Consider the following 135,696-nt stretch of genomic DNA (forward strand, 5'->3'; position numbering starts at 1 on the left):
TGTAGCAAACAAAAAGTTTGAAATTACTATGGAGAAAATACCATCACTAAGCCACAAACCATGAAGTCAGTGAAGGTGAAGAGATGAACAAATGTCACCTTTCATATTCATTTTTAAGCATTTCTAGAGCATTTTCTGATAACAAGGATATTTTAAGATAGAGTTTAACTATAGGTGTGAAATTCATATTCAGCAAGATTATAGTGTATATTTGAATAATGAGCTTATATTAACATGTGCATGAAAAGATACATCTCTGGTTATTTTTTTCTGACCCAGATAGAAAATATTCTCAGCATTTGCCTTATTTACAATTTTGGATTGTGACTTTGTTATTGCACAATCAGCCCCTATGGGCAATACTTCTCCTCCCAACTCTTATCAGCCTCAACTCTTCAGAGAGTACTGTTTGCAGAGAAGTAAGCATAAAGCAAGCACATCCAACATCTATTTTTGTGTGTTTATCTTGCAATATGTATTCTTATTTGAGCCAAAAAATAGAGATGTGTGTGGGAAAGTTTTTGCCTCTAAACATATAACCAACATTTGAGGGCAACAATAAGGGGAAAAAAATCTAATCATTAGCCTCTTTGATTAACAAACCTAAAAACTTCACCTTAGATAGATCATGATGCACAACTTGGAAAAGTAGTGGGATACTATCCAGCATAGACATGACAGTCATTTTTCTTGGACATTAAATGCACAGTGGGAAGATAAAGAGCTGCTTTTACCTGCTGTTTGTCAGGTTTGCAAATCAAAAAATGGAATTATTACTTTTATTTTAATGCTTTCCCATTGATCCAGAACTAAAAAGACACTGCAGACAATGAAAATTCACTATACCATTAGGATCCTTTAAAGGGTCCTGTAGGAACGAAGGAGTGTGTTGATTTTGGTGACCAACTGATCTCCTCTGACTGTGCACCCACTGCAGCCAACAGGAGGTGGAACCAGAGCTGCATTTTCTAACCACCTGCCCTTCATACAAAGAAAAGTTCTTTCCGCTTTTCACCAGCAAACAAAAAAACAATTCACCCGCATGAACGAATACAAACTTTCATATATGCTGGGTAAATTATAATATCTTTTGGTGCCATAATTATCATCTAAAAGGTGTAAATGCTTTGGCAATGAAACTGATGATGTTCCCATGCCAGTAAAGCCAACTGAATAGATAGATAGACAGATAGACAGACAGACAGACAGACAGACAGACAGACAGACAGACAGATAGATAGATAGATAGATAGATAGATAGATAGATAGATAGATAGATAGATAGACAGTTCTATGCACCCTGAAAAGGCTGGTTTCCCTGTTTTCTACAGCAGAGAGGCAGAAGAACTACAAATATGTTGAGTTTTTGACAGATTGACCCACAGTGGAGAAATATCATGGATTTTGAATGTCTGACGAAAACTGAATTTCATTTCAGTCTCGTTTTAGTCATCTTTACGAAAACTGAACTTACTTTTTGTCAGTGTTAGTCATCATGGATCTGTTTTTATCTAGTCTCAGTCCAGTCTTTGTCTTAGAAAAAGGTAGTCAACAAAAATTTTTAGCCAGAATTTCAGTCAACAAAATGAACACTGGATTCAACCCTATACGGCTATATACATTGTTTGGTGTAAGCTTTAAAGTGAAGTTTCTTCACAGCAAGTTATTCCTTACTCTGAAATACAAAACATTTGAAAATCTGGCAAATGAAGACTTTCTTATATGCATCTTAGATGAGTCCGGTTGAACAGACCAAGATATTATAGCAAAATGCAGAGTTATAAAGTCTTCAGTAACTTTCTGTTAATTGGGGATGATAAGCATGAAGTCAACAACTGTAGATGCAAAACTACTTCACAAAACATGCCTGGATTTTCATCATTTGCCCACTAGATGTCACCCATTGACCATGCAATGAATACTATGTGCTTTACTCAATTGGTGTCATTCAATTTTAAGTTAAAACATATAAAAACATACAAGAACATTAATCAAATGAATGAAAAGTTTATAGGTTATATTTAACAGTGCAATCTATTTCAAAAAAAAATTATTTGGCATATGTGTTGGTTAAACTATAATAAAAAGGTGTGAATACAACCTAAACACAATTCTGAAAAAATGTTAACGGTGCTTCTGCAGGCCTGTTTTCTACATGTACTCGTTTATCATATATGTGCACTCGTTCTAATCTAAAAAGGAAAAAAAGCAACATCATAAATGTTCATTTTTGTTCATCACCCATCAGAGGAGATGACTGGCTTAAACAGGCCAAATTAGCTAAGAAAAATACTCAATGTAGTGAAAAAGAGTTGAATTCACAGAAAATGTAAACTTACCGCACATTTACTTGTGTGATGCTCAGGAGGATGGATGGAGCCAGGATGTGGCATGTGTGCATGACGTCATTTCTCCATGTACTGTGCGCCATTTTGGAAGAAAAAAAATCACGGATAATTTCCGTGGTCTTGACAGATCTGGACCCGAGTCTTCACACTGATTGTGGATGCTATCTATTTCCCCGAGCAAGCCGCATTGGTTGATAAGCTATTGGAAGCTGTGTACAGCAAGAGCTGCTACATGAAGCAATGGCGGGTAAGCTACTTTTAAAGGGAGGAAAAGGACCCACCTCACTTGGTGTGTGTGTGATGGCCTGAATCTGCAACTTAGCTAGCCAACGTTAGCGCTGGAAAGCTAAGTTGCTAGTTGTCAAACTGTGTCACTGGCAGGTCATTTTCTCATTACAGGAGATGCGAATAGGATGCTAACTAACACTCTGTTCTTCTCACAGGAGTTGCAGGAGGAAATGATTTCCAGTGGTGTTTCTCTCAAGTGAAAGGAGCGATAGATGAAGATGTTGCGGAAGGTATGTGGCTAACGTTAGCTTGATGGCTAGGCTACAGCGGTTGGAAGCTAGCTGGATGTTCTGATGATGCTGCTCCGGGTGCTTCATATGATATGCATGATAGCTAGGTGATTTGACAGTTTTTAAGATAAGACAGCTGTTGTGTGGGGTGTAGGTCTGTTAGTGGATTAATTGCACTAACGCCATTTTTTCTGTAAATGACATGTTTGTCGGCAGCTAGCTGTATGCTAAGTGGTGGCTAGGCTATTAAAGGGGAGCGACCGTGTCCATGACGTCAATGTGCTGCGTCCATAAATTGTCTAGTGACATCATGCTTGTTTTCATTCATTCATACAGTAGATAGTAGATGTGCTGCGGGTGTTTAAGTGGAATTATCTTAGCTGGTAATAGAACTGCCACATGAAATCTGACCTGTCTGGTTCAATTTTCTCTGATTTTTGTCAATTTTCAGCTGACATAATCTCAACAGTTGAGTTCAATTATTCTGGAGAATTGCTCGCAACTGGAGATAAAGGAGGGAGAGTAGTGATTTTTCAACATGAACAGGAGGTAAGAGTCACATTAAGGTTGTCTAAATGTTTAATACTTAAGAACATTATGTGTTTTAAAATGATAAAAGTTCAGTCATTTTTGCTGACAGTATTGAAAAGTACCTCACTCTAAAAATAATGTGGCATCTGTTTCATAAGAATAGTGCACTCACAAGGAATGGGTCTGTTTAAAGAACTAGTTTAACTCCTGTGTAAAATACCTACTGAAACATTGTCAATGCATTTGTGCAATTTAGAGTGTGCAGAAGTTTGCCTGCTGTATTTGGTGAATGAAAAATGACCAAGAAATTTCCTAATATTGGACTTATGTCTTTTTTAAATGTGGAGTTGAAACTAGAGCTGTCAAGATTAAGGGAGTTAATCACGATTAAACAGGGTTCACAATTAGTGTACAAATTATTTTAATTATTAGTGGAGAATTACTGTAGAAATCCTGTGATTGATTGTGATTGAAAATTTTAATCTTTTGACAGCCCAAGTTGAATCCTATCCAATATGTTTGCTCATGTATATACAGTCTTCCTTCATGTTTTCCAATCTTGACTGCAGATACTTGGTTTTAAATGCAGCCAAATCAAACTCGTGGTATTCTCTAATTTAAGCTATTTACCAGGAAATATCCCATCAATTATTACTTTGCAAGGCAGAGTTTCTGTCAACCTTTAATTATCTGGGTTTTCATAATGATTGTAAGCTGTCGTTCAAAGCACATATTGCAAATTTGGTCACCAAGCTCAGGGTGAAATTAAGCTGTTATTGTAATATCAAAGTTTACAATTCTGGTTATCAGGACATCTCTTAACACATGGACTGACAGAACTGTGTCCTCATAAACTTATTATGTGAGAAGTTATGTACTGACTTGTTGCAGCATTAATGTATACAAGGCTTGTCAATAATTTCTCATCCTTCTTTCCAGTCTAAGAATCGTCCACACCTGCGCGGGGAGTACAACGTCTATAGCACTTTTCAGAGTCACGAGCCAGAATTTGACTATTTGAAAAGTTTAGAAATTGAGGAAAAAATAAATAAAATAAGATGGCTACCCCAACAAAATGCTGCTCACTTTCTACTTTCAACAAATGGTAAGAGTTTATTCTTTATCCACTTTTATTATTCGTGAAATTGGTCTCAATATTGTATTGAAAAATTTACTCACCCCCTGTTTTAGATAAAACTATCAAATTGTGGAAAATAAGTGAAAGAGATAAACGAGCAGAAGGTTACAATCTGAAAGATGAAGATGGACGACTCAGAGATCCCTTTAGAATCACCTCTTTACGGGTAGGTTTGATCATGCATGTCATGTCTTGAGTGTGGAGTTTTATGTTTTGATTCTTAAGTGTTCATGTTTTGCATTACAGGTACCAGTACTGATGCCAATGGATCTCATGGTAGAAGCAAGCCCAAGGAGGATCTTTGCAAATGCGCACACCTATCACATAAATTCCATTTCTGTAAATAGTGATCATGAAACGTACCTCTCCGCAGATGACCTAAGAATAAATCTATGGCACTTGGAAATCACAGACAGAAGTTTTAGTATCCTTTTTCTTGACCAGATAACAAATGTTAGATTTTTAATTTAAAGGGTAATAGTGTCTGCATTGTGTAAAAATGAAACATAAGCCTGTTGGTTCCTTAACACTGTGTTACAGATATTGTAGACATCAAGCCCGCCAACATGGAGGAACTGACAGAAGTAATCACAGCTGCTGAGTGCCATCCACACCAATGCAATGTATTTGTGTACAGCAGTAGCAAAGGCACTATCCGCCTGTGTGACATGAGAGCAGCAGCACTCTGCGATAGGCACTCGAAGTGTAAGTATGCCCACTATGATACTGCGGGGTTAAATCAGTCAACCAATGACTTAATAATTATCTCTTTTTTTTTCATTATTAAGTTAATAATAGTTAAGTTCATCATTAATACCTGAAGACCATTTTGAATCTTGGCATATTTTACATAGTATAAATTATGCTGTGTTCCATTAACCTTGGATGTTGGGAATGACATCGCACCCGAGTTTAGTAGGAGGTTGTGGTTAGGGGTAGCTCAGACTTTCCAGTCGGAATGCATCATTATCTGAAAAATTGAAACATACCAATTATTCCACAGTAGCATGCAATATACTGTTTCTGCCATAATTACTAAAAGGTAAAAACAGAATATATGATTATTTAATGATGTTTAAGGTCTATTTTCAGACAAAGGGGGAATGACTCACAGCTCAGTGTGGTTAAAGTGAAGGATATGTGAAACAATGTTGGGTGCTCTTGGAAAAGGGGAAAAATTATAAACACTTAAAAGGGAAGATAACAGGGACTACACATGAAACATGAGGAACACAAAACATAAAGGGCCTTATGTCATGTTATAAACATATTTGCCTTCAAAAGACCTACATTGTTGAGACAAGTTGGCTTTTAAAATGATTTGGCCAATGGCTATGATATTAAAAGCTTTTAATATATTTTTTGTTCCTTATTTTTACAGGGCCTATTTGGGGATTTGATTTTAAAAATTACTAAATTGAGGATATTTATATTTATATTTCAGTCTTTGAGGAGCCTGAGGATCCTAGCAGCCGATCCTTTTTCTCTGAGATCATCTCCTCCATCTCGGACGTGAAGTTTAGTCACAGCGGGCGCTATATGATGACACGTGACTACCTCTCCGTCAAAGTTTGGGACCTCAACATGGAGAATAGGCCGGTGGAGACGTATCAGGTGCTTATACACTTGTGTCTTAAAGTAGCGTTAATTTCATGCATGAACAAAAAGCATGCCAGTAATTGTTTGATTGAAGTGACAGCATGATTCTGGGCTTGCATAAAATATCTAACTTGGACTGAAAGCACAGATTTTACTTTCTATGATCGACACTTCACATTCTGCTTTTAATAGAATTTTCTTGAAGATTATACAATAAGCTGCTTGTGCTCTTAAAGTAGTGCATGATTATTCCTGGATTCTAATTTAGTTTAAATATGCTGTAGCATAGTTTTGAAAAAGAATTTTACTGAAGCCATTCATCAAATGCTTTCATAAAAAATCTTCAAGTATGAAAGGATATTACAAAGTATAAAAACATATGATCCTTCAGTGAAGGGTAGGCAAGGTCCTTCCAACAATTATATGATATATTATTATTTGATGTTTTGTAAAGCACTTTGTAACTTGGTTTTGATAAGTGCTATAAAAATAAACATTATTATTATTATTATAAGATGGCTACCTCACGTATTTCTGTTGAGCCAATGCAACTTACTGAACTCACCGTAGACACCGAGGACAAAGTTTTGTTTAAGTTGAAAGAGACTTGTAACAAGAATTCTCACCTTAGATGAAGCAGACCTAACAAGGTTCAAGTGAATGTATGGGCTAAGTGATATGTTTTGTTTCAGGTCCATGAATACCTTCGCAGTAAACTCTGCTCCCTGTATGAAAATGACTGCATCTTTGACAAGTTCGAGTGCTGCTGGAATGGCAGTGACAGGTTGGTGTCCTTGTTGTTGGTTGGAATGTAATTTTGCTGTTCTGTTTCCTATTGTGTTATGACCACTAAAAGAGTTGATATTGCTGTTACAGGTGGAATCATTTTTCCCCAAATAAACCTGAATAAAACATTTTGATTTTCTATCCATCAGTGCCATCATGACCGGCTCCTACAACAACTTCTTCCGAATGTTTGACCGCAACACCAGGCGGGACATCACACTGGAGGCGTCCCGGGAGAGCAGCAAACCGCGGGCCACACTTAAACCACGCAAAGTGTCCACTGGTGGCAAGAGGAAGAAGGACGAGATCAGCGTGGACAGCCTGGACTTCAACAAGAAGATCCTCCACACTGCCTGGCACCCCAAAGATAACGTGATAGCTGTGGCAGCCACCAACAACTTGTACATTTTCCAGGACAAAATCAACTAGAAGATTTGGGGGCTCCAGAGGATAGGGCTTTTACCGTACCCGTGTAGTTAAGCCTACTACTTGTCTATCTGTATAAGAAGAAACAGCCTCGTTGTCCTCCTGGTGAAGAATTCGAAAGCACGTGTCTACTTTTTTTGCCACAGGAGGTTGATCCATAGGCCTGTTTTATTTTGAGTCTGAGCTTAGGTTGTTTTTGCCTTTGGCACCAGGGCAATCAACATGCCCCCCTGACCCAGAAAGCCCAATTCGGGTCTAATTGATGGAATGGCACTCCCTAGAGGTCAAACTCTTGAACGTTGGTGTTTGTGTTGACATTTTAAGCCTTCATTTCATGATTTAACGACAGAACTCTTGGAAGCCCTTAAAATGACGTCTTGTCAAAGTTATAACATCAACTTTAAAGGTTTCGGGCCCTCTGAAGCACGGATTAATGGCCAATAAGCCTAACTGTAACATTCCCCCATTGGCCATGTATTCAGGCCAAACTACTGGTGGAAGAGGCCATGAATTTGGAAAGTGGACCTGTTTTTCTTTTCCCCCTCTCCCTCCTCTTACTTTACCCCAGTCAATACGGTGACATAATTTCACTGACTGTATCTACTCAAGTACACCTTGTCATCCACATAATAAAAGAAAACTAAAACTACAGATGTGTTTTTAAATTTAGAAGTATGTATTAAAACATGTTTATTGCTTTGCATGTTTTTATGTTGTAGAGAGGTGGAAAAATGTCCAGTCACACCACTGTCTTTGAGCAGATCTCAAGCTAACTTGTTATGGAAATGCTATTTGGGGCTACCAGTGTCAGAATCACTGCTGGAGACAACTGATATTGTGTTTGTGTCAAGAGATTAATTTGAGTTTTGACCATGTTTTAGGGTGCAGGCTTGAAAACTACATGGCACAAGATGGGGCCCAGGACAAAGGGAATCTGCAGCCTTAATACCTACTTCTATCAGTGACAGCTACAAGTTATGTCCCCAACGTTTTACAAACCTCATGTGCATTATTTGTAAATCCTATTTTATAGAGTTATGTCCTCATATACTGCTGCTACATGTGGCTGTCTATGAAAATCACAAAGGAGGAAAAATTGCACACCATACAGTTTATGTGATAGAGTGCCTCCAAGTAATGTAATAAGTAGGACAGGCCTCATACATGTGCCCTTATTCATTTGTTAGGGATCTCACCCCCAATTTGAGCCGCGTATTGCAAATGTGGATCTTATCTCCGTAGTTGTGAATGCAGAAATGAAGGTTGACTACACAAAACATATACTGATGACATTAAAACACATAATAATGCATTGTCTTTGTCCATTGAATCCTAACATGGTGGCAATGTATTCACTTGTTTATTATTTTGACCAAAGTTCAATAAAATTTTAATTGTGTTCATCTGCATGTGGTGCGTTCCTTGGAGAACTACTATTCCAAATTTACTTTGTAAATCTTTTTATTTTATTTTGTTTGCTGAACAAAATGAATCAACAAGCTATTGATTTTTCAAGTGACAAGATGTAATTGCACGTATTGCCATCACTAAACTAATAATCCCTTTAACAAGAAAGTCAAACAATAGCTGGTCTTTAAAATATAAAATCACTAAACTAATAACCAAAAAAATTTAAGTGATCCCTCTTTGCAAAAAGTAAATGACACACAGTATACATTTAAGTTTCTTAACGTGCAAATTTACGGAGCAGAAAGCAGCAAAACAGTCATGTTCAGGCCAGGCGAAGCAGGGAGGGTTCATTATTGTGATGTTTTATGGTGTTTTCACCATAAAACACCAGCGACAGAACCCTGAACTGTCCAAGCTGTGAGGGTGATGCGGGGCACTCAGTCAAAATTAAACAGTGTCACATTGCCACATCCCCAGTGATATGCCGAGGGTCCTTTTTTAAGGCATGCCAAGACGGTCACAAAAAGGTGACAAGGTGTCAAAATACATCCTCCCGTAATCAGTAGGTGTTGTGTGAAGTAAGACGCTTCCCAATATATATCCTAAAAAGAGAGACAAACATGTCAAATTAGACAGTGCTGAAAGCAAGACATCAGAAGAAATTTCTAAGATAACATGGTAGTGAAAATTACAACTTTAATGAACTAGAGTCCTTAATAAAAACCAAATGTAAGACTTCCTAAGACTGGACTGGGAAAAATCAGTACCACTTTTCGTGCAGTAAATGGTCAAAAATGAGAAGTGTATGAGATCTCTCAGTACACCAGACCAGGGATGAATTTTCTGATTCAATTAACAGTTTATAAAATGTCAAATGACAGAGGGCATAAACATTTTTTGGTCATAAACAACCGAATTTGATGATTTCTAGCCCATTTAATGCTTCTATTATATCAATATGCCATATACTGATGTTTATCATAACACATTTTAGCAGGTGTGCTTAGCTGATTCTACAATTTTAACTATGGAAGAAAGTCTTAAGAATAATAAAATAAACTTGCACACTAAATCAAATCATCACAACGAATGGTTTAAGGTCGCCACTGGTTAACTATCACTAACGGTTCTAGTTTTTTTTGTGGTTATTTTATTTTAATTTATTACGTTTTTGTGGCAAAGCTGTTTTGAGAGGTTTACTGGAGCAAAATAAAAGTTTAAAAATGGCACAGTCCCAGCATAAACAAAACTGCTATTCTCACATTGAGAATCAAACACAGCACTGGAATCTATCTCCATGAAACTGACTGACAGGTGGTTCACACAGACAACTACTAAATTATTCATGATCTGTGGATCAATTAAAGGTCTATTTGCACCAGTGGTATTATGAAAAAGAATTATCTCATTTCTCTGTTTTTCTGTTTTGAACAAATATGTGTGTTGTCTCTGTCAACTCTCCATCATTCTTGATAATAAACATAAATTTCATGTGGTCACAAATCCTGGTTTTTCACAGGTTTTCACAATTATACTGTATAGTAATGTGAGATTAAATATTAGCAGAGTGAGAAATCATTTTGCTTACCCTAGTCCAACAGCTAGTATGTGAGAAATGATTAATGAGGGCAGGAAAAGCTTGAGAAAGTCAGCAGAGAGGACACCTCCCTTCTTCATGACGCTGGTGTTCCTGATGCTGAGACAGGTCGAGCGCTTAGGGTACTTCAGCAGGAACTCCCTACAGAGGACCACATTAATTTTTCACTGTGCTGAATACATTAAAATGAATGAATGCTGGTGTAATGTCATAGTGACACCTCTGTTCAGATTGGTATCTGTTTTCTTCATACTTCAGACAATTTAAGGCTTCCATTTGTCTTAATGGTCGTCAGTACTTGCTCTTCTACATTTTTACATCTAAATAACAATGCAGGGGTATATTTACTGTATGCCCATAACTTAAAATGAATATATCGACTAAAACAACTTGCAGAAATTGATGAACAACATTAATACTAAAAGTAGAGGGCAAATTAGAAGGAGCTACATACTTTGGAGGACTGTTCTCAGGTCGACTGGACCAGTCCCAAATCCAGTCAGCATTTTTCTTCATCATGTTCTCTACTTCCCGCCTTCTTTCTTGGAAGTCTTCATCCGACTAAACACCAATTCATAATTATCAATTCATGATCCAGCAACAAGTTGGCCATAAGCAATGTCTACAATCTTTAGACTGCACACCATTAGCTAAAAAAACTATCAAATCATATATTGTTACATTTTGATTTTTGATACAGAAAAGTTATTTAAACATATATACCTGTGAGCTGTTTCCCTCTGAGCCTCTCCACAGAAGAAGGGGGGTCTGTGCTCTAAGTGGGCTATTATTTTAAAAAAAGGACAAAAAGAAACTATGGTCACTTCAAACACACGTTTTGATTCTTCTTGACTACCTGAATTGCTCAACACACAAGAAACAAACGCACAGTTCCCCCCTTCCCACAGACCTGTTGCACTGAGAGCTTCCTCTGGAGCTGTTCCTTCCTGACTCGTGCTGTGCCTCCAGCAGCATTTTCTCCACGTCACACTCCTGACTGGTCGTGGGGATCTGCTCCTGGCTTCCGTGATGACTGGCGCTTCGAGAGCCTGTGCCACTGAAATGCAGCTCGACCCAGGAACCTTAGAAAAATTACAGTATCTCTAATAGAATTGTGATGGTTATCCGAGGTAAAGGCTAGATAGAACTGGTATGCAGACGAGGAGAACAGACAGTAAACACAGACTGTTGTTGGCTGGAGGGCATTTGATTTCGCAACGTGGTAAATAGGCTTCATTAACTAGGTCGAAGGGTTGTCCTCTGAAGTATTCAACGCATGTATAAAATACAAATAAAACCATTTTCTAAGCTTTAAGGTGGTAACCATATGTTTTACTTTAAACTGTGTTATGTAGTTTACCTTTGGTCGCCTTGTGTGTTATTTCAATCAGCTAGCGCTAGCACTTACATTACAACAATCGGTTTTATTGTTTATACCTTACCTTGCAAACTCTCGTCCGAGGAAACGTCCTTCTGGAGCGACATTGTGCTGGTAAAACTTGCGGGTTCAATCGTTAAAGCAGTTTTTAATTTCCAAAATGTGAGCGAAATTGAAGCGAAATCCCTGTTTGCAGCTGGAGCGTCAACCACCACAATAACAATGACGCAATTTTGTGTTTATCTTAAATGTGATTGGCTCTGAAACAACCACGCACGTCGCGCAGACAGAAGAACGCGCATGCTCGCAAACTCGCTTCCTGAAAGACCAAAATAATATGAGTGCCAAGGCTCGTGTAGGTTTTGTTAAGGCACCTTTTCTATCGCAAAGATGCTTAGCTTTTGTTTGCTTATGTAAGATTTGGTTGATCCTTTTTTTATTATATAGCCCAACAGCAGTTTCAAACACCTGTCTGCAGGTGGCACTCATAGCTCATAAATCACCCCCATTCCACCTCAACGCATTAAAAGACTGAAACATGCTACACACCAGTGATAACAATTACAGTATATAGCCAAAGACATAAGCACTAAAGCACAAGGGATTTTAAAACATTTGCATCATTATACATTTTTAATTCATTTCCTTTGATTAAGAAAACATTATTGTAGATGTCTAACAAATTTTTAGTAAGTTGTTTTTTAATAAATGTGTATACAAGTGGTTTATGTTGAAAAAGACAGATGTAGTAATATTTTGTTTCAAGTCAGCCTTTGTACTGACTTGTAAGGCCCTACTGACAGGGACAGCACAGGGGAAGCACGTGTGTAGTCAGTGTGCGTGACTGCTATGTGACACTCGACCTTTAGGGAACCACCCCGAGGCTTGCTTACATTCTTAGAAAGGTCTGTCGATGTTTTCTGGTTTCACTTTTCACTTAATTTTGATCCTGATCAGAGAAGCAGAGGGATATTAACATAACAACCATGTTTCTTTTGATTTGTTTTGTTTTTTCCCCACAAGGTTAGCCAGGTTTTAAAGGTTCTCAATTTCTTGTAGAGGCCATTCCAAAAATTGAGGCAGAAAAATTTAATTACGCATGCTTCCATCAAGATTTGTATGCCTGATTATTCTTGCATAATTTAATCATTTCAGCAATCAGGGTGGTTATCATTCTTGGGTGTGTTCTCTTCCTGACAGACCGTGGTTAAAATGGCTTACTAACTTTGTTGGACAATCACAAAAACCTGCACTTGCAGATAAACAACCTTGAAAAGACAGGGAATAATTTTCAAATTCCTATTAAAACTGCATTTGTTTTGTTATTGAAAGTGTTCACAAGTGAGGTGTTCTTCTGTCCCCAAAACTGAAACTTTTTAATATAATGACATCATCTCTTGAGCAACCAACATTGTGCAATGTAGTTCAAAACACCATAATAAAAATGTGAAAATACAGGTATTGATTAAATAAACATAATTTGTTTTTTATGCTCTTTCTGGACTTCTAATAGGAAAAATATTAGTCATAATTTTGTGGTGTTATGGATGTTTTCCCATTCCACATCAAAGCTTTCACTGACAAACAAAAAGTCTCCCCAATGATTTCCAATGTTCCAAAACAGATGTGTTTTCCATGTCACAAAAGCCCAGCCCTCCACTGCTACATGAGATGTTTTTTTGCATTATTTTGATGGTTTCAACTAGCTAAATTTAAGGACAGAAACCCTTAAACAATTTGATTTCGTAAATACAAAGAACCCTTCCCTGCTCAATTTATGAGCTCATAAGAGCAGTGAGCACTGACTTAACCACACCTCTGATTTCAGACCATACATATCTTTAAATTTCATATAGAAAAGCATACTTTATACACACCCTTGATACTTTGAGGATAATAATTTCAAAGCAGGGTGACTTGTGTGCTAAAATGTCCAAAAGAAATGCTATCCAATCAAGAAACTGATAATAAAAAAACCTCTGCCAAGCCCAAATGGGAAACCCCACACCCTTCAGATTGTTCAATTACACCAGAAAACAGGAAGGCTATCACTAATCACCAAATAATTTATAATCTAACATTATCGGAAGTAGTAACTCAGAGCAAATTAATATCATTATCATTTTTTTAGCCAAGATACAAGCCACTACTAATTAAAAATAAAGGATACATTTTTTAATCACTGTTGTGTTGTCACTATTTTTGAATCCATCATTTTTAAAGAATACAGGACGACAGTTTAGAGCTGCTTTCATTAGGAAAAAAATCACATAAATGTGAGGTTTCCCTTGTCTGCATCTAGAGTAAGGAAGTGTATCATTTCTCATGGAAACTTGAATAAATTCAAAACCTACAGCTTCCCTGTAGGATTTTAGAGCATTCTCGTAGACTACACCATAGCAGGGCCTAGTAATATCTTTGTTGTATACATACCCACATGGTTTACATTTGTCTGTATTATTCAGGAGGGCTGCCATATCATTGCCTCTGACACTCACTGGAAGTCATCTTATTGAACTGTAAGCTGAACAAGAAAAAGAGCAGCAAAGTATAGGTGAGAATGTTGGGCAATAGTTCATACTTTTATATTAGTGTCTTTATTGAGAGCAATGTTTGAGCTTGCTTAATTTGTTTGGAGGGAATCTCCCAGTTGGCAGCTGTCTTAGTGTACAGTGGGTCACTCGTGTGCTAAAAACTTTGCTATGACACAGCAAAATTTGAGTCATGGCGTTAGTTATTTTTCTAATTGAAGAAATAAGCCCACTCCTTGTCGGACAACACTTACTGCTTTTAGGCCATTCCCAGAATCCCGAAACCTCAAGAACCGAGGAAAAGACTTATTGGCCAAAATAGAAGAGACGTCTGTCACGTATTTTCTAAAGTTTCCACTGGCATTAAACAAATCAACACAAAAAACGACGTTGTTCTCGGAGGTAGGTATGTAAATTACAGGTGACGCCACAGAATGTTGTTTACCTACAAAGTACATTTTCGCGCTCTGCATTTGCATACATCCGGTTACAAAAAAGATTTAGATGACAGGTCGCTTCCGGTGGCCATTTTTTTCCGGACTGGCTAATGTTAGCTAGCGCTAGCTAACTGCCTTTAGGTGGTTCTGTTTTAACGGAATTAAGGTTACTATTACTCAAATTTATTTAAAACCGGTAAGTGCTGTAAGACTTGTGAAGTTTTCCAACTGTAATTAACAACTACTTCACAACTTGAATCAAAGAAAACATCTCACATGCTCAGATAATGATTGGTAACATTGCTAACTGTTAAAACATGAATTAGCTTGATAACGGTTATGCAGGGGCACCTAACACAGGTGGTTATAACAACACAGATATTATGAACTGAAAACCCCTTATTAACTTGGTACACGATGATGTAAATTATACATATTGAGTTCCATTTTATTCTTTTCAATGCTACATTGTCATTAAAGTTTAAAATTATGTATTGTTGATTAAACCAAGTTATCAGCATACAATTGCCTAAACTAACTTAAATAGCCAGCAGCATATCTCATGAAGCTCAGTTTCTGACTACAAACAAACTAAACTGAAACTCTGGCTACGCTATAACATAATTTACTTTTCAGGAGTCAAAAGATGTGCTGTGAACATTTCTGTCTGAGGGGAAACCTGTCTCTTCAGCTCACCTGGAAAATATACATAGAATATCTGCTGACCTTCACAGGTAAATATAACCACTGCTCTGGATTCAGATGACCTTACTGATGCAATCATAGCAACCAAAGCCTCACACAATATCATTTACAATATTTGTGTAAGCACTCAACACACAATTCACATAAGAACTGAAACTGAAGGAAAATGCATAAAAATGGTGAGACCATACCCATTTAAACAGTTGCTATTTGTAGCAAAACAAGTGGATGTTTGTTTGGCTTTTTTGGATGCTTATTTATCCTGGATGAAAAACTGGATTTTCTGTTTAAATTGGTCAAGGATTATTGGCAACCATAAATAACACAGCAAGAAAAACTGTTGCTATAATAATAAGACTAACTGTAGATATTGATGCCACTGTGTCTTGTCTAACTATTAATGCCTTCTTCATGCCAAGATATATTGTGTCTAACACTCATCAGCCCTGTGGGTTGTCTTGAGACTGTCCTAATCAGGTTCAACAGACAATGTTCACATTCCTTTCGCAGATTTCTAGAGCAGCCTTTCCCAAACTTGAGTATGCTGCAGCCCAGTTTGGGACCTGTACATTTGCTGGGGCCCACCAAAAAGAGATTATACAACCATAACATGAAATTCAAATTTTAAATGTATCATATTTGTTTCATAAACAGGGAATTTCAGAGCAAATGCTTTGCATTCAGATACGTTAACATTACTTTGAAAGTGTCGATAGGGTCACAAAGTACAGTTATTGAGCTCCTGCCATTTATTTTGATTTAATCAGGCATCTTCAAAGCCACTTTAATTTTTTTAAAATTCTTGTCTAATATTTATCTCTGTAAATATACTTTTTTGTCAGACAGACTCCTCACAAAAAGCATTAATGTCTCTGAAGACACTGTTAGGTTCTTAGAATCTGGAAGCAAGCAGCATAGCAGAATGTTCAACTAAGTGTCACCAGTTAATCTTAACACCAGTTAAACCATGATATTGGTTGTTTGCATCAGACCAAATGGTGACATGAATTTAAACTTTTCTTCTGAGTTTAAAACAAAGGCAAGAAATAGAACAATTTATGATCTTTAAAACATGATTTAAATATCTTTAATTTATATGATTTTTAGTTACTGGAAATGTCCTCTCATGTCCCACCTATACCACCTCTGGGGCCCACACTTTGGGTAACACTGTTCTAAAGTAAAAGGGACAAACCATGAAGACACCATTGCTGAGTGTAGTTATGGCCACCTTTTTTGTTTAAAGTTGTGTTAACTGAGAGCATAATGAGGGATTATTGCTATCTACAGCATCTGGCTGGTGAGAACAGATAAAGGGTCATATTTATCAGGAGTTGATCAGCACCATGTTTGTTTTTGTGGCTGGGATCATCTAGAATCATGTTTGTTTGTTGGGTGTGACTGTGTGCAGAGAGGCTTTTGCATGAAAATGAGTCTAGGTCAGACTGGAATTAGTTACAACCAATATCACAACAGCACAAGATGTTGAAGTTCAACAGAGGACAGATTATCTCTGCTTTTTGATGACAAGTAAGAAGAATCAATGTACTAAGCCCAGCTTTATTCAGTTTGAGCTCAATGAATGATTCTCATGGTCACAAAGGCTCTAAAAGATAAGACTCATAATTTTGGACCATTATTAACTCAGCCCTCAACCTTTTAACCCCTTTTCATTCTGACATATATCCTCATATACCCTGGGGCTCTTCTTTCTAAAAAGTCTCAAAAGCAGAGTATTTAATATAGCAGTTTTTAATAGAATTAATTATCAGAGTTTATTTTTAAGATGTTTCAAATTGATAGAGGGAACAGATAGTCTGGCCAAAATAATCATTCAATCCTTTTTAAGTGGAAAAACTGGTTACATTGTGAATAAAAATGCCACTGGGACATTGAATGGAAACAAACATTTAAAACCCTCTGGAGAATGAATCGTGTTTATTTGTCAATGTAAATTTTATACTTGATGCATTTTTGGCTCCACTTGACTTTAATTTTTTACAGATTTACGAGTTTCATCTTAGTTCATGTGCTTACATATAGATAAAGACATGAACCCTGGTTGAACAGTCATGTGAAATACTCTCCTGTCCTGTCTATTTACTGTGATGACTTTTTGAGGAAAGTAATGGCTTTCTCTAAAGAACAAACTTCCATCTGTTGATACATTTCTTGAATTACTAAATCCCACATCCTCCTTGTGTTTTGGCTTTTTTAATTCCCAGTGCGGTCCTCCCCCCTCTGCAGTGTTAAGCCCCCCCCCCCCTTTTTTTTTAATCTTCAATCACAATGATAACTTTCTCAGGCATGTCAGGTCGAAACCAGGCTCTTATAGGCCCATCTTAGCAGGCAGGAAAATCTTTGCCTTGCAAAGCATTCTGGAAATATACATATTGCAAGTTTCTCTTGCTGAAAATGCTGAAAATTCACCAATCTAACACGCCAAAGACAGCCCTAAGTGCATACACTCAAAAAAAAAATCAGGGACTAAAAGGAGGTTTTTCTAAAAGTGAAATGAGACGGCTCAGTGATTTAAATTTTCATTGTTGATGCATTGGTGAGCAGAATGAGTAGCACAAGTAACAGAGAAAGTCTGCATTAGGCAAATTAATCAGGATCTTCCTGCTGTTTCCATCCCTCAGAATCTAATTTGATTATCTTGCATCCTTATCAATTCAGGAGGGGGAAGTTATATATGCCTCAGTGTATATGAGGCATTGTACTCAATTCATAATGAATGACCCGACATTCAGTTAACAACACTTGATTCATCACAAACTTCGATTTAAGTTTGCAAGCATGATCTTGATGTCTGACTGACTCTGTCTAAGCCATCCTGCCTGCTCAGTCCCTGTGTGTGTGTGTGTGTGTCTGGGATACAGTCTGTTCTCTTTGGTCTTTAATTGCCTCTTTAGTTCCCCAGCCTCTTTGTGATACATGACCAGCAGCTCTAAAAAGCTCTCATCGAGCTATAGGCTGTGGAACTTTGAGAGAAATGGGGAGGATTGACTGGGGAGCTGTGTGAAAGTTGTGGGAACTCCTGCCAGGAGCAGTTTATAAAACATAGTTTTATCAGCCATAGTGTCACAAGCATAAATTGTGACTGTCTGAAGTGGCATTTAGAGAGGGAAATAAATCATCGTCTCAGCAGAGAGGGAAAGTGGACGTGTGTGTATGCGTGCACACTGTGAATAGCTACTACAACCAACTGTTTACAATTTATAACCCAGTGTAATTTACAGCGACATGATAAAGTGAGGCATAGAAGAGAGCAGAATTTTACCGAAACATTAAAGATTTCAAGACATCCCTCATTATATGATTAATAAATCTGTCATCAACATTATGGGCATTGAGAATTTTAGCATTGCATCCCACTGCTGCTGGGTGAAAACACACTTTAGAAAGCTCAAACTCAATTATTGTTGTCATTTTAATTAAAGGAAATATTCAGATTCCAATGGGCTCTATGAACGGCAGGGGGTGGTGTATTTCTGGTGGAAAATAAGGCCGCTTCACAATTTCCGCCCAACGATACGTGCTAAGCTGAAACAGAATCTGAACCCTCTTATACTGCCTTAATTTGTCTGTTTCGTTGTTTTTTGTTTCGATTGTTGTTTGTGTTTACTCTACCATCATTGCTTGGCATCCAAACATGCTAAAATGATGTTTCAAAAACAGGTTAAATGCACCTCTGGACACCGTTGCTGCGTGCTGCAATGTACATCTTCAGCTAAATTTAACTTGTCATTGACAGTCAGCTCAGGCAACTCATGCGAACAGCGAGTAAACCGCAATGAATTTGCCATCATACGCCTTTCTCTTCTCCCGACTGGAAGTGTGGGAGCGATCTAATGCCAAATGCAGAAGCAGTTCATGCATAGAGCCCATTACTGTAGCTTTCAAACTTCAAAAGGATGTTTCATGGATCAGAGCCAAGAGGATATAATTTTGTAAATGTCTTTCAAACATTTAATGGTTCTAGATGTTACAGTATCCCCTACAGATAAATAGCTACATCTGTCAAGCCACTGTACAGTTTAAACACATTGATACTTTATTTTACTTATATTCTCTCAGACCCTCAAATTCCAATGTTTTCTGATTTTTCTTGTGTCAGTTTGTCCGTGGGAACTTAATCAGCAATACAGTGATTCCTTTTGCGGTATGAATGGAGGTTGTATTTTAAGACTTTGAGACATAGTTTGAACCCAAACATGTGTACCACAGGAATCTCAAAACACCAGAATCCCTGAGAGAAAAGTCATGGGAATCACTCTGCTTTTGCTGCACATATGAAATGTGGGTGATGGAAATGTTTGCTTGATTAAAGCAGTTATAAGAGATGTACTTACTTCACATCAGGTTCACAGACTGATAAAGACCTTCTTGTCGAATAACAGCTATTATAAAGAAAAGTGACGATGCTAAAAAGGAAAAGAGACAGGATGATGATATCAGATCAATAACAACACATAGCTAGCTAGTGTGGGTATTATCCTCCAAGTGTCATTTGAAGCAGCTACCCATATTTCTATAACTGTGATTTCTGTTGCACTCCAGGGGATGATATAATGATATCCTGATATGAAGGGCTATAATTCATGATAAAACTGCATCTAGTATTGTTTTGCCAGCTGCATCTCCCAGAACTAATTTTCTTTTCAAATAGTTGTCTTGTTAAGAGGGGAGCCTATTGTTTGTGTCCTTAGGATGCATTGTTTTTTTTTTAGAACAATCTGTTGTTTTGTACCCTTATAGAGAGATTGATATTATCTTAGTCTGTACAGTTGTCTAGTATTATCTTTGACTTTCAGTGTTGACAGGAAAAGGCTTTGTTTCTACATAATGTGCTTCATGTTAGCATTATCATTCATGCACTGAACATGACTCAGCACTGTCATCATGATGCAGTTTGCCTTTTTTTCTCCACAAATCTAGACATTTCATCAGAGGAAGCTTCTGTAACATGTTGTAAAACAAACACAAGTGAATTCAAATTTTAAAAAGACTAGGTAGGGGTGTTCCCATACCTGGCAACAAGATACTAATAAAAGATGCTGATACAATACAAACGAATATGGGCAATTTAAACCAATAGTATAAAAAAAATCCCTTTTTAACCAACAGAGCAAATTATCTGCATCCAGATTGTCTTGTTTAAAACTAAATGCCATTTTTTAATAAATACTGTATTGAAAATTTTAAAAAGTATCACTTACATATATACTATATATTAGGAAATGGACATTTAGAACTTATATTGTCAGTTAATTTAAATGTTAAAACCCAGTTTATGCACAAATAGACTTTTATTTCATGTCTTTTCAAATAATTGTAAAAGATACATAGAAATATGTGTCCTGAACCCAGTGATATGATACTAATATGCAGTGAGTTGAGTGTATCATTACATCCCTTCCACCTACACATTGATGGGCTATCTCTGATTGTTGACTGTAACATTCAAATACTATAAAGATTCACACTCACACTAAACAGACCATAAACTTGCTGCCACAGCTGTACAGTGAAAAAGACTAAAATCACAGTGATAAAACTACACAGGAGTTTTTCTGCATGTTTTTATATTACATAACAAAAATTAACACAGGTGTATAGTAAACTATGAGTCACATTTTTTCTTAAAAATTTAATAACTAACTCAACATCTACTCCATATGTTATTTACATGATGTTTGTTAATGTGTACATATGAAATTATTTACAATACTCTTCTTCCTCTTTTACAAAGAATCTTCTGGAAAGACCTCCGGAAGTCATTATTAAATACAGTATATATAACAGGGTTTAGTGAGCTATTGCAGTAACCAAACCAGAAAAACATTTTAAACAGCGTCTCTGGCACACAGCAGGTGTCACACACAGCAGTGAGTGTGTATGTGAAGAAAAAGGGGAACCAGCAGAGAACAAACACTCCCATGACCACAGCCAGAACAAATGTGAAGCGCCTCTCTCTGTACTGCCTTCCTTTCCACCGGCTCACTCCCACACACTGGGGAGCCTCTGGCTTTGGAGAGCTTTGCCCTGGCTTCACCTGAGCCACTTTAGTCTTGATGCCCTTCTTCTTCTTCATGGAACATAGCGTGGTTTCATTGCCATCAGATGAGTAGGGTTCCTCCTCCTCGTCTTGCTCATTGACCTCCTCCTCTCCTCCATCTTTTCTCTCTGCGTTGCCAGAATTGCCATATTCTTTGTGTCGTTCCCCTGGCGGTGCTCTTGTTCTTCTTTTCGCAATCAGATAGATTCTGACATACACCATAATCATAATGATGCAAGGTGCAAAGAAAGAGGCAGTGCTGGAGAATATGATGTACCACTTCTCCTCAGTAATTTTGCATTCAGGGCTGTCTTTTCTGTCCTCGTAATTTTTCATTGTAATAAGTGGAGGGAAGGAAATGATGGCTGCTAGTACCCACACTATGATGATCTTGCATTTAATCCTTTGTGGTGTCCTTCTCAGGTTGTACTTGACCGCTTGGGTGACGGACCAGTATCTGTCGAGGCTGATGGCACACAGGTGAACGATGGATGAGGTGCAGAAAAGAACATCCAGAGCCAGGTAGATCTCACACCACACTTTACCAAAGTACCAATAACCCATCAGTTCATTTGCTAAAGAGAATGGCATCACTAAGGTGGCCACCAGGATGTCCGCACATGCCAGAGATACCAGAAACAAGTTCTGAGGAGCTCTCAGTGCTCTGCTTGTCGTCACAGCAATCACCACCATGACATTTCCAAACACAATTAAGAAGAAAAGGACTGCCACCAATACCGTTACAGGCACTGAGGTCTGCACAGTATTAAGGTGCCAGCCAGGCAAAGTCTCATTTCCGCTGGTGTAGTTCAGACAGCCCATAAGGATGAGTTGTGGTGTCGATTATCCCAGCAGTCTATTTCTATCACCCACTTACGAAATCTGCATCAGAAAAATGAGTCTTTTCATTTTGTTCTCGGAATATTCACGGGAGCTTCTTTTCTTTTTAACACTGACAGGCATGAACAGAGAAAAAATGTTTCCTAGTATTACAAATAGGGTGATTGGTCCATTCCTATTTTCCACAACACCAAATGAAAAAGAGTTCTACAAAAAATAATTCTTCTTTCACCAACCTTTTTAGAATAAAGAACTGCAGTAAACTCCCTTTGAAGACATGTCATGAGACAGACTTACATAGCAGAAAGTCCTGTCTCAGGCAGATCTCTTCATCTGTTGTTGCTGAAGTAGAGGCTGCATCTTTTATATGAGCTTGATCAGACGCTGTGGATCTGTGATGCTGGCTTCACTTAAGTGAGAAGGGGAATGGGAGGAGTTCATCTGCTGCTGGAGATTTAAAAGCAATTCAGTGTTCCTCCCAGTCCCTGTTACCACTGGCTGATAATGACATTAACTATATTTTTGATTTATAGAAGTAATATCTGTAGTAGTTTTATTAAATTACAAAGGATTACAAGTACACTCGATATGGGCTTGCAGCTCCATTTTATGGGCAAAATGTTCAGGTACATCTTGAGAGAAAAATTGCTTGAAATAATGTCTGGATCCATTGAGAAGATCATAGCCACCCATTGAAGCGATAAATCACTAATTGTGCAAGAGAACAGCAAAAGCAGTTTATTTGCAAGAATAAGAATTTCAGCAAGGCAAATGTTTAACTTCGTCATGATAGAGTGCAAAAAGGGAAGTGATTGTTCTGAGACATTTCTTTGCCTATTCATTGGAACTGCTTAAATTTTGTAATATTTTACTTTGTATTTTAAAACTCTGACACATGCCAGCCAAGTGGACCACACTATGAAGTTTGTAAGCAAAGATTCATTTGAAAATACCAGATGGGATCCAGAATATGAAATAACTAGGTGGATAGATTTGTGTGAATTCTCTGTGATGCTGCTGATATAACTCCTTGAAGAAAAACTTCAACTGTTGTCTCTATCAATCAAAAGATACAAACTGCATTTGATTAATTAATTTATTTTTTAATCTTCTAACATGGTGTTTAACTTAAAGTTACTTTAATGCGGGTGCCCGTTTGGCGCCCCATGTTTCCTTCCTCTCTTCTGCGGTCCTTTCTGAATAAAAGCTAAAATCCCCAAAATAATCTCTATAAATGACTTCATGCTAATAATTGCAGCTAGATACTAGATTATTAGCCAGCACTACTAGAGTGGAGGCTTCTGTATCTGGGTTTTTTTTTTGTTTGTTTGTTTGTTTGTTTTTTCAGGCCCATAGCTGACCTTGGGTCCATTTGTGTAGTTTCTCATCAGGAAGGTTCCTACCCATAGACTTAAAAAATGGTGTTGTCTGGATGGCTTCACCCATTGGTTTCTGAAGCACAGTTTTGAAATCTGTCAATGGCTGTCATGTTATTAGAAACACTGACTCCACATACCTTTTGATTATCCTAGAGAAAGGTAAGGAGGCCATACGCCTCCTGGCAAACAGCTACAGGGAACACACACACACACACACACACACACACACGTCAGTCACATCAGCCATCTTTCTAATTAAGAGTAACTGCTAGCCTTAATACTATTTGAACCTAGGCTGGACTCTAAGAACTGCAATTTTTACAGCTTCAGTGCTACAGTGTTACCATTTCTTTTAGCAGACACTTTAGTCCAAAGCCTACCTCTGAGAGTAAGTAGAAACACAAGCATTGATCTAGACAGGAGGGAACAGTATTATTGAAAACCGCTTCTAGTCTGATCACTCACAGGTGCAGTGCTAGCGGCAATGCACAGGCTCTATAGAAGCATATTTTTTTGTTTAATTGTTCATATTTCCAACAAAACAACAAATCCTCATCATGAGACCTCAGTGTCATTATCATTGTCATCAATATCATCATCTTTAGCACTGAACTACCAATTGAGGTGTTCAGAAAGAACTGGGTCTAAAACTTTTTTTCTCAGAAGGAGAAAGGAGAAGAGTCTAACTTTGCATGTAGGTCTTCCCTGAAGATCTAAATCTATTAACTTTTCCTCAAAGGTAGAAGGGGACTCTGCAGATAGAATAGAGTTTGGTAACTCATTTCAACAACACAGAAGAGTCTTGCCTGTGACTTAAGGCCCTGTTATGATGGTAAGACCAGGCAACTATACATGGCAGAAAATAGCTGGCGATAGGGAGTGCAGACCTGTATGAGGGACTCCAGGAAGGCAGAAGCTGTTTTTGTTGCTGTTTTGTAAGCCAAGTTGGCTTTCTTTTTCTACTCTATTGGTCCTAACTAATGACCAGATCAGATGACAGGGATTTTTTTTCTTTTTCTCTTTGCCTTTCACAATGGCACCATGTCAGACTTTGCAAAAACTCAATGCCCTGTCTTGGCTGACGGACTGACACTACAAATGTGATCCTCACCTATCATCATATGCCAGCTTTATGACCTTATCTACTATCTTCATGACTGTGCATGTGTTGATAGGTCATCAGGGAGGCAGGTCAAGGAGTGTTGATCTTTGCTGCGACAGAAGTGTTGTGTATGGTAGCAGTCTTGTACTTTGACTAAGGGCCTTAACAACAAGCAAAGCAATTGGGTCTAGGGCTGAAACAATTCCTCAAATTATTCGGGTGATTTGATTCAAAAATTTAATCGAGGCAAATTATCTGCCTCGAGGCTTCGCTTAAATAAGTCATGTATCCATACACACCCATGCTGTAAGCCTGGACATCATGCCGGCGTTCACGACGTTCTGTGGTTCACACAGATGGCTATTTTTGTGGCACAATGCACTTGTTTTCACTGTTACTATAAAGTAACATGCATGATACGAAGCGTGAAAATCACAAAGGAAGAGAAGTTGATGCAGTGATGTTTACAGCACTTGTCCTGCGTTTTTAAGCATCCACTGGCCGTGGCTTCATGGCAAATATGGCACTAAGCCTGCACCAGTGAACCTACGGAGATCTCCAAGTTTACACGCTGCCTGCATGACTCTCTGCTGTGAGATAGCGCTCAGTTTTTTTCTGCAGACTTCAGGGAATTTCATAAACAGCAGTTTCACAGAAGACAGTCAGGCTTCACGATTCAACTCCTGTGTTGGTGCTTTCCCTCTCTCTCTCTTCCGCGTTTTTTAAATTAAGTTTATTTGATAGGGACAATGCAAATTACGTAGTGCAACTTCAGCCTGTTACAAACAAGCTATTAAAGTAACTGATGTTTCACATATAGAGATTATAGCTTTTGCTAGTTTCCATCTCCTGTCCCTAGTTAGACTTTTAGAAAATGAAAGAAGGTAATAAGTAGAGATATTAAATTTGCATAGAAATTGCATAAAGACAGTCACAATTGATTAAAAAAGCAAACTTAAAGGACAAAAAAGTAAAATTTTACATCATAGTTACATAAAATTACAGCAAAACATGGAGTAGTTGAAAGTGCTCACACTTCTGATTTTGTTTGAGCCACTCTAACATTGTTGTTAAAAGTCTTTGTGTCTCGTGTTAATTTCATATCAGTTGGTAGTGCATTCCACATGTGAGAGCCTCGTATAGAAAAAGCTGACTGCCCCAGGGAGGTCTTACAGTGGGCAATTTTACAATTACCGCTGGCTGTGCCCCTGGTGGTTCTACCACCAGTTTGCCTTTTGAAAAGTTTGCATAACATTTCTGGTGCTAAATTTTGTAAACATTTAAAAACCAGTTTCAAACAGGAGAGTTTTATAAAATTATCAAAGCTGAGCAAATTATACTGCTTTAGTATGTGACAGTGGTGCCACCTCCTGGGTTTTAAATGTATAACGTGCGTGCACACGCTATACATTTAATTATAAATTATTCAAAATTCAGCGCACTGACATCTTGATTGCAGCACATTTTTCAAAAAGTTTCAGCATCCTGATAATTTGATAAGACTTATATTGATAATGAATTGACACCAATAAAATAGAAACACGCTATTGCCATAGACAGTGACTGAGACAAAATAGGTTAAAGTTCATCATCATATAGTCATGAGTCAGCAAGTCATAGAGGCAGCACTCTCCCTTAAAATGTGTTCTCCATGTAAGTGGATGGTCTTAAAGATCAGATTTGTATGGTGGATGAACTCACAAACAAAAAATGTGCAAAAAATTAAAAGTGAACACCCTTTCAAAGATGGACCATAGTCCTGTAATCTAAAAGTTCACCTTTCAGATATCATCAGACCACTGTGTGAATGATGGAACTTTATTCTTGCTATAATGTGAAATATTATATACATGCATAAAGTAGAGAATGTTAAAATGATTAAGTGTCCCTTCACTTTAATGACAAATTGGAAAATAAAAATAAACTACAATAGAAGAAGTTTAAGCACAAAAAATTTCCTGGGAGAGGATCCCTAAAACTCCAAATATGGCATAATCTAATGTCATTATTTAACTTCCTTTCCTTGTAACTTTAATAAATGTAAACTGCCATCAGAACTTCATTGCACTTTTTAAAATATATTTTCTTTGGAGAACCTGTAATACCATTTTTTAATAAAGAAGTAGTTCATTTAAGGGACCCTGCTTCTTTTCTCATTTGTCTAATACTACCTCTCTTGAAAAAGCAAAAGTGACTGATTAAAAAAACGCAATATTTCTTTTTAGAGTACTCGATTAATCGTCAGAAGAATCAATTGAATACTTGATTGCAAAAGGAATCTATTACTGCAGCCCATGTATTCGGGCTGCCGGGGTTCGATGGGTTCTACTTATCTTTGTATGGCTTTTTCATTGTTATTTAAATGGGGTTTTGGCGCACTCAGAAGAAGTACCACTGACTGTACACACATGAAGATACCGAAATAGACAAAAGTGACTTATTGGCGTGGTAATAAATGTCTATGCCGCCAGGGTATACAATTAATATTACAACACATTTTGTTAACTTTCATTGCCCGTTAATGCAACAACCTGCTCCTTCTGGACAAAAACGTTTTTACTAACTTAACTTCCCCGAAAATATCAAGCTTTGGATACATAGCCGAGGCAAAATCCCCCAAACTAGCCGCTTTCATAGACTGCACTCTATGGACTGCACTGTTGAGGGCTTCTTAGATATCGCGAGAACATCTTCGACGAACTTCCGGTGTGCTGTTTTATTTCTCAAGTTAGCTTAGCGTACTGTTGTTCTTGCGGGCTATCGTTTTGGCATATTATCTTGTCTACCACGGCCTTTGTCGGTGAAAAGCATTAATACAAAGGTAAGACTGATCATTGAACACGTGTTGGAGATTTTATTTGGCAGCCAATGAACTGTAGCTGTTTTATTGGCGTCGACCAAGAAGGCCGAACGATCATGCTAACAATTTAGCGCCATGCTAACGTGATTGCTATTGCATACAACGCGTAAATTTACAGACATTATTTAATTAGGTATCGAATTGCTGATTTTTCCTTAGCGCTAAGACTTAACTTAATTATTTAAATCGAGTTATTATTTTTTTATGACAGCGTATTAATTGAAGCTGTTGATATTTAGTTATCCAGCGTGCTAACACAGCTAGCCCCTTTTCTAGAAGACTGTTGTGTTTCATCTCACAGATGTCAGAAGACTTGGTAAAACAATTAAGCAACTACAAAGCCCAGCTACAGCAAGTGGAGGTTGCTTTGTCCACTGACCCAGACAATGAAGACCTCCTTAAACTCCAGAAAGACTTGCAGGTTTGTGTTTATACTTTTAAGATGTGCTAATTTGTACACAATGAAGAAATGTTTTTCACTGACAGACTTGTGTGGAGGTTAAAGGGGACTTAAGACGTGCTACAAGTAAATGAATACCAGATCCCGCTATTGTTTAAAACACACAAGTCCGTGTTTTGTAGCGTGAAAGCCACTGCTTGATCTTAAAACAAAAACTATACAAGTCACTTGCTTGCAAGACTCCTGAGATTTGCAGATGTACCTGAGACTTAATTGAATCCTCACAGAGCCTGTACTCATTAGATGCATCACTGTAAATAACCCTGTTCCCTCTTTGAAAATAGCCAAAACATAATTTTTCACTGGGATTATTGTCTAGACTTTATATGGACATCATAACTCTCTTTTGATCATTTTTGTTACACAGGAAGTCATAGACTTAACAAAAGACCTTCTAACATCTCAACCCACTGATAGTGCTTCCAGCACCCAAGGCTCACAGACAGTTCCACAGAAACATGGTTGGAAAGTGGGTGACAGATGCTTGGCTACATGGAGTCAGGACGGACAGTGAGTATCACCAGCATCATCTTATCAAAACATTAAATGTAATCTATTGCTAGTTGTGTTTATTGTCTGCATCGCAAAATCATACTTCAGAGTACTGGACTGAGTTTTTTAATATTAAAATGATGAATATAGTTTCTTTTCCAAAATACTTGTTTGTTAGTAAAGCCCGTAAGGAATGTCATAGTAGAATGACTCTCAAAGATAGTGGAACTTAAGAACAATTTAAGTTATGTTGATTAGTTTTCAATGTAATGATTCTGTGGGACCTGTTAGTGGTGATTTGAATGGGTCCCATGGAGATTGAGTGAGTCCTGAGGGAAACTGCTGTTCCTGAGAAATGGAAAATCCTAATAAATTGCACAATTGAAGACATTTTTCATCAAATACTATTGAACAAAATGTAGCCTATTATGTTTAAAATTCAGAACAATATAAAGGTTAATGTATTAATATTAAACACAACTAAAAGAATTTTTCAATTAAAATAGGTCTGAGAATGGGTATCAACACCAAGGAAATTTTTTAGTGCTTAACACCTTATTTCTTGTATTCAGCTGTATTTATATGCTCCACATGTCATGTAGATCTCTAACATAGTTCACCAGATTGATAAATATCTGTTACAACATACATGGATGCTAAATTTCATACTTGGTGCAGCCATTCACATAGTTGTATGATGACATCCTTAATCGTTTCTTCTATAATAACAAAATTATTAACAATCCAGACATTGGCAGGGCATTAAATAATTATTTTATTGAATCCTGGAACAATTTAGTGTAGCCATTGTTAAATAAGACTTGTTCAACATCACATCTAGACCAAGAACAGTTTTTTTTTAATGTTAAAATTCTTTCATGACCTGATGATCAAATCATGGCAGTAGTCTCAAACTCTAAACTCTTACCACTTTATTGTCTGTCTCTTGCTCTCTGCCTCAGTCACTTTGATTGGTAACTTTATTTTCGTCCTTTCATCTTTATCAATATATACGTCTACACCTCTGCATGCCGAGGCCTTTCTAATTTCCCTCTGTAACTCAGGTGCAAGGACACTGAATTTTAAATATTCATTGATTGTATTGCAAACAAATAACACCTGTGCCCATGTCAGAGAGGAGGGCATTAGGGCGCACTCACACTAGGCCATCCATACTGTGCCGTATTCTAACTGTGCTAAAGCACATTTGACCCCCTCCCTTGTCCCCCCTTTGGCCCACACTCAAACTGCTCAACACATCCAGGCCTGAGCATGGATACGTTAGCACAGACGCCATCACATGGAGAATGCACTGTTGATGAATTTATATGTGTTGATGACTCACCAAACAAGCTCTCATGTCATAGACAGCCTGTGTCCAGAGCAGGATTAAATGTCCAGTTAAAATTTTTTTTACCACTACGAGAGCAATTTTAACCATCTGATGAGGTCTGGATGTGAATACGCCACAGGATTAATAAACTATGTTCTGTCCAACCGTCAGCGATCAAGACCACAATTTCACTTTTTGATGACATGAAATAGAATTATAGGTAAATGTATTCAGTGGCTGATAGTAGGCCTGGGCGATGTGGCCTAAAAATCATATCACGGTATTTTTCTTGCCTTTGACGGTAACTGTATGATATGATGGTATTACAAACTTAATAGGAGATAATTTTTTTTAATCCAAATTCAAGTGTTATTAAACCCCTTCTCCCCTTAAAACAAGCCTTTGCTGTCATACTCAATTTATGTCTAAGCATAGAAAGCATAAGAATAATATGCATAAAATCTTAATAAGCATAAGAATAATAAGAATAAGAATTAAGAATATTAAGAATTAAGTTAATTTATATTAATTATTAATATATTATATATATATATATATATATATATATATATATATATATATATAAACATATATTTATATGTTTATGTATTTATATTATATATTAACATATATATATTATATATTAATATTAATTAAGAATAAGCATAGAAAAACTTTTTTGTTTTAGTTTTTTAAAGTTTCTCTGGGGTTACTTGTAACTGCACTCCAAGTTTCTCATTTCATCTCTATGCTGATGAGGTGTGTTAAGCTGCTAATGACTTGAGCATGTTTCCTTGTGAAGGCGTTCACAATAAAAGCGTTAGAGAAAAATAACAGCCGCAGACTTTTACTGTGAAGAGCTTGATTGGAAGTACAGTGTTTAGCATTGAGTTAGCTTAACTTTGTCTGCCATACCGGAGTGTTTGTGCAGCTAGATTACAGCAGCTTTTCTGACCTCATTTAACATTGCAACCTGGATCTTTGCCTAACTATGGACTTAAAAAAAGAAAGTCAGAAGTTGAAATAGACATTTAAACTATTGCTTAAGCTGTTGTAAGATGAAGACCCGCAGCGCTGGGCTCTCGACAAACTGAAACCAGCCAAAGCAGCACTTAGCTTGTGTTAAAGCTCCAGGCAGGCTGACAGAGCCTGCCTGGAGCTTTTGTTGTTGTACAGCCTTCAAGCTTTGAGAGGAAAAACATGTGTTTGCCTGCTAACCATGCTTATTTTCAATGGCAAGAGCAGGTGACATTTGGTTAGTTACCTGGCTACACGTAATACTGTAAACCGTAAACCGAACGTGCTATTGACTGGACTCAGCCTGAGCTATCCATCTCAAATCACTCGCTCCGCCAGCTGTGGGAGCAGATATGCCTCGTGCGTGCATCACAGCACAACGTAGGCATTTAAACTGGTGATGACGGTGTTGCAGGAATCCATTCCATGGCAAAAATTTTACCGGTGACAGTTTTAATACCGGTTTACTACCCACCTCTAGATGATAGCATGGTATTATAATTTTATAATAAGAGAGGTTCAGTCAGCCGTGAGTTTAACTCCGGCACACACTTGTCCGTGTATTTGGCACTGTCATTTACGCATGGATGATGAAAGGTGTCTGTTATCCTTTGAGCTGCTGTTTGTGACTCAATCACGGGAAGAAGTTTTATTTCACAAACGACAAAACCTCTCACAGTTGTTAAAACCAGACTTTGCTAGAAACTGGTCAGAAATGTGGACAGGACTGGGATCCATTACAGCGAGGTGGTACTGGAGCTGTGCGAAGTTAAATTCTTCAGCTCTGATAAAATCTTTGTAACTTGGTTAAATACAGTGAGACAAAATATGTAGTTCTGTCTTTCTAGAAAAAATCCTGCCATCTCTAGCATGCAGCTGCAGCCTGGTGTGCTCTCTGTGCTCTGAAGCGGGTCCTTTTGTTGTTACTTCATGTTACGTCACATTCCCGTGCTTGTGCTCCTTCATTTGCATCTGTGCCGTGCCTAGGCCCACCTTGTCCTTCCGTGCCAGGGATGTGAAGTGTGCCGCGCCCGGGCATGTAACAATTGCACTCACACTAGCCAAACGTACTCGACTTTAGGCTCAAACGGGCCCAGGCACGGTACGGATGACCTAGTGTGAGTGCACCCTTAGAGACAGACAGAACACATTTCTATAAGGACAGAGGTGCAGATGCAAAACATAACAAGACATTTAATCTCGAAGTCCTGTGTTACCTTTTCACCAACCACTGATTTCCATAGGCTGAACATGCAGTCAGAGATCTATGCGCCATATTTTATGTTTGACAGAATCAGTAGTTTTGACAGCCCATACCTGCAGCCTCTCTACTTTTAGCAGTAAACTTTTCACTTTTAATTACAGCATAACACCCTACCACATCAGTGTTATATTGTAATTACAGTAAGAAATGACAAGTTCACCAAATGCTGTCCTCGTTTAACAGTGTTCTCTGTGGAAACATTTGACAAGAGCTGGGGGCAGTAAAAAGTCTGATGGGGTTGATGCCCTGTTTGAACACGAGTTTGTTGTTCACAGTGGAAAAAAAATGAGTTGCATCCGTAGGCTGCATGCAGTAGGTTGGCATGGAGGACAGAAGAGACTTGCTATGAGCAAATACATTCCATTTATCTTTGGATTTGGCCTAGCCAGTTGCTCCACTGGAGTGCTCTCAGAAGTATGTGAAGAATTGTGTTATTTTAGTAGAGATTTTAGAGAAGTGGTGTTGTATTTATAGATGTATGTTTTATCTTTAGGGTAGCATAAGTTTGTGTTAAATTATTATTAAGTAGAGCTTGAGTCTTTGGCTCATACTCACCTGCTTACAGACGTGATTCTTTGGCAGGGTGTATGAGGCCGAGATCGAGGAGTTAGACCGGGAGAATGGCACAGCAGCTGTTACCTTCTCTGGATATGGAAATGCTGAAGTGATTCCTCTCCAGAACCTCAAAGCAGTGGAGGAGGGGAAACATTCGAATGAGGATGGAGGTGGAAAGCCTAAATCAAGGTACGAACTACAAGCTATTTTCTTACGATGCTAATACATAAACTTGCTTTGAAATCTCTGTGTAAAAACACATCATGTGCATATGGGCAGAAGTCATGGTCATGTTGTGTGTTTCTACTCATTTTTGCGCACATACCAAGAGGAGAGACCTTTCATGCCTGTGCTGTGTGAAACAAAAGGTTTCACTCAGTCAGGGATGATTCATTTAAAGCTTTCTTTTGTTTGTGTTTATGTCCTAATGGTTCCATTCCTTCTGTTACTTTAAGCTCTATTTTGGGACTGATTTGACAATATTAAAACCACGTAATATGTTTGTAATTGTGTTTGGTTATCGTGGACAAGATTTATTTTTGTTCTATTTCTTTTCTGTTTCCTAGGAAAGAGCAGATAGCAGAGCAGAGAGAGTATAAGAAGAAGAAAGCACAGAAGAAGGTGCAGAGGATGAAGGAGCTGGAGCAAGAGAGGGAAGAGCAGAAGTCCAAGTGGCAACAGTTCAACAACAAAGCCTACTCAAAGAACAAGAAAGGACAGGTATGTTGTGTTTTATATGAAGCTAAGTCTATTTGAGAGTAGCACTACAAAATAAGTGGTGTGCATGTGCTTAAAATGTTTACAATCATGCTAAATGTTGTTTAACATTCTTGCAACTCTGTTGTTCACGTCAACACTGGGATTATGTACAAGTTTACCATACAGTAGGTCTAAGATGAATGAAATATTTTAAAACATTGTAACCTTAAAGTTTCAAGGTGAAAAGGTGATGCGTTGGCCTACCTGTTACCACAGTAAAGACAGTTATATATTTAATCAAAGAAGGGGTTATTTTAATGTACTTAAGAATTCATTTCTGCCTTAAAAAATATGAACTTGCAATAAGGATTGGTACGTTCCCGGTGCCTGTGAACCGGTACCAGTACACAACGGTACCCATTTTCAATACTTTTGTGTGTGAAGAATATGCAGTAATAAATGTTATATAACCCCAAAACTTCTGCATGTTAGATATATATTTCTTAATATCAAAACACTATCAAATATCAAATACATAAAAAAAAAACACCAAACACCGTTTGTAATGTAACATCCCAAGTGTTTTACTAACTCCAACATTGAAAACCTAAACTACTATAACTTCCCAGTGTTTTTTCTTTATATTACACAAATATAAACCCAGCCCCACTGCCCCTATTCATCTAATTTCCCCTCTTTGAAAAAAGTGCGTAGGGGTCCATGGAGGGCGAATAAATTTTAAACAAATGACCAATAGAGTATGAGTCAAAATAACTTAATAAATTACAATTACAATTTTACCATTTAAGTATTACAAATGAAAGTGAACAAACTACTTCCTCTACCATGAACTACATGTACTGCACATCTTCTTTCCTCATGCGGTTCTTTTTCAAACAAAACTAAGATGTCATCTTTCCCTGGTAAGAGCAGAGTCTGCTCCTCACTAATCAATCAATCATGCTCCCATCCACGCAGAAGCGTAACCGAGCCTTAATATGAACAAACGTCACACACCCGAACTGTGCACACTGAGTTCGTTACATTCTCTTTGTATTTACTGCAGAAAATGAATAGAGTGGCAAATTGTTTCATTCTGCAATGAAAATAAGCAGTGAGGATGAGCCTGTGGCTCTGGCACGCCTTCAAAATCACTCTGAATCCTGACAGAGAGCTTCATATGGCACCAGCTGAGCCAAGTTGAGATGGAGAGATGGAGAGCAACCTTTAGGACGCACTGACACAAGGCAGTCCGTGCTGTGCCTTAATCCAGTGTCTGTTAGGTGACAGGAAATGAACGTATGCCTATATCTAGTATATTTCCATGGTTGATATCCACATGATGAACGGGCAAACCCTGGGGTTTAAAGTGGATTCGGTACGAGAGAGAGAGAGGGAGGGGGGCGAACGAGCAGGAAACAGCGGGAGCCGATCTGAATCATCAGTCATCACACTGCTTCCTCAGTTTCGAAGTTTTGCCATGATAATCCTTGAGCTTCATGTCACAGACGTTGCAGCGTAACTTGCATCGTATTTTGAAAAGTGGAGCACTACCTTCAACCGCCTCCTATCAGACATGCTTGTTTTGTTGATTATGTTAGCTGCTACTGACGTCATTACTCTAGTGCATGCAATGCTGCGTTCGCGTCCAGTATGGAACATTGACTACTCTTCCACTCTCTTGCAGTCACAAGAATGCGGTTAGATAGTGAAACATGGTACCGTTTGATTTTATGTGAATCGGTACTCAGGAGTACCGACGGAATTCAGTTGGTACCGATGTTGCAACAATGCATTTGTGAATTGGTTCCCATCCTGGGGTCCAGGCACCAAAGATCTCTGGCATGTACAACGCTGGGTCTGCTCTGGGGTTTTCAAACTTAGATTTGCAGATATTAACTTAAAGTATGATTTGACAGTATTGGACAGTACAACGGTCTTTTGGTAATAAAAAAAACATGTACCCCTATTCTGTGGTGTTATATCAATGAAAACAATAAAAATAAAATGTATTTTATGACAGTAATTTATCTTTTTCTGTGTGTTAGGGGAAGGTAACATCTTTCTTGGATACTAAACCACTGCTTTAGTGTATTAGGGAGTTTATTTTGGTTTAGTTACTATTGACCCTTAAGTTTGTTCCATAGATTAGTGCCTCTAAATGATCACTAGTGATCTTATTTTAATCAATTTCCTTTTATCCACATATGCATTTATATATTATCTATAAATAGCAGGACATAACGCATAACATGCTTTATGAAGCATTATTATTTTAACCTTAGTATGGTCTAGCTACTAAAATAACTGCTGACTCAGAGTTGACAGGGTGTCTTTTATCATGCATTAAGCAGACCGCAAGTTGGCTGCAGGCACCACCAGCTGGCAGCGAGCAGTTGACTCTTCCCTCTTCTCCTCTGCTTAGACAACGAGATCATGCAAGATTTCCAGTCTGAGCAAGCTGGTTGCTTGTGCCTACCGCTGCAGTGCAGCTTCTGCTGCATTTGTTGCAGATATGTGGGCTTGTTTTGGCTTCCAAAACATTAAAGACAGCACATACTTATACAGGGGTCAAGTCATTTGTAAGATATGGAGGGTGTCCGCGGGGACTTAAAAAGTATTAAAAGTTGATAAATCAATTGTGGGAAAATTAAGGCCCTTAAAAAATATTAAGAAGTCTTAATCGTGATTTTATGAGGTATTAAATTTTATTGGTATTCAAGCTTTGACTCCAAAAAGTATCCATGAATATTTATTATCCTCTTCGCTATTATTGAGGCCCAAACATACTCAAGCATACTGTGAGCGGAGCAGACTCCAATGCGGAATGTCCACACTCATCAGAGCTTCCATAGTCGAGTGCACTGCCACGGAGTAGTTTCCTGTGAAATTTCCATGAAATCCTACATTTCCCACAATCCTTGCGCGTTGTTTACATTTTTCTGTCATGCGTCCTACACTGACGGAGCCTGCTGGCTTTGCAAAGCAATAAAATTAAGAGACGGTGGTATGTACGGCCATTAAATGCCACAAGAGACGAGGAAGGGGAGTATGCCATGTTGGTGAAGGACATGCGAAGTATTTTGTTATGTATGTTGCTTGTTGTGATGTGAGGGGAATGTCAGTAAACCTGCCTTTAGTTTAATTTATTCTTTCGAGCTTTATTCCTTCAGACCTGCCAACCTGTATGCATTTTGCGTACCAGGTACGCAATTTGACATGAAAATACGCTGGCACGATTTGCCTCTCTAAACAAGGCAAAAAGTTGCAGATGTGTGAGTTCTGAGGGAAATGTGCACGTGCCTTACTCATGTCTGACAGCAGATGCAGCAGCGTGGTGAAGCAGAATCAACCAATTATACAGACTAGAGGAGAATAACGAGCCTGCTGAACCTATAGCATTATATCCCCACTCCCCCTCCTTCCTGCCCTCTCCCTCCCTGCCCGTGCAATGACAAGGTGAGAGAGACGCGTGCATGCCAGGCACGCAGTTTTACCTGTTGCCACAAAAACTTCACACCACTTTGATTTAAGATTTGAAATTCATGCCCAATCCTTTAATTTTGCTTTCCTCTCGTCATGTGCAATCCTCTGCATCTGGAGTGTGAGCGGCCATGCTCTGCAGCTGATACGATGGTGAGAAAGTGACCTGCACAAGCTCATATGTCGCGGTGTGTTGGCTGTCAGTGAGAGGACAGAGCGCTCAGTCTGCGCAAACTTCTTGTTAAAGATTAATGTATACGATGCAATGCAATACGATGAAAACGATGAATTTTCTCTTCAGTAATATTGTAGCTGCTGCTATTTGGTTAACAAGACAATACGTGTCTGAATGTAGCATACAGGCCCAATATGAGACGGACAGACAGACAGCTGTGTCTAATGGAGAGATGAGGGAAAATGACGGGAGCACACTGCATAAACTTTGTGTATTGTTAGGGTAAAGACACAATTTGGTGATAGATTTTTTGTTTTAATTACCATTTAACTCCAGTTGTGCTAATGTTGTCATTACACCGTTAGAGAGAAAAGAGTGATTTATTCATTTATATCAGCTCTATACACATCAGACCCCAGTGTGATTGTACAATATGGACAAAACTCTAACAGTGTTAAATGAATTTCTTATAATGTTAAAAATATTTTCCTGTTACTCTGTGTATCAGTAAGGGCTGTCCAAACTATGGCCTGTGAGCCGACTGTGGTCCTTGGTCCTTTTGAATTGACCTGCAAGAAATCTATCAAAAAAGCCCACATAAGAACATAAAACTTGTACTTTACTCTTTTTCTTAGTTTGACTAACAATATTGAGGTTTGTACAATATGTTGATATTTACAAATTAAATTTAGCCAATATCAATACCAATATAAAAATGCATACACCTAACACTTCAGTCCTTGAAACACAGTTTAAGGATGAACAAAGAAACATACTTCAGTCTCTAGTACACATTTTAAAGTTTAAGTAATAAGGATGAACACAGAAAAAGACTTCAGCTGTTTGTTGGTCCTGCCTAAAGTTAAAAAAAAAGAATGATAAAGGGATTACAGCAGCAAATAGCAGCATGAATGGAGCTCATTTGCTCCTCTGTCTGATCCATCTCAAGGTCTGATTTCCAAATCACATTGTTCCTATCATCCTCAAGCACCAACACTACTATGAAGTTAGTCAGCTTCCAGCAGTTTGCTGTTGTTTTGTGTCTGGATGTAGAGATGAACCATCAGTGTCTCTCCTCTCTGCTGCACCCCAAAATCCTTAACAATGACTGGCAGTTAGCTTTGTCAGACATTAACGTAGGGCTGTAATTTAGGCTGTTTTTTAAGTACTTTCACTCACTGAGCATATATTTTGGTCACATGTTGGTAACCATGTTAGAAACATTGTATATATTATGCTACAAGTTTTAAATTTAAAAGCCTCCCATGGACAGGTGTTGAAAATTAGCACTTTGCTATAAACACTTACAGCAGTGCATCTGGGACCTGTGTATGATTAAATGTCACAGCATCAATGTTACTGTGTGCCCATGTCAAATAAATGCTTAATAATATAAAAAAATGTTTTAGTTCTGTGCTACAAGATTGTCAACCTCTGTAGCACCAGTGCTATGTATGTGTGTGTGTGTATATATATATATATATATATATATATATATATATAAAACACACACACATTCCAGTTCGTGAACCAATCCAGACAGTGAATGGGGAAATTACTGTGTGCAAAGCAAAGGAGTTGCAAAAATCTGCGAGAAATGCCGCACAACGCAAGTGGTACTCAAAATATTTTGCCAGGGTTGGCAGGTCTGTGGGTGAGTGAATTCTTTTGGCAATATAGCATATATTTTAAATTACAAAAATATCGCAATACATGGCCTTGCTCATAGTATCGCAATATATTGATATTGGCACCCCTGTATTGCAATACATATCGTATCACCAGATTCTTGCCAATATACACCCCTAGTATATAACATGTACTCCGTCACTTTGTGTGCCTCTCTAACCTATATTGCCCAGCACTGCATTGCTCTCTTTCTGTCTCCTGCTGGGTGTCTCACAATCAGTCAGCTGTGCGCTTACGCTGTTTTGTTACCACATGAACACACTTGTGCGACCTAACGACGAACGACGGAATCTTGGTCAGATGAGAGCATATTGACCAACCAACAGACCAGAAGTTGTCCACCCTAATACACTCATGCCAATAAAGCACTCTCAACTTGAACCTGACATCTGGTTTAAGAAGGAAGTGTTGCTGTTTGATGACCAGTGACTAAGTGTAATTTGAACTCTTATATCATGGGGAGAGTAAAAAGACAGCAAAAGAAACTTGAGTTCATCATTTCAAATACTATGAGAGAAGTTTAATTTCACATTGTTGCAAAGTCTTTAGTAGGGAAACTAAAAAAATTATATATATTAGGTGCCAAATTAACTAAAACTGACTGACATCAGAGCAAATTTTTAAAGTTTCAACCATTTCATCCACATGGTACCTAACCCATGTACCTTAAACTGCATGTACAGCAAATGTTTTCAGGGATTTAGCTGAAAATGCAAGGAAACCTGTGGCAAAATGTAATTTGCCTACAAGTCCAGTATTCCACTGTTTGTAACCCTGACTAAGTCTACTTGTCTTTTTTGTTCTTGCAGGTAAAGAGGAGCATATTTGCATCACCAGAAAGCGTAAATGGAAAAGTGGGAGTGGGAACATGCGGTATCGCAGACAAACCAATGACCCAGTACAATGACACGTCAAAATACAACGTCAGACATCTAATGCCACAATGACCTGATACATTATGTATAATATAGTCCACTGTATACTAGCAGTATCAGTGCTTTACATTGTGTTTATACATCATTTAAGTTTCTCAAGTAAAGAAAACTTTGAAAGAATTTGCTTGCACACCATTGTTTGATATATTGATGTAGTTTACTTATATACTATGTAGGTACAACAACAAATATCCAAATGGAGGGGATTTAACCCAACACTGGAGCACCTGTTGTATAAGAACAGGAAGGAATGTTGTTGGAAAGTTGTAGCTTTTACTGTTTGTGTCCATGATACAATAAGGCCAAATACCTGCAAAGATCTGTAGACGTATCCATCTTTAGATTTGGTGTGTTAGTTTCAGGCTGGACTTATAACACACTCATTGCTAGGTTATCTGAATATTTATAAAAGTGATCTGAGATGGCTAATCTGTATTTTTTATTTCTGTATATATAATACAGTGAAATAAAAATGGTTTTGTTTTCATTTTTTAAGTACTTGCTTCCACTTCTATGCTTGTTCTTTGATTATATTTTATGTGTGGTTTGTCAGGCTCCTGTAGGGGGCAGTAAAAAATTGTATGACTGTTAATACATCCATCTTATAGAGGCATCCTGCAACTGTTAATACAGCTCATTTTCTATTTGAAGAAGTTATTTTATTTTGTATGCCAGCTTCACGTAACAGATTGTGTTAACTACATACCTGACTGATTTCTATGTCATTCTTGTGTTTTCTATGAGCAAGGGGGTGGCTACATAGTAGTATGTTAGTTCGGTATGAAACGCCAAATTTGATCATCTGATTGTTTATTTGTAGAAAAATGAAAAAAATGACAACACTGGTTTATGTCTGGGTGGAAGAGGTTTATTAAGATTCCAGGGACAGTCATCAGGAGCTGTAACAAAGTACTAGCGGGGGACCAGCAGCACATGTTATGCAAAAAAGTCACCTTTAATGGCTGATTAAGCACAAGAGAGAACATTCTGGGGTGTGCTTTGACATACTTCCGTTAAAGTCTTTTTCATAGTGCATTTAATAGTTTCCCAAAAGAGGTTGGGGAGTGAAAAGACCTTTAGCAAGGAACTTGTGCAAGAGTCATATACCCATGTTAAGACACAATTTGGTGGTGATTACTTAGGATTAGGGCCAGAAAATGCTGATAAATGGTCATATTAAAATGTCTTATTTGGTTTCAGTTGATTTCAACAGGTCACCAGTGCAATTCTGTGTGTCAAATATACATTGAGTTTCATATGGGAAGTGAAAGTCTTCAAATTTCAAGGATCTGAACTTGTACTCTTTCTGCTACGATACAAAAGTATACAGTATTAAACATTGAAGTATAAACCAAAATTAGTGTTCTGTAGTGATTATGTTGTTCATGCTACAGACATTTTTAAGACTTGTCAATCCAAAGCACATTACAACATGATTAGACAAGCTACATTCAACACACATGCACCATAGCTTTTTTTAAAAAAACTCAATTACAATCATTTTCACGTGGCTTATTATTCATAACTACTGGAGCAAGTGGAAAATTAGCAAAACAGCAATTTGGTGTTGGACGGACAGAATAGTGTGCTAAACACAGCCAACATTGAAGATAGAATAAAACTAGATGTGTTATTGCTTGAGCCTTGTGCTTGGACAAGATCAGGATAGCTTATTACTGTTTAAATGAAATGGAAACTGCATGGAGTGTGAAAGAGATTTGTTGGTCTTTCAACAAAACATCATAAGAAAACAATATTGTAGCAGTGGGGATTAATTTCATATCAAGTAATTTAGTAAACATTTATATAAAAAAAATGAAATTTTTTATTTTCATTCAAGCATGACCAAAACCTAGCTACAGTAAAATTAAATATAACAAAAATAAATACTATAATCATATGCAAAATAAATTAGAACAAGTTTGGATTTGACTTTTCAGTCAAGAGAAGGGGACACCACCTTAATCATCGATGGTTGTGGGTCCTAAAGCAGAGTGACAGCAGTGTACTCAAACATTTTGGAATGCAGACATCGTAGCCCTTGCCACTGGCTTGCACACTGACAAAGTTTCATCTCAATGTATCATCCAAAGGAGAAAGGGCAATGTTTTTACAAGGCAAATGTAGCAAACCCTCCCAATGGTGAGCTTCTAGCTGGTATTGGGTGTTTTTGCTGGTTTCAAAGAATTAACTTGACTAAAGGTGGACTTTCCCCCTTTAGTGTTGGACACTGCTGCAATCACAAGTCCTCTACAGGATCAATACTGAGCGCATGTACATCAGATCAAGCTGGTAATGGGCTAAGGGACATTCAGGTGATTGATTAAGTCAGCTTTGATAGTTAGGAAACCGTATATTGCCAGAGAATTTGAGGCTGTAGAGTTGAATGATGTATTGGAGCCATGCGGCTCGTGGAAGGAGAGATTTATAACTTTTTGACTGAGTGAAACTTAAGGCTGGTTCCTGGGTTGGAGTAGACCTTTGATTTGACAGATACATGTGGGATTGAGGCTGGTTCTTCTGAAGATGGTAAAGCTAAACTGTGGGGGAGAATGGAACTGTAGGCTGGTATTTTTGAAAGGTGAAAGCCATAAGAGACTGCAGCTGAAGTGAAGTATAGGCTGGTGGTTTTTAAGCAGAGAAGGCCAGTTTTAGGCTGCAGGTGGAGTAGCCCTCATCACTGGCTGAGCTCTGCCGGCTGCTGTGGTCATCCAGGTCACTCGCACCACTGGTGCTTACACTGTCCATTTCTCCATGGGAGAACTCAGTGCTTTCCACGTCAACTTCAATTTCCTCTGTAAAAAAAACAAAGAAAGGATATCTTCTGAGTCATGCAAGTCTTTCACTGGAACTGCAGTAGTGTACATGTCAGGGATGTGATTATACACCCACCTCATGATATGATTAGTTTTCAATTCGTCAGCATGACTGAAACTGTTCGTCAACTAACTTTTTCCGTGAGGAGAACAAGACTAAGACCAGATCTTTCATAAAAACTAAGAAGGAAAGTAACTTCAGGTTTTTTTATATCAAGAAGACTTAGATGCCAGTGCTGGACTGTTGAACACTCAGAATCCATGATATTTCTTCACCACTATTTCCATCCAGTATGGCCACTTTAGACACATATTTAACGAATATTCTTGCCTCATATAACCCATTTTTGCCACTTCTTAACCCATTTTCAGGACATTGTCTGCCCATTTTTGCTGAATAAACATTTGCCACTTTTCACCCATGTTGCCTGTTTTCACAATTATGTAATTACTTTCCATTAAAGTTGTCCCAGTTTTTCATCTTTCTTTTTTGGCATCCTGACATTTATGCACATTATGGCTTAGCTTCAAAGTCTAACATTACTTTCCCAGTCGTGTAGTTCAGTGTACTCATCCACATTATTAACATTACCAAAAAATGTTATTCTGTTTGAAAAAAAGGGGTCTACATTGAAAAAAAAACACATAAATACATTTTGTTTCTTTGATAAGAGTGGTCTTTTTTCTGGGAAAAAATGGTTATCACAGCCTGACTTTACACTGGACAATTATTTTGCAGACCTCCATGGGCCCTTGATTGGCTAGGCCCCTGAACATACCCCCTATTCTAATTTCTTATGTGTTTTTAGATGTACCTTGTACCCCAATGGGTGGGTGAATAAATAAATAAATTAAGAAATGAGATTAAAGTCACTTTATGAATAACCAGGGTCACTTTTTTGATTTTATTTAAAAAATGGGAAAAAAAATTTTAAAAAAATGTACCTTGTTTATATCTTTAAAAAAATAAGTACTACTTTTTGGTATAAAAAATTATATTAAATTATATCAAACTATGTATTTTTTGTGATAAATTGTGTCTGATAATTTACAAAAATATCATTTTGAAATATTTATTCAAAATAAATAAAGGATGTTTTTATAGCACCAATGTAAACCTCTCTTAATAAACAAAGATACAGGCTGTCTTCCTGGCACTGGAGATCAAAGATTAAATTTTCCTAGAAAAAGTGACTCTTGGTCAGCTTTTATAAGTTCCTAGAACATCTATACAAATAGCTATTTCTTATTTTTTTCCACTCATTTAGGGAAGGAGTATTTCAAATCTGCTACCCAGTGTGTGTTATTGATATTTTGGTTTCTTAAACTTTTTAGTGTGGCATGTTTTACGTGCATCATCATATAGACTACGCTTTTCTTTAGTTTACTCTGTTGTATTATATGTACGCTGTTTTTTAAAATATAATCTGCTCACTTCTTAAAAACAAAACATGTTCATCAGTCTCAAGATCTTTGCTCAAACCTAAATTCCACATCTGTACACCTCATCTTTAGCCACTGACGTCAAACAAGAGAAGCAAAAGAATATTGCACTCTCTTCTGGATACAACTAAGCATCATTGTATATTTTTGGCACATAAATTTAAATTGTTCGAATATACATAATTTTAGTTGTATTATGAGGTATCATCACACCCCCATTATGATATTTGATTTTCACTGATTTGCATTGGATGAATAAACCCTAGTGATATTACACAGTTTACCCTTGAATAAAGGCTGTGCTTCAGTCACTGACCTCTGTCAGACTCTGAGCGCTCAGACTCTGTACGGGAGCCCAGGCTGTCCATACGGACCCGCTCCCTCTCTCCATGAGTCTGCAGCTGGGCTAGCTGCCTCTGAAGGTGTCTCTGCTCCCTCTCTAAGGTCTCCAGCTGGTGCTGACTCCTTCGATCCATTTCTTCAAGTTTCTGACAAAGGCAGAGACATATGGGAGTTAACTGAGCTGCATTTATTTAGAAACATTCAGAAAATGGAGCACATCAGGTCCAATGTGCAATATTCTGTGTTAACATGAATTATATATTATTAAATGTCACCATCATGACTACACTCATCTAGGTGTTCCTCCAGATTTAAATTCTATATGCATGAGGGGATGAGGAGCTTGTTTCATATGCAGGGATGTGGGGTTAATGTGCAGTTGTAGCTGCTGTCATATGTGACGCCTCCTTTGCCTGGCAATATATTATTCAAAACACATGACAGCTCATCGCTGATGGGAATTCTTGAGGAAGAGCTCAGATCTCTGTGAGCTGGATACAAGTGAAAGATCCTGTTTTTCATTTATTAAGTTTCTTCACTCACAGCTCTTAAAGCTGCCTATGTAGATTTTAGTAAATCTGTGATGACAAAAAGTAATTCAACAGAAAGCCGACATACTTCAAACATCTTTCACAAATTACTAAACTAACGTACTAGAACTGAATAACAATAAAAGAATATTTCTTAAATTAATCCTGATTTTTGTTTTTTATCACAACTGTTTTAGTTTTGCATTGCTCATTTGCTTGTGTCTCCCATGCTGTTTCTATAAATTACTGTGCCATAATGAAGGTATTTGCATGACAGAGCAAACAGCATTAAATATTGATGTTTGGACATGCATTTGGTGAGCAGGCACCCTTGAATTAAAATTAAGGAATAGCTTTGACTTACTGTTTTGCTCATCTATGAGTAAATCTTTGTAATTCCATCCTGACAAATAATAAAAGTGGTTGTTTTTTTTTTGTTAGTTTGTGTACATCCTCCAGCCATGACATTGATGCTAGCTACACCTGCATCCCCCTCTGATGCTCATAAACAACCTCTGGTTCTAAAAATAAATCACAGCAGCATTCAAAAGCAGCATTTCCTGGACTTCAAACAGGCAAGTCCAAAGTCAGCCGTTGACATCAGGGGTGTTTTATCCATAACCCCACACTGTGATAAACTCCCATGGATGTTGCCAGGGTTGTTGCAGCCCTCAGTCATATATCAACTGTTCCTCACTGCTGTAGCTAGCTGGGCTTAAAAAATCAAATATCTCAAAATATACATGCTTTATATTCTTTAAATCAGACAACAGCCTTCAATAGAGCTTAAATGTGGAGTCATGGATGCTTTGATGCTCTTACAGCATTTTTGTCACCTAATTCTTGGTTCAAAACTGGTGGGTCTGGACACAAAAGGGGGTCATGAAGCCATTTTCTGTGGGTTGCGGATGAGTGCCTATAAAAAAGTCTTGGATGTGCTTTTATTTTGAATGACATGTCTCAATCTCTGTGTTTCATCACATCTTTTGTTCAATCTTAAGTAGGACTGTCCCATTAAAAAAAGGCTCTATTAGAAAACATATTTAAAAAAATCACTGTGTTCTTAATTTTTATAATGTATGAATGAAATCCAAATTCTATAATAACCACAATCCTAGATTGACCAGGAAGTGGAGGGTCTCCACTTCTTCTGTTTAAAAAGCTATTAGAAAGTTTTGATGCCAGTCAGACCCAGTCCTTTAAGATTGATTGGTTAGTATTATTTAATTTATCAGTAATGCAATCCATCTCAAATATCAGCATATGCGATTAAATCTAATTAATTATGACAAAGTCTAAAATTAATTTATTATTATTATTTATTATTATTATTTTTGACATCCACTGATAGCACTATTGAAAACATGTAGTTATAGCTGGAACAAGACAAGACATTTGGGCTGGATTTGTCATTAAGGAGGTAGTTGTAGGTACTGGCACTAGACTAGTTGAGAACCACTAGTCTAGATATTTAAGTAAGTGGTACATTTAGGTAGACAAGTTTAACACTCAGACTTATCTGGTAGTCTTGGAATATTAATAACAACAACCAACAGTTTCATAAGCACAAGGGACAATTAGAAATTGAGCTGGTGTCAGTTTTTCACAAATTATGAGTCTTTGGTCCCTGGCAATAGACCTGAACTAAACCTATCACCAAACAAGGTTATTTCACACTTTTCATCTTTTCCAACGTCTACCATGTTAACAACAGGGAGGAATACTGAGCACTAGAATTGAAAAGACTGTAAGGATGGACTTCAAGCTAGATATCAGGCAATTAGTGTGTGTTTGACAGTAAAGTCTCCACAGCTATGGAGAAATGAGACTGAAAGCAAGGAGACTAAAATACAATAATGTTATCAAAAAGTTCGTACCATCCTATTGACCGGTAAGGCATCACTTTGGACTTAAACTGAGTCAAACTCAGGACCCAAAGACCCTCCCTTGTCATTACCATTACTACTGCAACATCACTATAGTCATATTTTACACATGACTGCGGAAATATATCTTTTTACTCCATATAGACATGAACACAATCTGCAGTTTTTTGTGTATATAATTTAAGTAAATGCAGTAGCGGATGCCTTCATATTTCTACATTCAGCTATTGAAATAAGCAATGAGCTCAACATGAGCAAAATCAAGACATCTGATGATGGCTAAACTCTTTTTAGCTGGTTCAGTCGTTATGTTTACATAAACAAATAAGACAAACTATGGTTACAGAGTGATCAAGTAATTTAGAGGAATTACAGTTCTTGTCCAAGTGTAATTACAATAACAACGAGAGAACCGTTTCATTTGCGGGAGCATTCATACCTCCGCTTCGGTAGTTGGTGATAAGCCCCGTTTCATCTACTAAATATGGACTGTCATTCTGTTGACCACGCTAATAAGTTGCCAGTAAGATAGCGAGTACATACTTTATAGCCCATCACACACATGCAACCCTGAAAATGTCTGGAATATTTTGGGGTAACCCGCCCACAAAAGTCCTCAAAATTGTATGTTTACACTTGTCCCTCACAGCAGGAAGTTTCCTGCAGTTCAACTGTCATTCAATAGAGGGGTGGGGGAGGGGGAAATTACTAGAGGTCCACCAGGGAGATTTCAGAATAAAGCCAGGTGAAAAAAAAAATCAGCTATTCACACATGTGGCTCACCCTGGTAAATTAAGAATTTTTTGGAGTTTTATGCAAGTGTGAATAGGGTTTATGCTATACTAGTGGCATAAATCCCACAAATAGATATCGGGAAATTAGATTTAGTACAATTTCAGTCACACTGACACGCTACCTTGCATTTTAAAGTCCTGTTTTAGTTGTACTAACGAAATAATTCTACTTTTCTTGTCTGCACATAAACCTACTGACTGTTAGGCTCTTTGCTGTCTATTTCAGCTTGGTGACTGATGGCCTGATGGTGATACTTCTGCAGTTTCAGGAAAAAGAAGCCATAAGAACAGTTCATGTTTACATCACAACCTTTCAGAAAAAAAAGAAGAATTTAGCCCTTCCTCATATCATATTACAGAGGTTGCATTAGACATCCACACCTTGATATGTGCTTTGGCCTTGTTGAGCAGTCCCAGCGTGGTGTGCCGACTGCAGTCTGGTCCCAAAGGGATCAATGACTTCAATCTCTCCAAACACAGGCGGAGATGTGCTCTTCTGTGGAAGGAGAAACACCAGGGTTGTAGCTTTAGAGACATAATATGTGCATGTACTGATGTATTTGTTTTCTCTAAACCAGTCCTTATAGGTTGGATGTATTCTAACATTTCCTTCTTACCAGATTTGATTATTACTGCTAGCATTCAGAAAAACATAAATCTCATTAGTCCTGATCTATACCTATTATCTTACAATTTATTAAACGAGCTTTCCACATTATGTGACTCGTCTGCAGCTACCCATGGATCAGCCTGGCCTCTGATCCTATTTCTGATCTATCCAGGCCTCTGTGCCTGTGGTCTGATGAATGCAGACACAGCCAAAGGACACTCACTACTCCTTCAAATAATGGAGTAAAATGTAGGTCAAGTTGTGATGTCATCTCTTCTCTGCATTGGCCACCATTTTGAATTAAAAATACTCACAGAGATGCAGTTTTTCTCTCCATCTCTATCAGATATTCTCACACATATGATGTGTGTTTTTTAAGGGCAGGGCATTTGATTTGGAAATAAATGTGTCCTGACATTTGCTTCTTGCTTAAAGCAGATGCTGCCTCATCCTTGAAGCGATAGAAGTAGGCTTCCAGGAAGAAGCCCTGTTGTCTGGAAACAGACGGTTCCTGCTTGCTGACTGGGGAGCTGTCTGCATGTCCTCCAGGAGCATTGCTGCCACTGAGGCTGCATCACGCTTCCCTTTTATTTTCCTTGCAAAATGCACACTACTAAATAATAATAATAAATGGGGGGGGGGTCTTGGTTGTTGATTTTAATGGATAATAATGATTGATGTGATTATATTGCACTGAAACATAGGCCTATAGTACATCTAGCTTTGAAATGCTCAGCATATTTTGAGTAGCCATAAGATATGCAAACATGGTTTATCTTGAAGCTCCATTTAGAGACAGCTGGCTCCCAAAGATAAACTCCCTCTGTACCTCATTTGCTGAAGCACTTTAAATCCTGTATATTCTTTGTTCCCTCCTCTCTGTGCAACATCTGTGTTGCAATGTTTGAAACTTAACATGCTGTGCATGTTTAGTTGATTGGTGATAGATGATATTAAAAATCTGTCATGGCTGCCATAGTCACATCTTCCTTTATTGCATTTTAATATTTTAATATTAGCATGCACACAAATCTGCAGTCTTAAGCTACTCACCTATTTTTTTCCAGTTCATTGTGTGCTGACCTGTATAAATGAAAAAACAAAACTGTTGCAAGCCATAACAATGCAATACAATCAATGAGAGCACAACAATTCCAGCAGTTATATATTTTAATGTTGCAAATTGAAAAATTGAACACCACAAATCACAGAGATTCCATGGAAGTTGCTTGTTCATCTGAGAGCATTTAAAGATGCTATATAAATCCACACATCCTCCTTAACATTGATTTTATTAAGAAATCATGTCACCTACCTATTGTGAATATTGTCCAATTTCCTGTTCTTGAATTTACGTTGTTTCTGTTGATGTGCAGCCTGGCCTGCAGGATATGTGGAAGCATAGCCGTGCTCACATTCTGGGGATGGAAAAGATCAAGAGGATTACATAGATTGTACAGATTTGACAAATGTGCTACAAGCAGGAGGCCTCATGAGGGTCTGGATTTGCATGGTAGATGTGACCTTAGCCGGCCTGAATTGTAAATCACATTTAAATGTTTGACCACAGGCAACATATCCATCAAATTAAACTTTAAACACTAAATCGCCACAGAAAAGATTCCTTGAAAATAGTAACATCAATAAAGTTTTATTTTTTTCCATAATAAGCATTAAGGTGGCCTTTGTGGTCCTTGAAAAATTCTACTTTCTCTAAAACACGTCTGAGTTTCACAGTTTGAATGTTGTTTGAAAATTAGCCTACACTTCCCATGAACCCTTTATCCCAGTAACATGCGACGTCAGACTTAAACCTTCGCGTGATTGGCTGTTTGCGGTGACTCTCGTGCTGGGAACATGTGTTCCAACCAATGAGAACTTCACAATTTGTTCCATGTGGAAACCATGTGAACAACACATACAAGGAAGCAGCAGCTGCCTCTGTAAATGATAGGAGGGCTTAGAATTGTTCCCTTTTCAGAGAAATAAACTACAAACTGCGTTTTAAAAATATTAAATAGTTTGTGAATGTGGAATTTTCGAAGTGTAGCAATAAATTAATAGAATGATCGTAAAAGGAGTTTCGAAAAATGGAGATTAAAGATTATATCGGAAACCGGAGTCTGAAACACCATAAATGCCTACATGTATTGACCTAAATGCTCACATATGCAGCATTGCTTCGAAGAATTAATGCATTCAGTCGTGTTTTTCAGTTCCCCCCACGGTCTGCAAAAGCCTAGCTTTAATGGGAGCAGATCATTTAGCTCCAGGCTATTCTAATAAAATCTGTCTCAGGCGATGCAAATGCTTCCTGAATTTCAAAAGCGGCCAATTTTTCCAACTTATTTTCAACTGTCGATGTTTTTCAAGTCTATCCTCGATAAGAGCACAGTTTAGTAGACGCAGGTGAAATATTATTGGCTGTTATCGGGACAGTTCATCCGTCCGCTGCGCGTCTTTTGTCGCCTTCGCCTCTATTGTTGTCTGCTCGGCGCATTACGTGTTAATATCCCCTACAGCCCGTGTTTACTTACTTCCGCTGTTCTTCTCGATATTTTCTATGTAATTTGCCGCATCAAGCAGCACTTGCACGTTCTTCATAAAAGTGCCGATTTGGTCCATTGCGGAACATTTGGAGTATAAAACGTCGCTGAAAGAATAGTCGGACATCTCTCCGAAATCCTGCTGGTCCATGGACGCGTCAGACTCCGACAGGACCTCTTCGGGTTTCAGCTCGCTGTGCTGTCGCATGTACTTTACCATTTTCACTTCAGGTTATTTTTTAGGGGCTTTGACAAATAAGCAGCGCTGAAAGTGTTCTCCTTGTCCCGTCTGTGCACTGAGCGGATGACTGAAATGAACTAGGCTCGATGGAATTGCAGTACTTAGCCTCAGCCACTTGCCCTACTTGGTGGATAATCCCTCCCACTAACGCATGCACATTGCATTCATTGTCAACTGTGCCATAATAAATCCTTATTATCAATACTGCAGGAGAATAACAAATAACACACATAATGCCTGCTTTCATGTGCAACAATACTGCTTTATTTCAGACAGCTGTAAAGTGAATTATTATGAAAATAAGAGCTGCTTTTCATATGCGAACAGTTAGCCCATGTCAGAAGTGAGCAGACTAAAAGTGAAAAGCATCAATGTAACATGGCAGTTGCAAATATAAGATCTTATTACTGGTAGATGTACGAGGAATAGAGTCTCTGCTTGTACTTCTTTCATTTAATTTGTTTTCGCTCCCTACTACATCCAAAAGTTACGATTGCTCAGTAGAAACACATTCATTTGCTTTTGCAGACAGTTTGCAGCCTTTTAGTCTTAATAATTTTTTTTTTCCCTCTCCTTGAAACCTTTTTTTCCACCCCAGCTCCTTGTGGTGTGCTGTGTAACACCTTCTTTCTAAAACAAACAAAATCCAGTCTGAAAATACAAAGAATAAAAAAAAAGTTAAATTAAAGTTAATATGTGAATATTCAGGGCCTATTTTGGCTGCTTGGCTTCATTGGACAGCACAATTGCCATGATAGCGAAAGTGTCAGCGCTTCAACCTTAAACGTTTCTTCCCTTTGTAAACACTAACCTTGAAATTGAGTTTACTCCTTTCTTGGTGCACTCCTGTTGTCCCTTTTGACTGATTAAGAAGTCATTTTTTCAGCACACTGTGAGGGACGGAGGAGGACAGAGGGGAAAGGGCCTGCCTTTACGAGGCCAGCCATGCGTGCAGGGCTGTGTTGTGCCTCTGAGACAATGGGTGCAGATGGCTGGCCCGCTGCAGATGTGGCCAGGCCTGTAACGGACGCCTGTGAGAGAGAGAGAGAGACTCCTATGGAGTCTATTTCAGCTCGCCTGGCAAGGCCTGACACACAGACAGTACTGATCTGGACTGTAATGCAAAGATGCAGACTTGAGTGGCATAAAATAGGATCCATTCACGGAAAGGGCAAAACCAAATTGTTTCTATGTTTGTTTTGCTGAACACAATATAAATCTACACAGCATTTTAAAGCTTGTGCTGTCTGGTGGACCCCAAAAACAGACTGTTTTCTGGGGGTACTGGTGAGACTTAATCAGTAATTTAAGGTACAGTTTCCTTAGAACAGATTCACAGTGAGTGGCCTTAATATAAAGCAGAGACCGTAAGCAACCCCTGCTCGTCTGGTCTGTTGCTCCTTTCCCGCATGTCGATCCCCACTCTCTCCCCAGTTTTCGTTACTATCCACTAAGGCTTGGTTAAAAAAAAATTCCAATTCAGATCAGTTTTTTATTTAAATTTTCAATATCGATTCATTTTATTCAAAGATCGATCTTTTACCACTGACTGTTAAGTCTATGTTGCACTTTATTATGTTTATTGATCAAATGTGTTGGTCAATAAAAAGTATTTTCAGGAAACAAGTTTGGGGTCAGTTTTTAGTGTGAACTTTAATATTTTAAATATTGTGCCTAGTTAGAAGGTTTCTTATTAATAATTCAACTGAAAGTATAATTTCTGCCATTACTTCTCCAAGACCCCCTTGCATATTCAAGCAAAACAGGGACTGTAGCTGAAATATCCCTCAATGAATCAATATTAAATCGAATCGAATCTAATTAGACATCGAATCGAATCGGGACCTTGTGAATCAAAATCAAATCGATTCAGGAAATCAGTAGCAACACCCAGCCCTACTATCCACTGCCCTATCCCTCTAAATAAAGGTATGAAAAGTGAAAATTAAATCCCTAGGGGAAAAAGCTTGACTAACGTGTATAGGTTCTAAGCAGATGACATCATGCAGCATTGGAGAACACCCGATGGGGGTCAAGTAGGGATTTCTGCTTAGGGAAGCGCTGCCAAAAGGCCATGTTTTGTGCTGTTTATGACTATAGCAAGCATTCAAAGTGCAAGCTACTTTTGCGTCCCAAAAGTAGTAAAATATAGAGGCAAAAAAAGGGAAAAAAATGAATAAACTCATGGAGAAACGGCAGTAGCCATGAATTAAAAAAAAAAAAAAAGCCTCTGTCTAAAGCCTGGGTGAGCATTGTCACACAACACTCATGTATTGTCCATTTCTACAAAGCGGTCCAGTTTGGTTCAGTATGGTTTTGTCATGGTTTACCACATTCAACTCTGATCTTACCTGTATTTCCTCAGCTGATATCTGTCCACTCTCTCATAGTGACGGGAAATCCGTCACTTTTTAGAGATCCAGATCATTTGGCTCAGCTCAGGACTGGATGTTTGGCTCCAAAAAGGCTCTTCATATTTTTGACTTTCAAAATGTGGATTAAATAATGACAAAGGATGGAGGAAAGGAAACCGGCACTTAAACACACCTTTTTAATTAAAAGCATGTTTGTGACAAAATGAGAAGTTTTTATGTTAAAGGGGCTCAGCTAGCCTCTTAGCCCACTACTATACTCCTAGACTCTTGTCTCCCTTCATCTGGATGGATGACACTAGGACGTTTGCAGGACTGAGTAATTTGTGATATCGATTGCCTCCATGCCGGGTAAGTCTGTAAAACTATAGGAAAAACATTTTTTTTAAAGTGTAGTGATTGAGCTCAATGTCTGTAGACATTTCCTGCTGATAACTGCAGCTTACAGGTCCATTTAGAGCTGTAAAGTGCTGACTTTCCTTTGTTCCCATTCATTCCTAGTGGCTTTTCCCAACTTTTGACTCCGAAAAGACATTTGGGATTATGTGATTACAAACAACCAGACAGGATTGGCAAGAACATAAAGGTGCCACTTTGTCCATAGGGTGTGCCAAAGTTTTAAAACGCGTACATAGTACAATGCAAAACTCAGATATTTACCACTGCTGTCCATGTGCATAAAATGATATATAAGCGTGTCAAAATGTTCAATACTTTTTAATACCATATTTTTAAACTGTAGTTCCTGTTATTATTATGAACAATAAATAAAAAAGTGCCAAATCAATTTCATAAGGCTTATATCCATCAAAATTGCATGCAAATTGTTACACACTGTCTAAATTGCGCAAATTTACATTTTGGTTCTGGAAAAGAATTAAATAAACGTTTAACGTTTAATAAAAGTTTAAAATTCTGGTATAGTGACCACCCTAATATGAAGTCAAACATGGTGTGAGAGTTCAGTGGAAGGTGGAGGAAACTGACAGCTTTTCTCCAGGAAGCATCTCCTCTGTGCTGTGAGGCTCGTGTGCAGACAGAGTTACTGTGCGTGCTGCAGGCTGATAGCCGCAGCGTGGAAAGCTGACCCGCTGTAGGTTGATGTAGAATGTGACCCCAACTGGAGTAATCTGAAAAGCCTGAGGATTACACCAGTGGCTCGGCTGTCACAGAGGAGGCATAGTGACACAGCACCAATACCAGTGTGTATCTTTGTAAAAATGAATGCAACATCCCGCACATAAGAGAGTATGAAACATATGAAATTCTGTTGAATGGATAAAAGGTGTCTTCCATGAGTGGTTATCAATCAGTCTATCTCGGTGATGCTATCCTCTTACATGCTGTTGGTCATTAAGATGCTGCTCTCAGATGAAGCTTTGTGCAGCAGCAGCAGCAGTCCCCTGTTGTTGTAAAACAATAGATGCACTTTGCCCTGAGGTCACAGCAGAAGGACAACAGACATGTGTCACCTGCTCCTTCCTCTCCTTAGCGCTGTCAGGATACATGGGAGATCAGGGCTAAGCCTTGTCATCTACACATTGTGAGGATCTGTGAACAAAATAGTTTGAAGCCTGGTGTTATTATGAGCTTAAAAGAAAAATAAATTCCCACCAACAGTTTCTCTTTATAATTCATGTTTAGTACACTCCAAAGACTCTTAAATCTCCAAGATGCTCTAAATTGTTTCCTTAGAGCTCCTATAAAGAACTTTTAGTTCAGGTTGATTTTGGCATCCCAGTGGACAACATTCACATTATATCTATGGTGGTTTGGTATTGCATTAATACAAGTTACAAGTAGTGTTATTTTGCAAAATTGTCATTCCACTTTTAAACACACAGAGTGTAAATTCCACCACCAGGGACCTCTCAATCAAAGCAGACACAAAAGATAGCATGTACAGATATGCCTCTCAGCTTCACCCACTTTGATTGCTTACCTCTTGTTTTGAATCAAGAATTGTGCTCAACAAAAACATGCACCCCACAAGGTATATTATGTACTTAGCAGCAAATTACAATTTTCATGGATGAATTTAAAGTGGGGGTATTATGCCTTTTTTCAAAGCGTTACACCATCTTTCTGATACCCACATAGTACCTTAACATGGTTTAAAGCTCAAAAAACTCCTCATGTTTCTCACACTGGCGTCCTGAAAAACCCTTATTTTAACCTCCGTCTGAAATGCTTCGGTTTTGTCTCTTTAACCCCCCCCCCGGACCTGCTTTCCTCCAACTGGCTGATTTTCCAGAGGCTGGCCGGCGGCAGGACTCAATGTTTTGTGCCCGCCCTCTCCAATGTGGCTGTGTTGCTCTGCTAGTACTTGTAAACTTTGAATGAACTGGTCCGACTGAGTAAAATATGGTGAATTTTGATATACGTCCATACGTGTTAGACCCGGAGTCTGACGTAGATAGTTTGGAGAGAGAGGGGGAAGAAAACCAGCAGCAGCAAAGGATAGAGAAGGATGTATCTGGTAACTGTTTAATTACTGTGTTACTAAATGGCTTTGATAACGGTGGGCTTATCCCTGGCTGCACTATCGGTGTATTTATTCATCTCTGTTCGTCTTGTGGGGGTGGTCTGTTCCGCTTTGCCGGCAGCACAGACGAACCAGTCAGGAGATCCTATTTCGATAACCTCATCAGTTCGCTCCATCGAAATCTCGTCTCAGGAGGATCTCGGAGAGATCACAGAGAGATTCCCAACTAACCGTTTTCATCAGTTTACACTCTAATTCCAAGATTGCTGCCACATACGTTTATCTTGCGGTTTGAAAATTTGCAGACGTGAAATATGGACACCCAACATTGTGACTTTATATTTATGTTTTAAAAATTGGAAAAGTATAATACCCCTTCTTCAACATAATGAAGGAGAAAAGCGGTTAAAAGTGCCCTTCCTCACAGCATTAAACAAACCAAGAAGGCCACTTTTAATAGCTCTCTCACTCATTATGTGAAATTCATCCATAAAATGAAACTGATTTACCAACACCTTATGGAGCACAGTTTTTTTTTTTAAAGACTCATCAATTCAAAATAACAATAAGCAGTGGAGATGGTCAGTGCTGAGGAGCGTGTCTCACGTACATGACTTGGAAATGTCTACAACCAGGCATACGGTTTGATTTCAAGCCAACTCCATGATAGTCAAGGTGGAATGTAAACTCACACTGTGAGACTCACAAATTCAGACATTAAAATTCACAAAAAAAAAGATTTCACTGTTGGGAGTAGACTGAATCTCTTTCTCTCTCCCACACACACCAACAGTATCACCATTTGTGTCAGCTGGAGGTCTGCGGGTAGGAATATTTCCTGTTCATCTATTTCCTTTATTATAGCAGGGGTAGGGGGCTGCTGTTTCCATGATGATATAAGATGCTGTCTGACAGTTTACAAAGGAAAAAATGCCCCTAAGTTGTGGATTCTGCTCATTGTTCAGCTCTTACTACAAGTGTGTGCAGTTGTATGACCAAAATATCAAACTTATCAGAAATCCATTAGACCAGTTGGGAGCAGCTGATTGGGCTGAAGTCAGGTCGTGGTTGGCCATCGTATCCCCCTGTACACAGCGCGACCAACATCGTATGACCCGACAGAAAGTCAGTGCGACTTCTATGTGAGTTGTGCGACTCAAAATTTGTGGTCGAATCAGATGAAATTCATACAGTGTGTGCCTGGTTTTATTGGACCACACTGGTATGGGGGTTAGGGAATGGAGTTACACCTAATGTGAGGAGCTTGGTAAAACAGAATGTGCAGCAATGACATAATCATGGTCCATCACAAGTTAGCAGCACAAAACATGAATGAGGTACAGCAAGAGAGTGACAGCTTTAAGTACCAGTCTTTGGTCTTTACTTCCACCATTCCCATGCCAACAACAAAAACATCAGGTATGTCAGTGGTTCCCAAACGTTTTCTGTCGAGCCCCCCTTTGGCAGATGAAAATATTTTCAGGCTCCCGCTACCCCTCACTGCACATAACGTACCCATTGTACATTTACAAAAACATGTAAATGTACAGTAGGTACTCTTTTTTTCCACTCTGTCTCAAAATGCTGACAATGTCTTGGACTTGAACTGGAATTACATTGTTGAATCTGAGGTGACATCAATAGACTGCTCCTCTTCTTCAGTGTTGGAGTCATCAGCTTGTGTTACTTTGCCTTGTCCTGCTGCACCCCTCTGGGGGGCCTATTGCCCACTTTAGGAACCACTGAGGTATGTCATGGTGGCTCACATCCCGCTGCAACTATAAAATTAAGGATTTCTCTGACTGAAAATTGTTGTAAATATTTGAGATCATGTAAGTACTTAACCAGAAAATATAAAAGAATAGTCATACTTAAATTAGTGTAGATTTTTCAGTATAAAAGTGTACATATTGTACCTTTAACAGTCCACTGAACCACCATAAAGAGGATCTGTACTAAAGGCTGTTGTGGCAGAATTCTGTTTATCACTTTGTCTGGCGCCTGCCCCCGAAGTGGTTTCATGCATTAACACTATAAAAAACAACCAATATAGGTGCTGGTTTAGCTCAGTTGGTAGAGCAGGCACTCATATTGAGAGGGTATAGTCCTTAATCCACTGGTCACAGGAGAGATTCCTAGTCTAAGCGCATGATTGGCGCATGTCTTCCCCCACTCTCTCCCCAGATTTCCTGTCTCTCTTCAGCTGTCCAATCAAATAAAGGCAAAATGCCCAGAGAGTTATCTTAAAAATGGTTGATGGTCTTGTTTGTTTTTGTCAAGCTTATAAGAGATCACAATAATTTTAGTATGTTAAATAACCAGTCAAAACTCCTCACGCAAGCTTTAATTTGGTAATTTTGTTTAATCAAACTCTTTACTCTCTACTCGACCTCATCCTTATGTCATCTCTTAGAAGGTGTGTGTTTGTGGTTTGGGGGTGGTGTAGGTGCAGATCTTGTCACTCCCCCAACATGAACACCTGTTGGAGACACCAAATCCCCTTTGTCTCCACAGCCCCCTCTCAGTGGATTACCATGACAACAGCCCATTCATATCATGTCTGAAGACTGATTATACAGCTTCACATGGTCAATTATCAGTGAACAGGCTGCATTGTTTTAGGGAGACGCTGCCTCCTCTGAAAGAGCAGGCTGTGTAAATAGTTTTCTTTCGAGCTTTTATTTAATTCTTGAGGTGTTATGAAGTGTCTTAGAGTTGGATATAAATAGCTGGAGTTTTATACTTGAGCAGCAGCTGGAATAAATGCATAAGTATGGCTTGAAACTGTGTTTGAGAACAGATAAGAAATCATTACATTTATCTTTCAGTCAATAAGCAAGAGAGCAATAAAGCTATTATGGAAACATATGCCAGCTTTTATTACATCAGAGAGAAGGCAATTTCAAAGGACTGACTCTGACGGGAGGTTTAATGTAAAGCACTGTGGAAAAAACCCCGGTGACACAAACAGCAATGTAAACAACAGAGAGAATATTAGCACTAGGCACACAGGTTACATAAGTAAATGCAGTTTGTAAACACTGAGCATAAAGTTTAATGAAAAAAGGTAAAAGAAATATTAAAATACCGTTATTAGATTGTACTGTCACATTGCTATGTTTCAATTTTTAACATTTGGTTTAGCGTAACAAAAGAACTTCACAAAAACAAACTTTTTACAAAGACTTCACTCCCTTTGGGTCAAAACAAATCATTCACATTATTGACTGGGATGTAAGTAAAAGTCCTCTTAGTTCAAACTCTACCCTCTGTATATTGCCATAAACTCATTATTCGTGAAAAAAAAAGGGTCTTTCGCATTCAACTTTCTGTGATTCAGGCTTTGCACTTTCACATCAAAACAACTACATAGTTTCAGGCCATTCAGTTAAGGTCAAACTTTGCCACTCAGAAACACCGCTATGCAAGAGTCATCACTTTACTGAGCTCTCTATTACAATAAAGCAGCAACCATGGGGACAATAGCACTGACATATATGTGAAAAACATGAATTATTACCATCTATCACAGCATGTTAAGTATATGAGTTAGTATGTAAAGTTAGGACTATCAAATCATTTAATAAACTATCAAACACTATATTGTAATATCTATGACATAAACATATATTATTACAAAAAAGATACAACTGCACTGCAGAAAATCAGATCTTAGTGTTGTTGTCTAACTTGTAGGAAAAAATTATCACATTTAATATCCTGGCAAGTCAAAACAATTGTCTTGTTTCAAGCACAAGCTAGTTCCTGAATTGCTTTTGATAGGTAGAAAAAGCTCCAAATGCAAATTTTACCCAAGTGTCCTGGACAAGATAAAAATCCAATTTCAAGAAACCTTACAACTAGACCTTCCTGGCTTCATTTTCAGCAATACTTTTGTTTTTAAAAGCAGTCAGAGCCTTATTTGTAGGGATGCACGGTATTAGATTTTGGATGATATTTGATAAGTGAATATTTACAAAATATTTTTTTGTAAACATTGACATATAATTTTAGCAATTCTAATATTGAAATGTAGATCAGACCTAAAACACACAATTTAAAGGTTGAGGATGAACATATTAACAAATTTCAGTCCTTAAATACATTTTTAAATGTAAGGAATGATTGTGAATAACGGAGACCTTAGCTGACAGGGGTCTGTTGGTCCTGCCTAAAAGTACACTAAATTATTTGTTTGTACTGCAAATACTGACAGCTGAATAGGCAGATCTATATACTGATAAGCAAAATATCGGTCATAAATATTGGCAGAAATGTTCATATCTGCCGATACAGACATCACGCATCCCTACTTCGTGTTTGTTATATCTTGAAATAAGATTTTTTATCTGGACTTGTCAGGTGTAATGTGACAATCTTGACAAGATATTAGTCAAAAACACTTCATAATATGTTTTGTGCAGTGTATGGATAGTAGAGATACAATTCGTACTTCATATTAAGGCCAAGTTTCATTATGATCATTCTACTTGTTTGATTGTTAATTTCTCAAAACAATGCCATAGCTTTCCATATACATTCAACAAGGTAACTGTGCAAAAAAGGAAAAAAAGGATAGTACAAACACAACTGTAATCTTGTTTTATTATAGCCTACACAACTCTTAGTTCTGTGATATCCATTTAAACCCCATTAAAATATGGGTATTATCAACCACACCATCTCTGTATTTTAACATCGTTTTGCTGAGCCCTTCAGGAGTGGTCGATCATAAACCCTCAAGGGAGGAAACCATCCATTTTACTATCAAAGTAAGTTCACATCTAATAATAACTGTGAATGAGAGATGTGTAAAAAAGACTGTGTCCTGGGAGACATTCTGACTGAATAATAATCATTTGTCATATTTCACTCCACTTCAACAAGAACTGAATTCAGGTGGTTTCCTAGCCAAACACTAATTGCTTTTACAGCAAATGCCCTCAGGCTTCAGTTTTCTCCTTCTCCTCCTTCTTTTTCTTGCTCTTTTTGAGGAATGAAGGTGTGCGGAACTTCTTTTTCTTTTTCTTTGGGGACTTGGTTTGGCTCTCTGGGGTCTGAGCTTCCCCTGTCTTCTCATTCGATGTAATTGAGATTTCCTGCGTATCCGAAGTGCTCATGCTCAGCTTGGATACCTCGATGCTCAGATCCTCCTCCAACTCTTCCAGGTGGTCTTTCCCATTGGGAATTACGTCTGTCAACAGATGATCCAAGTCAGTGAAGGGGGATGGGGATAAGAAGTTCAATCAGACAGAAAAAGATGTAATAATACATTTTAGTATCAATTCAGTTTGGGAGGTTTCTTACTCATTTACAAATTACCCCTGGGGGACATAAAACACAGAAACAAAGAGGCAGCTCATTTTGACATATAATAATTTGAGCTCTTATTGGATAGCTAATTACCGTCCTTAGCTGGGGTCATAATGGGAGAGAGAGAAAGGGAGATGGTGGAACCATCAAATGTTGTCATCTCATCTGCATCCGTAGCGTCATCATCCTCTGTAAAAGGGTAAAGTCATTAAAGGTTTTTCCATAAGGGATGTATTTTTGCTTAGATGAGGTACATTGCATCAGTTGCACCAATTCTTGCCACTCAGGTTTTGAATGACTGTTCATATGAGGAAAAACAGAACAGAGGAAACCTCTCTACTCAAGAATGCTGTAACATGTTGGTATTCAATGCTGCAGCATCTTCTTTCTTCATCCAAAATTGGAGGATCAAACGCTTACAAATCCACTGCCATAAGCATTTTTTATACCTAATCTGGATTAACATGAACTATGAAACAAAAATATGTATGAGGTAGCAGGGAGTGGTGTGTCAGATCAGCTTTGTCTTAAAGCAGTTGGGTTTTCTGCACTTCAGGTAAAGTGGTAAGACTTTTGATCCTTGAAAACTTTTCCAATACCACATGCTCTAACATGATATAATCTCTGTTATTTTAAAGAGATAGTTCAGTAAGCTTGAAGTGAGTTACTTGTCAATAGTAAGTTAATTAGCCACAAGAGAAGCCTTCCACATAAGAGGTATGCAGAGTTGGTGTTAAAGCTAAGTGGCACGGACAAGTACAGCTCTGAGAATCTCAGCATACATTTACCCTGACATGGCATCTTGACATCAGTTTTCTTAATGTTTCATAAATTACATGATAAAATCCCTGAGCCATCTTCAGGGATGTACTGTGTAGCTTCCATGCTTGTAATCTGGTCAGTCTCACCTTTAAGTAGCAACACTGACGGGGAACTCCTGTGGCTTATATCCTTAATTTGACAAGCGCCTCGTAAACAGTAAACATCATTTCAAAAATCCTAATTTAATGATAAATAGTAAAAAAAAATACAGAAGCTTAAAAGATCTTTTGAAGCAAAACTGCAAGATAAAAAGATAAAGCATTCAAAGTCGCATGTCAGTGAAAACTGGTGTTTCACAAGTCCTTTTAGAAAGATGCAAAAGTTCCTTTGATTTTTATGGATTTTTATTAGATATGCCCTGAGCTAATAAAGGCTTTTTAACTTAATCCTTGACTTGAACGAGTTTGCCTGAGGGTAGCCCTAGTGGCTTTTCCTTTTTTAGAGAGCATAACATCCCTGCCTCAAAAAATGTATCAAGCTGGTATTTTGAAACACAACTCAGATATAAGAAATATTGCACCTACGCAGTAAGTACATATTGAAATTTAATTTTAATTTTGATTAATTTCCCAGCCCTATTGACAACCCTTAGTTCTAGGTCCTTAGGCTTCCCTCTTTGACTTACTAATACAGATTACTGCCATCTGCTGGTATAGAGAGACACTTTCTCCCATGAAGGCGCAAACAAAAAGTTGCTTGGCTGTCAGTTGTAGTTCTTCCTGTGTATTTAGCTGCATCTTTACACCTGGACAAAGGCAATATAAGGTGACGCATCAGTCAGCAAACTCCACTGCTATTACAGCCAAAAGCAGAGGTATGACAAGGATGGAAGCCTGTGCGCTTACATCCTTAAATGGCAAGGCTAATATATGCTAACATAAGCAGTTTGAACTAAGGATGCACCATGTTGGATTTTTGCCGATATCCGATAAGCCATTATTTTAAAACTCATTTTGGCTGATACCGATATTTACTTACATTTTTTTCCACTGTAAAAAACACCAATTCCATCCTGTACTACAAATATATATATTTTTTTTAAATATTGGTAGTCTAAGACGAAATATTAGATTTTTATCAGAAATGAAGGATGTATTGGTTTTTTTTTTTTAATTAAATACAGCCATACACTAAAGAAAAGCTTACAGCAATTTGGATACCTGTGCATTACATGCTACATTTATTTTTAACAGTACAGCCAAAGTCATCTGCATCTTTAAGGGCAATAAAAAGCAGCAAAATATCCTGCTGACACTGAGCTCCACAGTGCAAAAAGAAATAGCTTATAAATTTAGATTGATTCTCCTTATTACTCAACCAGTTTGCAGGATGGCTCCCTGAGATACTCCTGACAAAATGCTTTAAATAACAACAACAACAAGAAAAAGATTCTTAAATGCAAAAAATCTAGCTATAGTTCAGAGCTTAAATATGCTTTTAAATTTTGAGACTCAGGATAAACAAAAGAAGTAAAACTTTAACTGAAGTAGTTCTCCTGATTCTGCTTTAAGAAACACAAACTAACTTAGCAACAAGTTTAATGGGCATTTCACTGTAAACAGCTCTGTAACAACCCAGTGAAACCCACATCTCCAATGCTAGAGACCGAGCACCGTGTGCACAGCCAGAGTGTGCGCCATGCATGGGAGACTTGGCTCACAGAAGTCAGTTATTGCTTTTGCCATGTTTCGCGCACTGTCACGTAGCACGACATGCGCGTTCTTTTTCTCCATTTTCCATATACGAAACATGTTATCAAAGTGGCTGCAACTGTGACTGCAGAGTGAGCACTCCTGTGAGTGCAGGACAGGCTTTTTAAGAGTGAAATCCTCATCTATCCACTGAGGCAGTGAGGCTCAACATGTTTACAGGACAGACACTTGATGTCCATATACCCGAGATGAAGCTAATATGTTTAGCTTTAACAAGGAGCTTCTCTACGTGACTGGAAACGAAGTTCTGCAGTTCAGGTAAGGCTATAAGCACCTGCTAGGTATAATGTAGCAGGGCTTTAAATGCATCATTAGCGTGCACAAGCCCGTATATTCTACCATGCTGAAAGGCTGATTATCAATTAATGGAAAATTTGTTAAGATATTCTTGGTTGGATCATAAACTGATTGACCCACCAACCAAATGACTTGCCCTAACTGAACTCTTTCTACTAATACAGCAAATAAACATGAAAAATGAACCACTGAGCTGGTTTGATATTTCTGCTGCTATCCATTAATCTCAGTTAGCTGATGTGATCCACAATCAACACACCATTGTGCTCATGTAAAAAAAGGTGCTACTCTCATACACAGCATTAGAAGTGCTTGCCGCCTACACTTTTTTTGCCCTTGCCTACAGTCATAACAGAGACATGGGTCGTTTGACAACACTGATGTCTTTACAGCTCATCTCTCACCATCCCTGTGAACTGACTTCACAATACAGAGAAAGACTGAAACCATGAACAGACAATTTTTCCGCTGCTAGCAATTTAAAAAAATATCCTTGTTTCACTGAATGTAGGGACAATCTTTCCTCTGGGCAAGAACCGACAACTCTTATTTACTGTAAATACAGGCAAACTACGCTGTTATTAAGTGGATGCAATAAGTACAGCAACTTTTACATATAAAACCACAGTATCAGCAAAGACTAAAGCAATCAAGTGTTTGTCTTAATTTTACAGCCCACCTAGTTCAATTTGAGTAGATTATTCTTTAAAAAAGTGCATTTACTGAGCCCTAAACTCCTCTTTTAACTGTTTTATCTTAAACTGCTTAGTAGTCTGAGATTGAAGTTAGATTTCATTTCCCCACTGACCACAAAGGATTAACCCAAAAACATAAACTCATAACTACAAAGAACAATATTAGATTTTGCCAACTCAAGAGGGATTAAACTAAGTAGAGGTTTTGTTTCAGTAAAAACATTAGTGTAGCCCCTCACAATTTGTGCTCATTGACTTGTTGAGAAGGTTCTACCAAAATCAGTGATCAGCAATGCTTTACAGTCACCTTATGCAGTCAGAAAAGGCCAGCAACAGGTCTGTAGCAGTGTAGTAGTCAAATGGTTGCATGGCACCCTACTTTAGGGATGAGACTGAACAACAAAACAGTATGAAAGACAGACTACCTTCTTGTCCTTGCTGCTTCTTTTCTACCGTGTTCTTGTACTCCTCCAGCTCCTTGTCTGTCAGCTCATTGAAAGGATTAGGGGGGAGGTTGCGCGTCTGCTCCTCATCTTCAATGATGAAAGCCTGAATAAAAGGACCAAATACGACCAACATTAGACACACAAATCAAAATCCTGTTTGAAATTTTCAAATCCTTTTTCTTTATTTACAGTGAATGCATTTCCTTTGAATTTTATGCCAAAATCAAATACAAGTTATGGAAGTAGACATTTATATTTTGATCTTCCACCAATGCATTGTAAGCCTCCATTATGACAGCAGATTAAACCTTTTCCATTGTAGCTGGTGGGTTATTTTGCTTGTAAAGGAAGCACCATAGGTACTTCTTGACAGGAAATGACTTAATGAAGAGGCATTTCACTGCCTTCACTTGTCTGAATTACCTCACTGATCTCAATGATAATCATATACTGAACATGGTTCTGCTCAAAACTCTATGAGCTTAATTCTTCATATTATAAGGTGAAGCAGTGTGGTACCTTCATACATTCTCATGATTCTGTTGTACATTTTGATATGTGTGGCCAATATATTGGCTTTAAATATGGGCAGAAGTTTTTGTATCTGCCGATACCTTCATCTTATGGAGTTGTCTATTGCTCATTAACTTGATTTATGAGCTTTCATGTATTTGTGTGATTGATCACTTTTTACAGGATAAATCAATCCTGGTAATAAGCTATTTGTTTACATGCACAGCTCAGACGTTCAATTAGGTTGCTTACTTGGACTTCTGTCATTGTTCTACTGAAACCAATTTATTGACAGAAGTTTGTCCAACTCTGCTTTGGTGGGTGCCAATATTCCCTTTTCCAGCTAGTTACTACTGGACCATCTTAGAGTTGACCAATTACATCAAATACCAAACTGGCAAACTAATTGTCTAGCAGCAATACATTAAACTCCTACAGCTGACACAACATTGACTGTGTTTTCTAACAATCCAAATGTGGAGTTCCCGCTCCAGCATTTGATGAATTTGTCTTATTTTCTTTCTGGTCTTCTTCTACAAATTTCTGTTTTCTACTTTGTTCAAAGGCTGGGGCAGGAGCTGTGGAGTTTGAGGCTGATTTAGGTACATACAAGAGTAAATCGACACTCTACTGCATCGTAAAGGTGTGCTAGCCCAAAGTTAAGTCAGATTTACACTATACAGGGACATTTTGGTATTGGTAATACTTTAGTTTATGGTACAATTCTTACCATTATTTAGCTAGGTATTGGTTTTACTAAGTAGTAGCATACTAACTGCTTATTCTCTATTATTAAAAGCTTATGAGTACCTTATTCTATAAGACCATAACCAATAGCTAATAGGCCATTGACATAGAGTTTTCCCTCAATAACCTCCATGTTACTGCATATTAATCAGATGTGTAAAGTTAGTAATTACATTTATTTAAGTTACTGTAACTGAATAGTGTTTTGGAGTCCTTGTACTTTTTTGTGTTCATTTTGAAATCAGTACTTTCAACTCTGCTTCAGTAAATTTCAACCAGAGTTACTGTACTTTTACTTGAGTGCAATATGTACTCTTTCCACCTCTGCTGACTACACGGTAGCACTTAGAGAATGATTCCAAATCACATCCATCAACAGTAAAAACTGGAGTGTTGATATGTCATGGTTTAACATTTCAGAGGTGATTTTAACTCCCAAATCATAATTTTAACTCCATTCTGAGTGACATGGTCTTCAGTGTTGAGTTATTTCACCAGTTAGTTCAGCTCTTGAAGAGTCAATTCATGAAGGCTCTACCCACTGCCATTTCAAATCTGGGGGAATGTGTGGGGGGAGTTTCCCATCATGCCCTTGGCCAGAGTGTTTACAGTGATCCCTACAGGGGTTCTTTTGGTCATGTTTCATGTGGATTGTTGTTTTTTTATGTGAAATACATCTGCACCATGATTGAAGTTCTCCACTGTGTTAGTTTCCACTTGTGACTTTAGGTGCTCCTAAAGGATGCATAGTGCATATGCTTTATCAGTGTGAATTGCCTTGCTATGAGGTTCACTATCTGTTTTGTTCTTACCAGAGGAGACCCATCTTACCACAGATTTCAAGAGATACTGCAGTTCTGTCATATTGTTAAGTATTTAAAACTTTGAAAGTGCAGTTTAATTAAATTTAGTGTGGACCAATAAAGACAATTCTAAAGTGCACCGTTTAACTCTATATGGGTTAATCTAACTGTCAAATTTGCTGTTTATTTGACTTTACTATAAAGGTATGACCTAGATCATTACCTCTGCCAAGGACGTTATGTGATTGGGTGGGTTTGTTTGTTTGTTTGTTAGCAACATAACTCAAACAGTCATCGACGGATTTTCATGAAATTTTCAGGAAATGTCAGAAATGGCATAAGAAAGAACTGATTAGATTTTGGGACTGATCCGGATCACCGTCTGGATCCAGGATTTTTTAAAAGGATTCTTTACTATTGGGAGATAGGGCTAATGACGGCGGTCTGTGCTGTTGCCATTTTACGCCAGGAGATGGCAGACATGAGTAACTTCAATCCCAGCAGCATGTTTTTGGTGTCTTTCTATTCAAAGTTTTGGAGTTTACAGAGTTTGAAAGACTCACGCCCGGTCGAGGAGACGAGTCGGAGCGTAACAGACAGAAAGACAGCGAATTGTAGTGAGAATACTCACAATGCTGGGAGGAATAGAGGAATATTCACCCTCTGCCATGACTTTCAGTCGTCTGGTGAGACCATGGGTGCTTCTGCCACGACAGTCCACACGTAGCGAAGCCAATGCTTTGCTTCACCTTGTCACCACCCCTAATAGCGGAGGTCTGAGCCCTTTAAGTGCTTTTCTAGTTTCTCTTGTTTTTCTTGCCAAGTTGGATAGTGACTCAGTACTCAGTATTTGAAGTAAACTTTAAAAATTAAATACTTTTTACTTCTACTTGAGTAGATTTATAGACCAGCACAAAGTCACTAATAGTGGATATGATCAAAAATAGGAATGAGAGAGAGAGGGTGAGAAATGAAGAAAGAGGCCGCAGGCTGGACTTGAACCCAGGCCACTCTAAACATAGGGCATGACCCAAGCCATCTGCGCCCCACATGGCTTTTTTTTTTTTTAATCAACATAAAAGCATATTGAGTTTAAAACTGAAGAGTGGTTGTCAGGTTGAATCAAATCGATTTGTATAGCACATTAAAAAAACTGCCTCTGCTGACTGCAGTGCTACACAGACAGGGCATAATAAAACATAACAAAAAGACAGAATAAAGGAGATCACAGACAAAAATAATAACATTCATAAAATAAACAGGCATTTTTAAGCACATATTTAGGATGTCATTACTAATTCTAGAGGCCAGGGAAAAAGGTGGGCCTTGTTGTTCCTAATGATTCCTAATGTGGGGAAGCAGTTGGTTCCACAGATGGGGGCATGCAGCTGAAAGAGCAGTCACCTCTGAGTGTCTGCAAGGTCCAAAGGATGATTAATAAGAGCGTGCTACACTATGGAGTGACTGCTGCTGGTGATTTCATAACCAAAGCAGTAATTTCAAGACCATGATTTGTAACGTAAGTGAACATTAACAGTGTCCATATCTTGAAGTCTGGTTTACCAGAGGCACATATACTCACAGGTCCTGGTATGGTGTCCACAACAATTCCTGACAGTAGCTGAGACTTTGGTCCTGGAGTCATCTGGTCACCTCTGTGCTGATCTTTTATCTGAAGAGTGGATTCAACAAAACCCTATTAATGCTTTTCTTAGTCATATCATAGTGAAATGACCCATTTAGTCATGCAATGCCAGTTTGGAAACATATATACATTTCTTTTTAATTGCCCATTCTGTCTTTTGGAGAACACTCAAACATTAATTAGGGCTGTACGTGGGCCATACTTGTCACAAATACTTGCTTTTAACAGCATTTATTTACTGATCACAGAGTATGGTGTCATTTTCACTGTAAGAAATCAAATGGAGAAAATAATCAATAACTTAATTGAGTTTGATATTATTTGTGGATTTCTAATACCAGATCTTAACTTGATATTTAACAGGCAGTAAGAAAAAGAAATACAGTGTCTTTCGTGTAGAGGTTTGTGCAGGTACAGTAAGGAAAATGAGGTCTTGCATGAACTGACCCTGTTCCTCTTATCTAAAACTTCTGTGGGATCAGTGTTGAGTGGGACAAACTGGTTTGGATCCTCTATCTTTATTGGTGTGCCAACACTGTTGCCTGGCTCTGATGACTTCATCCACTAAAGAAAAGAAAGAAAGAAATTCAAATGAGTACCAGAAAGCAAAGATTTCAAATGTGCATTTTTCAAAGCAGCCACAAGAGGGCAGGCTTATATAAAGCAACATGAGTTCCCTAGCTCTAAACTTCCCTCATGGGCTGAGAAGATAAAATTATTCCATTCCTTCTAACAGTTTAAACATGAAATCACTGTACCATGGTTTTGGTCCTGGGGCTGACGTCCCCGCTGTGTGACTGTTCAGGAACATTGACCCTCAAGTAGCTGTTGGGTGAGTTGAGCCACCGGGTTCTTTCTCTCTGCTTTTGCTGCACCATAAACTTGAGGGGGCTCCGCAGACCAAGTTCACTGTCCTCTGATGGCACCGCTGACACCGTGGCAGGGATCTCCACGTCATTTTTAGACCGGGGTTTTTCACGGACAATGGGGTTCCTGTACGAGTAACCTGTTCTGTATCCCTGGAAGGTCACACAGAGAGGAAACATTATTCTAACTCACTAAACAGTTGTTTTTTGCCAGGGGTAAATTTGTTTGCAGTCTGTTGCACTGCTCTTCAGTTTTTCCTCAAAATCCTCTAAACAAGGAATAACAAGTCTAAACACGACTACATTCAAAGGGCCACCCAAGATTCACACACACAATGCTTCTAAATATTTAAACACTGCTGTTTATACAAACAGCCTTTTTGCAGATGTGACTGGTTTTAGAAGGAAGAAATAAAAGTTTGGTTTAAAAGAGGCTGTTGTTAACAATACATCAAAGAAATCTGATGGGAACTTGCAGCATGAGCAGAGTGCAGTCTGAAGCCGACAGTACAAGAGTAAAAGCAAAATAAGAACTGGCATTTTCTCGCAGGCTATATGACAAGTTTTCCACTGAAAATATCTCTGTCTGGCTTTGATGCCGAGTGTGAGCAAGTTGTCGCTGTTTTCACCATGTTGTTCACTGTGCAGAGTTTTCACGTTTGAAGAGTGTTATGCGATATGTGGTATTTTCTGGGTATAAGCTTCATTAACATATATATTGTTCTGGTTTAAAAACATTAACAAATAAGCTACCAGTCCGTATCTGTTACTACCTTTTAGCCTGCCCAATTTAAAGAAAACATGCTGGTAAACATGCTCAGGGCCTTTAATTATACTGAATAGGCTTGCACCTGTTGTAGCATTTAGCTGCTTTTCAGTATTGATTTAAAACTTTTGTTGGAATTGCATTTTTTGTTTGTATTTAAAGAGTGACATTTGCTATTCGCCACAGTAGAACTAAATAAATAATAATCAACTTCATTCATTTTTGATCACTAATGCTTCACACCACATTTTTAAATTGTTTTATCTCTTTTTGTTCTAGACCAGGGCTTCCAGTTGATTGCAATTTCATCATAAATACACTGCAAAAAAAAAAGTGTAAGTAATGCTCACACAGCATGCATATTAGACGAGATGAGACCTGGGTTTAATGGTCATGCTGCTACACCACTTTGATGCAGCCACATTAAGCTAATAATTACTTACTAAAAAAAACCTCCAGAGTTGGTGTTTTTAATGGTGTCTGCCATGATGGGATAATGTTATTTTCACTGTAATTGATGTGGATTCTTGGGGATGTATCAAACTGTATCCACTTAGTTTGTAACTATCTATGAATTATCTTTTTTAGTATCTTTGGCTTAATATCCTGAGGTTTCTGTAAGCTTGGCGTGTCTTTCCCTCATGTGTGTTTCTAGTTCTGTTTGTCTTTCTTGTTGTTTTACCTTGTGTTTGTGTGTTATGCATACTGCCTGAAAATCTAATAATCAATTAGACTGGGGCTCAGGGAATAAAATCCAAGCAAATCTTTAAAAAACAACAACAAACAAACTAATACCAACTACCATATCCTCAGATTATTTGGTACCAAAAAGAATAGTTTTTGCATTTATTTCAGATTTAGCAGAAAAACACTGCAATCTACTTTAAAGAGTAACTGAACCCCACAGTTTCAGCTGATGGATACAACATGCACAGTCCCCCCTTTGTGCTGTCCCTTTCCAGCCACAACATCATACAGTCTGTGTCCCTCCTTAGATCAGATTAATAGCTGAAAATTCATAACCATTCAAGGCTGGGCTGAATGATTCAGGAGAATAATCTAATTGCATTATTTTTTTTAAAATCTTGCAAATGCGATTTGATATGCAATTATTTTTGAATTCCTCATCTTATGTATTTTTTTAAACACAAACAATAAATAATTCTAGAGCTGAATAAAACTAGAGCTGAACAGTTGTGGAAAAGTTGTGATTATCTTTACACTTACTGCAAATTTTATATGAATTATTGTATTGAAGGGAACAGTGTTTTTCTATCTCTATTTTTTAATGAGAAAAACATTAACAAAAACAAGTAAAGTATATTTTTACAAACTCTTTTAGAAAAACTGACACTTGAGTGTTTGCCTGGTAAATAAACATCTCTGCTGGAAAACACTGTCTTAAATTGGTGTTTTGACACATTTCACATTTAAATAATATTGCACCTTTTGCGATTTGATTGCAATTTAATCTAAATTTCACCAGCCTTTATTCAAGGTAGACTTAGCATGAGCTACATGAGTGTGAAATGATGATATACAGTCACATAGCAGATATAAGTTTGTAACTTATCACCTTTGTTTTAAGAAAGAAATGGTATATTTGTGATTTAGGCCACCATTACTACATTACCAACAACCCTATAGTGTTATAGCAATGTCTCTGATTGGTGGAGCTCCATCATTCTGCTGTAAGCTTCTGTGAGTGAAGTTAACGGCCATGGGAAAAAATAGTCTGTTACTGTCAAGCTCTGCCATGACGATAGGTGGCAGCACATACATTGCTTGCTAGATTGCTAGATTTGGACGCTAACTGATCAACAGTACTACTAAATCCCTTTAAATATAGGGATAAAGTAGTACTCTTTATAATTTTTGTTTATTCATTGCACTTCTTGTCCTAATAGCAATATTGATAGCACATGGTTTATTGTTCCCATTTCAGACCTAGTTTAGACAGCTATATATATATACAGTATATATCCTTTAAACAAAGTTTCCATATCTGTGTTAAAGTGTATTTTCAACCCTTGTAAAGATTTATACCTTAACTACACCCTTCTATTTTTAGAGGTGACCTTCAGTGTTTAAGGAACATTTTGACATCAACCATTTTACCACAACTTGTGTTCTCCTCCTTCCTTCATTGACAAACAGACCTCCTCTTGCTGTGAGTACTAGCATTTTCAACCAGCCCTGTGCATTAGAAAAGGCCAAATCTGATTTCCAAACTGAGTGCACCAGAGTCCTTGTACTAAGTGATTGTGTGGTCTGTGCGACTGTAACTGCCCACAGCATGTCTCACCATCTGGAAGCTATGATTGCAAGGGTGGGCGGGCCATGATCACACACAGCTAACACAGCTGCAGCCCACTCCAGCCGCACTTGTTAGCAAGTAGCACATTCAAACAGACACGGTCTGACATCTTGTGTTTCCACAGAGCATGTCAGGGCCTGGTCATTAGTGGTGTGGTTAGGATAGTGAGGTTGTAGCTGGCGGATGTGTGCTACACAGTACAGCAATCTTTTAGGTCTAACTAGACCAGCAGACACCATGTTAGCCACAGACAGAAAACAGATATGTCAGTGTGTTTACAAGTACATTTTAGACAAGCTACTTTTATAGCCCAATTAGGCCATTTAATTGAACTACTTGATAATAAGTAGCCGTTTTTACACAGAGATTCCGCAATAAAGGCGAAAAGGAATGCCCTTCTCTGTTCCGCAACAAGCAATTCACACAAAGGTGTAACAGAGCCGCACACGCCAGAGCTTACACACACACCCCGTCGTCCCGTAATCAGATGGCAGCTGCTGCCCGAGCTGCTGCTTTCAATGAAACTCAAAACTCTGGATTTCTCGGTTCAAAACTTTGTATTTCCTAAATGAAATACGGGGAAAATAACATGAACATTCATTTTGATCGATTAGATCCAATAGACTTTTTTTCCTCCATGTTTCTGAGTTAGAGATCCAACTTTAAGCAGTGTCACAGCACACGTATTTACGTCGAAGGTCGGAAACTTGAACACATCATGGAACTTTTTAGACACTGCTGTGAGCAGAGATGTGTCTGCTCTCTCCTCTCCTGTACAGAGTGTGATCAGCTCTCTAACCTTGCAGTCTCTCCAGTTAATCCACATTATTCTTTGTTTTATCCCCCTGTTGTTTTCTCCAATGAAATGCCAATCGATTAAACCACGCTGGTTTTTAAATCTCCCATTTATGGAGACAGCAGCGCACGCTCACCGTTGCAGAATGCCGTGACATCCTTTCACATTCGTTGCGGAAAAGTCTGTTATGGCTCTGATACTACCTCTCGATTCGAATCAGAGGTGGGGTGAAATCGACCCCCCATTGCAGAACAGTCGCTTTCATACAGAATGGCCTTGCAGAACGAAGGCGTAACAGACATGGAAAAGAGAGGCAGTGTGAAAGTAGCTAATAACTACTTAACTGGAATCAATACTTTGGTACTTTTTGATACCATATACAGTGCTTAACAAATTTATTAGACCACCTGTCATATTTGTCTTAAAGACCATCCAGCATCATGAAGTGCTTTAATGCAGACGCTTTCATTTTCAGGGAGCTCTCCATGTTTTATCATTTTGAACAGGAATCAAACTGAATTCACCCAAATTTGAGCCGGCTCACTGGGCTTCTCTGAGAAGTCAGAAATGAATCAAGCATAACATTCAAGCACTAAAATGAATTTTTCTGTTCAGGAATGCAAGTAAATAACTATAATTTGACATTTTAATTGAGAAATATTAATGTGCTTTTTTTTTCAGGTTTTTTTTGTAAATCAGTACATTTGAAAATTTATGGATAAAAATAATAATTATATTTTAGCATTAAAAATGTCATTTTGGTTAAAGAGCTTCTACATATTGGTGTATTAACCATTGATAAATTTGTTAAGCACTGTATTTTTAATGATAAATTCTGAGTTATTTGAATGACAGATATGTGCCAAAGCTTTCATAAGCTACAGCTATCGATAGCAATAAGACGGGTGCATATATGACGAAAAGAACATTGCAATCAATTTCCTACATACGGGTTAAATTGCACAAATATGTTGACAACATTTGAAATTTCTGATAAAGATGAACAAGTTCTCAATTGTTGGTGTCATTAATTTTACTTGCATCACATGCAAGAGCAGATCAACCACATTATCCAACTTGGAGAGAGCCAGAACATATCTCAGTTGGACTTACATGTTGACAATGTGTGTTTTAAGTCCTTTTATGATTAGAATGAAAGTATTTGGTTATTTAATAGCATGTAAATGAACTGACTGTCTATCAAAAGATCTATTAGAATTAGACTGTATCTGTAATTGTGCTACTAATGTTAACACAGTGACAGCTGACATAAAACATCATTCAGGTACACAAATCAGATGAACACAAACATTTCTAGTTTCATTGTATTCTCTAATCAGGCACTTCCCGTGGAAATGCCAGAGACAGGAAACTCAAAGCATCATGGGTAAAGGCAACAGGTCAGAGTTCACTTACCAGGTTGTCCAGCATCCTCATTAGGGACTCGAACTCGGCCTCGCCCACTCTCCACTTGACCTCATTGTCCATCATCACCCCGGCAGTGGCCACTCCCTGGGTCAACGGTTTGAATTTCTCCTTATCGAGGAGCACAAAGCTGTCCAGGTCTCCCGAGCAGCTTAAAGCATTCACCTGCACAAAGACGTGATAAGAGACAAAACTTTGGAGTAGAAAACCAAATTGGTATTCTGTTACTGAATGCCTTCCTTAATGATTCCACATTTTCCAAACAGCCTCAAAAACAGAACATCTATTTAAGAATAATAAATATTTTCTCTGAAGAGTATGATTTTCATTTTAAATTTATTTTTTATGACTAGTAGACTGAGAGGCAAATATGTGTCAGAAATAACAGGAAATGAAATCCAGACACAGCAGGATTATATACAGTATATGTTAAACAAAAACAGCTTCCCTGACTCAAAACAACAGGTGTCTCAGTAACACTGCAGGGCTCCACCTGGCTCTGTCTGTGAACAGTGTTCTCTTGCACATATTTGTCTAAGCTTTGTTCAAACATGCTGTATGCTAGACCCCAGCTTTTCTCCTATTTCAGGCACCGCAGTAATACTTCGTTATTCACAATCCAGTCTGGCTCCTTTGGGAAAGAATTAAAAACATTTTGACAGGTGAAATGATAAAAATCATGCAAACAATGGAGTCAGCCTCTCATACAAAGAAGTCTAGCAAGGCCACATCCAAGTCTCACGAGCTGAAGCTCTGACCTGAATACCTCGGTTATGTTTCATTATCAGGAAGTTGTGGTGTGTAGAATAGAAACTAAGGGTTATTTTTATTACCTGGATTTCACAAGCTTGTTGTGAGTGGTACACATAGTGAAAAGCCTCTTCTACAGTTTCTCCTAAAGCCAGCAGCCCGTGGTTCCTCAGAATCATCACCTAGAAAACACAGAAAACTCTCATTCATCATTATGACCTGCTATAAAAACCTTCATATACTAATAAAAATTAAGCCGAGCTGACACATCAGCATAACTAGAAATGCATTTGTGCATGTAATATTTAATGTATACATTATTTGTAATATAACATTTTCAACAAATATGACAAACACAGAACTTTTACAATATCTGCAGCTAAAAGCAAAAATCTAGCAAGCAAAAAGTTTTTTTGAAAATGTGAGCATAAAGAGCTAAATTGATGTTGGTCTGTCTGTGGAGCTTCTTCTGTGAGGCTGGCAGAGGGTTTTTGTCAAATTAAAAATTCTAACAGGCTAAGTTGCCTCCTGGCGTTAAGTTAAATAAAACAGATGGGTATCCTTCTAATATACATCTGAAAAATAAGCCCACATCCACTCAACTGCTGGATAGCAAAGCTTAGCATAAAGACGGGGAGCCAGAGAAACCAGCTTGTCCAGTTTATTTCCAGAAAATTAAAAAAAAAAAAAAAAAAATCTATAAAGCTAACCTAAGCCCTATTCACACATGCACAACTCCTGAAATTTTCTCTAAATATTCATCCTGTTATGTCTTGCCTCCTGAGCTTCTGAAGCCAAATGGGGAAAACCTTCAACTGTGAGGGACATGTGTGAGCAAACAATTTAGGGGCAGCTTGTTTCACATACCCTCAAAACTTTCAGTAGAGAATAGCTCTCTTGTCCCCATTTTTTTCTTTTTCACTACAAAAAAAATTTGTAATTTTGAAAATATTTCTTAACACACCAAACTATAAACTGGTCTAGAGCAGTGATTTCTTGGCACTGCCTCCATCCAATAAATAGTCTGATGTAAAACTCCAGGCTCATGCCAAGCTAACATATCCATCTCCTCTTACTTATTATTGGTTTTAACTTTGCATTCAGACATACCTGACATTTTCCGTGCAACAATCAAAATAATGGCCCGCTTCTTACTTACTGTGTTTCTGATGTTAAATTTATTTCTGTTTATATAGTGTTGTGTTCTAATGTGTATGTAATTACACTGCTCAGCTCTTACACTGAAGACGCTGTCAAACAGGTTCTTTCAGGTTTACTCATCACACTACACACAAAACATCTGGGATAGCTTGCAGTGGTGTCCAGGAAGGCCCCTTTTAAACTGCTTTTCTCCCTCATTATGAGACATTCATCCATGAAATGAAAACAGTGCTTTACTGTGAAGTAAATACCACTTATGGAGTGCAGTGTTGTTGAAAAAGACTCCTCTGTTCAAAATAGCATGTAAGCCACAGAGGTGGGTGGAGCTTTGCAGCATGCCTGTACTTGACCTTAAAATGTCTACTGGGGTCACAGTGGGGCCAGGGAATCGGAGATGAAGTTACAGGTTATGAGGGGAGCTTTGGTGACAGAATGTGAAACAAACGAGTGTAACTGTGGTCCAGTGCACAAGACATCAATGAGATACAGCAACAGAGCGGTAGCTTCTAGGTGTTCATAATTCCCTCTGTAGTAGTGTTTGACATAACATCCAGTGTTTATTTGTCATGTCAGTCACAGTGGCTTTACATGGACAGTTATAATTATAAAATGTATCTATAAGACTTCGAAAAACTGCTGATATTTAAGTTAACATAAGTACTCAACCTAAATATATAGTATATAACACGGGAGTAGTCATATTTTCTTTCTACAAATTGTACCTGTATATTTGAAGTTACTAAGCTTGGAATAGGTACTCATTTGATGCGCTGAAACTTTTTGGTTTGCACATGTTTTACTTCATCTCTGCGGTTTAACATCATACCATAATATCTGTCTTTCTAAGCAGTTGTTAAAGGCCGTCTCTATCCCATGAGAAAGTCAGTCTGTCATTAATGGAGTCCCTTGGTTTGAATGTACCTTGGCAGTAGGGCCCAGGGCTTTCTGAAGCTCCACCTTCTCCTCTTTATTATCCAGGCTGCCATGGAAACCAAAGCTGCTCACGTCTCCCAGAAGCAAAGCCTCCTGGGAAATGGGCAGGATTCCACATTTCATGGAGGACACCTGTTAACACGGGATGCAAGCAAGTGAGACTGTGACACACCAACTTCTAAATAAAGGCACATTTTCTGCTATAGGGCACAAATAAAACTATGCACAGCACTGTTTATCACACGCTGTGCATTTTACAGCCGGGCTTCAAAAGAAATGGTACAGACCATTACAGAGAGCCTGCATCAAAATTAACTAGGCATGTAGGGGGCTGCTTTTAGTTGTCCCTTTTCCTCTGATGTGAATAAGAATGTAGCAGCAGGATTTATTCATTTTTAATTAAAATGCAGCTCATGTAATATCAGTCTGAAGTGTACTTACAGCAGCTGTGGCAGGAGTATGTATGTGGATGATGCATCTCACATCAGGGCGCATTGAGTAAATGGCAGCATGACAAGAAAACCCAAAGTGGTCGATACCAAGATCAGTTGTGCCCTGGTCCACCACCTCACCGACTATATTTACTTTTACCTACGAAACACAGAGAAGATGAATAAACATACTGATGCAAGAATAACTTTTATGATTGTTCTTTATAGGTGCCTTGTATCCTTGACTTGCATTATAAACAAAAATTGCTGTGTTAACAATTCCCCCTCACAAAATAAACTGTGTGTACCGTCAGCTTTAAAAAGGGCCTCAGGCTGCTACACAGTTTTACAAATAGTTTGGAAGCTGCATTGTCTGCAATTATATCTATTTATTAGTTAGCTACTTTTGTTCTTCCTTGTCTTTTGGCTGTTAAATGTTTTTATCCTGTCATCCATGAGTTTTCATGTGCTTATGTTGCTCATATGATCTAAATTACACAGTTTGTTAAATAACTAATACTGGTACTCCAAATCATCTAATATTTTCTTAGAGTGTTCATGTCAATGATTAAGGTTGACTCATTTTATAACTGCTACTAGTGATATCTGGGACAATGCCTTAAAAGCAGGATTGGTACTGGGAGGTACAGCAGGGGCCCATTTAAAGAAATTGGTTCAACAAACTCTAAGTGTAAGCCTGAGCTCTGAGTTGATCTAACCTCAGGAAGGAAACTGAGTTTTTGGTTTTAGAACGGTGGATCTGAGGTTGTCTAATCAACTTTGAGTAGGTTTACTGAGAGTTCAGTGTGTGTAACAACCATAAAAAGCCATCACTAAAGGAGCTCAAAAGCAATGATTCACCCTATCAGTCTGGAAATACTCATTTGGACAAACTGTGAGTATTATTAGAGTAAAATTGTATTTCAGTCTGTGGTTAGAAATGTTACTTTGAAGGGTATTCTTAAAGACACAACACATAGAATTTTGACCTCAAATACAGTTGCAAGAAAAAGTGTGTGATTACTTTGGGATTTCTTGGATTTCTGCATAAATTGGTCATCAAATGTGTTCTGATCTTCATCTAAGTCACAACAACAGACAAACACAGTCTGCTTAAACCAATACCACACAAAAAATGATATGTTTTCATGTTTTTATCGAACAAAAAATGTAAAAATTTACAGTGCAGGGTGGAAAGAGTATGCGAACCCCTAGCCTAATGACTTTTCCAAGAGCTAATTGAAGCCAGGAGTCAGCCAACCTGGAGTCTGATCAATGTGATGGGATTGGATGTGTTGGTTAAAGCTGCCCTGCCCTATAAAAAACACACACCAGTTTTGAATTTGCTGTTCTCAAGAAGCATTGCCTGATGTGAACCATGCCTGGCACAAAAGAGCTCTCAGAAGACCTACGATCAAGAATTGTTGACTCGCGGCGCGCCAGTAGTCGAGTGGTTAAGGTGCGCACCGTATACTCAGGCGACCTGGGTTTGAATCCGGCCCATGGCACTATTTCTTGCATGTCATTCCCCGCTCTCTTCCCCGTTTCCAACTCTATCCACTGTCCTCTCTCTAATAAAGGCACGAATAAGCCCAAAAATTAAAAAAAAAAAAAAAAAAAAAAAGAATTGTTGACTTGCATCAAGCTGGAAAGGGTTACAAAAGTATCTCTAAAAGCCTTGATGTTCATGTGTAACGGTAAAACAGACTGTCGTAGACAGTCTACAAATGGAGAAAGTTCAGCACTGTTGCTACTCTCCCTAGGCGTGGTCGTTCTGTAAGATGACTGCGAGAGCACAGTGCAGAATGCTCAATGAGGTGAAGAAGAATCCTAGAGTGTCAGCTAAAGACTTACAGAAATCTCTGGCACATGCTAACATTTGTGTTGACAAATCTACAATAAGTAAAACATTAAACAAAAATGGAGTTCATGGGATAACACCATGGAGGAAGCTACTGCTGTCCCAAAAACATTGCTGCATGTTTTAAGTTTGCAAAAGAGCACCTGGATGTTCCACAGCACTACTGGCAAAATATTCTGTGGACAGATGAAAGCAATATTGAGTTGTTTGGAAGGAACACACAATGCTATGTGTGGAGAAAAAAGGCACAGCACACAAACATCAAAACCTCATCCCAACTGTGAAATATGGTGGAGGGGGCATCATTGTTGGGGGCTGCTTTGCTGCCTCAGGGCCTGGACGGATTGCTGTCATTGATGGAAAAATGAATTCCCAAGTTTATCAGGACATTTTGCAGGAAAACTTAAGACCATCTGTCTGCCAACTGAAGCTCAACAGGGGATGGGTGATGTAACAGGACAATGACCCAAAGCATAGAAGTAAATCAACAACAGAATGGCTTCAACAGAAGAAAATGCACCTTCTGGAGTGGCCCAGTCAGAGTCCTGGCCTCAACCTGACTGAATTGCTGTGGCATGACCTCAAGAGAGTGATTCACAACAGACATCCCAAGAATATTGCTGCACTAAAACAGTTCTGTAAAGAGGAATGGTCCAAAATTCCTCCTGACCGTTGTGCAGGTCTGATCTGCGACTACAGGAAACATTTGGTTGAGGTTATTGCTGCCAAAGGAGGGTCAACCAGTCATTAGCCTAGGGGTTCACATACTTTTTCCACTGTGAATGTTTACATGTTTTGTTCAATAAAAACATGAAAACATATAAATTTTTGTGTGGTATTAGTTTAAGCAGACTGTGTTTGTCTATTGTTGTGACTTAGATGAAGATCAGAACACACTTTATGACCAATTTATGCAGAAATCCAAGAAATCCCAAAGGGTTCACATACTTTTTCTTGCAACTGTATCTACATTAAATTAAAAAGTGACCATTCCTATGTCATAGTATATATTTTTTCCTCGAGGTCTTAGATTTCCCCAAACATTTTCCAAACTTTTCATAGACAGGGACCTTATTAATTTTTACAACTCTAACAGGACATGTCATTTTTATGGAGGCTGCCATAGGTTGTGATTTCAATCATCCAAACTAACCCCTGTATCATCAGTATTTAGCGGTAGGATTTAAAGTCCATTTGTAAAACATCAGTCTTTTGCCAGTATTTGCTGTGGAAATTAATAGTAAAGCAAACATGTTTAGAGTATGCAAGGCCTCAGGGTTTATTTGGGGGTACTCCTAGTGTTGTCATACAGGCGTAATGGAAAGCCTAAAGCTTTTAAACAGCAAGAATTTTTCAGTGACAATGCATTTCATGTTCATTACTGCAGTACACAACATGCATACAAACACAGTGCTTACCAAGTTCCCTGCTGTCACTTCAGCAAAGGATAACCCTCGTGGGCCAATGAGAACGTGATCCTGCTCTTTATTGACACGCACCTGGACAACATCAGCATAAAATAAACAGAAATGTATCAAGTTCAACCATATAATGTAAAGATGCAACAATTCTGAATGCATTATTTTTTTTTATCTCAATCTAAAATCAGTCTTTGTTAAGTTTCAACAACAGAATGAGAGACTCTGACCCAAGTGATGCCCCTGTAGGAAAGTCTTCCTCACAACTACACACTTCTTCGGGGTCAAAAAGTCTGTTAAAAGGCATTGACTCCACAGGAGACCAAATCTTTTCACTTCCTCAAAAGTTCTTAAAGCTAGGTTAGCAGACACTCAGAGCAAGGAGACTCATTTCACAAGTTCAAGGGTAGAGAAATCTCTGAACCACAGAGGGAAGTTGTCTTCACTGTAAAAGCTCAAATCAGTGTGAAGGTTATGAAACTAACTTTTCAAGGGTTGTCTTTGGGGAAAATCTCTGCGTTACATCTTGACATCGCAGGTGTTCATCACATATTTTAATATGATTCCTGCTGTTTGGGAGTTGAACATATTCACAAATCTGACTTCTCGACGCCATAAATAATATATAGTTTCTAAAAAAAGTGAAGCAGCATTCCCCTTCAAGCTTTCCATGGAGCGGGAACACGAGGATACACAAGCCTTGTGCGGCATACATAAGCAGATGTGCACTGGAGCGAGATGTTGAAGTTGTACTCACAGTAATGTAGGAGCTTGTAAAACGAGCCCAGGTGAAGAGGTCAACAAGCCTGTAGAGGCTTGCCAACTTGCAACGACTCTGTTTCTCCCCTTTAGCAAAAGAGGGTGACTCGATGCCATACAAGTCATTGACTGGAGTCACCATCCCAAAGCCTGTCACAAGAGATAACATCATCAGATACTTGTAATGCATCAGGGGATTGAACCTCTACAGCTGAAGCTTAAAAAGGCTTCGAAGAATTCCCATAGAGAAACTGGGGGGTATTTTTAGGGTTGTATTACCATATAAGGACACTTAATGATGCAGGATCCTGTTTTTTAGAGCCAATATGGCTTTTTTAAAAGAGCAAGTCTCCCCCTTGCAACTTCACAGCCATTTCCTACAGTGATTTACATCAAGCATTTGCATTTTTCATAGTCTAATTTAAAAAACGGGATCTTTAAAGTTCCAGGATGCTCCATGACCTTCCCAGAAACATGAGGCAAAGAGGTTATGCTAACATAATTAGCATTGCAAACTGCTCCAATTCATTACTAAGACTGATCATGAGGGCTGCCTAATTGAAACGCTGTCGATAAAGAATGCTGTCAACAACAGATCCAGTGTTGTTCAGTGTCACAAGAGTCTGAGAAATCAGTCCATGACAATGAGGATATTCAGCCTGCATTATTTACAAAGCAGAGTACACATGCTGAATGACGATCAGGCCTGAAGCCAGACAGATGGGGACATTCAGACAAAATAACACTGAAACACACTGCCACTCACTGATGGGTGATGTCAAGGGTCCAGCCCCTCCTACGGTGCTCGCCATGACCAGGTCAGCAATTTGTCTCAGGGCCAGGAGACCTGTTGGGGTGTTTCCCTTTGTCAGCTGGTCCTGAATAAGGCCTTCGAGCTCATCTTTAAACACCTGCCAATAAAAAGGGAGATTGTTTTTCATACAGGGTAAAATGGGGAGAGAAGATGAGAAGGAACACTATTGCAAAGCTTCATCAAGCTGACATTGCCTTTTTACCAACCTAATCTTAACCTCATTCCAGCACAGACTCAGGAAGTGTCAGGGAGCACAGCATGCTTTCAGACATTTTCTTATTACACTGGTACACAAATCACAAAAGGCCTCTAAAAACCTCTTTGTACGCCTGTGAAAAGAGGGTTCACTGGACACAGAAGGGACTGCATTAAGCCTGACTATCAATTTTTGCCTTCAAGAGTAGCCTGTGAATCTTGAAACAGCACTTTTTTTTCTGTGTGCTGAAGCTAAGCTCCAGCATTCTGCTTCATCCAACCACCGTTCCCATGGTGACAAGATGAGCTCCACTTGTTGGGCTGGTTATGCAATCACAGATGAGTGTGGGCTCGACTTATTTCCATGCACTTCATCGTCATTACATGTTAATTGCACATCCTTGTACTTGATTTTTCCAGACTGCACTGTCCTGCTTACAGCAATTTGCTTTACATTATACTAAGATTATTTTTTATTGGTGTTGAATAGAAGGGCAAGAACCATGAAAAATAGCTATTATCCATTTATTTTTGAAGCTACAAAAGATCTGAAAGTACAACAAATATTATTGCAAGTCCAGAGTATAAAAGCTAGGTAAAATGACCATTTAATACAATGCAGGACAAAGATAACATGAAAATATTAGAATATCCAGTGCCAAAAGTAATGAATATTGCACATTTTTGCAGAAAGTTGCTACTTATTGATACATCTTTCATTAAACAATGTTTAAAGTGCATTTTTTGGGTAGTTTTTAAATAATTATTCTATTTGAAATTCCACAAGATAGACATTTGTACAATGGCTGGTAAAATAACTTCCAGTACGATCCCTCTTAAATTTTTACATTAGTTTTTAACATATCTTTTAGGGGTCAACGGATAATGTTTTTTTCAGGGCTGATACCAATACCGATTGTCATTTATTGGCAGTTCATAAGATCAATAACAAATATGCATTTATTATGACATACAAAATGTACTTAATGTGTCAAAAGTAAAACTGCAAAATCATAAAATTAAGGAAAATACACATTTCTGCCCTGGATCTGTTAGCATAAAGTATGTCCCAAATATATTATTTGTTAATTCGTTGTGGATATCAGCCCAGCACCTATTAATTTTAGGACAGGCCCAAAAATTATGGTAATGTTTGGCTTCCCAGAAGCCACAGTTCCTCTAACAGCTGGAAAAGCCTGAATGATGATCATTCTGTAAAACTGTGGTAAAAATATCTTAGCAGACTCTTCCAGCCAAATGCTTTCCAAAAAGTGGAATTTTTTGTTTTTAGGTGAAACTCAGTTTTTATCCCAGATTTCTTCAGAGATGTGTAATATTTTCCCTTTCATTGTTTCATAGTTTTATGCAAGTGTTGTTTAATTTCACATTGTTTTCCACTCTTTAAATTGAGATCTTGATAACTTATTCTGTTGCCGTTCTAAAATGCTCTAGAATGCTAACAAACCCCCATGAAGCTCTGAAAGTTACTTGATTCAAAGCACTTTCTGTATGTGTCGATTTTAGCACCCCCTTTTGTCCTCCAAAATGCGCTTAGTATTTTTGACAAAAACTCACTGACTTGATAATTCACCAAAGATGTGGGGGAAAAAAAAGGCTGTTTCAGCAGCAAGAAGCTCTTGGCATCATATTGCTCCGACCCTCCGGCAGCAGTTTTAGAGCATTAAATATAACTGCATGGAAATAACAAGTCTTTTAGGTAATTATCTTTTTTGCTATTCTAGATTATAAAGAGACATCAGTATTATTTTCAGCCTGTTTCATAATCAGATTAAAACTCCCCAGAATGCTTTAAGTTTTGGTTTTTGACTACCTACTTATAATTTTAACATTGACTTTACAACTTATTCATTGGTACATTTATAGTGTAATAACCCCAGACCTGATTTTGTTAACATTGCACATTGAGGGAACGCCTATTTTGTAAACTTTACAGCAATTCCTTCCCCTTTTATTTATTTTAATCCCTCACACTGGATTATTATAATTTGTAAATTGAAAACTGACACTTTAATTTGTGTTTTTCCCCTTTTTTCTACATCATTTATTCTCTGGATTCTGGCTCCTCTGGGCAGGTAAAAAGTGTCCACAGAATTTATGTCAACAGATATAACAAAGATCTAGAATGTGGATTAATGTACCTAGAGGTATGTTTAATTATGTATAATTATATGTTCATATATCCATTCATTTTGCCTGTAAATGTAAGGACTGTACACTGTCAATGAACAGAAAATACTGAGAAACCCTTTTTGTATTTGTATTTCAATTATGCTGGAAAAAAAGGCCTTTTGTCCCTTTTCCATGAATTAAGACATTGCCAGCTACAGGATAAACCTATAATCACGTATATGACATACAGTAGAGTACATGAGATGACCTCCCCCACACAAATAAGAGGAAAAAGAAGAATGCATCACTCGTTTTAGTCTTGAGTGAAAATAAAGTATTCCTCTGCAGCTCTAAAAGCTCTTATTACTCATACAAAGTGAAAGCTTGTGTGTAGGAGTGCACTTATACAGAGCTGCGGGGTACATACCGGACTCTGCAGGATCTGGGTAACCCTCTTCTTCTGCTCCATCATGTTAAAGTCCTGCCTCAGGTCCGGGGACATGTTCCGGCTGCGGAGGTACTCAGGATCACTTTCGTCCACGCGGTCAAAGTAACGCTCCTTGGAGTCATTGCTGGACAGGGATAGGGTTAGGGAACCCGCTGCCTGTCTCACATCCACCAGACTCATTTTGTCACTGCACAGCCTCCCACTCACCCTGTGGAATCTGTAAAGAAAGGATAAAACATCACAGCTTAGTTTGCATTCGTGCTGTCAAGGCAACCAGTGTTGAATTAACAGAAAAGATAGTGCTGGGGTGCAGTGGTGACTCATGTAATTAGAGGGATGGAGTGAGGAGAACATTGTTATATGAGTGATGCTGCTGCACTGTTGATGTGCAAAGAGGATAAACTGCTGTGGCCAGTTTATTACAGAGGTAAATAAAGTTTAATAAAGCAGAAATCCCTGAGCTTACAGTCCCAACATCACTCATTCTCACCGACTTTTCTGACTCCTAGTGGGTACTAAAAGTTCACTCTTTTCTTTCTTCTCAACACAGGCGGAGGCCAACTCGTAAAAAAGTGTGACAAGAAAGCAGCAACAGCTCCTGCACAGCCAGGAGCCACAAAGCTTTGTCAACAGTAAACAAAGGTAGGCCCCATGCAAATGAGCTCATTTGAATAGCAGTTAGCACCTTTTAGTGTGTTACCTGAACGTGGGGGTGGAGGGGTGCAACAGGACATAGTCCTGGGGCAACTTTGCATTACATTACTTTACATACATTTAGCCAGGAAATGAGAATGTATCTCTATACAAAGAAAAAGCACAACTTTAAATTCTGTTCGAGCAAGAGCTTGTTTTCCAGAGCACTGATTGAAAGAATGGCATCGAGCTAGCCAACATCTTGAAACCATTTTTACGACGAATAAAAACGCGGGAGGGGGTTATATTAGCCGAAGCTACTCTATTTGAAGAGCCGACCAAACTCCATCCAACACAAAGACGAACACTGTCACTGTAAGTTTAAATTTACCTCAAAGAAAGTCTCCAGCTCGAGAATTATCTCCCCCAGACGATGATATGTCGAGTTTTCTCCGACAGGGGCTCCAAAAGTGTGGATAAAAAGTAACCCAGCCGGATGCTATTCTCGTTTTGAATACATTTTCTAAACTAGAGAAGAGCTCGCGGGGAGCAACTTGATGCTGCTACAGTATCCAGACGAAGCCCGCTGCGAGTAAGTAATGAGTTGAAGAAGAGTGAAGAGTGGCTGCATGGAGGAGGATGTGGGTGTGTTTGTGTGGGAAAAAGGAAAAGTGACCATGTGACTTCACTCATCCACCCACTAGGCCTTATATATGCAGCGGGACAAAGGAATGGCCACTCAGGACCAGCGCAGCTTTTTCAGGCTCTCTTTTACAGCCACACTACACTGTTCCCACACAAGCTTGTAGTTTAGCTCCCTCATGTCGATACCCCTGTGTTCCTAATATCCCAGAAGGAACTTGTTAGTGTTGCTACGGTTTTTGGTGAGGATTCTAAGCAGGGTTTGTGACTTTCCGCGATTAATCTTCTTCACGGTGTCTCCGTATGTGTGAGTCATTAACTCCTGCCACTTTGTGTCATAAATAACCGAGGCTCCTGTGTTCCCACAGCCTCTCTGTCAGTGGAGGTTTACATCAAAGCTATATGGCCCAGCCATACCAAAACAGAGCACTTCAAAGTCTGAACAAGTGCTTCCCTCTAAAAGTGAGTGCCTCCAACCGCAAAAGTTTTCCAAAATATAGGATGTTTGCACATGAAAGTAATGAAACACAGCTGCTCTTGCACTCAAGTCCGTGTTTCTTTTGACCATTGGATCTGTCTGAAACAAATCACGAAAAATGAACGAGTGGTTATCTATACAACAATCCACTCTGAAATAGAGGGGGGTTTTCTGTTATATGGTCTAAAATGGATTAGCTAAAGCTTGCACTTATTAATGGTATGAACTTGTTTTGGGAATGCACTAGAAGACAGACATGATGTCATTATCTTTTATATCCGCTTTATTGATGGGAATTTGAGCTCTTCAGAGTGATCTGGATCATTTGGCTCAGCTCAGTAAAACCTGCTCCTTTGGCTCCAAAACGGCTCCTCATCTGTTTTGACTTCATTTGACCTGCGAGCCTTAGCAATGTCATGACAAAAGATTGATATTTGTGCTGATATTTTACTCAAATTATGGTTAATTTCTTCAACTAATGATAATTTAATGTAATAGTTTATCGAACGATACTATTTCCCAAATACACCTTGCTGGTCAAATGAAACCTGCTCTATGGCTCGACTGTGTGACATCGCTGTTATAAAACATTAATCTTACACCATAAAGCAGGAGTCCTTAATGCGTGGTGTCAGACCTGCACACAGATGTGGCTGGGCCCCTGACAAACTCACATCATCATCATTTATTGATGATGTCACTGCATGTGTGTTGGATCAGTAGTATTGTTGCTAGCATCCTGACTAAAGGTCTTTGCACATTGGGTCCGTTATTTTTGGATGCGTTTTTTATGGATCTATAATCTGGGGAAAGAAAAAAAAAACAAAAACGCATAATATATAAAGGACCCAGTGTGCCAAATGCCTTAACAGTTGCTCTATTTTGAAGCTAAAAAATGCATGTATCAAACTGTTATTGGGTTCTGATGTTGAAATTATTGATTAAATTGTGCTACCATTTTTTTCTGCCATTTTTGCCTCTTTTTTCAAATTTTTGCCATTCTAAACCAATTTTGCTGCACTTTATCACCTTTTTCTGACAATTTTTGCCACTTTGAACCCATTTCACCACCACCTTTACCGCCCAATTCTGACATTTAAATCACTTTTTCTTTATGTTTCACCTATTTATGCTCCTTTCTACCAATTTTTTTTTTATCTGTTGGCCAATATTTGCCAGCATTAACCCCCTTTTTATCTATTTTAATTTTAACAAAATTTGCTCTTTGTTATGCCCATTATTGCAATTTCTAAACCCTTTTTATTATTTTTTTCCTGCCAATTTTTACCCCTTTCGGCCCTTTTTTTGCCACATTTAACCCATTTTGTTTCTGTTTTAGGAGAAGGGGTTTAAGTTATTAACTCACTGAGTGCCATTGACGTATATATATATATGTCATTTGAAAACCAACGCTTGAGTGCCAATGACATATAAATACGTCATTTGAAAACCAACACTTGAGTGCCATTGACGTATATATACGTCAAAGTGTTTTTTTCGGTGGCTGGCACAAGGGGGCGCTCTCACGCTCCCTGTGAGTAATTTTGGGGCTTTCTGGGATACGTAGTCAGATGTCTATGGTCGGAACATGGAAGAGATGGTAGATCAAAGCTACAGAGATAAGAGGTGGAGACCCTGGGGTCAAAGAGCAGAGCGATCGGAGGTAATCTAAGCTAAAAGTTCTAAAATAGACACTGGAAGAAACTTTAAATTTTTGCCTGAGAAATCGCTCACTCACTGAAAACGACACTGAACTTAACGACAGCGAATCCAGGGATCAGCGCAGCCATTCATCTGCCTATGCCGGCCAAGAGGCTAAAGAATGCCGCAAGGTCTCCCCCCGTACGTTGGAGGAAAAAGGCAGCCGCTCGCCAGCTGGATACATACAGCGACGACACTTCAGAGACGGACTTTTCTGACCCAGACTCTAAGGAATGGCTGCTGAATGAGCGGAGCAGATCTTGTTCTCCGTCCCAGAGCGATGGAGGTAAGTTAACGTTAGAAACCCACTGATTATTCAGCCAAATTTATCCAATGAAACCATCACTCATGCTTTCCTGCTCTGTGATTTCAGAAGCAGACTTGAGAGAAGAGCAAGCCCCATGCAGTTCTACAACACCGTCTGTTGACAGAAAAAGAGGTAAGAACAAAAAATATATATATTATAGATTATATATTATATATATAAAACATATTTTATATAATATTACTTCTATAATTTACAGGTAGTGCCAGGGGGCACACAAGCAGGAGAGGACGTGGGTGTATAGGGGATCCCGTGGAGGCCGTCCAGTTCCAGCGTGTGAATGACAGTGACTGGAAGCATTGTTGTTTATATTACAATAAAATAACATTTGTAATACAGTTTTTAGATGTCTTTTATGTCATTGAAGGCAAAATTATAACATTCAAATTACTGTTTTGCTTGACAGACTCTCTTTCACAAAAATGCATTTTTCTCAGCTTTCTAGAAAAAGATGATCTTCTCGGTGAAACTAGCCTCTATTCAACTTCCAATAAATCAAGAACAAACGTTTTTTCCATGATGAAATAGAGAGTTTCTTCTTTCATTTGAGCTATTTGATGTGTTCAGAGTCATAGTACAAAATATTCTGTGGGTCTTGAAAGATGACTCAAAATGGCCAAAAACGCTGGCACAAGCCACATTCCATTTAATAAAAGGGCTGGCACTCAATGAGTTAAGAAGGTTTTACACTGCAGCACAGTAGCAATAGCCCATGATTTTGCTGACCATGTGCCCCCACTTTGGCTCTCCCTTTTACCTCCACTTATGGGTGGTAGAGTGGTATGGAGAAATATCATACCTATTAATCAATCAAATCACTCACACTCAGAAAAAAAAGTTCTCAAACAGGATACCGATCTATCACTAGAGAGCCGGCACTTTGATCTGGCTCGTTCACTAATGACATATCACCCCTTCTTTACATATTGTCATATCAAGGCAGGAGCCTCACTTGGATTGCATTGTGCTAGCAGTCCTTATGTGCTGGGTAAAATGTCTTCAGGAACAATACTCTATGAGCAAATATTTACCCATCTGTCTGCAGGGGCTCAGGCTTGTCTGACAGTCTTATTTACATTATTAACGGGTACTCACAGGCCACAGCAAAATCAGCTTTCCAAGTACTGGGACAGATTGAGGTAGAGAGAGAAATCATACCAGAAAAGAAACCATCTATAACCTAATGTTATTTAATCATTTATGTAAGGTACATAAAGAAAACTTGCCTGATTTAGCTTTACTTCAAAAGAAGTCATGCACTGGTAGCTGCCTTATGCTAAACCTGATTTTACAGTCAACTGCTGGAACAACCTCGGAGTATAAGCATTCACTACAAACAAGGGGAGGTTCTCCACACAAATGCCAGACGGGGCTTTTACTTTGAAATTCACATTGGAAACCATGCTTTATTTACAGTGGCTGATATATTTTCTACTAATGCAGACATAGCAGTTAATCCTTGATGATAGAGCATGAAGACATTTAACTTGGTGGATTTATAACTCTCATAAGCAGCTGTCTTATACAGTTGATGCATTTTTTTAAGCTTTGGTACCTTTTGATACTATAGTTGATAAGGTTAACAGAGAAAGCATCTTTTGGAATCAGGGTATCAATAAGTTTAAAAAAATGTATAACTTTAGTGCCTAGTGTGGTACTTTAATGCATAGACTATAAAAGTAGTGTTTAAAATAATAGATTGTTAAAAACAATACATAAAAGTAGAAAATGCATCCACTGCATTTGTTTTCTTAAACTTTAGAGATGACCATTGAAGAGCATGGTGTAACACAGTGGTTCCCAAGCAAGAACAAACCCTAATATTCTTCTATAAGCTGTGCTTTTAAGAATTAGTTCAGATTTCGATGTAGTTTGATAAATAATATCACAGTGCAGAATGGAAAGTATGAGATGGGAGGTGAGTGTTCAGCAAACATTGTGAGTAAAGCACTTACATGATTGACTTAAAACTGACACAAAAGCTGACTTTATACAGGACTTATTCAATATTAGATCACTTAAAGACTTAAATTAATTGAATTGTATCAGTTTCAAAAGAAATGTCAGCATCCCTGAATGTGCTTGCTTAGCACTTCATTTGATAAAAACACATAAGTGCATCTAATGATTACACAGTGATGATAACGACCCTTAACAGAGGCTCACGTTAGGTGGTTCAGGAAAACACACTGCTCTTATTCAAGTGCATTAAATGGTTCTCTCACTGCAAACGAGGAGTAAAATCAAGATGAACACAAAATGCAACGCCGTGCAGATTTATCCTACTTAGAGAGCAGGGATCCCCCATCTCTTTTCCCGCCACATCTCAGCTCTTTTCTGCCTTGCTGGTCAGTCCCTCCAGAGAGGTTTGCAGCAGCAATATTGAGATACACACCATATTAAGTGAATACAACTGTGGAATTTTCTCAGTAGCCTGCCAGAGATATTACGCCTTTAATCACACACAATCAGACACACTCACACAAGTGTCTTGATTTGGGGAGCGAGTAAAAGAAAGATCAGATCACTGACTAATATAACAATTCCAGGACACAAAGTGGAGTCTGGGAGGCGGGGCACAAATGTAGACATATGGGGCTGATGTAATGAAAAGCAGAGCTTTCTCACTCTGGAGCAGCGTGACCCCCTCAAACCCTGAAACACTGCCTCCCTCTTTCTGGCAAAGTTCCCATCGAAACCACACACAGGCTGATCTGTCTGTGCGCGAAAGAAATACACACTCACCCACAGCATCCTCCCACCTGCCGGCAGGCCCCAGCTTTCTGGATTTGAACTTTTCAGTGAGGGCAGTCTATCTTGAAAGGATTGACCAAACGTCAGGTGTTATTAGTTCATGTTTCATTCATACAGATTGCTGCTGACAATATTTAAATCCACTGATAAAGTGCACTTTTGTCTCATCACTAAACCTCCAGATGGTCCACAATTAATTGATCATCTTCGTTAAAAGAAGGCCAATAGGGTATCAGTTAGGTCAGGCATGTGACGGAGCATATGCCGGTTTGGCACTTTACCATTTCAGCCTTGGTCATGTACTGCTCTGGCCTCCTCATGGCTATAGTCCAGGCCTGTGCCAGGCCCATGCCCAATCTCTCCCGGTATCTTCCCAGCTTACTGCTCCACAATCCAGCCCATCAGGTCCTGAACACCCAGTATGTGGTGAGCTGGATCAGGCGCGGAGAAGCAGGCCAGGTTTCTGTAGAATAACAGCTGCTGCTGTCATATCCGGCAGCAGACCCTACCCTGCCCCACTCTCTTGAGCACATCAGTATTAGACACAGTTTACCAACGATAGCGAAATGCACCAAAGACAAAGTGTCACAAACAAGTCCAACCGGCGCTTCTGGCCATCAGTCTACGTCCAGGCCTCACAAGGGTATAGTAAGACCTTGAGGACTAAAGACTCTGACTTTTGTAGACATTCTCAGATACTGTGACTGCCACACCGCTTTACCCTGCAAGCCAATCATCCCATGTGCAAGTCCAGTTGATCTCAGTCTCCCAGTTAGCAGATCAGTGGATCATGCTGCTAAGATAGGAGAACTGCTCCACAACTTCTGCGCTCTCGACATGAAATGGTAGTTTAAAGTAAACTAATAGTATGCTCATTTTCAGCATTTGCATCCATTTCCGTTTCACAGAGTGCCCCAGTCATCAGCTTTTAGCACTATGTAACTTTGACCACTGTCCTTTCACAAAAAATGCGGTTACAGCAGTAGTTCAAACTTTTCATGGTCTGTGTTTGGAAAGGGCAAGGCTTTTGAAAAAAAAAAAAAATCTCTGAGGCTGACAAACGCCCTGTTGGTCTGTGAGATTCATTACAGGCCAATCAGAGCAACAATACATATGACATAGTGGGCATGCACAACTTAAAACTACATAATGTGAGCTGGACAGGCAGTTACCAGCAGTGGAGCCACTAATGACTCAAACTCATGCCAAAGTTGGTTTGGAGAAGAGAAACATCTTTTCCACCAAGAAAGGTTTTCTCTGTATTTCTCTACCTGTCTTTTGATGAGAATAACTGCTAGCTCTGATTAAAACTGCCGCTATACCAACATCCAAACTAATTGCTTCACCAGAGGTAGCCGTTGTTTACCAGCTTGCAGTACAACTAAACCTTTTTTCAGAATGGGCTCAAATGTTTCAGACAGGCGCTTTGCAATGTGCATCTACCTGATGATGGACATGGAGTCTGGCTCAACCATTGGCTTTGCAAGGTTGTTGAAACAGGATGGTGATGAATGAAGCTAAGAGGTGGAAAAGTCGGACCATGACCAGCAAGAAACTGGACAAAAGGTAGCAATCTGAAGACAGTTTAGATATTCAAAGAGGTACCACTGATGAATATGGTGGGTTTTGCACATAGTATCCATTTTCAGTCGCCCACGATGGAAATTCTTACATAAAAAGCCATATTAACACAAGCAAACACAAACAATGAACACAGGCTTGAAGTAGCACTGTTGCAACATACTTCAGTGGGGCAAATGCCAGTGGTAATCAACATAATGGAACAAATTTGTTCTATTCATCATCAATGAAATTCTTGTATTTTTGTTTACTTGTGTTTTGATCTTCAAGGCATGATTCTTCATTTTCTCAGGCACTTTTTATAGCGATTAAATATGATGGAAAAATCTTTCTTTTTAAAAAAATAGGCAGTACTTTTAAAAAGGTCAGTGAACAGGCTTTGATGTTCAATCTGGTGGTCTAAACAGACGTCAGTATGAAAATAGAAGCTATCAAAGCCGCCATCCCACTAACAGAAATATTGTCAGTTTGTTGTGTTACGTTTAGAACCTGTGTTCAAATCAGCAGTGCCTTTTTGAGGCTGAACTTTGGTTGAACTCAAGCTAGCAGTCTGTCACTGTGGCAGGCAAACCGGGTTGCATTGAAAAGTGTGGATCCATTAAACCTGTAGTTATTGTTTATGTCCCTGCTTCTGCTTGGATTGAGGAGGCTGATAGTTACCCAAAAGCATTATCTGGATTCTCTGAGTAGAGAAAAGCTGAATGCCTGTTCTTTGACAGACACACAATAAAAGGCTGTTCAGTAATGAGGAGAGATAGAAGAGGCTGCAGACTCATAAGGTCTGCACTCTTTCTAACATTACAAAAGGAAGATAAAAAGCAGTTCATAGTTATATATTTTTTAAATTCAGTGCATTAATTATATGATAGAAAATAGCTAACTTTTTCACCCTTAATCACCCTTGTGTTGTACATTGCACTTTAGAACTGTACGGCTGGGAGACTTCTAAAAGCCAGATTAAAAACTAAAGAATGAATCTCTACTGCTCCTGATAGATTTACTCTCCTGTATCTCCTGTGTGTGTCTGTGATCCTAAAGTTCCCATAATGCAGCTTGATTTCTTCATGCCCATGTAATACTCTTTGTTCATCATGTTCAAAGGCAGTTGCTAAAGGGCACCTGACTAGAACTACAACTATAGACACACGGATGATGACACTCAATTCAGTCGACTGTGTCGTAATTAAATATAAAGGACTTTATCTATTTATTATTTATTATTACTTTTGATATATTGGGACATGTGCAATATTGCTTCCATTACCAAGAATATGTACAGTATTCCTTCCAACATCAGGCAACCTGTGCAACATTGTTTTCCATAACTGTTACATGGTCATTATTGTTTCCAGTATTGTAAGCATGTGCAACATAACTTATGATATTTGCACCACGCAGAATTCCTTTCATGTGCAGGATTCCTTTCTATCAGAGATGTGCAACATTACTTTCAATGTTAGAATTTGCAATAAAATCCAATTATTTTCAATCACGACCACAATCCTAAGCAGATCGCTCATGCAGTCAAATAATTTCCGTGGTGAAAACAGCTAATAAAATACTGATAGTTAAGTAGATGGGTGGTTCAGGATCATATGAACAGAGAAAGAAAAATAAAACTAAAGGAATGTAAAGATAATCTCTGGAAAGTGCTAATGTAAGTAAGAATCCTGGTCAAATATACCAAAGGATTACTTCAGAAATCTTAAAGATTGTTTAAGATATACTAAGTAAAAAGGGAAGTCACACTTAGAGCAGACTTTTTTGCGGAAATCATTTTTTTAACATGCAGTTTCTGTGCAGCTGTGTTGCTCTTTTTAATACTGTCTGTTATGGAGTTTTGTATCTACCATCTATCTTGATCTTTCAACCTATATTGACTGTTGGCAGACAGACTCAACAACACTCAAGTTGCTCTGCAGTCCTCTGCTTGATTCTTTTTGTCCTTACTGGTGTTTTCAGTCAGATTAATGACTCCTCAAGTTTGATTTACTCAGCAGCATTCTCCCCATTTTAATGCACGGTAATGATTTAATGAAAGAGCGCAGTGCATGAAAGTAGAACCAACACCTGCTGGTCTGGTCTGTGTTATATGTTCCAGTATGAAGTGTGCAGTGTACTGTTTGCATGTGGTGTAGGTATACAGTGCTGTGAAAAGTATTTGCCCCCTTTCTGATTCCTGAGGTTTTTGCATATTTATCACACTTAAATGTTTTGGATCATCAAACCGATTTTTTTATTTCACAAAGACAACCCAAGTAAATACAAAGTGCAGTGTCTGAATAATCATTTAATGTTTTAAAGGGGAAAAAATCCAAACCTATCTGGCCCTATGTGAAAAAGTAATTGCCCCCCTTTGTTAAATCATGAGTTAACTGTGATTAACCACAGTTCTTGGAAAGCTGAGTTCAATTTCACTGGCCACAGTCAGGCCTGATTACCGCCAGATTTGTTGAACTAAGAAATCACTTAAACAGAAGCTGTCAGACAAAGTGAAGTAGGCTACAAGATCTCAAAAAGAAACGCATCATGCCACGATCCAAAGAAATTCAAGAACAAATGAGAAACAAAGTGATTGAAATCTATGAGTCTGGAAAAGGTTTCTAAGCCATTTCCAAGGCTTTGGGACTCCAGCGAACCACATTCAGGGCCATTATCCACAAAAGGAGAAAACTGGGAACAGTGGTGAACCTTCCCAGGAGTGGTCGGCCAACCAAAATGACTCCAAGAGTGCAATGATGACTCATCCAGGAGGCCACAAAAGAACCCAGAATGACATCCAAAGAATTGCAGACCTCACTGGCCTCAGTTAAGGTTAGAGTTCATGACCTCAACCATAAGAAAGACTCTGGGCTAAAATGGCACCCAGAGGAGAGTTCCAAGGCCAAAACCACTGCTGACAAAAAAGAGCACAAAGGATCGTCTCACATTTGCCAAAAATATTCTTGATGATCCCCAAGACATTTTGAGAAGTATTCTGTGGACTGATGAGACAGAAGTTAAACTTTTTGGAAGGTGTGTTACACCTGCCATAAGAATAACGGCATTTAATAAAAAGAACATCATGCTAAGAGTCAAACATGGTGGTGGCAGTATGATGGTCTGGGGCTGCTTTGCTGCTTCAGGACCTGGGCAACTTGCTGTGATTGATGGAACAATGAATTCTGCGGTCTACTAGAAAATTCTAAAGGCCAATGCCCGGTCATCAGTTCATGCCCTCAAGCTCAAGCACTCTTGGGTTATGCAGCAGGACAACGACCCGAAACGTACCAGCAAGTCCTCCTATGAATAGCTCAAAATAAAGGTTTTGGGCTGGCCAAGTCTAAGTCTGGACCTAAATCCAACTGAGATGCTGTGGTGTGACCTTAAACGGGCATTTCATGCTGGAAAACCCTCCAATATGGCTGAGTTAAACAGTTCTGCGAAAAAGAGTCAGTCAAAATTACTCTGCATTGATGAGAAAAACTCATCACGAGTTATCACAAATGTTTGATTTCAGTTATTGCTGCCAAGGGTGGCACAACCAGTTATTAGGTTCAGGGGGCAATTACTTTTTCAAAAAGGGCCAGATGGGTTTGGATTATTTCCCCCCTTAAAAAATTTAATGATCATTAAGACACTGCATTTTGTATTTACTTGGGTTGTCTTTGTGAAATATAAAAATTGGTTTGATGATCCGAAACATTTAAGTGTGATAATAACAAGAAAAAAACCTCAGGAATCAGAAAGGGGGCAAATACTTTTTCACAGCACTGTATGTATGTGTAATCAACTGTGATTGATACCTATGGTCTCATGGGATATGTAACTATAGCAATGAGATCTACAGTCATTGGCTTAATGCAGTGGTTCCCAGACTTTTTCTGCTGGACCCCTTTTTTTTGTAGATGAAAATATTTTCAGCCCCCCTACCCCTTTACCACACACATCAACATGTGAAAATATGTAAATGTTAGACTGTCAGTCATGATTTTTGCAAACAAATTCCTTTCTCTTTTTTTTTGCATGTGGGCTACTGCAGCATGAAACCCAAACACTCCCTTAAACAGAGTTTTTCAAATCTGACTCTCAGAAGATGAACAATTCCATGAAAGTAGCAACTTAGTGATCATCTTTAAGATCATACTCCCAGTCCTGCAATTATTCCAGTGACTACCTTGAGTTTCTTTGGTGCTACAGATTGTCTTGAGTCTCAGGTGCAGCTGTTTGACTACCACTCTCAGTTCATTTTCACTGTCTATTATTCTTCTGAATTTTGGCTTGATTGAGGCAACAGCAGAAAAACCTATCGCACAAAGGTAGGATGCAGCAAAAGGAAGGAGTGTGGCCAGGATTCTTGTGCCTAGTGGTGCCACTCCAATCCAAAATGCAGACAGTGTCTGGGACTTGAACTGCAACAGCATTGTTGAATCTGAGGTGACTTCAATGACCTGCTCCTCCTTTGCAGTACTAAAGTTGGGGTTGTTTGGCCTAATGGCCTTGCATTGCAGCACCGTGCATGGCCCACTTTGGGAACCATTACCAAGATGGTTGCCTTGTTTTCAGATGAAGGCTTCTGTGTGAACTAGTCACATGGAGCTGTATAAACCTCTCATGAGAGAACTGCATCCTGCAGCCAAAGTTATATGCTGGAAACAGTCGACAGAGGTGTTCTGTTGTCATTTTGGAGCACACCACTTTCCTTGTTGAAAGTTGTTGTACTTTGAAATGTGTATGCTGGAGAATCAACTTTGAAACTATTTTAAGTTGGAAAACTTTAATGTTGTTGTTTTAAAAATGTTTACAACATGACAAAAATATATCTTTGCTTGTGAAATTTAACCTTTTGATACTTTAAATTTTATATTATTTCCAAAAATGTTTCTCTATCTAATCATGAATTGATGATAATGATCTGTATGCTATGCAGGTGCTAATTTGTCAGAAGTGTTTTTAGAGTCTGAATGATGTTTAATTGCTTTCCATGGCTTGTTTTTCCTGTCTTTCTTTGATTATTCGGGACTGTATTATTCTCCCTCCATTCATTACAATTTTAAGACCCAATAAATGATCATTTATTTCATTTAACCATTAAGTTAAAGATAGCAGCTTCTTTTTCAGCTGTAAATTCCTGTTTATATAAAAGATGCTGTTTCTTTCTTTATCCTCACCTATAGAGACTTCACCTTATAGCTGGCAGTGATGGTCTACATGTGCTCCTTCTGTTCAGGTACCAAAGATGCCACCTACACTGCAGAATAAGAAATAATACAGACTATATTGTATCCTTCTTTCACTTTCTTTTTCCTTCTGTGGCATGATGCAGAAACATCATTCTGCAGAGTAAATCTGCAGGATTTATTGGGAGCAGACAGTAAAGCTAACATACAGAGCAACAGATGCACAGTTTTATCATGATTCATCTGTCGGGGTTAAAAAAAACAACTTTGTCTCACATCTTATTCACCAATGAGGTTACCATGGTTACCAGTACTTGTCTCCCGTCTATGGCTGAATTAGATGAAGAGAGTACCGGATGACGTCCACTATTACAATCAAGGAGGTGTTTTCTGCAGCATGCACGATCAAGAAACAGAATGTGAACAGTTAATAGAGATACGATAATGAAAAGTTATCCCACAAGCAAAAACAACGGCAGTTCTTCTGCCTCTTTGACTGATTGTTCTTCTGTGTTATTAGAGCACAAGTTAAATGGTTGTTGTATTCCCTCATTAGCCAAAGCTATTCTGTGCTGATGACCCAGAAGATTGAAATGTTTCCCCCCCAACTACAAACATCTTTGAAGTTGTCCACATTGCCTTTCATAGCTTTGCCAGCCCACTCCTGATAGACTTTTATGATAATTATACTTCAGCAATTCCTTTTCTCATCAGCCTGACCTGACTTTTGACTATGAGTGCAAACTTAATGACACCAATTGTTTTGTTTTCATATGTGAATATTAAAAAAAGTTAATATTTCTCAATAGTTAATCAGTCATCATCCCAACACAGACACATTACCTGCCCTCAACTGCCCTGGACTATAAAGGGCATCTGTTCTCATTTTACACTCATTCAGAGTATTGACTGAGTCTAATGTTCTGGACCCTCTCAGACAATAATCATTGCCTTCCTCCATAGATCCTGGCATTTCAATTGTATATAGGAGTGAACATAATAAGTTTTGGTACTGTAGTGATTTATTTGACAGGGTCATACATAGTAAAACTTTGTGGCCTGCGATAGCTTTAAAGACAAACCCTGATCTTGCTTGTTTTCCTGCAGCTAATCTCTGCCCAGCCTCACTAGTAGTGATAGAAACCCAAACTCTTTTTAGAGTTCTAGATCATTTGGCTCAACTCAATAATAAGAGATGGCCTTTCCCAAACATGTCTTCTTTTGGAACTATTTGCATACACCTCCTTGGATTGTCTACCCTTTCACTTATTTTATAAATCAGTATTATGAGGTGTTTTTGACAATAAAATTGACTTAAAATACTCTTTAATAATAAAGTGAAAACAGACTTCTATCATCTGTAATGTAAAATGAATAATTGCATAAATATTCACCCCCTTCAAGTCAGTATTTAGTAGATGCACCTTTGGCTGCAATCACAGCTCTGAGTCTGTGTGGATAGGTCTCAATCAGGCTTTCACATCTGGACAATGCAATTTCACTCTATTCTTCTCTGTAAAACTGCTCAAGCTCTGTCAGGTTACACAGGGATCGGGCATGAACAGCCCTTTTCAAGTGAAGCCATAAATTCTCTGTTTGATTGAGGTCTGGGCTTTGACTCAGCCACTCCAGAACCTTCACCTTGTTGGGTAAACCATTTCTGTGTAGCTTTTGCTGTATGCTTTGGGTCATTGTCTTGCTGGGAAATAAATCTTCTCCCAAGCCATAGTTCTCTGTAGACTGAATACAATTCTCCTCCAGAATTTTACCCGCTACCTTTACAAGCCTTCCAGGGCCGGCTTCCAAGAAGCATCCCCACACCATGATGCTGTCACCACCGTGCTTCAATGTGGGGATGATGTATTTTTGGTGATGTGGAGTTATTGGTGTCCATTAAACATATGCTTCAGAGGCAGTAGAAGGCGTTATAAAGGTGAGATGGAATTAGCGGAGCCAGTGGGGGAGCACTGATGGGGATGCCAAATATTACGTAGTTGCAGAATCAGTATGAGTTACTATGGGCATAGTGACAGCCAGCTTCATTATGCTGCTGTCTCAGACATGCACAGTGAAAAAATACAGACTATGATCACAAACAACAAAAATGCAGGGCTATCAAAGTTATTTATAAGTCAAAGCTGGCAAAATGTCAGCAATTAGAGGTATTTCACCCGTACTTTGTATGTTTTGATTCTGCTGATATCAGATGGGTACTCAGTACTGGCCTGCTTATCAACAAGTCTAGGTATCTGAAATGTTACTGGGAAGGAAAAAATGTCAGAAATAGTCTATTTCCAAACAGAATCTGAGATTACTGAGCATACAGGGATGTCGCTGCATCTTCTTGACACCAAACAGGAGCTTCTCTGCAGTAGCTTTCCAGGAGTACTGTATCTTAAAACACAAATCTGCATGGAGCCAACCTCGCACACAAAGCTTTCAAATCAACCTTGCAACCTGGGGAAGGTTGGAGAGAGAAGGAGAGAACTCACTGCAGTTTTTTTTTACTCCTGCTACAAAACAATGCCATTGTTTTGATAACTTCACACAGAATAGATCACTCTGCGACTTGCTAAATTTGGTCCTGCTACCCTCCCACAGCAGGGTGGGTGGCAACATCAGAGCACACTTTGAACCTGAAACAATTTACATTGTTACAGTTGGATCAGTGCCTTTGCAGCATTTTGGGTGCATCGGCACACATACGAAACAACACAGCCACTCTGCAGCGTGGAGTGAAAAGAGACTGAAATTGTTTACCTAAGTGGAGGAGCTGGATGTAGTCCCTACTGTGGTTGTTTTTGGATGGCCTCCATGTTGGAGAACTAGTGGTCGACGTGTGGTTCACTCAAACTGAAGGCTGCGGTGATGGTTTGGCTAACTGATCCCTTGTATGTTGTCACTTTGTTACCAACACTTTTGTGAAATGAGGTGTTGATTTTCATTTTCATTCTGCTGAAAAACTGTAAACCACCAACCATCGTGCAAAAACCCAACATTTACTACTAATTGAAAACCATCCAAATTCAGAGCAATAACAGAATTGTATTTATTTAACAAGCAACTGATGAAATCATAAAACTTAATCTAACGTCACAGTCACAAATGAAAACCATGTTAAAATCGTAACTGGAACGCCAACAATCCATGGCTTGGGTAAAAAGGTTTGGGTCGAGACCTGCCTTTTCACTTTATGGCTGCCTATAACTCACATCAGCAGGCGCACATATTATGAAATCCTGTGCTTCCCCAGTCTAACATCTAAAGTCAACAAATGCTTGTTCAGGGTAATGTTTCTGCAGGGGGGACATTAATTGGAAGCAGCTGCTTGAAGCCTCTGCAGCTGAAGCCTAGAGCAGCAGTAGACAGGCTAGTTTAGCAATGATCTTCTTCAAAGTTGGACTAGAAAACACTACAAAAAGAGGATATAATGTCTGAAAGCATGATAATCATCTCAGGAGGCATGTCTTCCCACAATGAACAAAAATGTGCTTAGAAATTCCTTCCTTTTGAACCGTCAAGCACCATTGATCTGCTTTATTTTGTTGGAATAAACTCCTAAAGCTTTCAAGCACAACATTTACAAAATTGAAGTATTCCACATGATTCATTCTGTTTTATGTTTGCCTTAATGTTCATCTAAAAAGGTAAAAAAAAATAGAAGAATGCAACTCACAGTGTTGGTTTTGCACTTATCTTGCAGAAGAATTCTTCCAGTTCTACCTCAAACTCCCACGGTTCCACCAGTTGCTAGCTGTTTACATTATCACTTTGAAGAGGGTCATCTGGTTTCCCCCAGCAGAGAGGGGAACTGCTGCTCTGCCTCTGATCTCCTGAACTCCCTCGGCTCCTCTGTGACAGCGGCTGCCTATTCTCACAGGAAGGCGAGGAAACTTGTCAGAGGAGGTTCTGGAAGTCCAAGCTTTCAGATGGATCTGGACTGGGCTGAAAAAAATGGGAGGGTCGATCTTCCACCCACAACATATAAATATATACCCTTATATATCCTTCCCTTGCTTTAATCTTAGCCAGTTTCCTGAAATCACATTTGATTAGAAGCAGTTCAAACGAAAATACTTTTAAAGCTAATGCTGAATGTTTTATCACCGAAAAAAACAACTTGCAAATCTGAAAATCAGACCATGAAGGGAGGAACACTGCAGCAGACTCCTGCCAAGCATATTTTTTCTCTGCATATTGAGCGTGCTTCATGTTCTAAATTTTACAGTCGAGGAGGACATTGCACACAGTGAATGCTTGCCCGCTATCACCTCCTCCCACGTACTCACTCTTACAGTGAGCGAGTGGGATGTGCTGCTCTCCCTCAATAATGCACCACCTGAATACACCAGGCTTCTATAGAGCACATGCTTTAAGATGGAGACATCAGACCTACAAGGTAATAATTACATGCAATTATCAGCAAGTTACAATCTTGTTGAGTTTTGCTGCAAATGGACAATCATTATAAAAGATCTTAGAGTGTACTGTGGGGAGAGAGAAAGCTTGTGTGGGTGGGTTAGGGTGAAGTATGTCTTTCTTGTGTTAAAAAAAGAAAAAAAAAGAAACTCACTCTTGTAACTATCAAGAATCAGAACTAGGTTTACTCCCAAATGATTTTACACATGTTATGTTTTAAATGCAAGAAAACAAAGAACATTAATTACCATAGACCTTTATTTAAGGTCCAGTACCTTGAATTTGCCACACAATGACAGAGGCAGGTCTCAATTAGAGGCCCTTATACCATTGGTTCCCAACCTAGGTTTCTGTGTATTTAACTGAAATCATCATAAATTGCTCCTAAAATATTTTAAACAAAACTCTTTTGGTAAGTAAAACATTAGTAAAGCTCTTTTCTTAGATTCTGATGAATGAAACAACTAAAATCAATGATGACTGTTGACAGTGATTTATTTTTTTCATAGGTACAAGTAAGGAGGCTCAGATGAAGAAAGGCAAGCAAGACACAAAAATAAGGATGAACTTCAACATCTGTCAAAGAAAGACATTATAACACTGTGCATAGCTGTACCACAGGTCAGCATATTGTCTTTCTAAGCCAGATAATTGCTTGTGATTTTAATTTATTTCACACAGTAAACTATACTTTCCAGTATCAATTTACAATTTAATAGTCTCATCTGTCTTTTCCTGTCTTTGCTGTGTTTAGATTCCTGACCCAAATTTAAGCAGGATGATTCTATAGACTGACATAAATAAAAGCCTGGGTTATCAACTGGAGTTTTACAGTGTATTAATAGAAAAAAACACAGCAGCAGTACTTTTAATGCCAACAAGGAGACTGTAACTTGATTCTCACCAGTGTTTCAGTTTGGCTCAGTATGATGCACAATTATTTGCACTTCCACTGTTAAAAGGGGGGAAAGGTACCAAAATAATGGATTCATACTGTCATACTTTATTGGCCCCCTTTGTTGGGGTGCCAGGTGTACCTACCCAACCCTTAAAAAGTGGAGCAAGACTCACTGTAGTAAATAAATTGGTCAAAAGTATCTTTGCTGCCCATACAGCTTTTCTTCATCATGTTGTCATCAACATGCCTTTCAAGGAAAAAGTTAGGCACTATTTAGCAAATAAACCTTGTGGGGTACTGTGTTGATTGAAATGACATCTCAACAGAAGGACAAGTTATGATTCTTAGTGATGATCTAATATACAGCTTGAAATTAATCTCCAGTGTAAAAATGACTGTTTTGATAGAACCCTACCCCCTACCAACACTACCAAGGAATAAAAATAACAAGATAGAAATAGTAACTTTTGTCACTAGTCATCTTCTTTGCCTTTTTAGGTCATATCTTAATATCAATGTCAGTTTCAGGCTGTTATTTTACCTACTTAAACTTCCCACAGGAGCTAAAAATAAGATAAGATAAATAGTTAAAAATAAAGTAAGGCATGCACTACAGGAGCCATGGAAGAGCTGTACTTTTGTGCAGGGGGGTTTTAGTGCAAATATCTGTCTCCCTGTATAGAAACACAGATTGTGAAGTATAGCACCTTCTTGTATAGATTCCAGCTCATACTGTGTAAACAAGGCTCTGCTGTTATATCTATAATAGGAAATCTATCATATTTATGCTCTCCATAAGCATAGATATTATCTGGCTAATAAAAATCCATACATCTAGGAGGAGAAACTAACAGGAAATGATCCACTGATGGTTTTATTTGGCTTGGCAGCATCAGATGAGTTAAATATAGAAGTTTCCCACCCACAACGCTGTTGTTGTTTTCTTTGCACAGGCTGATAAAACACTCATTTCCTGAGCTCTCTGCAATCACTGAACCACACCCACAGGACGGGTCCAGTCAAAGAGCACCACCCAGCGACGTCAAAGGTCACGGTAAGATGAAGACAAGTTATTAAAATAAACATTCAGAATGGTGAGGGTCAGACACTTCCTCAATACTGGCATAACTCAGAGCTCTTATTGCATTTTCTAAGATGCCCACACTCACATACAGAAATACACACACACATAAACACACACACACAGGAAGGGAGAGAAGGCGGGCTGAAAAAGTTTCTAAAATGATGCCACATCTTGTAAAACTTGTCAAACTATAATCCTACACTACACTGCCATCTAGTGAGGACTGCGCAGATGGAATGACAGTAAAACATGCCACCTCCCCTCCTGCGTCTCTTCCTGTGTCTTCTCCTGTCATAAACCGTCTCGTGCCCTCTCCCTCATTTGGCTTTTGGACAGGCTGAACCAGCTATCTGGAAAATCAAGAAAATAAGATGCTGGAGGCGATGGAGGCAGGGACCGTCACTCTGCAGCTGGTAGCTTTGGGCTGGGAGATGTCGTGCTTCAGAATTTAGCAAAACATCCTCAAATTTTTGTTACAGTTGCGAGTGCCTCTCAGATACTTTGGGTTGCTGACAATATGCATGGGAAAGTGGGTCAGTGTTTTGTTAAGAGCGTTCATTTTTTAGATCGAAGTTATTATTTAGATTTATGTGATTAAGGTGTTTGAAGTAGTTCAACTAAAAGCATGAAAAAATAACTGATCAGAAAAAATATCTTTATAAAAATGGGGTATTAGGTATGCAGTTATTTAAATAAGTGCATAAAATAATATTTCTTAAATCAATAAAATCAATCCTTCAATGAAACAGTCTATGTAGCGTGTCTGATTAGAGAAAACCATCAAAGAATGTGCAGCATCAGTGGAACAACAAAAAGGCAAGCTATAAAATATGATAGCTAAAACCATTAAAACCATAAAAAAGAAGATCAGTAAAACATGTCATGCAAAAATCTGTCCATAGCTTTTCATGTGATGTTATACGCTTATAGAAACTCCAAGAAAGTTGTCTTCCTGCTAAACAATATAGAGAAGTTGCCAGCGTCAGAAACCACCTACTACCACTGTTTCAACCACTTTTATTTTATATTTTTAATGAAAGACAGTTGGTGGTCAGTCGGATGGACTAACCAGCAAGGTGAGAAGAGAAAGAAAGGAAACCCGGAGAGGAGATCGTGGATTAGTGCTATCAGGCACCCTGCTGTCCTTATCAAAGGAACAAAAGGACAGACTTGTCCTAATCCTGCTTAAAATGTTAAGTTTACATCATTGAAATATTCACACCTTTTAAATCAAACTTAGTGTAGTTCATGCAGGACACGGGATACACCCAGCTGTAATCAGCTGACCACCAGCTGATCCTAATAACCTCCCAGCTCCCATAGCCAGTCACACCTCTTTCTCTTAACGCAATGGTCCATTTGCATATGATGTCATTCTCTCTAATCCCTGCTTGCATTAATGCTGCTGCTGCTGCTGCTGCTGGCAAAGCTTCACCTCCTCCACCCCAGCCTCCTCCTTTATAGCATAAAGCTTGTTGCAGCCTAATTTAGATTCATGCTACTGTGGATTTTTTGCTTCTTACTCATTTTATTGTATTCAGTACACATCGTCATAAATGTATCTATCCACATGGGGGTTTCTAGCTACATGCTTCCTGGAAAGTCAAAGCATGCCACCTAATTAGCCCAGATAACATCCTTTAAACAGAGCCTTCTCCACCAAGTCAAACTGTATATCAGTTTCACAGTAAAATGGTTAAATGTATGACGATAGTGTTCCTGACTGAACTAACATTACTGCCCCAGAACTATGAACGAAAGTCATTGTAATCTTGACAGTAATGTAACATTAAATAGCTAATGTTAGCTAATTTTCACTCGTCTATGCTTTGGTGACGAAAAATCTATTTTTTTTAATCTAATTTTAGACAAAAACAACAAACTCAGTGAGGCAAGGCCTTTATACCCAGCCAAATTATAAGTACATAAGGCTGTTTGTACTTTTCTATCTCAAAGGTAGTGTAAAGAACATGATTCTCTACTACATAGGTGTCACCTGTGTCATAGGTGTTGCAAGTATTTTAAAGTCTAATGAACTTATTGCTAAGCCACTGCTGTTACTAGTTTTCAACTGGATAGACATTAACTGACACCTTTCACTACAGTTAACCCTGCTGTCTATTTACAAAAAAAGAACAGACAAGTTGAAGTTGGACATAATGTTAGAAGTGATTAGCTAACTTGCAGTTAACGCCACATGGCAAAACTTGTTGCAAGTTATTTTAAACTTGGTGTTACTGACATGATGTATGCGATTATATAAGTACTGTATAGAACTTTTGGGCATGCTTGGGACAAAAATTGAGACTGAAGTAAGGCATAGATGTGGCAAGTAAGCTGACCAAAGGCACCATGGGTTGGGAGGGAAGATTCACAAAACCCTAGTCATGTTCTCATTGTCCTTACATAATACTAGTGGCATGGAATTATAATCTGTGGATTAAAAACATAGTCAATACCTTTAGGACTGAGTAAGGGGTGGATGTGATGAGTAAGCACATCCTAGGGCAATGATTCCCAAAGTGGGGGTCGGGACCCCCTGGAGGGTCATGAGGCACTGAGTGGGGGTTGCGAGATGCCTTCCAAGAAACAGACTATTTCTACATGGTTTTAAATTGTGTATCTTCCACATTTCTGTAAAAATATATGCATTAAATTGGTAACATTTAAATAAAAACATGGTCATTTGTTTAGATTTCTGCTCAAATCAAATGTGAATGTGTGTGGCTATGTTTAACTATGCCACAACCAATATTTGGGACAGTGGGGTTCCCTGGTCTTCGACTCCATTATTTTGGGGGTCATGGGCTGAAAAGGTTGGGAACCCCTGGCCTAGGGTACTGTCTGGGCAGGTAGTATGGTCCCCACAAGCTCCTGGTTCTGCTGTGCCCAAAAACCGTTTAAATACACCTTATTCCTTAGCCTCTCAGGATACTTCCTATCAGTGATGCATTTACCCCATGGGCATCTTTTGACCATTTTTTTCTAATCTATAACTGTATACATTTCAATGAAACAGCAGGAAAATCAACATTTGTAATGCTTTTCTATAGAGGTCTGTGAGGTGGATTTCTGAGTGCATTGTGGGGCTGCAAAAAGTGTGATTAGCTTGTGGCATTGGAGGTTGGAAATTAGTTAAACCCGTAATGTAAGTGTGTCATTTTAAAGACATCAACAAGCCTGTACTGCCACTCCCAAGAGTGTTTAGTAAGAGCTCTTACTTTAGAGATACCATATAGTACTCAATTTTTTTTTTTTTTTTTAGATTCAACTTTAGTTATTAAAAAGTCTGGCATTGACCAATGTGAAATAACCACATTTCAAACAAGACAGACTGAGTGACATTTCATAAATAAGATAGAGAAAAAGGCCAAAGGTCTAATCTAGGATTAAATTGTGTATAGATCTGTTTTAGAAGCAGGTACACGAACTGTGACTCATTTTAGCTTCATTAGCTAACATAGCTACACTAGGTATGTAATAAACGTTACTACATAAGCCAGTGTCATCAGGATAGCTTCAGCAATGTGAGCTTTAGCAAATGGCAAATGTAGCTAAAGCTAATGTAGCTATGTAGACAGAATACCTGCATAGCCTACATAGCTGCTTTGAGAGCTTAGCTTGAGCGACGTCAGCTGTGTTAGCTATGTAGCTACATAGCTACATTAGCTATGTTAGCTATGTAGCTATGTTATCTATAGCTAAACGAGATTAAGTAATATGAGCTTTAGCAAATGTAGCTAAAGCTAAGTTAGCTACACATGTAACATACTGTAGATATATAGCTTACATAGCTTCTTGGTGTGCTTAACGTATCTCCATTATCTACGTAGTTATCCATGTAGATAAAGGAGTTATGTAAGCTACAGCTGCTGCTGTGTTAGAATATTGAAATGACTGAAAGCTATAATTAAAACCAGCAGTTAAAACTCAGAATTGTGTCAGTGGTAATAGGTATGGTTGGTTGAAAATGAATTTAAAGCTCATTTCAGGTATTTGGGGCAAAGTAAGAGAAGGCTGATCTTCCCAACCCTGTGTGTTTTGGGAACCTGTTGCGTGAGCCACCACCAAGAGGCTGTATGATAGCTTCCATTATTAGAAGAAGGCACAGCTGAGAGATGAGGAAGGGCTTCTCAAGACAACAGCATTGCTATTCTGAGATAACAAGATAAACCTGTCAAGATCTCCAGAAAAACAACTGAATTTTGCATGCAAGAAGGACAAGTAAATAAAATGTAAGGATGAATGTCCCCTTAGGGCTTCTGTACCCCTGAGTTTTTCATCAGACATATTTTGGAGAAACCTTACCCTGAATATCAGATTCATGAGAAAATAAGCATAAACATGGCTCCAATGTATGAGGGATCAACTTCAGGTCACATCCGAAAGTGGTGACATGATCACAAAAATTGGCTACAACAAGACAACACGCTGCCCACGAGGGAACATGCGAGGGGTGATGGAAAAGATATGACAAAAATGTCAAAAATAACCCACTTTTATCTGACATAGATTCTTATATAAGCTCTATGAATGACCTTGAATGCAAGAGTGGGACTAATGAGCTCAACTTTTTAAGAAGTTTGGTAAAATTAATTTACAGTTATGATGTGGGTCTGTTTCTTTGATCTGAATCCTACAAAGCATTACGTTAAAAAAAAGATTTTTTTCCAACATGAGCGTGCTGGAATATGAGTGTTTCAATGAGCTTTTTATGGGTGAAAAAAGATGTAATGCAAGAAACTTGAATAGGCCAAAAGAAAAGAGAAAGAGCACACGTCAAGAGATTTTTCAGTTGAAATTTTACCAAGGAAAGCATTTGTACTTCTGACTGTGACTTGTCAAAAACACTGGCATCAAACCTATGCATCTCTTCAAAACATGTAACCTATCACACGGCTCTTTGAAAAGGCAGATACGTGCAGTGCATCACCTTAATCTAGCAGTGGAAGGATGATCGTGATCTGCTGGCAGTGGCAGACAGACTGTGGGACAAATGAGCTGCCTCTTGTCAGGAAGAGATGTTGGAGAGTTCTTTTTTTCTTTCTGGAGCTGCCTTTAATTCTGGCAACAACACGAGCATGCAGCACCAGGGTTTGAGTCTGCTGCTTTTACTTTCACAGAGCCCCAACAGTTTGTAAATAAATCAAAGCTTCTCTCTCCAGAGGCTAAAGAGCTACGGCCTTTGTGCTAGAAGCCTTTTCAGCTTGTCATTCACGCGCCGGGTGAGACGTTTGCTTTGGTCATTTACACCACCCACTGGTACAGGATGAAAATGTTAATCAGAATCCCAACACTGACTGGCTGGACACACTAACAGGGGCTCAGTGCCTGCCTTGCTCGCCCCAAGAGTGAGAGAGGAGAGAGCCAGCTCTGATCTTGAAGGCAAAACCTTCAACTAGGGGTTTCACTTTATGTTGGAAGAAGTACAGGGTGCTGTCAGACCAAATTCCCAAGTACTTGAACAGGCTGTCCCAGGCACAAAGCAATTAACTGTTGTTGTGGTTGTGATGGAGCCAACTGGGATGCACTGCTTCTTTAATTATAGATAGATTTTGTTCTTTTTGTATACTATCAAAACTGAAGGTTTAATTTTAACCTCTTTTTTGATAGCTTCCTCTATGAATTCTATGCCTTAGCTATTTGCTCCTATAACAGGATTCATTACCTGTTTGCTCCAGGCAATTTACCTGACAAGAGACAGCACTATGGCATTAATATTTGAAAGGCAGAGGACTCACACCTTAAATGACACAAGATAGCCTAATGGCTGTCTCAGATATAATGTAATTTCCTTCTAATAAAGGCAAAAATAGCAGTTTTATTCCTCTGCTGTCCTAAATGATACCAATAAACTCACTCAGGAGGCACTTTTCCAACTCTAGGACTCTGTCCCACCCCGTTGTTGAATTACCCCAAACACTGCACAACAGATTGCCAAAGTCAGAAGCTGCCACATTATCTCCTGAGGTGACTCCAAACCTTAATTATCGCAGATACAGAGGCATAAACTAGTATCTGAGACTCTGTCTCAGTGAGCACTGTGCTGCTAGACAATCCCTGTAAGGCAATTACAACTGCAAGGAATCAGGAGGCAGTGATGAAGAAAGGAAAGCAAATTCATTAAAATGAGAAACATTAAAAGCATGTTCCTCTTCTGTGTTAGCCATTTTTTGTCCCATGGCTCTGTAAACCTCGCTAAAGTCCAGGGGGCGGATTCACAAAGCTTCCTATACAACAAAACGTTGCTCCTAATGACAAAATTCTGAGAAAATTTTTAGAATCATGACTTTTTCTAAGGATTTCTCCTTAAAGTTTAGACTAGTAATTTGAAAACAGTTTGCAAAGCAGGGAAGCTCCTAAGGTGGGATCCCTATTATGAGATTATTGTGACCACTTAGAGAGGCATCTGGCTGCAGACCTCTATAGTGGAGTGACCTCAACCAAGGGGTGGGAGGTGATGTACTGACCTTTGTTGTGTATTTCCGTAGTTTGTGGTGTTTTATTTTTAATTTCATTGGACGGACGGATGGACGGAGGGATGGAGGGACAGATGGACGGATGGACTGTCTGTCCGTCCGTCATTGCATAATTGTCTGATAATTGTCATTGCAGGTCAGGTTTCTGACTTTTAACTTTTGGTACCCTAACCCTAAACAAAAGTTGAATCTGATTTTATTTCGAGTTTTTGCATATATTTCCAGTCTGAGATATACGGCATCTCAGATGAAAGGTCACTTGATGATAATTATACAGATTTCTATAACTACCTAACCTTGCAAAGCAGTTGGATATGCCTGTTTGTTTATCACTGGCGAATCCATCTTGCAAAGCTTCTGTCTGAACCATTTGTGACCGGTTAGAAAATGACAGGACCAATCAGTGATGAGGAGCATTACTTTCAGGCACGGCTGAGTCGTGACATAAGCAAGCAGCAACAAGGGGCTGGTGCAATTATGGCAGAAGAGCTTAGCATGGATGCTGCTAAAGCGCCAGTTTTATCAGAACTTGATGGCATTTCTCTGTTAAAAGAAGAACAAAGAACAGCAGTGAGTTGTTTTCTTTTCAAAAATGACAAAAGTCATGTAGTGACATGTCTATAGGCGCCATGGTTCGTGTTATTCCTTGGTAGGTGCGGACGCGCACCTCGGTCGCGGCTACGTCACGTGTTTTGTTGCTCTGATTGGCCCATAAAGATGTGACAGACAGAACGTTCATCCAATCACACTCCAATTTTTTTCAAATCCTCTGCCCTTTCCCAAACACTTAGTATTGAAGGTTTCCAGACAGATGTGTGAAACAAATCCATCTGGCATGTCAGGTTGATAACTATCAGCATATAAGAAGGAAAGAGCACATGTGAGCAGGTCAGACCCTTTGTCAGCAATGTAAAGTATATTGTTGATAGAAGCGTGTAGTGGAGATGTTCGTAAGTGTTTATAGTTACAGTAGACATTATCAGATTAAAAAATGAATTTCAGTGTCCCTTTGTCATTATTGGAGACAAAGAATTTCTTTTCCCTCTTTTCCTCCTCAGTCAATCATAGCTTTTGCAAGAATGAGTCATACATAGCAACAGGGTCAACAAGGCCTCTACACTAAGAGAAAAATTTCCATTATTTCCTTGCTCAGAGTAGATTCAAGAATGTTCCTAAATCACGTGAAGGAGTTAGGACTCCTTCAAGAAGTTTAAACTGTTGTGAGCTCTCAATGTTTATGAAAAAGAGCCCAGGTTCATTCTGGTATAGCCTAGCCCATATTTGAAGGAGAAGGTATTTAGGGACTGCAAAACTCCAGATAACCAATTAACTAAAAACTGCATCCAAAACCATTATTTCAATAGCAACATTTATGCATTAAAATGGGTTCCAGAGAGAGAATCTTTGAAATCACCAGTGTTCTTTGTCATCTAAAATGACATTACAGCGTTATCTCTGAAAACGTTTATGGGTCAGTGACATGACGTGCATATTCTGAGTCCAAAAATCTAAATGCAAAAAAAGAGGTCAAGTGCTATGTGGTCAAAATGTCCAGAACTTTGTAACAAGAATCTGGTGCCCTTCAGGATAAGAAGACAAGGATAATGCAAAAAGAAGAAAACAATGATTTACCAGATTACTTGCTAATAAAGTCCATGGTGTAAGTGGCACTATGATGTAATTAAAAATCCTTTATTGAACAGGGATATCTATGCGTTTCAACTTCAATGAGTCCTCATCAGGACATAATAGCTAGATAAAAAACAGGTGTTCAAATACGGACAAAATATCATGTCAAGTCAAGTCAAGTATGCTGACAACAACAATGGTGGACTGGTGATTTCTATTTATCCTGCTCACTTCCAGTCAAAATTTTCTTGAAATGTACTCACTTAGTGGTTAAGAGTCACTTGGAGTGACAAGCCAACCTTATCTGTCTCACAAACATCCATGTTTTAGTCATTTTAAATAATAACAAAAAAACTTTATTTGTGCAGTATTTTTAAAAACAAGGGCTTAAAAAGTGCCTTGTCATACATACAGACCATTCACAGAGCCCTATTAAAAAAAAAGAACCCAGACACAGAAAACCTGACCACAAAAATCATCTTGTAAAAAAGCACACAGAAACATACTGAACCACTGTTAGTATACTGTTAGCTTATTAAATTCATATAAAGATATCATTATTAATTTCAGACTTTTTTATAAACCACGAAAAACTCCTCACAGGAACTTTAAGTCGACTTACAGCTCCAGCTGTTGGTTATTGCTAATCTCTTCCCATTATTTCTTTACTTGTGTCTTCAAAACTCTGCTGATGTTATTATTGTGTAAATATTTGCATTTTTGTCCTTTCTGAATCCTAAATCTGATTCTTTGACCCTACCATTGGTGTGTGCAATCAGCCTCAAATTCATATCTAGAGATTAAATGATTAAAAGTTTAATTGTGGAAATCTTTTTCCTGGAGCTCAACCAAACTGTGATCAATTGTTCTCTGGCTCTAGGCCTACCTGTCCAGCTAACATCATGCAAGTCCTTTGGTACATTTTAAAACACCAGGTAATAACTAAGAGCCAAATCCATAACCTTGTTAGTGAAGGTATAATCAGAGCAGATTTGAGATGAATATTTAAAACTTTCTAAGAAACTTTGAGTATTTTCTAGGTCAGTGCATGGTTGCTACCATTGGGTTTTAAAACATAATTATTTTCTAGTTATTTCTAGAAGAATAACAAGGGAGCATGTCATTAAAAGTTACTTGGCTGACTTTTAATGACTGAGATGAAGATGTGGATGATCACTCCCCTGGGAGCAATAATACTTTGATATGCCATGTAAGTTAGCAGTTAGAGTGATACAAAAAGTTTCTAATATAAAATGTTGAAGAAGGATTCAGTATTCAATGTGCTGAGCAGGTTTTTTTACACAGACGGCCAAATTTATTACCTTTTCATGTCTCCGGGGCGCTCAATTATTTGTTTGATCTTCCTGGGCTTTTCCAAAGGAACAAACAAATTTCTGATCTGAAATACCACGCTGAGTTATTCATATCACACGTCTGGTCATTTGAATTCATATCAGAGGGATCAAAAACTTTTCTGAAGAAAGTTCTACTGATAGAAAAAGGGATATTTTAGACGTATTTGAAGCACATTGTCCTCTGAACACCAAAGGTTTGAATAAACAGCTGCCTCGTTCTCAGATTAGATGTTCCTGTGGCGATAATTATTAGAAAACCTTCACGCATTCGTCCTAGTTATTTTCTCAATGGCATCCCTGAGGAGAGCGCTCAGACTATTCTGCTAGAAGAGTGCATCTGCAGCATACGTCCAACTTTCCCCTGAACCCGTCCCTGTGCGGCCCTTATGTGGTAATCATCGAATACTTGAGGTTTTTTTTTCCAATCTGCAGGAAGCATAATGTAGCAGAGCTCTCCAGCTCTGAGTTGCATTAGGTGAAAAGAGTGGGGACAGCAGTGGCTTATCTAACTGTGGTGTTATGCTGTCCTTTGTTGGCCCTTGCACTTATTTAAGGAGCCGTGGTTATGGCAGCTTTATTCGTGGCAGTGCATCCAGGGAGGACAACAAACAGTTTAGAAGCATAGAAGTCAGTTGGAGCCAGCTTTCCTTTCGTTAGAGTTCCACACTTTATGTTTCTGATTTAACAAGATTAAAAGTTTAAAGCAGTGTTGGCAGTGCTTTAAAACTACTCAGGCACAGATTTATTAATGCCACTGACATGAAAAGATTACTTTTACTTCTGTGGGCATTTCGTTGAACATTTTCCCTTGATTTTGAACCATATGTCTGCACTTTCTGCCTCTGTTTTTTTTTAAACAGGCTGATGGCTTTAGTTATCGGGCAAGTTGATTTTATTTTGATGTTGATTAGTTATTATCTCGTCCATATTTTTGGTTAGTTTCTTCAAGTGTTTGGATTCTGCTGATGTTGTTTGCATGTCACGTCTGTCTTGTCTTTTGTTTGGGTTTGTTGCTTTGCTCTTCTGTTTGCCTCTGCACATGTCAAAGCACTTTGTAAACCCATGTTTTTAAAAGTGCTATATAGATAAATAAAGTTATTATTTTGCATCATTTAATGCCACCTTCCTACAGTTTGGTGTGAAGTAAGGAGATGTTTTGTCCCCAGCATCCAATACTCTTAAATGCAGATAGGAAGGTCAAATTATTGTGGTAGTCCGACTAAAGCTGGACTTGGACTTCTGTCTGAAACCACACTATAATCTCAAAGTCAGACCAACACATACTGCATTGGCTGATTTTCTCTTGTATGTGTACTTCAATAAGATTAGACCGGCCAAGGCATTCTGCACATGCCCTAGAGCAGTGATAATCAACTGGAGGCCCAGGGGCCACATCAGGCCCCCCACAACTTTTCATCTGGCCCCCAGAGGATTATTGAATTCAGAAAATTTGAGAGGGCCAAAATATGTCATGCTATAGTTGATTTTTTAATTTTTTTTTAAGTCTAAAAAACTCTTCAACCTAGCAGCTTATCGGACAACATGCTCACTAATATTTCTGTAATTTGGCATAGTAAACACATACAGTGCTAAACAAATTTAATAGACCACCTGTCATAAAAATGAGAAAACATGAATAATTTAGAAATCTTTCAAAACACAACATTTTAGTCAACTGTCATACTTTAGAATTTGTTTTCCCCTCTGCCACAGTCATTCTGTTGTTTCAGTGCGGACGCTGCAACCCTCAGCTTCTCCGTGCTATCCTGCATCCCTTCACCGCCACTTCCAAGCCATTTCATCAGTGGCTGGGTCAAGCTCCTCAGAAGTCCACTCCTCATCTGATCCTATTTGTTCCATCACAAACACCATCAGTGTCTAGACTCCATAAGGGGGGTATCCTATCCTGCTGTTGGCCTCACTACCCCTTTAAGTACATAAGACATCACTAGCTGTATTCGACAAAGACTTGTCACATTTCCAAACTTGTAAAATTTATTGTTAAAAATGATTGTTAACTCGTTCTAGGTCTGTCCTGACTGAAACAGGTATATGAGGGTTCATGTCTTATTTGATAGGACAATGGGTGGAGTTAGAAACTGGGGAGGGAGATGCGGGAATGACATGCAGGAAGGGAACCACAGGCATGATTTGAACCAGAGCTGTTTGTTTTGAGGACAACATCCTCTGTACATGGGAGGCACCAACATAACTAGATTACTGGACCCCAGAAGCCAAATTTGTTACCAATAGAAGAGTTTAACATACATCCTTTGATAAATCAATTCACCCCTTGTGCTTCATACTGGGAAAAGGACAATAGTCCAGCAAAGAAAAGGTGAATAAACTATAATCCTAGGTCAACAAAACCATACCTGAATATGCACCAAGAGTTTATATTGAGTTTCTATTAAAATTATTTCAATGTATTTCACAAAAGAAGAAACGCCATATTTTGGTGTGAGGAGAAATGTTGAGAATTCAGTCAGATTCATCCTCTAGACACCACAAGTCCTAAATGTCAGTGTAACCAATTAGATAGGTAGAGGGATATTTCAGTCCAAACCAAATGGCAGAAAAAATGACAGCCTTCCTATTTTAAGACATCTGCCGTTAGCATTGTCCGAACAGTGATTACCACCTTTGCAGAGCCTCAATCAAACTGGAAGTTGAAGTAAAGGGTAGTCATTTTAAGCTGAGCTGCTCTTCTCCCCTCTCACTTCTGCAGGGTGCTCATGTTCTGATCAAAAAGAGTTCAACTGGTGGAGAGGAGGTGCAAGCGGGCCTCTGTAATCCAATCCACTCTGACTTGTGCACTGCTGTTGCCTATGCAACTTTACAGATGAAAGCAGAGAGGGAGTCACAGTTTTAGGATGGAAGAAAAAAGGACCGTCAATGCAGAATGCAGCAAAAAGTCTCCTGAGTTCAAACTTCACTTAACTTTGGCTGTAGCTGACACTTTAGATTCCCAGATACAAGTCATCTCTGGCAACAATGGCAAGGTTTTCACACACTCAAGAGGAAATGAAAAAAAAAGGCTTAATGATTTTTGTCTAAGGTTGACAGGATTGTTAAACCAAGCGTGAAAACATTCAATGCCAATATTCGGAAGGGTTTTTCATTATTTATGAAGAAGTGTTGATGCAGCAAAAATGTCTACAATGTAAAATAACTGATTTTTTTGGACTGACAATCAGAAACTGGGCATGAGATGTTTGACCGAGGTATCCCCCCCATCACAAAGAGTGAATAAAAGAAAATTGTGAATACCTTACTGAGCTGCATTATCGGGCTGTTTTTAATCATCTTTAAGAGAACTCCTTCTGCCCTCGGGGACATTAGCAGCATGTGGTGCATCAGTGTTTTAAGAATTATATTTCAAGATAACAACAGAATAATATGTTTTTCAAACTGCTGGGATCAGCTCTCTGCAAGCTTCCCTCTCCCTCTGTAAACTGATAAGATTTGTTTTTATACATGCTATCATTTTTCTGTGTTCACATATAATGAAATCCTGTCAGAGCCTTATGCACTGTTGGCAAAGCCCGGTCATACGTGCACATCTGTCAAAGATATTTATCATCTGTATTGTGACAGTCTTTCTAAATCTGTATAGTTGTGTGTTTCATCCTCAATATTTCATTGTACCAGGAAAACTTCAAACTATACAGTGTAAGGTTGTAAAACACAGAAGCACACTGAGGCTCAGCACAAGTCCTCGGGTCTCTTCAAAAACTCAATCTGACAGCGTCGGCTTGTTCGAAAACACTGTTTCTAAAGTCCTGACGAGAGCAGCACATTCTTCCAGTTCTTATATCTTTTCACTGTCAAAGAATTGATTTAAAATTCTGCTATTTGTTTTTTTAAAGTACTGGATGGTTAAGGGCAAAAAACACATCTTATTTGCTGCTACTTTATTAAACTTCCAGACCTTGAATGTTGTCTGGGGCATGTTTGCAGTCAATCCCTGGGGTGAAACCAGAACATAAAGAGGCAGCATTCAACTTTAATGCATCATAAATCCAAGAAAACTAGAATCATATTCAAAGCAGGAATCCTGCTGATTTAGACCATTCTCTGAGTGTTCTGATGTGGGTTGAGTTTCAGGGTATAAGATGAATCTGGTTTCATTTGTATTGCATCAATACAAACCAAATATTACATCAAGGACACTTTGAAAAAAGAGCAGATCAGTCTTTGTTATATTATTCACAGAGATGCAACATTAATCCAACATTAGAACAGCGCTTGGCATGATTACCAAGTAAAAGTGGCAAAAAAAAAAAAAAAAAAAAAAAAACTCCCAACAGGCAAGAAATGAGATTTCAGTGTTGAAATTTGGTTGAAACTATCACTTACTACACCACATGACCTTTTTAGACTGGCTTCAATATAGTTATATTATGAACATGTTAAAAAAAAAAAGTTTTCTGTCCTATTATTGATAAGTTGTTTCGAGTTTTTAAGGATGGATAGATGGATAGGATAGATATTTGTATCTCTTTCATGCATACTGAACAAAACCACAGATTAGATATGTTTTTGGAGAAATTTGAATTTTTTGGGTAGTGTGACATCATCAGGCCACAGCGGTCCTCTACTTGTACTATTTTTATGCATTTGTCCCCCTTCAAATCTTTATATTATGAACATTATCGTACTGTTAGTAATAAGAAAGATCATGAAGACATTACTCTCAGTGTAAATCAAAGTGAATGTAGTCATATAGGCAAAGGATGCAAGCGGGGCTGATATCATATCATCTTAAGGGATATTTCAACATTTTGGCAAATTCGCCATAATTTCTGCCATAATTCCTATAGTCTTAGTAATAGGTTCGTTACCTTCAGTTGTCGGTGCAAGCTATTTTTAGATCACCGCTGCCGAGTTCGGACCTGCTGTGTCAACTCAATGTAAGCAGACAGTAATCCGGCTTTCCCTCATCAAACTCATCAAATACACAATCCAAAAACTCCAAAACGCTCTCATGGACAAATTGTGACCTGCACATTCACCACGCTTAGTTCCAGCTCAGACATCTGACTTCCAAGGCAAATGGAATATAAATGATAATGGATTTATTTAAAAATGTCTTTAAAAATGTCTTTAAAAATGCTGATATCTAATGAGTTTTATTGTTCAGTATACATATAATTAGAAATACAAATGGAGCTCAGTGAGAGTTCAAGCAGAAAGGCTGTTTCTACTCATTCATTAGTCACCATTCATCCATATCTCTCCCTCTTCCCCCTCTGGTGATCAGCTGATTATGGGAGTTCACTCACTGAAGCACTCGGCTTATTAGATTCTGCCACAACCTCATTTGACCAATCATGCACATGTCATATTTTAAATCTGATTAATCTCTTTTACAATCAGCCTGTCGTTTCAGTCTGGATGCTGCAACCCTCCTCCACCCCAGCCACTTCCACCCAGTTCATCAGCATCTAGTCCAGATCCTCACAGGTCTTCTGCTCATCCCATGCTGCATACCTCAGTCTCCTGCCCAAGCCACCTCCTAGTCTAACTTCTCAGAAGTCTACTCCTTATCTGATCCTGCATATCTTATTTCAACCAACACCGATGTCAAGACTCCATAGGATATCCTATTCCTGCTGTTTGCCTCACATTCCCTCCAAGTAGCTGTGAAGTCATCACAATGGAGTGTAATCGCTGAAGACTTTGCATATTTCTCTTTCATTACAATTTGTAAACAAATAATTGTTAAACTTTTATTAAGTTCACCTGATGGAAATATCAATCCAGTATGCTGGATTTGTAGAGTTCTTTTTGTAGCTTTTCTTGAGAACAGTTTAAGAAATAAATGACGAGTAAAACCCAGTCTGCATAGACGTAATGTCAGCATAGTTCACCTTCTATAGAAACTTAATAAATAAAGCTGTGTGCTGCCATCAGAAAGGTCTCAGGAATAAAATCAAAGCAATCCACCTAAAAATGACCCCTCAGAGCACCATAGCCACTGCTGAAAAGATGTACAAAACAGGTTCAAAAGTGAGAGTTGTTTCAACATCTATTCCAAGATGTTGGCACTAACATCTATGGTATGTTAAAGCAAGATTTAGCTGGAAATTGCTCTATGTATAGTGTAAATAGAGCAATTTTCAACCTTAACAGAAGAAGAAAAGATAGACTGTGCAAGTGCAGACACTTTGACTATACAGCTTTGACTGATGCTGAAATAATTTAGTTGATGAATACCTGATACACCCATAAAATATTGCAGTGAGCCTTAGTGTAAGGGGGAGTTTTCGTCGGTGACTGTGATGCCCTGCTTGGTTATTCTAGCCATAAAAACATATAAGATAAGACTATAGAAGGGCAGTAACCAATATCAATATTGTCATTGGTATAATTTGTGCCACAGAATGGATTTTTTTGCAACACTATCATCAGTGGTTTAGGTACGTGTTGTTTTGCACACATGCCAACAAGCCAAAGGTCACCAGTTTTAATGTGTGATTATGATAACAGTTAAAATGTGTGTTCTTTCCTCTCCAAGTTTAATGTCCATAATAACAGCAACAAAAGTAAGTGTGCTATTTTGCAGCATCTCTGCCAGATGTCTAAGGCTTTAACACAAAGTGAGCTGCAGTGGATCAACTTGGTTTGTCTTGACCCCAGCACTGTAGTAGTTTTGTTTTATAGAGGCTTTAACAACTGTATATATGTGTGATTTAAGCCCATGATGATTCAAAGAAGTGAGCTGTGGCATGAAATAGAAAGAGATGAAACTTAAAACTAGTGTACATGGGTGGTTACACAGAAGTAAACACAGAGAGACTTATTAAACACATTTCTGTGATCTTATGCACAGACATGAGTTGAGTATGCCATCACAGGCTTGTAATTTTTAGGCCTATTGCCTAGCCCTAAAAAAGACTTGAAATTATACCTGAATATATTAAATAGTATGATTTCGCAGATGTTTTGGTCTAAAGTGACATACATCTGAGTTAATAGACAGGTGTTAGTGGTGTTAAAGACCTTGTCCAAGAGTCCATCGTGGATAATGATCATGCCCTGATTGAAGCAGATTTATCACCTGGAGATTTAGATTCAGAGATTAATGCCGTGATATTGCACTGTGATCTTTGGTGCTGTCCAGAGTCAAGAATATTGACATATTTTCAATATTTCATTCATTCATTCATATAGATGCTGAAAGCACTCTAATTTTTGAGCCAGTTTTTAGCATCTTATAAAACAAACAGGAATACACTTTTTTAAGAGGAATAAAGAGATGGCCCAATTGTGTCACTTCCTATTGCCAGTAGGGGCAATTTGATGATATGTTTGCAGTCTTGTTCAGTCTTACACTGTTGTCTTGCTATAGAATTTAGAAGACCCTTGAATAATGTTTCCCAAAGTTACAACAGGATTTAGTACTTAAGCACCAAAAAAGAGGCATCAATTTGAAATCCTGTTGGGATTTGAACATGGGTCCAAGAGACATTTTTGTAGGTGTATTTGTGATCTATGTGCATGGCAAAGACAATAGGTATAAGTTGAAAGCAGAGCAGAGGCTAAATTTTTTTATGTGTTGTAGGATGAACAAATAAGAATGAAATGGGGGCCTTGTGCCAAAAAGAATAAGAGGCATGGATGTACTCAGGTTTAATGTCTGACCATCCATGTGATGTTTGGTGATGATTAAATGGAATAATTGGTCAAGGAACACTACAAAAACATTTTTCCAACTTTGGTCCCTGGTCATTGGATCCCTCCTATGACAAAAACTCACAGATGGCACAACTCTAGATCATCATTTTGTCTAGAATAAGCAAAAAAGAAAAAAAAAAAACCTGCAGCTTAAATTCATCAGAGGAGTTTATTACAATATGATACTTGCGAATCTGCGTGAAATTTGACACTTAGCTGTTTGTACTGCTCTTCCTGTACATTTTAGAGGATGGTCCCAAGATACTCTTTTCATATATTCATGATAAATATTTATAAACTCAAGCTTGTAGCTCTTACCCAGTCTCCTTGCTGATTTCTGGTGCTGCCAGGGCACCCTTGTGTGTTGGAATTTTACGAAGCCATCAAAATACTAACCTTCACACAATGGCTGAATTTTGTGGAGACTCTGGAGAGTTTTGATCATGTTAGGGTCCCAAATTAGTGATTCTTTGTGCAGAATGATGATAAGAATTCCTTCACTTTTAATAGGGTCCTCACTCCGAGGTCAGTGCTCAGGCCCTAAATATATGTAGTATTAGTGGTAACAGCAACATTGGACAGACTACTGATCATTTTAAGACATGCATTAACAACTGGCAGTCTTAATTGTAGCAGTTTGATCTGAACAGCTTTAAGATTCATATTAGAATTCTAATGATAAAATAATGTAAGACTAATAGTAGTGGTTACAGCAGTTGGAGTCTAGTCAGGTTAATTATTAGGCGAATTTAAAGCAGCAGAAGCTGACCAAAGTGCTGTACAGTGAAAAAACATGTAAAAGCCAAACAATTTAAAAATAGGACAAGAACAAACAACACAGAATGACACAAAGACGCCTATATAGGATGCAGAGACTCAAATGTAATAGTGTGTCTGAAGGCGAGACATGTAAGAGTTCTGATCATGAAAGGAAGGCTGTTTTACTATCAAAGGCTAACTGACAGAGCGTGGTCACCTCTTTGTGTATGACTAGATCAACGGCTGCCAGGAGGCACAGGCAGCACAGCAGAAAGCTGTCTGCAACAGCGATCCAGAGGAACCTATAAGACAAAGGAGCTCAGGAACTCTGACCATGTTTTCATGGATGCCATTTCATTTGCAACAGTTAGTTGACAACCTAAAAGAATACAGAATAGCTTAGATGGGCTTAGATATCTTTATGTTTTATTTACAAGCCACCGTGGAAGTGTGTTTTTGCCTTCAATGTAAATTTTATTTTTGATGATTCTTTGTTTTATAACCCAATTAATGCAAAACATATTTCCACCTTCCTTGATGTGCTTTTGAGTAGATATTAACAGATGAACTAAGTTTCTGAGACCAGAAACATTATGCCTTAACCACATGTACATTTTTTTTTTATTTTGCATCAGAGCTCATGTAGGGACAGAAAAATAAGAAAGCCTATCCGTAACATCCACCTGAACAATGGGATTAAGCAAGTCCAGAATCTGCCTATGGCAGTTGGGTCATGGGGATCAAAGTGTGGAGAAGATACTGAGATATCCAGATGAGATTCTGCAACCAGTGGCAGTACCATATTGTCACAGCCTGGGACTGAACTCTATCCTCCAACATGACAACACTCACCTCCACATAGCAGGGTTTGTCAGAGACTTCCTCCAGAGTTTTGGACTGGAGAGGATGGAAGGGCCTGCCAGTAGTCCTGACTTTAGCCCCATTGAACAACTGTGGGATCAGCTTGGGTATACTGTTTGTGCCATAGTGACCAACACAACTAACCTTGCAAAGCAGATGGATAGGCCGTGTTTCTCACTGGTGAATCCATCTTGCAAAGCTCCTGTCTGAACAGTTTGGGTCCGGTTTGAAAGTGACAGGACCAGGTTACAACACAACCACATTGACTGACTTGCAACAAATGCTGGTTGAAGAATGGGATGCCATCCCACAGCAGTGTGTAACCAGGCTGGTGACCAGCATGAGGAGGAGGTGCCAGGCTGTTGTGGCTGTGTATGATTCTTTGACCTTCTACTGAGTCTCCTGATTGTTAAATGAATAAATTGTTACATTGCCAATATGTCTTGGTTCTTTAGAATTCAATCATCCAATCCATCTAAACAACACCAATAAGAGTCAATGGTATTATAAGATGTTTGGCATTGGTGGAGAAGATTTGGTAGATTTTTCACAAGGTGCAACCCACATACTCAGCTCTGCTGCTCATCCCACAAATGCATGTTCCTTACAAATGTGGCACCATTTAAAAGAGAAATAAACAGGCTTTCCAACGGTATAAGATTTGCCAAGAAGCATTGTTACAACAAAGAAATAATCAAATTCCTTACTTTTTATGCTTAGTTTACATACTGTATGTCATGCTCTCCTCTTCCCAGTAGGCTGGGGGTGTGTGCTTCTGCTTGATTGCAGGAGTGGACTCTGGTGTGCAGGAGTTGGGCTGCAGCTGCTATCCATCTACAATCACCTCCACTACAAATACTGGACTGCTACTCCACCACTCTGCCAGATCGTAGACTCTGTTCACTCAGTCAGTCTAGTTCCAGCCATCTAATTGTATTTCTACCCATTTTTGAACCCAGATTTCTTACCCTGGTTTTCCTCTGTCCACAGAGTTCCTGGTTCAACTCCTGCCTGAGCTTCCACTCCTGTAAATTCTGGTTTTCCTCTGGTCTGAAGATATCTTCGCACTGAAGCAGCTCTGCCACAGCTCTAAACTTAAGACAATTCCTGATACAAGATCCTCTCAGCTCCACTGCAAGAAATAAATCATTGTTTGCAATGTCTCCCTGCCTCAGCCTCTGTGTCTAGCATTTGGGTTCCACACCAGTCCTGCCTAACACTGTAACAACATTCAAACAAAAAGCAGAAGATGTAAATGAGGTTATAACATGCATTAGCATTACCAGCGTGCTGAGCAACCTCACAGACCTGCTGGCAATGTTGAACTATCAAACCCCTTTGCTATTTTTTCAATATTAATGTTTTAATGTATTTTATTTACTTTCATCCCAAAATCAGCTCTTATCTAGCCCTTTTGAGTTTCAGTGATGCTGGAATGTGCTGTATAAATCCTCTGGCCTTGACTTGCTGTAACATCTGTTAAAAAAAAAATAATTTCAAAGCAGAATACATCCTTAAAAGATTGGGAATCTGATTAATGCAGATCATTCATGCAATACTTGTTTGCCCTCTTTGTGATCTGAAATATATTAATTCTTCTTATATGTTACTCTCAGGTTATATTGCTATACGCCTACTCTTACCGAGTTCTCTGTGTTTACATCGGATTGCTCAGATTTGTCACAGGCAGATGTCATGTAATATTTAATACTTGGCTGCAAACCAAGCTTCTTTCCAACGCAGTTAAAATAGAAAGTTCTAGACTTGTGTTTCCTGTTGATATTGATCTGGTCAGCAGGCTGATTTTTTCTTTTTATATCGACATGTGAAATCCCGTTTTAACAGACTGAGTGTTCATTGATGCTCTGTGCAGCGCTGCGTATCATCAGCCTCCTTTTCTTTTCACTGGCACATACAATGTTAACCCTTAAGGATATTATAGACTTATATTTAGGTCTCTTTTTTAAACACTCTCTCCTCTGACACTACCCCTTGTAAAAACTGGTGAAAGGGAAGATATAAAAAGATTCTACAGAAACCTAAGAGGATCTTTGCTTGTAATTCTTAGTGATAAATGTAACAGATGGAAATTAAAGCCATTTTAGTTCATGAAATATAGCACAGGGTCACGTTCTGTACCTGGTGCTCCTGGTTGTCATTGTCATCATCAAAGCCCAACATGGCTAAATGAAAGAATTAAGGTCAGGACTTCACGATCTTGGCTGTGATTCATGTTCGCCTGCTGTCCAGGGATTTGAACCGTGCCTCTTTGAGGACCAGCTTCAATCATTTTAATGAGTTCATCATATCGCTGCTGACTGAGATGTCCCCGTTGTCACTGCAGAGTCCACACTAAATATGTTCCATTGTTGTAACCATTGATTTTTTTCCCTCTGATGCATTCATCTTTAATGAGCCAGGTCCCTCCTTGCTCCTCCGGGGTGATCAAAAAGTGACACACATACAGTAGGAGCTCCAGTGCTCAAAGTCTGTGCAGCTTTGTAGGTTAAAGGTGGAGAAAGTTCCCTTAAAATAGGCATGCACTTTTCACAACATACTCTAATATCAGCATACAGTTTTTGTTCCTTATGAAGATAATCATCCGATGAAGTCTAAAACAAACTCCATTTAAATGTCAGCCCTGTCTCCCAAATGTGCACTGATTTTGTTTTGTCTAAACATGATTTGGCTCGAAAATGAGGCTGGCTTACTTCTGCATGCAGAAAGTTTAAATGCCATATTCCAGTGAAGGAAGTACGTTTTTGTTCACCATGATAGAAAAACGTCCTGATGGCTCTTTAAACAAGAAAGACCAGGACCTTCATCCCCAAATTTGGGCTTCATATCCCGTGTTCTCCTTTGTCAGGTTCAAGCAACAAAAACAGCATTTCAGCTGAATTTTTAATGACTTCAAGATTCTTGTCTCACGCGCCAAGTCACTGTCACATTTATTCAAAGGCCACAATCTTTACCTAACCATGAACAGGAACTCTGCATTTCTAAATATAACCACAGTCTACCAGGGGAGTTTTTTAGGCTGTACTTTAGAACAGTAGTGTTTTGAGGTAAATGCTAATGTCAGCTTGCTAATAGGTTGCTTATTTAATTCATAACACTTTCAATATTTATTGTGTTTACAAATTAACTAAGCCTGTCATCGTGGTAACACTCACCTATTAATTTATTTATTATAAACTAGTTAATCTTTAACAGTTTACAAGCTTTAACTTTGGCAAAACACATTTTATGATGATAGAGTTAGAACCAGCAGAATTAAAGGACCAACTCTACATTCTTTATAAATAACCCCAACAATAATCCAAACAGGTTCCTACCGTCTACACGAGATATAGGCATTTTTTTTTACCAGACAAGAGGCGTTTGTTACCTTGTCATGTTTTGTTGCCTTGCAACATTTATTTTTCAAATATGGCAATCAAGAATTAACGTAGCCTGTTATCATGCTACTATTTGCCTATTAGCAACAACTTCAAAGAACTTACCTGGTTATATTCATATTTTATGATGGAATGAACTTGACAACATTCTGCTTCATTTTTCATCTTTGTTTTGAATTAATTCCATGTGCAGATGGCAACCCTAGGTAATTGACTGCAACCGTAGTTTGCATGTGCGTTTTCAGAAAGCTGCATTTTTCCTGTCTACACAGAGATGGCGACAGTGGTGTTTTTAAACTTTTCACTTATTCCACGTTGTTCTGTTTTCAGGCACCCGAAACGCTGTTCTCGTGTAGAGAGCCGAAACGAAACAAAGGTTTTGAATTTTCACCTGAAACAGTTGTTGTGTAAACAGCACGTACAAGTAAGGATGATCCCAGGTGTCTATTTCCCTGCTTGTTAAATGCCCTTTAAAACACATTTCACAGACCAGTCTAAAGAGAAGAAAATACTAAAACAGTCAAATTCACCACAGGGTCATTATGTTAGTGGGTTTGATGTGAGCTTGATATGCTGTGTCAATGGTGGCTAACATTAGGAGCTAGCTCCCCCAGCCTTTGTTCCTCTTTGCAGAGTAATACACTGCTTTGATATGTGATCTATTGTTATTCTGGTTGAGTAATTATAAGTGAGTATAACCCTCAACAGCCTACACGCAACATTATTTCCATTCATAGTTTAATAAAACTGTCATACTGCACTGTTACTTCTACATGCTAACAGCTAAGCTTCTCATGTTGACATCTGGCGAAGTGCTGGAGAAAGCTCTGACAGGAAGACAGTGGCTGTTACAGCAGCTACTAGTGGCGGGAGGCTTCATTACAGTTTTAAGGAGCATTTGACAGGGATTTCAGGGATATATTTATAAAAGAATGATAGGTACTTAGTTTGACCGACTCAGATATCTTGCGCCAGCTAATTTGATATGCAAATTTAGCCGGCTAGCCTCACATGCATTCCTATTTAAAACAGCAGTGTTTTGAGTGAAATGCTAACGGTAGCTTGCTAGAATACCCAAGTGTTTATTTACAAATGAATATAGCCTGCTATCTAAGCAATTATTATCATTAACTGTAACTATTTAAGTTCAAATTTTTAACATTTGAGTACACCTCAAGGAAGTTAGAAGATGTGTAATCAAAAAATGGACTTAAAACCCTGTATTGAACACATACTTTGTTTCTGAAAATGCATTGGCACACATTGCTAAGTACAGCCACAAGTCTCAAAGTCTATGGCCATGCTAACAGCTTTGTGTGGTTGTAGTTTAAAACAGCAGTACTTTGAGTGTAATGCTAACATTAGCTGGCCAGTATTGCGAGACTTATGTTAGTGCCAAAAATATACATCAAGTTAAAAGGTGACCTGAACCCATTATCAGGCTAATCTTTGCTCATATGTGATAATTTTTTTAGCTATTTACATAATAGCATTTTTATGCCATAAGGAGATTTTGAGGAGAATCTCAATTAAAAAAACTCACATGTAAAACCTGTTTTCCTTACCAAATCACTCATGACGATATTACCCTGTCCTGCAGATTGTAATTTAGATGGTGCAGTCTTATCAATGTTACACTCACATACAGAGCCGATACCACCATGACTTTGTAATTTGGTTTTTAAGCAGCACTGAATTAGCATTGTGTTAGCCTTGTTATTGTCCATCATGACTTACAGAGTGCAACAGCTGCTCTGTCTGATACCTTAATGAGCAGAATTAATGGGTTAGCTCTCTGTAAATGGCTTTATCTTAACAACCAGCGGCTTGGAATCTCACAAATAAATGGATCAATTTAGACTGCACTCCAATGCAATTAAACCATAGTTAGAGCATTCATATACAAAAATAATGAGATCAGAACCCTGAGAAACCTCAGTTTTGATTGATTTCTCCATTAGAGGGCAATTACTCACAGACGCTTTGATCATGAAATAAAAAATGCTTTGAATTAGACGATGCCTTTGATTTTTGTCTCTTTTTTCTTCCTTCAGAAAGAGCCATATGAAAAAATTGTACAACATCCAAGACAGCACTTCGTTTTTGTCGCTTAAGCAGACCCATGTGAATGTCATATTTTATTTATAAAGTCTGAAAAGTGTGCCACGGAGAAGGCTCAGCTTCCTACGTCAAGTTTTTTTTTTGTTAAAAAAGGATGGTGCTCATAAAAGTTTCAGCTCCTTTTAGAATGCTGGGTTTAGACATGTTTTCTTTAATTATTTTATTCACATTAAAAGTTTGAAAAACAGTCACTCCAAAATCCAAAAATGGCAATATGTTCTGGTGCATTCAGAGGGTATCCTCCACAGAACCTTTTGGCTCCATTCATAAAACATATGATAAAGGTCGGCATGTCTCCTATAACCATATCTGACTAGCAATTCACTTAGATTCTCTTCTTGTTTGTATCAAATGTTAGCTTAGGCCATGACCCGCCTTTGCAGGTTGCAGGATGCCAGGGAAAACACTCTTGCTTTTATTGTAGAAGCCGAATGTTTAAAAAAGAATCGCTGCACTCTTTGTACCAGGCATCCGCTGAATTACCTGTCCTTAGCCTAACCATGCTTCACTATGCACTCACAGATCTGTAGCTTTTTGTTTAATTGGACGATAGGGAAAAACAAATCATACAAATGCCTCTTTAATCGTTTTTTTTTTTTTGTCCACTTAAAACATGCTTAACACTCCAACAGAAACACCATAGAAAATAAGAAGTGTGCAGTAAACTCTCTCTGCAAAAGAGCAGTGCAATCAGAAAGTATCCAGGCCCCTTACACTTTTTTCAGTTTTGTTATATTGCAGCCCGATGCTGCAGCCATTTAAATTCATTTCTGTTCCCATTAATCTACACTCATTTCTCCATGATGACAAAGTGAAAACAGAATTTTAGAAATCTTTGCTAATTTATTAAAAATAAAAAAACGGAAATATCACATTTGCATAAGTATTCAGACCTTTTGTTTGCTGCAACACTTGAAATTAAGCTTAGGTTACTCCCCATTTCTCTGGATTTTTGCTGAGATGTTTCTACACCTTTATTTGAGTCCACCTGTGGCAAATTAAACTGATTGAACATGATTTGGAAAGGCAAAAACCTCTCTACAGAAGGGCTCACAGATGACAACGCATATCAGAGCAAAAACCAAGCCATGAGGTCAAGGCACAGACAGATCTGGGGAAGGCTACAAAAAAAAGTTTTGCTGTACTAAAAGTTCCCAAGAGCACAGTGGCCTCCATAATGCCCAAATGGAAGTTTGTCACAACCAGGACTCTTCCAAGAGATGGTTGCCCGGCCAAACAGAGCAATCCAAGGAGAATGGCCTTAGGGGTTTTCCACACCTAAAAGTCCGAACCAAGATCCAGACCAAGGTTCATGTTTTTTGTTACATTGGATGTATTCAATTCGGTTTGTTTTAGTTTCACACTGTAATTATTGCAAATGGACTAAAAGACTTTACATGACAAACCTACATGATATCGTCATTAACTACGTGGGTAGCTGTCTCTATAGTTTACATTGATTGCTTAGTTAGCTTGCAGGCCTCTGGTGTTGGCACGTTGGATGATACACAGAAGTTGTATGTGGAAAAAAATGAATGTAATAGCTATTTTCATCATCATGTTGTTGTTGATTTACTAAAACAACAGCATAGCCTCAAAGAGCAGTTCATATGGCTATTCCCAGTACACCTTATGAGCTTCCTCATTAGATGACGATTTTATCGTCATAGAAAGTAAAGGAAAAGACAGTATGCAATCCTGCGAGTCATACCAACACTGACTTGGGAGAGTCAGTGTTGGTATGTGGTGTGATTACTGGAAGCACCACTTTTTCACAGATTATCACACACCTTTATATACTGCTGCCGCATCTTCTTTATCTTCAGGTGGAACTGTTCTCCTGGCTTCTTGTATAATCTCTCTTTCTGTATTTTTGTGTGTTTTGTTTTTAAATAATGCTTTTACAATGGGCATGTCCCTGACTATGGTTCAGTTTGGTCTGGATCAAGACTACCTCTTTTGGTCTGACCAAGGTCCAGCTGTTTGGTCCAGACCATGGTCCCGGGGAGGTTTCACACCTGTCATTTTGGTTTGGATCAAATTGAAAAGGCTGAAAGTCTGGACCAAACGACATAGGTGCGAAAGCACCCTAAGTAAGAGAGGTGACAGAGAGCCTGATGGTCACCCTGACTGAGTTTCAGAGTTCCTGTGTAGCCAGAAAGACAACCATCACTGCAGCCATCCACTGATCTGGTTATTAATTATAACAGTCCAGCACAGTACATATACCGGTTGTTTGAAATATGTAGCAAATCCAAAATACATCCACAGCAATGATCTCAAAAGTCCTAGGTCTTAGCAGGAACTTTTTGAAGCCTTCCCCAGATCTGTGCCTTAAACAATCCTATCTCTGAGCACTGCAGGCAGTTCCTTTGCCCTCATGGCTTGGTTTTTGCTCTGATATGCATAAACAGTTGTTAGGAATTCTATAGAGAGATGTGTCCCTTTCAAACCATGCCCAATCAGTTTAATATACCACAGGTGGACTCCAGTCAAGGTGTAGAAATATCTCAGCAATGATACAGAGAAATGGGAGTAACCTGAGCTGGCAGAAGTCAGAATTTGTGTCACTGTGATATTTCAGCGTTTTATTTTTAATAAATTAGCAAAATTTTCTACAATTCTGTTTTCACTTTGTCATGATGGAGTACTGAGTGTAGATTATTGAGAATAAAAATGATTTTTTTCAACTGCAGCATCAGGCTGCAACATAAAAAAAATGAAAAAGTAAAGGGGGTCTTGATACTTTCTGACTGCACTGTATGTCTTATCAGAGCCAACCTTATTATAGGGGAACTATTCAAACTTCTTTCATTTCCTTGCCAAAAATGGTTGTATTTTACTGCAGGGTAAAAGACTCCTTCAAAGTCAGAATCTGAAACTCTAAAGCAACCTCCTTCTACAAAAAAATTCGCTAACATATCTGGATAAGAGGAAATCCAGGACCTTTCAATTACAAATCAAATGAAATTTACAATTTTTTGACATACATTTTATTCTTTGATGTCGCTTGGACGTAAGTGGATTTTTAGGTTACTCCGATGTTTTGACCATGAAACACAGATTGCTGATAGTCATTCATCATTAGGAAGACTTTGCCCCCAAATTTGAGGCTTTGATATCGGCAGTATGTCTGATGCTGCCACATCAAAAATGTTCAGAGAAGCCACTGAACTCTAACAGTTTCCCATGTGGGATGCTTGTACCTCATTTGACACGTCTCTTATTCTGCTCTCTCACAACATATTATTGAAAGTGAAACTGGTTGATGATGAGGTCATGCTGTTAAATAAAGTATCTGTGCCATCACCCCAACTCTGAATACTGATGATTCCATAAATAGACGGTGTATTGACGTCACAGTACCACTCCTCACACGGATTAATTTGAACCTCTGTAGCGTTTGTGAATATATTTCTGATGGCCTTGACAACTCTCTTCTCTCACACCTCCGATAAAACTCAACCGAGGAGTCTGTAAGCCTTTGTGTGTGCTTTTCACAGAGGCAAATCTCAGAGGAGCAGCAGCACGTTGTTCTATGACAGTCGAGCCCGGGACGTCGAAGTCTCGCACTTTTTCTTCCATTCTTTGTCTTCCTTTTTTTCCTTTCCCTGCTACTGAGAATAGGCTGAATCTTCCCAATTAGCAGCTTTGTGAAGAGGTGTTGTGACAGCCAGGGAATACAATTTACAGTTGTTAAAGCACATCTGAATGCATTCACTGTTGCTAACAAAGATGATATCCAGTTTGATAGTAATCCAGACAACCATGTGAAATAAAAAAATGTAATAATTGCTTGGGCATGTTTGTATCAAAGGTGGCCTAATCCTTGCAGCACATCTGTCCAAAATGCTTACATGTCCTGAAATTGCTGCTTGCTGCCAGAAAATGTAGACCAGTCACAAATAACACCTGTCAAGATGGTTGAAGACCTGCACAGCTTAGCTAAAAGCAGCAGGAAATGAAGTGTTAGATTAGTGCTGTTGTTTCCTAGAAATGCTGTGGCCCCATTTATTATAATCTGAAGGAGATGATGAGAAATGCTTGGATGGAAAATGGGCTAAAGTAATTACATTGATCCCAAAAGCTTGACTTGTGAAGTGCCATCTCTAAATATATGTCCAACATACTCACCAAATAGAAAACTTGTTTCCACTGTCCCAAGTGGCCAAAATTGTGTGCATGCCGTCGATCAAGGCTGTCAGAAATACTCAATACTTTGATACTTTTGAAACAATCTGGGGTACTTTAATGAACATCAATACTGGAAGCAGCAAAGGCTTCAAAAGCATCATCTGTTTCATAAGGCCCATGTGTAGGAGAAGAGAGAATCCATCAGCAACTGGCAGTAAATATTGCAGGCAATCCTGCACACTCTGTGTTGCACAGTGCATTGCACCAAAACATTGCTAAGTATGCAACTTAAATGGTTTGCAGGGGGCTACCTGCAACATTTGATAACTGTGAACAAGAAATAATCTAATTTTGGGTTAATGTAAGTTGTATTTCTGTTACTTATATTGCTTGAGATTTACTAGTATCATATCCAATACATGACAATCCAATGTGCAAAAATCTGGCACAATTAGGGTTTCCATGAAGCTGCAAGTTCCTATCTATACATTAATCTAACTCAGTTTTTTTCATGATGACGACTTTGGTAGTTTTTGCAAATCTCAACCAATTCAACTTATTAACTTGGGATAAAAAAGTGTCTTTTGTTGTGATGATAAAATAATTATCTGCCAATCTGTAAAAAGAACAATAGGCCGATCACTCATAGGGAAAACCAGAAGAAGCCATGCTACCATGGTGCCATTGCCAAAAGTGTTGAGCTAAACTAGGCCTATTTTTTAGGGTTTTGTTCACAAGTGAGTGTACAATTGACGCAAGCTTGGCAGGCTTATTTGTGCTGCATCAGCAGTACTGCAGACATTGTACCGTACCGTTGTGGTGAAGAGGGAGCTGATCCAGAAGGCAAAGCTCTCAATTTACCAGTCGATCTTCATGCCAACCCTCACCCACTGTATGGTCATGTGCTGTAGGTAATGATTGAAAGAAAAAGACTGTGGGTTCAAGCAGTCGCAATGAGATTCCTCAGGAGGGTGGCTGAGCTCAGGTCAGCTGGAGCTCAGACATCTGGAGGGATCAGGTTAGAGGTTAGGAGCTCAATCTCCATGAAGATGACGCGCCTAGAGATTTTGACTTGATGTCAGGTGTGCTTTTGGCAAAAAACGTTGAAAATCACCTGTTTAAATGGGTGTTTAACTCTTGACTCTCTTGTTTTTTGTTTTTAATGATTCAAAGAAGTGGGTTGTGGCATTTAATGAGATCATGGAAGAAGCTATTAACATTTTAGCTCTGTACAGTTGCCAGTTCCTCTGCTAAAGCTAAGTTAAATAAACGATGAACACACTTTTTCCAACAAGAGTGTATGGACTGGTCAAGCACACGGGAGTAAACACAAACACCAGTCTTGTTGCCCCTTGTGAAACAATAGTCTTTTTCACATCTGAAAATTCTTTATAACAGGACTAGGTTAAAACTTATGTTAGAGTTTTATGTTAAAACTCTATGGCTGACCGCAACTATCAGGGGGTGCCTGTTGAAATGCCTGACTGGCAGAGTGATTTTGTTATTATTGTTATTTTTGTGAGCCAAATTTATTGTGGCAACTTAAATGTACATAGCTTCATGCTCTCTCCCAGTCTCTCATCTTAATAAAGCTCTTTTCTGTGTACATATGAAACACTACAGAGACATGTGTCATATTTCACTGACAGAGACAGACACTGAGACACTAGAGATTAAATGTTTTTTTTGTCAGATTTAAGCCTTTAATAGTAGTAATTTTATACTAACAA

General features: G+C 38.5%; 6 protein-coding genes across 7 annotated transcripts; 2 read left to right on the forward strand and 4 right to left on the reverse strand.

Moving 5' to 3' along the window:
• Positions 1-2,420: 2,420 nt before the first annotated feature.
• Positions 2,421-8,745, forward strand: ppp2r2d (protein phosphatase 2, regulatory subunit B, delta). Its single transcript, XM_041789409.1, has 10 exons — positions 2,421-2,595; positions 2,792-2,866; positions 3,318-3,415; positions 4,337-4,502; positions 4,589-4,701; positions 4,782-4,959; positions 5,076-5,240; positions 5,980-6,149; positions 6,827-6,918; positions 7,070-8,745. The coding sequence occupies exons 1-10, from the start codon at positions 2,589-2,591 to the stop codon at positions 7,347-7,349; spliced, it is 1,344 nt and encodes a 447-aa protein (XP_041645343.1). The 5' UTR covers positions 2,421-2,588; the 3' UTR covers positions 7,350-8,745.
• Positions 8,746-8,789: 44 nt separating this feature from the next.
• bnip4 (BCL2 interacting protein 4) lies at positions 8,790-11,961 on the reverse strand. Its single transcript, XM_041789410.1, has 6 exons — positions 11,796-11,961; positions 11,264-11,435; positions 11,077-11,137; positions 10,808-10,914; positions 10,345-10,494; positions 8,790-9,358 (listed from the first exon to the last, which is right to left on the reverse strand). Exons 1-6 carry the CDS (start codon positions 11,836-11,838, stop codon positions 9,316-9,318), a joined length of 576 nt encoding a protein of 191 aa, XP_041645344.1. The 5' UTR covers positions 11,839-11,961; the 3' UTR covers positions 8,790-9,315.
• A 9,121-nt stretch (positions 11,962-21,082) lies between these two features.
• Positions 21,083-22,630, reverse strand: LOC121511381 (alpha-2A adrenergic receptor-like). The gene has a single exon (XM_041790037.1). It carries the CDS (start codon positions 22,285-22,287, stop codon positions 21,130-21,132), a length of 1,158 nt encoding a protein of 385 aa, XP_041645971.1. The 5' UTR covers positions 22,288-22,630; the 3' UTR covers positions 21,083-21,129.
• A 4,849-nt stretch (positions 22,631-27,479) lies between these two features.
• smndc1 (survival motor neuron domain containing 1) lies at positions 27,480-40,235 on the forward strand. The gene is made up of 6 exons (XM_041790040.1): positions 27,480-27,607; positions 27,948-28,067; positions 28,474-28,616; positions 32,795-32,956; positions 33,334-33,487; positions 39,623-40,235. Exons 2-6 carry the CDS (start codon positions 27,948-27,950, stop codon positions 39,758-39,760), a joined length of 717 nt encoding a protein of 238 aa, XP_041645974.1. The 5' UTR covers positions 27,480-27,607; the 3' UTR covers positions 39,761-40,235.
• Positions 40,236-40,586: 351 nt separating this feature from the next.
• Positions 40,587-51,011, reverse strand: LOC121511382 (max-interacting protein 1-like). The gene is made up of 6 exons (XM_041790038.1): positions 50,707-51,011; positions 49,485-49,587; positions 49,223-49,252; positions 47,941-48,055; positions 44,324-44,495; positions 40,587-42,543 (listed from the first exon to the last, which is right to left on the reverse strand). The coding sequence occupies exons 1-6, from the start codon at positions 50,933-50,935 to the stop codon at positions 42,380-42,382; spliced, it is 813 nt and encodes a 270-aa protein (XP_041645972.1). The 5' UTR covers positions 50,936-51,011; the 3' UTR covers positions 40,587-42,379.
• Positions 51,012-58,668: 7,657 nt separating this feature from the next.
• add3b (adducin 3 (gamma) b) lies at positions 58,669-103,209 on the reverse strand. 2 transcript variants are annotated; one of them, XM_041790035.1, is made up of 15 exons: positions 102,826-103,209; positions 85,856-86,093; positions 83,056-83,200; positions 82,288-82,439; positions 81,531-81,611; positions 78,262-78,411; positions 77,809-77,952; positions 75,810-75,908; positions 74,968-75,141; positions 69,565-69,825; positions 69,254-69,370; positions 68,744-68,833; positions 65,078-65,201; positions 61,220-61,315; positions 58,669-61,007 (listed from the first exon to the last, which is right to left on the reverse strand). In XM_041790035.1, the coding sequence occupies exons 2-15, from the start codon at positions 86,054-86,056 to the stop codon at positions 60,757-60,759; spliced, it is 2,085 nt and encodes a 694-aa protein (XP_041645969.1). In that variant the 5' UTR covers positions 86,057-86,093; positions 102,826-103,209; the 3' UTR covers positions 58,669-60,756. The 2 variants fall into 2 exon arrangements, with proteins under 2 accessions (XP_041645969.1, XP_041645970.1); XM_041790036.1 differs by lacking the exon at positions 102,826-103,209 and adding an exon at positions 86,901-87,134.
• Positions 103,210-135,696: the final 32,487 nt, after the last annotated feature.

This window comes from Cheilinus undulatus, linkage group 6 (assembly GCF_018320785.1).
Source record: "Cheilinus undulatus linkage group 6, ASM1832078v1, whole genome shotgun sequence".
NCBI classification, from domain to species: domain Eukaryota; kingdom Metazoa; phylum Chordata; class Actinopteri; order Labriformes; family Labridae; genus Cheilinus; species Cheilinus undulatus.

What these genes read in the sequence shown, in the direction of transcription:
- ppp2r2d (XM_041789409.1), top strand. An exon ending in AGATGAAGATGTTGCGGAAG is followed by an intron (nt 2,867 to 3,317) that starts GTATGTGGCTAA and finishes GTCAATTTTCAG; the next exon opens with CTGACATAATCTCAACAGTT. An exon ending in GGCCGGTGGAGACGTATCAG is followed by an intron (nt 6,150 to 6,826) that starts GTGCTTATACAC and finishes GTTTTGTTTCAG; the next exon opens with GTCCATGAATACCTTCGCAG.
- bnip4 (XM_041789410.1), bottom strand. Translation starts at nt 11,838, where the DNA reads ATGTCGCTCCAGAAGGACGTTTCCTCGGACGAGAGTTTGCAAG. An exon ending in GGAAGCTCTCAGTGCAACAG is followed by an intron (nt 11,138 to 11,263) that starts GTCTGTGGGAAG and finishes TTAAAATAATAG; the next exon opens with CCCACTTAGAGCACAGACCC. An exon ending in ATACTAGCTGTTGGACTAGG is followed by an intron (nt 9,359 to 10,344) that starts GTAAGCAAAATG and finishes CTCTCTTTTTAG; the next exon opens with GATATATATTGGGAAGCGTC.
- LOC121511381 (XM_041790037.1), bottom strand. Translation starts at nt 22,287, where the DNA reads ATGGGCTGTCTGAACTACACCAGCGGAAATGAGACTTTGCCTGGCTGG.
- smndc1 (XM_041790040.1), top strand. Translation starts at nt 27,948, where the DNA reads ATGTCAGAAGACTTGGTAAAACAATTAAGCAACTACAAAGCCCAGCTA. An exon ending in AACTCCAGAAAGACTTGCAG is followed by an intron (nt 28,068 to 28,473) that starts GTTTGTGTTTAT and finishes TTTGTTACACAG; the next exon opens with GAAGTCATAGACTTAACAAA. An exon ending in ACATGGAGTCAGGACGGACA is followed by an intron (nt 28,617 to 32,794) that starts GTGAGTATCACC and finishes ATTCTTTGGCAG; the next exon opens with GGTGTATGAGGCCGAGATCG.
- LOC121511382 (XM_041790038.1), bottom strand. Translation starts at nt 50,935, where the DNA reads ATGGTAAAGTACATGCGACAGCACAGCGAGCTGAAACCCGAAGAGGTC. An exon ending in TATCGAGAAGAACAGCGGAA is followed by an intron (nt 49,588 to 50,706) that starts GTAAGTAAACAC and finishes TTCCATCCCCAG; the next exon opens with AATGTGAGCACGGCTATGCT. An exon ending in AGGCCAAAGCACATATCAAG is followed by an intron (nt 44,496 to 47,940) that starts GTGTGGATGTCT and finishes TGCCTTTGTCAG; the next exon opens with AAACTTGAAGAAATGGATCG.
- add3b (XM_041790035.1), bottom strand. Translation starts at nt 86,056, where the DNA reads ATGAGTCTGGTGGATGTGAGACAGGCAGCGGGTTCCCTAACCCTATCC. An exon ending in AACAAGCTTGTGAAATCCAG is followed by an intron (nt 75,142 to 75,809) that starts GTAATAAAAATA and finishes GTCTTTGTGCAG; the next exon opens with GTGAATGCTTTAAGCTGCTC. An exon ending in TGAGGATGCTGGACAACCTG is followed by an intron (nt 69,826 to 74,967) that starts GTAAGTGAACTC and finishes GTGACCTTCCAG; the next exon opens with GGATACAGAACAGGTTACTC.